The sequence below is a fragment of the Kryptolebias marmoratus genome, linkage group LG8 (assembly GCF_001649575.2).
Source record: "Kryptolebias marmoratus isolate JLee-2015 linkage group LG8, ASM164957v2, whole genome shotgun sequence".
Lineage (NCBI taxonomy): Eukaryota > Metazoa > Chordata > Actinopteri > Cyprinodontiformes > Rivulidae > Kryptolebias > Kryptolebias marmoratus.
The window spans coordinates 18,603,797-18,747,975 of NC_051437.1; the positions used below are offsets into that span (position 1 = coordinate 18,603,797).

General features: G+C 38.5%; 4 protein-coding genes across 7 annotated transcripts in view; 2 read left to right on the plus strand and 2 right to left on the minus strand.

Annotated features, from left to right (window-relative positions):
• Positions 1-7,605, plus strand: part of srpk1a (SRSF protein kinase 1a) — a 15,838-nt gene extending 8,233 nt beyond the window's left edge. The window contains exons 10-16 of one of the 2 annotated variants that reach the window (XM_017430930.3): positions 109-331; positions 998-1,372; positions 1,523-1,623; positions 1,890-1,997; positions 3,176-3,245; positions 4,257-4,349; positions 6,498-7,605. In XM_017430930.3, the coding sequence (XP_017286419.1) occupies positions 109-331; positions 998-1,372; positions 1,523-1,623; positions 1,890-1,997; positions 3,176-3,245; positions 4,257-4,349; positions 6,498-6,682 (1,155 nt within the window). In that variant the 3' untranslated portion in view covers positions 6,683-7,605. Of the gene's footprint in view, positions 1-108; positions 332-997; positions 1,373-1,522; positions 1,624-1,889; positions 1,998-3,175; positions 3,246-4,256; positions 4,350-6,189; positions 6,283-6,497 lie in introns of both variants that reach the window. The other variant, XM_017430929.3, reaches the window with a different exon arrangement.
• lhfpl5b (LHFPL tetraspan subfamily member 5b) lies at positions 7,117-11,841 on the minus strand. Its single transcript, XM_017430933.3, has 3 exons — positions 11,284-11,841; positions 8,758-8,994; positions 7,117-8,078 (listed from the first exon to the last, which is right to left on the minus strand). The coding sequence occupies exons 1-3, from the start codon at positions 11,690-11,692 to the stop codon at positions 8,068-8,070; spliced, it is 657 nt and encodes a 218-aa protein (XP_017286422.1). The 5' UTR covers positions 11,693-11,841; the 3' UTR covers positions 7,117-8,067.
• A 21,942-nt stretch (positions 11,842-33,783) lies between these two features.
• cpne5a (copine Va) lies at positions 33,784-106,219 on the plus strand. Of its 2 annotated transcripts, XM_017430935.3 has the most exons (21): positions 33,784-34,502; positions 47,870-47,910; positions 48,773-48,819; positions 54,289-54,392; positions 55,499-55,538; positions 56,468-56,482; positions 56,635-56,711; positions 68,318-68,381; positions 72,175-72,278; positions 72,549-72,653; positions 76,058-76,099; positions 76,362-76,437; positions 79,317-79,370; positions 79,906-79,967; positions 90,033-90,079; positions 90,844-91,025; positions 93,067-93,194; positions 95,831-95,933; positions 99,424-99,481; positions 99,690-99,763; positions 101,096-106,219. In XM_017430935.3, exons 1-21 carry the CDS (start codon positions 34,393-34,395, stop codon positions 101,282-101,284), a joined length of 1,722 nt encoding a protein of 573 aa, XP_017286424.1. In that variant the 5' UTR covers positions 33,784-34,392; the 3' UTR covers positions 101,285-106,219. The 2 variants fall into 2 exon arrangements, with proteins under 2 accessions (XP_017286424.1, XP_017286425.1); XM_017430936.3 differs by lacking the exon at positions 56,468-56,482.
• Positions 106,220-123,783: 17,564 nt separating this feature from the next.
• dclre1b (DNA cross-link repair 1B) lies at positions 123,784-129,110 on the minus strand. Of its 2 annotated transcripts, XM_017430878.3 has the most exons (5): positions 129,004-129,110; positions 128,563-128,857; positions 127,144-127,309; positions 126,885-127,067; positions 123,784-126,697 (listed from the first exon to the last, which is right to left on the minus strand). In XM_017430878.3, exons 2-5 carry the CDS (start codon positions 128,758-128,760, stop codon positions 125,523-125,525), a joined length of 1,722 nt encoding a protein of 573 aa, XP_017286367.1. In that variant the 5' UTR covers positions 128,761-128,857; positions 129,004-129,110; the 3' UTR covers positions 123,784-125,522. The 2 variants fall into 2 exon arrangements, with proteins under 2 accessions (XP_017286367.1, XP_037833134.1); XM_037977206.1 differs by having other exon boundaries at positions 128,563-129,100.
• Positions 129,111-144,179: the final 15,069 nt, after the last annotated feature.

Genomic DNA, 144,179 nt, shown 5'->3' on the forward strand with positions numbered 1-144,179 from the left:
TCTGTCCATTCATCCGTTGCATCAGCTTCCAACATTTACGTCAAAAACAAATATTCAGCTTACCGCTTCGTCTTTCTTTTGTTTTCACCTCTGTTGTGTTTCTGTTAGACTGTGAAAATGTCCAAAAACAAGAAGAAGAAGTTAAAAAAGAAACAGAAGCGTCAGGCAGAGCTGCTAGAAAAGTGCATCATGGACCTGGAAGAGATGGAAAAGACCACAGAGACTCGAGAGGACGATGAGGAAGAGAAGGACCCTCAGTCCCCAAAGGGACGAGCTTGTTCTCCCATCAGACAGGTGTCTCTCCTGGAGCTAGACAACGAGGAAACAGAAGGTAAGAACACCTCAGGACTTGTGGGTAAAGAGGATTTTCTGTGGATTCGAGTAAAGCTCGCTAATATAGGTCCTGGATTTATTGATACCTGTATGTGAAGATTGGATATTGGCTAGCTGTGTAACTGGTTGTCCACAGAGTGATTCCTTTATCTGTACACAAGTATTTAAAATAATTTAAATCAGAGTTTTTAAAACCGATTCTATTTTTGTCCCAGGTTATTAGCTGCAGACCTACTTTTAAAAGGATAACAGATGTTACCTCAAAGGAATGAAGGCCCAGCAGCTGGTTATGTTTCGTACTTTGGCACTCTGTGTTTAGGATGCAGAAGCCACTTTGCACTATTCAGATTTAAAGAATGTTTTATTCATAAGCCTTCTTTTTAACGTTTAACTCTGACATGCAACAATTTCTGTTCCGGTTTGTTCCATTTATATCACATTTTGTGGTGTTAGTACTGAAAGCTTGTAAACAAACTTTAGTCAGTCGTGTCTTAAATATCAATAACATCACTGTTTGTCCTGGAGCTTTTCAAAACCTAAGCGCCGATCGGTCCAGAGCCAGTTAAAGTTTAATGAGGCCATTTCTTGAATTTCCATGGCTGTTTGTGAAAGGTCTGCCACAGTATCAAGTCTTATGTGGTTCACCTTTTCCCAAACCTTTCAGAGCACTGTGTGAATGCAGATAACATGAGAATGGGACCAGACGAGCTGCCAGAGGCCAATTGCAATGGCCACGTCGAGGTGGAGCAGAGGCAGCCCACGTTTAGGAGTGAAGACCAACACAACGGCAACACAGAGTCTCCAGAGGAGCGACGCAAAGAGTCCCTCATCTACCCTCTGTGCAACGGTGTGGACTCCACAGATTTCAATGGGCCGGACCCCGAGACAGACGGCAGGGGGGCTCACAGCAGTGAAGTTACTGAAATACACCTTCCTGATGGGCTGGAGGACGGAGAGCTGGAACAAAGGATTTTGCAGGAGGAGGAGGAGGAAGACGAGACGGAGTGTCATTATGGAATCCAGGAGAGCCTGAGAAACGGTCAGTCTTTTAAAATGTGCAAAAGGTGCATTTCTTTTTTAAAGCTTTTTACTTTATTTGTGCCACTTTGAAAGTGAAGAGCTGTGTGGTTGAAATAATCAGAGATCTGTGCCTTTTATTAGATGCTGTTTTTTGTCTTTTCTGATGTAGGCAAGTTAACAGCAGGATCCCTGCTCGTTAACCCTCTTGACCCAATAAATTCAGAGAAGATCAAGGTCAAAATTGCAGACTTGGGAAATGCATGCTGGGTGGTGAGTAGCTAATGACCCATGGGTTCTCCTAGCCTTGCAGCTAGGGACCCATACAACATTATCTGTATACTAAAATTGTTAAACAGCTTCAGCATTTCATCTTTATTGTGCTGTATTGCTTTTAGCTCAGTGTTTAGTTGACCTCTGAGAACAGTCTTGACAGAAATATAACACTTTTTATTCTCACATAAAATATATTTTTATATGAAACAAGTCAGTTTTGTTTTTAGGATTTATCATTTTTCTCCATTGTTCTATTTTCTCAGCACAAGCACTTTACTGAAGACATCCAGACGCGACAGTACCGATCTTTAGAGGTTCTTATTGGTTCTGGATACAGCACGCCAGCCGACATATGGAGCACAGCCTGCATGGTGAGACTCCACAAAGTATAATACATTATTGTAATGCTGCCAGAGGGCATCAGCAAGAGGCTCAACCACTTTCAGTAAAAGAGGAAACTGATAATCTTATTGTTGAATTTCTTATTTACTTTTAATTTACAAAGACTGGATGCAACATGGGTGTGCCGGGGCTCGTGGATAAAGAGTATCTATGTTTTTTAATAGGTTAAGGAACAGAAAATCAAACTATTGTTAAAGTTTGTCACAGTTGTGACAATACTACAGAGAAATGGTCACAGTTGTAAAACTAATACTAAGGCTTGTTAATTACCTCACAACATCAACACACAAAACAAAGGGCAAGAAATAAAATGTTCCTCATCATAACACGTTGAAAACAACTTTATTTTACCCCCAGGTCTATGCCTTCACATAAATACCAGAGAAATGTTCTGTCACTTATTCATTTATTTTACATCAAAAGGTTTTTAATAAGATTCCTATCCTAAACAAATAGAACATTTTGGCTAAATTCATTTCATCTCTAAGTTTTTAGAAATTATTTTCTAATATTATGAGCACATTTTAACTCAGTGTGTTAATAGTTTGTTTAAAAATCAAGTAATCACATAGTTTTTAATTTAATTTAATTTATTTTAAAACATAAAAATTGCATTTACGAGTTTTTGTTTGAGACACAGTTCGTACCTCATACTCAGAAATGCTGCTATTAATATTTGGAATAAATGTGAATTATTAGAATAACTTCAGACTTGTTTTAGGCTTGTTATGTATATTTTTCTCATTCCTGTTGACACCAGAATTGACCTGAGTTGGTGTCTTAAGACAGATTCCAACTATTTAACTCAGTGAAATGGTTTAGTTTCTGACTGTGATCATAACTTGACTGATGGAGATAAATAATAAATAAATTCTACCTAAAGTTTGTTCTTGTGATCAGCTGTAGCTAAAATGTTGATATAAAATGGAGCTGTAGGAGCAAATGGTAACATAATGAGCTTCAGCCTGGTGTATATATTGTACAGTAAGTTTGTCCTGTTTTAGTTTTAACAGATGCAACTACATGGCTGTATTAGTACCAGATTGTTGTAAAATATCAGCATAATTTGAACAGACTATTAAATTATGGGTGCTTGGACTCCTTTATTTCCATGCAGACTGATGACCTGGATGTTTGTGTGTTTTAGGCTTTTGAGCTCGCCACCGGTGACTACTTGTTTGAGCCACATTCTGGGGAAGACTATTCCAGGGATGAAGGTATTGTTGGCTCTTTCTCTTCCTGTCCTGTTGCCTTTTTATTTCTACTCAACAACGCGGCATTATTGCTAGCTGCTACATTTGGCTGCACTTGAAATGTCTGCTTCACTCAAGAGAGATTTAGTCTTAGTGATAGATTTGAATAGTTATTGCTTCTGTAAAAACCTTCACTGTGTTTGTCGTGGTTTATTGGCTTGTGTTCGTTTTGCGAATTACATATTTTAAAAGTTTCACATTATGCAAGTTTTGTCTGTCGCCATCGTGCAGCTTTTGCAGTAATTTGTGGTTCACTTTGCATAGATGTTCACAGCATTAACCTTTAAGTAAGGTAGTCCATTACAGTGATTTCAGACGGTCTCTCATTTAGAACAAATGTTATTTAATCACGTGATGAAGAGTGCAAACATTCCTGGGTTTATTTCCTAACAAATCAAATCTCTTTCTTTGCCACCCTGGAAATGGGGCCATCTCTTCACTTCCTCATTTGTCCTTCCTCCTGTCTTCATCGCTAACTCTCCTTGTTTCCTCTTTCACATCTCGTTCTTAACGTAAATGTCAGCGTGCTGCTTTGCTTGAACATTTTGTCCTGACTCGATTCTGCTGTGGTATGTCAGGTATGTGCTGACGCTCAGGCTTCAGGCAGCTGTGAAATGGCTTCATTTACAGAACATTACCTCATTCATGAGGCTGTGTTTTTATATCACTGCTTTATCTGCTGTCGGACTCATGTTTACTACAGTTTGCGTCAGAATAGACCATGTAACGCTTTTGAAGGTTGTGTTTGAGCCATTTTCACATTGTCATATCTGAAACTGTCTGATCTGTGCTTGTTTAATATAATAGCTTTTGACGTGCTAAAATAAAATAGGTTTTTCATAACTTTTCTTCTCATCAAACCATTGTTTCTAATAAGATTGTTGCAACAGTGTCATCCCATTTCATCTCATCTCCAAACTGTTTCCATGTCACTTCCTGTCTCTCCCTTCCTCCTGTGATGTGCCTCATTTCCAGACCACCTGGCCCTCATGATTGAGTTGCTTGGTAAAATCCCTCGCCACTTTGCACTCGGTGGGAAATACTCTCAGGAATATTTCACCAAGAGAGGTACGCCACCCCTCTGTGTGTGGCTCACCCTGGGAAAGGTGGATGGGAAGGTGAAGGAGTCCTGACAGCTTCCTCAGGCCCTGCAGGGATTCTGCACGCAGGCCGCTTGGCATCAGGATAAACACTCAGTCCAATAAATGTCTTGAACAGAGACATCAGACATTGATTCAAGTGTCTGTAGTTTTGCCAAAGACTCTCTGAGGAAGGCTTACGCTCTTTAGTGTGGCTAGATGGTTTGATTTGTACTTCAAACTTTATTGATCCTTTTGAGATTCTCGTGACTTTTGTTTTTTTTCCTCCACAGCAGTTTAAGGTTAACCAATGATTTACAAAATTATTGCACATCACATATTACCTAAATAAAATAGGATTAAGCCAAGGTGATTAGACATTAGTTTCTAAAGTTCTCAGCGTCTGACCTGCAAAGTAAGTGTCAGAGACTCGTGATCCTGATTATCCTGAGTTATAGTAACCCAAATAACCCAACAGTTCTGACTTTTCACTTTCATTTATAATAGTTGTTTTTGAAAAATGTCATTTCTTTTATTTATGCAGGTTAGTCTTGTTGAGACACAGTCGTCTCATTTTCAAGAGAGACTCGCTGTGCACAAATAAAACAATGCAGTCAATAAAAGACATTAGTGTAAAATGTATATCTAAATACAAGCATATCAAAAATTTAAAACCTAAGCTACACAGACATAAAAGAAACAATCGAAAACTCATTAGAAGCAGGAGCAGGTGTTTATGGATAGGATCTCCAATTCTTTCATTAGAAGTTAACATTTCTCGAGGGCAACGGGACCGGACGGCTGCTGATCCTGCTGCAGCTTGTTCCAGCCAGAGTGTGAGAACGCCTTCTTACCCAGAACGGTACACACTCGTGGAACGTTGTAGGTGATGAAAGCCTGAGAGGGAACGGCTCTGTTTACAAGTCATAGAACACCACAACTATGATGCAACCAGACAGAGAATGGGTTCGTCAATAAATGTGTACCAACGTAAAGGTCTGCAAATGTAAGGATGGCTGTTAACTAAAATGACAGAGTTAGAGTCATTTTGGTCAAAATCCATCCAGCTGTTCATTAAATATTTTGCTAATGCTACAGACAAACACACAGACAGGCAAAACCATCACCTTTAACTGTTAGCGGCGAGCGATAATGATTCAGCTTAATGAGTAGAAACTGTTTTTCTAAAACCATCTTGTTTAAAATTTCTAAGCTTCCTGTGAAAATAGGGAGGATGCAGTTTAAATGGCTTTAACGCAAACAGTTAAACATAATTTCTTCTCATTTGAATTTTTATGCAAAACATTTTTATATTTGATCCTGTTTAAACCTTTCTGAAACTCTGATAGTCTTACATTCTGAAATGTAAAAATTGTCTGCCTCGCAGAGAGTCCATTCATGAAATCTGCTGAAAGTAGTTGAGTAACAAATGATTGGGAGGGGGGGATGAAAGAGGAGCAAAGAGATGCTACATAACCTCCTATTAGAAAAACTCTTCAGTCATTCCGCAGTGAGCGTAGAAACTACTTTGTCTGTCGAAAATTAATAAACTCCCCTAGTTGTTCAAATATCTCATCACTAATAAGGCAGTTTTATGCCTCATTGGGTACTGTGAAAAACTGACTTCAGACTCTTTATTCAGAGCAGAAAAATGTTCTTATAATGTCTGGTGGTTCTGTTCATTCAGTTTGTGTCTACAACTAAATGTGCTCTCAGCTCAACCTTCAGCTCCTTCATCCTTCCACCCAAACACCCAGAGTGGGCCCGTGTCTGGGTCACAGTCTGATCAATATGTTGTCTTCTTTTCCCTGCAACCCACTGCTGTGTAGACCATATAGCGCTGATCATTGAGCTGCTGGGGAGTGTCCCACGCAAACTCATAATGACCGGCAAATATTCCAAGGATTTTTTCACCAAGAAAGGTAAAAACAGAAGTTTAGATTAGTGATTTTTGTCAGCTTACATTCTTCTGCTTAGATTGTGGAGTTATTATTATAGCTACTACACCACTATTGGAGACAGGTAAACAAGAAATGGCTACTATAAAAATAGCATGTATGGCATGTTGTGTGAGGTATTCGTCCCCTGTAGCTGCGTGGCTCTCTGAGCAGGATTGCCTGTTTGGTTTGTGCTGCAGGTGATTTGAAACACATCACCAAGCTGAAGCCGTGGGGCCTGCTGGAGGTGCTGGTGGAGAAGTACGAGTGGTCCCACGAAGAGGCAGAGTGCTTCACCGACTTCCTCCTTCCCATGCTGGAGCTGGTCCCCGAGAAAAGAGCCACGGCTGCAGAGTGCTTGCGCCACCCCTGGCTCGCCCTCTAGTGGACGCCTCCAGCCGTTGCACCTCCCCATCCCTCCCATTTCCTCAAGAGACTGCAACAGATCACTTTTTCACTTTGGGCATATCAGATTAATATTTATTTCTTTTTGTTTTGTTGTTTATGTTCCTGTTATTGAGCTATTGCTTTTGTGTACGTTTGCTTTTTGTTTATTTGTTCCTCCTTTGATGTGAATACATCAGGAATCCAGTGGATTTTTATGATTTGTGGTCATGTTTGGCTCCAGCTGCTGTTCTCTCGTCACCCCTAAAGGAAACCTGTCACTGAGCTGCTGGAGACTCATCCTTGTTTGTTACACTCCTGCACTAAACTCCAAACAAATCAAGGATATATGTAGCCATTAATTTTTGTCCCCCTAAAAAAAAGAAAAACAAAAAAAAAACAAAAAAAACAAGACTCACTTTTTTGTTTCTCAAACTTTTTCATTAGTGCTGTTTCTTTTTTATGTATTATTTTATTTCATATTACACATGTAAGGTATGCATTTTGTGTTTGTAAGGTAGGCTTAGAAAGTTGCACACTGGGCTGACATTTACACTGACTGTGGTAACATTCATAGCATTTCTCTTAGATGGGCTCTCTAGAGTCGAACTGACACTGTCACAAAGTAGGTCATATTTAGCCTAACAAACCTGTTGTCATCTGGTGTTAAGTGGGTAGTTAATAATAAATGAAATCTTTCATGGGAGGCTGGCATTCTCATACACCTATTACAATTCAGGTATATAGTGTTAAAAGGTTTCAACAAGACAAAATGTTAAGAAGCCCAACGGCAAGGAGGAAAAAAAAAAGAAAATAAACTGTATATATCTGTACCAAAGAGTTTGCCTTTATGTATATTACAGTTATGTACAGTTTTTAACAAATCTTATATCTTAGCTAAAAAAAAAAACAACAGAATTTAGCTGGGTTAGCTGTGTTTTAATAAAGCGTATGAAAGATGTGTTTGAGCTCAGTTGTATGTATGGCCAACTGTTCGACGATAATGTCACTGTTTTTAACCATAGAGTTGGTGAGATCTGATGTTAATATAATGGTGAACCAATCGGATCATATCAAAGTAAGTTATGTCGTCTGTTGAGACCTAAAGGTTTAAAAAAAAAAAAAAGAAAATTTACATTAGTGTCACATTGAAGAAAAAAATAAAATAAACATAGACTTTGTGTGAGGTAATAATTACAGAACTGTACAACACACCATACAATAAAAACAGATCTTCATTCAGTACATGGTGATGGCTGTGAGTTTATTTATTTGGTGACAAATGGAGAAAGATGTTAGTGAGGCAATTAAAATAGATAAAACGTTTAGAAATAGCCTGTGACATTTTGCTGCATCTTCATGAAGCTGGGTTGCTGAAGTCCATGTTTAGGAGTTCTCTGGAAAAAAAAAGATGGGATATTTGTAATTAAAGCAGCTTTTCTGGACACTGAGACTTCACCTGCTTTTGACTCATTTTGTTAAATGGTACACAAAGCCAACATGAAGAAGAAAACATTTCAGCCACCTGTGAAGGATGTGAAGCCCTGTGGAGAAATGAAAGTCCAAACATATTTATCACCCCAGAAGGCGAAGCAGTGATATTGTCTTTGGAATGCTAGGTCTTAAATTATTGTTATTCTTTTAAGGTTTTGAAGTGATTGAAAATCATTAATCATTGATTTGACGCAGTTGCATTTCTGTAGGGCTTGCTTTACCTAGAGTGATGAAAAAAAATAAATGCATTGATGCTGGGGAAATGCAGAGATACATTTAAAATGTTTTTAAATGTACTCAGGAAAAAAAAGTAATTTACAGATAAAGATCATGTGAAAGGTTCAAAAGCAAAATCTAAAACGATTTGAATGTCAGGGAGTGATCTGATTGTTTTATTGTCAGAAATGAAGCTCAACACAAACTTTTAGCCATTTTCAGACCTCTGATCTGGAACAGCAGGAAAAGCAGACATGAACCAACCTCTGCTGATTGTGTCACAGCTCCTGCATCCAACATCGTAATCCTAACCGGGTTTGAGTAAATGAAAAGCATCTGTTTTTTTTAAAGCTCCTGATCCCTCACCTGCTCCCTCCACCTGGAAGTCATCGGGCAGCAGACTGTCCTGCCGGTTGCCAAGGGTGAAGGACAGCAGAGCCAGGAGGACGGCGTCCAGAATGCTGATGATGGCCAGGATGTAGGCCCAGCGCACTGTGCAGTTTCCCAGGCTGTACTTATCTGTCCTCTGGCCACACATCGACTTCACCTGCTCAGAATCCCAGCCGTCCGGGTAGATCATGCAGCCCATCACCATCAACACGGCTGTGGAGGGAAGGACGCAGACACGGTACATGAATCCTCTTGTGCACTTTGATGTTGAGAAATAATAATAACAGAGGGAGATCTTCCAGTGAAGGAGGTGGATATAAAAAGTTTACACAGCCCTGTTAAAATGACAGGTTTATGAAAAATCAAATTAAAACTTTTCCTTCCTTTCATGTGACATCTGCAGGTTGCATATGTACACACAACCTGAAATACTGATTTGATTTAATTACAGCCTTCAGTCTTCTTTTATCATTATAACTAGTCTTTATACCTGCTGTATGATGCACCTCCTATAGCAATAAACACCAACTGGTGAGCCGTGGGCCATATCTTGTTCGCAAGCTGATTTTATTGGGTCTGAGAAGTAGTAAATTAACAAAAATCAAACAACTTGATGCAGTTATCGGTCTGCTCGCTCACAGCACATGATCAATCTCGTCCGACTACGGGTGTTTTCCATTGCCCAGTCTCAGCAGGACTTCTTTGACTCTACTCAACTCTACGAGTTGTCAGCGCTTCTCCATTTCACTGTGCTCCACCTTGATGTGGGCGGGGCCTCATAATGCGACCCAAGGCAAACACACAGCATAGCAATGGAGACATTGGGATGATAGCTGCTGCTCTTTCTGTGGCTTTATGCCAGACTCAAGGTGAAATCAGGCAGCCAGTGAACTGCAGGCGGCGAGACAAAACACTATAAAAGTACAGGAGAGTTTGTGAAGCAATACAGCAGCATCAAGCCAAAGATGCAGTCTGCAATCTGCTGACATCAAATCTGCAGCTCAACTTGGCTCAGCTGCAACCTGGGGCGGGGAGGTACTATGAAACGGGGTTGAAGCGGGTTAGGATCACACAGAGGAAAGACTCTGAACTCGCGCCAAGTCGATACAATTAGGGCTGAGCTGAGCTCGTGGAAAAAGGGCCATCTGACATATGGAAGCATCAAGAAAACCCACCACTGAATAAACTGAAGCCCTGTTTAGGATGCAGGAAGCTCTAAACCAGTGGTGTCCAATCCTGGTCCTGGAGGGCCACTATCCTGCAAGTTTTAGTTGTTTCAGTTCTCCTCAGCAGGGCTTCAAGTTCTGCAGAAGCCTGTTATTCACCCATTCATTCAAATCCAGTGTCAAAGCAGAGAAATATCTATAAAAAGCAGGATAGTGGCCCTCCAGGACCAGGATTAGACCCCACTGATATAGACCTCGAGAGACCTGAGTGCTATTTCAGCAGTGGGTGCAATTATTTTTCTTGGCTTACTTTTAAAATCAGCAGGTTATTTTTTTGTGTTATTTAGCATCTCCCACCCCATATTATTTTTTCACATTTTATTCATATTTACAATTTAAGAATAACAGGTAAAGTCATAACCAAAACATCTCACTCAAAAAAAATAAAAAAAATAAATTGTCTAACATCTTTGAAAAATAGAACACATCTATGTATTTGTTGCAGCAGTCATTTGAATAAATAAAACTAAGGATTCTGGCCCTTAAGTGGATTTTGTGGCTGACCCCTGCCACATAGAAGTTCCTGAATGTTAAACCCAGAGTTTCTTTGGCCCTGGTTTGTTAGTTTAGCAGCTCTGGATGAGTTAGCAGCTCACTGACACCTGATCATGTTTCATGTAAGGTATCCTCCATCAGAGGTGTCAGACAGTGTGCTGACACCTGATTCCACTGTGACTTCCTGAGCAGAGAGCAACACACCCTGTTAGATTACACATTACATAGAAACAGACAGGGAGGGCCCGAAGCAGCTCACGGTGACTCAAAATTAGACTTTATGTGACCTTAAACAACATATAACCTTTGATAATGCACTGAAAATTATGCATTACCTTATTAATACATGTCTGTGTGGGTTTATCTGTTACCAAAAGATTTCATGAACCACTCTTCAGATTTTAATAAACCTTTCAGAGAGTAAACAATAGATGTACATCTACAGGTTAACTCTGGGAGTAAATCCAATTAGCCACCACTGAAATGGCTATAACTCAGTCAGTTATACAGATAATGAGCTCAAATTTGATGTGGCAGTAGCTGAGAGTCATTCATAACACATATTTTGAGTGTGACATCTCAAGAAAAGGTTGCCTAAAGTTATTTTCAAGGTTTGACCGAAGTGTAATTTCTTAACATTAGATGATCTTAGTGTAAAACTCTGGAATGAACGGTGGCGGGCGATATGCATCCCTTCATAAATGTTAGGGCTGAGCATTTCTAACCTAACTCTAGTGGTCAGAAGTTTAGTAAAACATTATTTCTGGGAGTGAGTAAAAACCTGAGGCCAGCTGCATCCAGGCGCAGATCTTGTAGACGTTCGCTGCGCTGCAGAAGAAGAACATGCTGAAGCCCACCATGGTGCCCACCACCAGCAGCATGGAGGTCCCCACGAAGAACATGGCGGTCCTGAAGGCCGGGGACGGGATGGAGTTGAAGTCGAAGACGCTCCCCTTGCAGGTGAGCTCCGAGGTGAGTGCGTTCCCGATGCAGTAGTGGAAGAGGCCGAAGTAGCCGGCCTGCGGAGTGTCGACGCTGTCCCCGATCCAGTAGGGCTGGATGAACACCACCACGGTGATGATGGCGAAGCAGATGGTGAACACGGCCCACATGACTCCTATGGCGCGGGAGTTCCTCACATAGTTGGTGTGGTAGATCTTGGCAGCCTCCTGGGCGGGGAGAAGGTCCATGGCGCTGGCGAGCAAAGTTTGTTTCAGACGCTAAAAAAGTCCAGAAAGCACCAAGAGTTGTTCTGTCTTCATGTAAAATGTTGCCTTACAGACTTCTGACCAGCCTCCTCACACTTGAAGACATGGATCAGAATTCAGCACCTCGGACAGCACCCCAACCAACCCTCGTCACGGTGACGTCACGGACAGCCTCCAGCCTCCTGACAACACCTGCACACCTGTCCTGCTGGAAGGTAACCGAACACTGGTGAGTTCTCTGTTAGGACCTGTCAGTTCCCTTAAAGGAAAAAATATCACCTGTCGCCTTTCACGCCACAGTTTTACGCTAAGATCATCTAATGGTGAGAAATGATCACGAGATGTCAGAGTACCACACCAAATATTAGCTCAATATTTGTAGAATTGACTTAGTTATAAGTATGCCTTCATATTGTGCTAATATGAAAGATTCATTAAAAGCCTGCCAGTGGGTCATGAGATATTTGATGAGAAGATTCATCTGTAATGTTTAGAGCCAACCATCAGGCCCGAATCCTCCTGCTCTACAGAGGACTGCTCCTCTGATTTACTTCCTCCCTCTGCAAGCTGGTAAGTCACCTCATCCAGCAGCTCTAACAACAACAAATCTCTGTTTCATTTGTCACTACTGGTGCCATGTCCGGTTTGGGATAACGACCTGGGGCTGGAGGCTGACAGGAGCAGCCGGACAGAGCGTGTCACCATCTGTGCCCCTCATCCTGCAGTCAGAGCTGGTAACAAGCAGCTTAAATGCCGAGGCACCTGATGAAGTCGAACAGGATTCAGGGATCCCTGATGACTCCCTGCAGCCCAGGAGCTGCTGCTGATGATGGAGGGAAACATCAGCTCTGCCTGAAAGACAAAAACAGAGAGAAATGGATGGAGAGAAGATGGTGCAGAGACCAGTCAAACCCAATTTTGAATGTGCTACATCTTATTTCTGCGTCCTGCTTGTATGAGGAGTAATATCTGAAATACCTGGCAGCTGGAGGCTGAGGAAAAGTAAAGAAAAGACTTCCAGGTTTTTGTTTTATGTATCTTTTCTTTTGTTTGCGAACAACTTCTGCAGACTTTATGTTATTTTATTCCTTCAAAAACATTGTTTTGTTTTACTTACCATTCTGGTACTTTAGTTCAGCCAGCCTTTTAATACTTTTTTACATTTACCATTTGCTACTATTCTGCTACTTTTAGCTTCTAACTACTTTTTGCTACTTTTAGTTTGCCTTTTACTACATTTAGCTAGCTTTTTGGTACATGTAGCCTTTAGGTAGTGTTTAGCTACTTTTAGTTTTAACAACTCAGTTTCAGCTTTTTCAGCACATTTCTGCAGTCATTCAGCTCTCAGCATGCAAACTGATTTTTCTGCAAAAATGCATTTTGTCTAGTTGAAATGGAATAAAATATGGCAGACAAATGCGTAAAATTGTGCAAAGAAAGAAAAACAAAAAAGCAGCTTTAGAAAAAAAAGGTGCACATAAAATAAAACAAGGAGCTTTAACAAATTAGTTTGCAAAACTACATAAGAAAAAAAAAAGAAATCGTAAATCTTCAGTCACAGACAGGATCAATATTTCTGCCTTATCACACTCAGGAAATCTCTCATTTTCAACACGTCACTAAATAAATGCGGCGTTTCCTTTCCCTTCAGGAGGGTGTCACAGTGTTTGCTTTGGCTTCGCCGTCCCTTTCTTTGCCGAGTGTCACTCTGAAGGATTTTTCGCTGTTTTTCTCCTCCGAAGCACAGGAGGATGCTTTCGTTGTTTAAACAAATTATTCTCTCTCTTCAGCAAATATCTGGCGGCAGAGCTGAAGATAATGACAAACTGTGTACAAAAACTTGGAAAGGGTCCAATCACCAGCGACCACACAGGGGCAGGTAGGAAAAACAAGCCAGGCTGATCTGAATTCCTGATAGTAAAAGTAAATAAAATGTTTCACTGGATGCGGTCTCTGCTGCACTGCTCAGTTAAGGTTATAAATAAGCACACTAATGGTCAAATATCCATCCTTATTACAAACAAAGGGGCCTAGAGAAAGTTTTGGACTGAAAGCACTTTCAGTCCACAAATGGGTTGTCAAGTCTTGATTTATGATGCAATATATCTATATAAAAAAAGCTAATATCGGTTCATCACATTACTCTGAAAATGATGCAGTTACAAGAATATATTGCATGTATTGTAAGTAAACCTACATTGTGACCAATAGCTAAAAAAAAGAAAAAAAGATAATTTACAGAATATCAGGGAGGTTTACTTGAATGCTCATTGTTCTTTTCCAGGCAACATGTGGCCTCAGAGTCAAACTGAAGCACATTTTAAATGATGTCTGAGGATAGTCACAGGGTCCGGAGAAATGCTGCAGATTGTCATAGTTGCAGGAATTAATGTGTATAAATGAACTCAGTCACAAGCCATTAAGCCTCCCATGGTCCTTTGTAAATGGGCACTTCTTTGCTTCATCATATTTCTCTCCATATAATCCAATCTGAGGTGTGTGAGCCTCCACAAAATGGCCTGTGGCACTTCTAATAACCTTGTCAGCTTTATTACATTTATGGCCGACTTTCATCAAATGAGCGACATGCTTATTCTTTGATGTGATTAGAGAGTGCTGCAGAGACGAGGGCCAGTGTATAACGTTTTCCAAAAATCAGATAGATTTCCCACCACTGTTATTTTAGCTCAGCAGTTGCTTCTCGTCTCATCTTCCCTCCCAACGGAGGGCTTTTAAAAGATGCTGCTTTAATGGTTTAAACTCATAACAGACAGCTTTCATATCTACCAATGAAACTGGAACGCTATTTTATGTGAATTCCGCCAGTCTTTTTGACTCAGGAGCTAATTTCTTTCCGTGGCTCAGAGGAAAGCGCCCATTGATGAGGAGAATAATAAGATTTAGTTAGTACTCCACTTGGTATTCGGTTTAATAAACCTCTCCAATCAGTATGCAGGAGCGTCCTTACAGAAGGGCAAGCTGTCTGTGAGAGTATTTTTCACCCTCTCTTAATTTTTGTCATTTTATTTTCTCTGGGGTCATGCATATTGTAATATCCCTCTAAACACCCCTCATGTTGCATCAGAAAGCTCAGCCCTGCCGTATTGTGCTTTTGTCTCCCTGCAGGAACAATGTGTGTCGATAATGAGCTCTCTAAGCTCAGGGCAGGTGTTTTAATGGTTCAGAACCAGGAAAGAAATGAGCATCCACTTTTTTTTTTGCACTTCTCTTGCAGAAATAAAAGCAACCATGTCCTCTTCTCTGACTGATGCTAATTTTTTTTATTGGGGATAATTAAAAAGGTGGATGATAATCTTTATGTGTTAGTGAGCAAAATGCCTATGAACTACTGGTCAAATTGTATTTAAACTTTTAGAAAGTAATCAATGAATATGGATCTACGACTGATAACCTTAGGAGTCAACCACATTCAAAATGGTTGCCACAATCAGCTGATCTTAGAAAACACAAAAATGGGTATAACTCAGTCAGTTTTTACAGATATTGAGCTACAGTTTGGTGTGCTTATAGTTGGGACATGATGTAGGAGCGTCTCATTGTGCTTGATCTTTGCTTAAAGCTGTAGCATGAACTGTTGGAGTCAACCCTGTTTGTTTGCAAAATATCTCATGAACCACTGGACAAATTTTAATGAAAATAATCACTAAATGTACCTCGACAACTGATTACCTTTTGGAGCCAATCTAATTCAACATGACTGCCACAGCGAATCCGCCTTAGCCAGCACAAAAATGGCTGTAAATCAGTCAGTTTACAGATGTCGAGCTAAAATTTGATGTTGTAGTAGCTGAGAGTCGTCAACAGCACATACTCTGACCCAGGCATCTCACGATGTTGCAGATGATGTTATTTTCAAGGTTTGACCAAAACAGCTCCAACTCGGGTGGGCGATATTCATTCCTTCAAGGACTGGTATTGCAAATGTTTTCACGTATTGATTAAGCCACACCGGTTTCATGGGTGTTTGTCCAGCCAGGCTCTGAGGCCATTTTTCTCTTCACCCTTCTTTTTTAGAAGCAGCGTAGTTTGCAAAGAGAAAGCAAGAGCTTTATCCAGACACCAGCTAGATGCAACTTGTTATTTCAAGCAGGAAAAAAAAGCAATGCAGGCACCATTTTCACCAGCCTTTATGGTTACAAATCTTGGATTATGTGTTTAGGGTCACTGTAATGAGACTTTCTGCTTTAGTAGAAAAAGAAAGAGGAAGAAATAAAAGCATTGAGAATGCCTTACAGTGATGAAATTGCCTTTTATGATCTAATATTGTCCAAAAGGGGGCAGTATGTCATTTGAGTGTTCTGAGTCAGCTCTCCTGTTACAGCACAAGCAGCGAGGATAGATGAAGTGTGTTCACCCCCCTTACTTCAGCTCAAACAATCACCCAAACAAGAAACAGACTGTCTTCACACTTGTGCATTTGCATATTTATTTTTACACTAACTCACTCACAAAAGACTGCAGATCTGTTTGGAAATCAATGTGGAATAAACCTTCTGAGAGTCTTCTTCTGTGTTTTTTTCCCCTTATTATTTCTGAGTTGTCTTTTTGATGTGGAAACAGAGCCCAAGTGTATTCCACATAAGTCGTTTGAGGTGGGATTTTCTTTGAAGAGCTCTGGCCTCTGAGTTAATGTAACACACACACAGCCTTCAGTCATTTTTATGTCCAAAACACACCTTCAAAAGTGACTCCTTCACTGTCGGTCAGCCTCATTTAGCTCTGAATTTATTCCCGGAGCCTCATACAGATGCCTCTTTTTGTTTCTGGGATTGAAGCCTTGTGTGTGAACGGGTTATCAAATCAGGGATGGGTGGAGGTCATCACTCAGCGTTCCTGACAGACCGAATCCCTTTGAAAACACTGCCACCGCCTGCCTCTCCCAGCACAGCTGTTACTGGTGCTGCAGCACCTCTGAGCTCACACACAGAAGCTCACACACACACAGAAGCACACGCTGCATGAGATATCAGGTAAGGGTGAAGTTATGCAAGGGCATGTGTGACAAAGGAAGCGTCTTCATCTCAGGGGTGAATCTCATCATTATTCGCTCCCTTTCTTTTGCTCGTCTGGCTGACTCGATGGGGTGCAAAGACTCTGAACTTAGTGCACACGGGCTTTCACTTGTGTATATATATTTGATGATAAATGAAAACACCTATAATTTCAGCCATGATGTGAGGTGCCCTTTCGAAATGCCGTCATCAATATGTTGATGGACGACGGGGCACCTGTGCCAAGCAGAAAAATCTGTCATCTTCTCCCGTAGGTGCTCATTAAGTTTATCATTTTTTTGGTCACAGCAAATCAGTGGCTCTCCACTGCTTGTGTCTGAGTGTCTCCACTTGTGTGTGAGTGATGCGCCAGTTGTTATATAACCTTGTGGCAGAAGCAATAGAAGGGTGGATCCACCCTCTTGACATTACATTTTGGCGAGGGGGTGCTTCAAGAGCTGTGGGATAAATTCTTTCTGTTAATTGGACTGTGAAGGATTTTTTTTTACTGCAGATTCAGCCCACTCCCCGTGTCGCTCACTTCCTCTGCTACAATTCTCCCCTCAGATCATTAAATCTGCAGCAATTTATAGCATATTTTTTATTTGTTGTTTCCCCCCCGGATGCAATCACATAAAAAAAGAAAAAAAAATCACAGTGTACCGGTTTTACTGTCAAAATACAATGTTGTTACAAATCAATAAGAGACATTGATGCAAGACATGTCAGTTGAGGGGGAATTTGATATCTGCAGTGAAATAAATACATTTAGAAATGTCAAACACAGAACTTGGAGGCAGATTGTTGACATAGAAGAAGAAATATGATCTTTAATCTAAGTCTCAGCTGTGCAAACCTTTCTGTGTGGAGTTTTTCCACCAGTTTGGTGGGTTCATTTCTGAATATTCAGCTTTTTCCCCTCATTTAATTGTTGATAAATTGACTTTAGAAGTGAGTGTGCTGTTGTTTGCCTCATGTGTCTCTGCATCGAACCTGTAGTAAACTGGTCATCTGCTGTCAACTAAATGGCCAGAGCTCAGATGGGCTATGGCTCCCCTGTGAGTCTGACCAGGACAAAGCAGATTTGAAAAAATAAATAAAAAATAATGACAAAAAATAAAGCGCAAACCAGCAGGAGACCAGTTTAATACCAGGAAGACACTGTGCAAGAAAAATAAAAAATCTGGTTCTATCCAGCAGCATCAAAGTCTGCTCCCAAGCACATTTTAACCTCACTAATGAAGACTTTTAGTCCTAGTTTTTTTTTCTCTGTTTAGATTATGGATCAATAATAGTCTTAGCTATTATTGTGTTTGTTTGACAGTCCTGACCCTCTGTTTTTACCTGTATAAGTGTCTAAAAGTACTGAAACCTGTTTTTGTGAGAACCCGTTTGAGTTTTATTCTTCTCTGAATGTAAGAAAATCTTTGACCTTTTAATGAATGACTGTTTTAGGGTGAAGGACTGGTTTGGGTTGTTTTGGAGGTTTGGCATTTAGACTTCAACGTTCAGGTTGAAGTAAAAGGTGCAATACATGCACAATACAATACAAAAAAAAATGCGTGTGTGTGTGTTTTGACATGTTTCACTCAGCCTTTCAGAGATGAAATGAGCACAAACTCCGATCAAACACAACAATGTGCTGAAAACAACAGAACGCAGCTTGCCTCTCTGTCTTTACTGGGATGAAAACTGGAACAAGTCCCACCTCATGAACTGCTGACTACACCTCCGCCTTCTTCATCAAACACATAACTGCTTAAATAAAACAGTAAGCTGCTGCTTAATTAGCTCAAAGTATTATCCTTTCTCAAACCACTGCGTTTGGTACAAAACCAAGCAGTGGCTAGAAGGGAGAAAATCACTGCCAGTTGCATCCTTTTAAAAAGTAAGTTTAAACTATACACATTTCCTCGATTTCTGATATTCATTGGTTCTGAAAACAAAGAAGCCATTTTAGTAGCTTTTTGGGGACTACAGTGGTGGAACCCATTAATGATTGTTTGAGGGTTAAGACTTGCTTTGAGGGTTGGGGTTAAGGTGAGGATTAGACATTTAGTGGAGATGATTGAGGTCAGGACCTAAAGTCTTTTTCTTTATGGGTTCAGACTACAGGGAGTGGACTTCTCTTAGAACTGTGTCAAGTGAACCCCCCCCAAAAAAAACACAAAACAAAGACACTATGCCCTGCAAAGCACATTGAGCCTCCAGTATCTACTCAGTCTTTAAAGAAAGGCCAATTCGGGTTTGTTGCTGTTTGTTGAACGGGTTGAAAACCAACACGATGAATTCAGATAATGTGGTTAAAATGTGACATCTTAACTTTAACACAGAAACATCCAAATCTAAACTCAGCCAGTCATCACAATGCACACCAGGCTCTACATTATTTAAGGAGTTTGCTTGCACATGCGTAGGTTTTCTCAAGGTACTCCAGATTCCTCCCACGGTCCAAAAGCAGGCATCTTAGGTTAATTAGTGATTCTAAATTGACTTTATGAGTGAGTGTGTACGTGCATGGTTGTCTCTCCTGTGCTTGTGTGTTGGCCCTTTACTGGACAGGTGACCCGCCCAGGATGTCATCCGCCTCTCAGATTGCTATAGACTCAAACTCCACTCAAACAGGACAGAGCAGCTGTGGAAAATGGATGAATGGACATACAACATCTAAACACAAAATCTGTACTTAAAAAAAGAAACATCACTAAGTGTAGTGTGTTTTTATCTGCTTCAGTTGTGAAATCCTTAATGTCTTCTTTTGCAACACGCAGCAGGACACTAGTAGCCATTAACGGCACACTTAGAAAAGATTTGGTTCTAAAGGGACACTGATGTGCAGCATACTTAGTGCACACATCCAGTCTGAGCGCTCACACACTCAAAGCCCTTTTGGCATTAACAATGAGTGTGAAATGGGCCCGAACAGCATCTGTGTCTTGCCCTGTTTCCTTCACACGTTCTCAAAGAGGCTGTTCAGGCGAATGTCATCACACAAACATCATTTGCATCAAAGCTGATGAAACGGTGACTGGTGATGATGCCAGCTCACGTAAACTGGTATGACTGGATCAGGCTTCAAAGAAAGACGCTGCAAGGAAATTTCTCTTACAACATTTCAGACTGAGGAGCATTTGATGCTGTGCTGTTTTCTTCAGACAGTGGATTCTATTCCTACTCTTCATCTGTTATTTAGCTGAGCTGATTTACTCCCATAATGCTGCCACAGGCAGAAAAGAGTACAATAAAAACTACATGATAACGCTGGTGATTGAGCCATAAAGGAGGCGTTGCTTTCCCACATTGAGTGAAGCTTGTCACTAGCTACGGGACAACGTGAAGAGCTGTTGATCATAAATGGTTAAAATGCAGATGCACTTGCCAAACAGATTGATAGTCAAATAAACTCACAGAATAAACATTTTAATGTTTGTTTCTTTACAGAGAGTGTGCATAAAACAAATGAAAATTATCAGCTTAATATGCTCTGCTTTTAGGTAATGTATGACAGAAGAAACATTTCTTTTTCCAATTTACCTTTATCTGTCAATAATTCAGATCTTTTGAAGTGCAGTTCTGTGGAAGGGTTATGAATAATTAATGTCTTACCTGTTGTAGATAGCTTTTTGAACAACAGAAACAGAGTCTAATTTTGACTGAATTGTTGAGCTAACGATTAGTCTGAATGGGGCTAAGAACAAACAAACTAAAATCTAAAAAATGTCATAGCAGTTCATGTGAACACTATTTCATAAACATTTACATTGCCGTTGATTTTGCATTGCATGGTTATAGAGTTTTATGACTGTTAACAAGTGTAAATAATGGCAGCAGCAGCAAGCTGTAGCCCTTTCACTGCAGCCTGATGCCAAAATAACCATTTAAGGCAAAATTGACAGAAATGTAACAGATTATAAAATAACATTTGCTGGCACCACTATGAAAAAAATTGTGATTGGATTTGTTTTAGGATGAAAGCAATCCACTTTGGTCCCACTCAGACTAGCAGTTATCTTGTTAATTCAGTCAGAATTAAAATTATTTCTCCAAAGTGAAATAAATCAAAAAGCTATCAACATCAGGTGAGATATTATTGTTCATAACCTTTCTAAAAACTCCACTTTAAAACATCTGAACTAAACTATTCACATAATGAAGACAAATGAACTGTCATTTCTACCAAAGTAGCAGCTGCTGATGGTTAAAGAGAGCCCAAAGGGTTAATGACTGCTGGTGTTAACGGCACCACAGCGGGTCTTCCACCCATTCTTACCACTCATAAAGTTTCTCCATCAGTGATGACTTCCTCGGGCTGCTGTGAGCACGTGGACGCCCACCAACCCTTAAAATCCTGCTGGTCCAGTAATGAGGAAAACCACGATGGCAAGTCCTACTTGAGGAATCTTCTGGCTGTGCTAGCTGCACCAGAGGGCATGAGCACAGAGACGGTTTGTGGGAGAAGTTTCAGCTGGTGAGCATGATTTCCTCATTATCCAGACACGAGAGCCACAAGAGTGGACTAACACAGAAGGGGACGGAGGACACATTAATCATGCTGTCACATATACACGGGTCCACTCCTGAGACAGAAGTTCACTCCTTCACATCCTGATGTGCTGCCGGAGACAATAACCTGCCGTGGAGAAATTCTCAGGCCATGATTTAGACACACAAACTGCAGGACTACGGAAATTTAAAAATTTCACCTTTATTGACAGATTTCTCTTGACGATTTTAAGGGGACAGCTAGTCATTTTTGAAGAAATGTCCTGTCAAATTAATAGTAAGTATCTTATCAGCCGTAACACGAGTCATAGAGCACAGACTATGGCGCAAGAGGCAGACGTTTTCATCCAGCCTAGCCAAACGAGTACCCAACATTTTAAATTGTTTTTCAGGCTTATAAAACAACTCTTTCTCAACAACGACACACCGGAGGGAACAAATGCTGTACTAGCTCATATTAAACCTCTACACTTTTTCATGACAACAGTTGTTTAATTTGTCGCTGTTTTCTCAGCTGAAGATCTTTCATGTTGCTGCGCAAATGTATGAATGCTCTGAGCATAGATCATGTTTATGCTGATGATGCTGAGGTGGTAAATGCATCAGTCCGCTGGGAGTTGTGTAAACTTTTGGATTGACTCGATATGCTATAATTTAGACTGATACAGTCAGCAGCTTCAGCACCATCAGCACCATCTAGCCGAGCCTGGAGGAGGACTTTTGCCTCTTTCTCCTCACTCCTATAACTAATGTTACAGCTGATAAGATAGTCCCTATTGATAACTATTAGACAGAACATCACTTCAGAAATGACTAGACTAACCCTTTAAAGGGTTGCATGTTGTAATGTTTTTTCAGCTTATTTGTACTTTGATGTACGCATGGGAGAAATTCAGTCATTTCCTCTCTCTGAGCCACTGGTGGTGGACTGAGCCTGATCCCTAACCTGCCAGCGTTCACGTATCACCAGCTGTGTATTTGTGCCCAGAGTTAAATCCAGTCATTTGCATCGATATGGCCTTGAGAAAAACACTGTGATGAAATCCTTTCCTCCCACAGTGGAAATCAAGCTAAGAGAGAAATGCATGCTCGTCTCCTGGCTCTGCAGGGGCAAAATGCTAAAGGGGGAGCAGCATTTAAGATCAGACCTACTGCTTTGTTTAACCAATACATCAGGTCTGAGTATTTCCTTCTCTGCCTAAAGGATGCACACAACTCTCGGCTGCGCTGCTGAAGGAAAAAGCTTTTTATTAAGCGTCTAAATCATTTAGAATCCATTAAATATGAGCAGCAGAGTTTCTGAGTTCCCGTCAACACAAACAGAATTGCTTCACTTAGCATCTCGAGGTAGACTGATTAGTGGGTGTGCTGCCGCTGCACGAGGAAAGTGAAATGGAAAATTTAGACGGTGCTGTGCGCTGGAATTCAGCAGTTGAACAGTTGATACGTTTCTCTCAGGCTCCCTGTCTCTGAGGTAACACAATTCATTTTCTTTTATTGATTGACACCGGACACCACAACGCTTACGGTGCATGCAAGAAGGTGTCGATAATGAAGGAATTTCTTGCTATTCCGCTTCTGCAAATAAATAGCAGCTCAGTGAAAGCTGACAAATAGTGGCAACTGTGCGTGTGTTTTATTTTCCTCCCATCTTTATGAGAACCAGCCTGAGATGACTTTTACTCGGGATTTATGCGGCAGGTTTAAGGGCTCCTCTGCTGTTATTTGACTCAAAAGGAGTCTAGGATCACATTCAGTATTGTATGTTTATGGTCTGGTCTTTAGGTTTTTCATTAGGCTGTTTTGAGGTTTTAGGTAAAAGTAAAACCATGAAGATGTGGTTTTAATTTGACATGTCAGAGTTCAGTGGACATTATCTTATTTCAAGCACAATTATTGCTCATTCCTGGTTCAGTATTTTCTCACAAGCTAAAATTGCTTATTTACCTTTTTATTGTTTGCCTTTAAAAAGGAGAAGGAGGATGATAATATTTTTTGCCCGTGTCTGTGTGTGTTGGAGTGTTTGTCTGTTACAAAAATTTTTCATGAACCGCATAACAGATTTTATGGAAATTGTTGAAAGTATTAACTGGACATCCATCCAGTCATCCATTCATTTTCTTTTCCTGCTTTTCCATGCCGGGCTGCTGGGGAGCTGATGCCTTTCTCCAGCGATCATTGAGCGAGTCCATCACCGGGCCACAAAGAGACAAATGAGGCAACTATTCATACTCTCACTCACACCTAGGGATAATTTAGAGCTACTAATTAATGTCACATGCATGTGTTTGGTCTGTAGGAGGAAACTACAAGGATTTTAATTATTTTATGTAATTTTTAGCTCTGATTTAAGGAGTATATCTGTCTCTGAAACAAAAGGGCTTTCATTTGCACAAAAGTACAAACTCATGTGTGTTTGTTAATAAGAATGATTGCAGCTCCCATCAACTTTGATTTACTTGGGTTTCTTATTCTGACATTTTAGGTTTCCACAGCCTTTGAAGATATTCTGACAATTCTTTTTTCCATCAAAGCCTTGTCTGTTTCTGTCAAATTTCAGGCTGAAAGAAGAATGACACTTTTATCTTCCAATAAATATATGTCCCTTTGTTTGAGTGTTTTGACTTTTGCAGATAATTACGTTGGCAGTGATTGTCCCAGTTCTCTTTGGAGCAGTCTAACCAATGAGCTACCTGAGCCAAGTGACCCATCAAACCAGACATTCATTATCTGCAATTTACAGGGCCGCTTCAACAATTTTGCATGCCAATTTTTTTCTTTAAAAATACTAGATAGCTGTAGATAATGTAGATTTCATGTACTTTTGTGGGTCTAAAGGATTATTTTCTGAGAAAGTAGTTCAAGATTAGAACTTTTGGGCTGAAAAATGCTGGTTTTGTTCAGATAAAAAGATGCAACACTAGAAAGATGCCAAGAAACACAGTCAGGGTCTCTTTAAGTCACAGTGGTCACCCATCCAGTCTGTGCGGACCACTATTCTGCATGATTTTAATGTTTCTCTGCTTCAACACATCTAGTTTAAATGAATGGGTCTGTAACAGGCTTCTCCAGAACTTGATGACATGCTTACAGGGTAATTCAGCCCCTTGGAATCAGGTGTGTTGGACATGTCTAAAATTTTCAGGCCAGTGGCCCTGAAGGACTGGAGGTTGAGTATTTAGCCTTTCTCATAAGGGAATATTTTAGCCATTTTTTAATATGTCCTGCAGTTCCCAAAACAAAAGAAAAGCAACAATACTAAATCCATGGCAGACAAAACTGCATAGTTTATTGCACATTTTAATTTTTATTCATAACTTGGTAATGAGTTTTACAAACCCAGAAGCAAACAACTGTAAATTTTTATGCCGTTGTCAGTCTGGTGCAATCCAGTGCATCTGTTGCACCGAGCTGCCAGTCTGATCAGGCTACATTCACATCCGACATGAAGCTTCAGTTTTTGTTAATTTCTCAATCAGTTTGCATGAATAACCAGCCAGCTCTTGGACAGAATTAGAGGAAAGTGTCTCTGCTTTTTGGATTTAGTTCTCAAGAGAAATCCTTTAATCAGTCCGTCAATCATGTGGTTTTGTCTCTGAAGCATCACTTGTGCCGAGCAGGTCGCCTCAAGCATGCTTCTTGTGTTTATCAAACACAATGGGAAAGGATGAGGTTCACACTGTAGCTTTTATTCTACAATGTGACCACATCCATGGCAGGATGACAGCCCAGGCTGGAACCTGCGCAGAATCGCCTGGAGGAGCACACAGAGACAAAAACATGTGACAGGCAAGACAAACGCAGCCCGATGAGCTGTCATCAGATGATAGCAACTAATTAGAGAGTTTTCTCTTCCACTCAAGGGGGCTGTCTCGTGACTTCGAGAGCTCGATGAATATGTATATGGTTTGAGCACAAGGACGGCCAGATCTAGGTCAGGCTGCTGGTTAATGATCTGTTGCTTGTAAAGCGATGAGTGGCAACAACTATCAGGAGAATCCCTCAAGACACACTCATATGTGTGGGACCTTCACTTTTCCAGATAGGGTCTCTAATAAGTTCAGCATTCAGAAGGAGTCAGCTCATCTTGATGGGGAGCCTTAAATGACTTCCGCTGGGAATAAGTCTGTCAGTTACAGCTTGACATTTAAATGCAGGGATTCAACTCAGCAAACAGAATGTGAAACATATATTTTAAACATGAGAGGGGGTGATATGCATTCCTTAAAGGAATAACATGATGTGCAATCTTATGCAATTTAGCAATAGGGATATCTTGAATGATCTGTTTGCTCTTGGAGTATGTGTTGTGATTGACTCTCAGCTTTGACCACGCCAAATTTTAGCTCAATATCTGTAAAATTCATTGAGGTATGGCCATTTTTGTGCAGGCTAAGTTTGATTACCTGTGGCAGGCATCTTGAATCAGGTTAACTCTAAACGTTAATCAGTTGTAGACACACAGCCAATGATTACTTTCTGAGAGTTTCATTAAAATCCGTCCAGTGGTTCACGAGATATTTTGCCAAAAGACAGACAAACGAACACACACGTGCACACGCACACACAGGCTTTGACGGAAACATTATCGTTTGCTTTCGCCTTCAGGCGATAATAATGGTGGAGTCACTTCAGAGCACTAGGATGGTCTTACTTTTATAAAGAGTTTCTGCAAACCGTTCAGGGTCCCTGCTGACAAAAGAGTGAGAAGTAGTCAGACATGAAAAGTCAAGGATTCAGCAGTTATTCTCAGGTATATATGTGACCCTTTGGCACTCTCTGAGGTAAAAGGCATATGCAATGCAGAACTGAAAATTAGGTTTTCCGCTCACGATCCCTTTCTTTCTCCGGGATCATTACTGTGGAATGATAAACACAACAAAGAACAAATTTGTAAATGAGGAAATGGAAAGAGGAACAAATGAGAGAATACATGAATAAATTAAAAGCTGAAAATATGGAAATAAATTAACAAATGCATGAAAAAACAAAATGTCGTTATCAATATCAGCACTTCTTGATTTCAAACCCAAAGTTTGCTTTGAAAATGGAATAATAATAATAAAAAACTTGTTGCCACACATCCGAGCCTTCCCCGTCTCCTCCCCCTGCTGTCACAGATGCCTAACCAACAGATCTGTCAGAGGATATGAGAAAAGCCCCCCATCCATTATTTTCTTTTATTAAAATGTCCAAGCATGTCTTTCTATCACTCGCAATAACATTTGGGAATACTAAAACATTATATGATTCCTGCATGCATGACAGCTCTCAATAAATCCTGTGATTTGTTACTGTAAGTGTATTATTTCTTTTTGGATGGAAAATGATTTGAATAAATTACCTTGTGTTTAGTGTTCATCCTTTCAAAGCAAAGAAAAAAAAAACATCCAGACCAAACCTGCGGGCTTATATAACTGAAATTCCCAGCCTATTATCACAGGAGAGTGTTTGAGAAGGATTTTGTCTCTGAATTCTTCCTGTTGGATCTCACAGAGCAGGTCACAGACTGAAATTCCTCTGCTGCGCTCCATTTTATGAGATTGTGAATTTCAGTTTCTGTGTAATGAACCCTCTGACAGGGAAGTAAAACAAGGCTGTTTCCTGTCACTGGTACTGAGAGAGAAAAAAAAACCCTCAACGTTGTACTGATGTTAGGGAAAATGGCTGCCGACATCCCATTTATTGGTGTTCAATCAATGGAGCAGATGAGTTTCTGTTGCAGTGATGGTGGCACACACACACTCAGAGGTGGAGGAGCCCTGCACTGATCTGTAGTGGTCACATCTTGGCTTTCCTCAGACACATGGAAGATGAACGAGGCAGAATGTGACATTCTTCCTCCCTGCAGGCTCGGTGACACCCCCTCACATCAGTGCGGCTCAATTGGACAGTGAAGCAGCGGAGCAGCTATGGACCATTTCTCAGTCGAGTCCAGTTGTTCATTTGTTCTGTTATGTATGACCCGATGTCCACACACACACACACACCCACACAACCATTGTTGCTCTAGAGGAATTTAATGCTTCCGATTCTTCTTTTGAGAATCAATAAAAGCTGACAAATGATTGGACAACAAATGTGTTTCCTGCACAGAATGATGATGATTCATGTAATGGAAGTATGAAGCATGTTTTTCCATCTCAAAATAAAATAATAATGAGCAAGAATGCAATTCATCTCATTCAAAATTCATAGTATTTATAATAATTTGTATCTGCAAATGGATTTTGCAGTTCCACATTTTGTCAAAGGCTTTTTTGCTGCTTTGTCTTCACTTTGTCAATTATTGCTTTTTTATCTTTCTTATTTTATGGTAATACCCCCTTTTCTTAAAAATGTGGATTACTGATTGTTTTTAGTTCATGCAGTTGTAAAGGGTCAAACTAAAGACTGCATTTTAACACCTAAAGTGAGCCATAAGAGAGATGAAAAATTGTTTAGAAAATGTTGGTTTAAAGGAAATCAAGGAAATCATAATTAAACAACTCATGTGGTTAAGTGTTTTTGCAGCCTATAAGAACTCTCTTCTTCAAACATTCAATTCATAGTTAAATATCTAGATTTCTTCTTTTTGAACTCATTGTTTTAGCTTGGATTGAATTGTTTTAATTAAAAACGCCATCTGGCCCAGTTGTTGCAAAACAGGCCCAGTTTATCTGAACCAACATGTGTCACAGTTGGCTGCCATGCTGGAATGCAGCATCTTCTTCCTCCAAATGTAATGCATTTATATTCTGCTTTGTTTTCATTTGTGCGCAAAACACCATGTTTTACAGCCTCTGTATTTAATCATTAAGCTGCAGAAAAGCGTTCTTTTGACTGACTTTTTCCTTTCATTTCTGCCATCCACAGCAGTTTGTTCAGTCTTCTCTCCAGCACTGAAGTTTGTGACCACTCTTTTTTCCTCCGAGCCTCCTTTTTCATGCTATGATCACATTTGTTGTGATAAAATCCTTTTTACCAGAGCAGACCGCACCTAATAGAAGAGAGGAGATGGAAGCAAAAATGGGGGGAAACTCTGAAGGTCGGCTGGAGTTCAGGGCGACTAAATACAAAGATTAAAGGAGTGTAACGTTTGGTGTGTAGGTTGGAACCAAGATGCTGGCAGAACCAGAGAAGCTCAGAAAATAAATGATTTATTAAAAAAAAAAAGGAAAACAAATAGGCTGATGAGGAAGCAAACAAAAACTTACAGCAGAAAGGAGGAAGAAAACACAAGGAGCAGGACCTGAGCGTGGCATGAACTAACACAGAGACAGGGATATCCAAATGTGATGACTCAGTGGCTAGTGAGTGACAACAGACAGGTTTGAAGGAACTGTGGGTGAAAGGGAGATGAGTTACAGCTGAGAGATGACGAGGAACAGGTGAGGTGAGCGAAAACTACTGAGCTGAGGGCAGGTGAATTCAACCTGGAGAGACTCACAACAAAGAAAGCTGCAGTTAAATAGTTTTATTGACATGAATGACATGAGATTTGGCGCTCGGACCTCGGCGGAAGACAATAGCAGTGCGCTTTAACGAGAAACTCAGGTTGAGCGTTAGAGGCGTCTTCCCCGGGCCGGACACTGGTGGTGGAGGTCGAAGAGGGGAAGGAAGCCTGAGGGAGCTGGGAACCTAGGGGTGGAGGTGAGCTGAAGTTCGGCGGGTGAACGGATGAGGCCATGATGGAAGTCCTTTTAAATGAAGGCTTGCTCGCTGATTGGATAAGCTGGAGGCACAGTCGGACGCTGATGGGCTGGAGTGGAGGTGCTCGACGCAGCGATTAAATGCAGGTGAGGCTGAAGCAGGTCTTCCAGTCTGAATTTACGCCTAGGCTTCAATGATGGGACAGGGAACACAGGGAACAATACACTAAACCAGAAAACAAAAAACCAAGGAGCAAAACTAAAACAATATACACCAATGTAAAAACAGAAGGATCACAAGTATGAAAATAAATACAGAAAAATAACTCAAAAGACAAGGAGGTGAAAGGAGAGGATTGGACACGACAGAGCAGTGCTACGAGTTGCTTTTATTCTGTGTATTTGGGAGTGGTTTAGGTGTGGACTTTCTCCCAAACTTGTATTATTTCATCATTTCATAAAATCAGCCTTTTAGAACTCCCTCACAAATGGAACACCTCACTAACGACTGATGAACTGGAAACAACAATAATTTAACTCATAAACTGGCTGTTAGTCCTTGTTTGTTTGAATAAATGTGTGACACTCAGAGGTCACGGGATTGAAAACTGTATTGTGCGAGTAAATACCAACAAACAACTTCCTCTGACTTTACCTCTAGCGCGTTAAATCGTTCGTGTGGCAGCAGTTCACACAGAAATGTCAGGAATTTGGACCATTTTATTTCAAGGTGAAATGTTTGAATTTTCTTTTCAATCTTAGCTGGGCAGTAGTAAAATGTTTTCATTAAAAACCAGGGCAAAAAAGTGATTAACAAGGAAGACATAAAAAATAAATTGAAGTCATTTATTAAAAAAAGATTTCCAGTAGATTGCTCTGACTGACGAAAATGATGTAATGAGAAAAGGTAAGCTTATATTTCTGTTTTGACTTAAGACATCTGAAAAACATTGAAATCCAAAAGCTTTGCCCTTGATGAGGTTGTCAGGATGTCAAAACAAATTTGACACCCTGAGTTTAAAGGTCGTGCAGCTTTAATGAGACGTTAGAAGGTCTTTTGTAGTTGAAGCATCATGAGAAACCAGAGAGGAGGGAGGCCAGTCAGCTGAGTTTGTGGCAAAAAGTTGCTTTTTTCTGCCATAAAAATGTTGTTCAGCTCACATCTTGTCTTGTATTTTTTGGTCTTCTGAGGATATTTAACGTCACATTGATGAAGAATGAAAAAAAGGGCAGGCAAACATTCAAGTCTGGTGTAAGTAGAATTTAAAAAATATCTAAATATCCCAACACATACTATGTACTACACACAAAACTGCCAGAGATACTGAAAAGTACAACGTCAAACTGCACCAAGAACCAGGATGTCTCACCAAAGGTAAATGAAATCACAGCAATACAGCAGTGAATTAGATAAAACACAATTTTAACGCACGGCCCAACAGAAACAAATGGTAAAAAATAAGCTGAATCATTATTTTCACCGTTGGGAGAGGAAATAGGGAATCAAATCAAATCAAACAGTTTTGGTCAGTCTTTGTCACTAAATGACATACAGTACTCGTCCTTGAAAAGTATTTGTTTTCCCACAGAAGCGCTGAAAACAGCAACAAACGAAGCACAAAAACAAGGTAAAGTTCCACTTTTAGCTATGTTTTTAAAATAAATTATTTTTAGAAAATGTTTGCTGCTAATATTTCTTCCACAGTGTAGTTCAAGTTTGTCACTTCACGGATGTTCACGTCAAAGGAAATGCATGAAATGCTTCCAGGCTGCACAAAAAATAGACAGTAGACTTCCTTCAGTGCTTTTTTTTGTAAATGGAAATGCCGGTAGCGCAGCTGCGGATATGTTATCTCTCTGCGGCTCACAAAGTGTTTCCTGTTATGTCACAACTCTTAATGGTAAAGCAACTATTCAGATTTGTTCTTAAGTAACAGATGATGACAAAAAACAAACAGAAGGCATGCATTTTATTTTGATTAAAGATGTATTTTTCATTTCAAATTGTCATCTGACACTGTGTCAACACACATGTTGATAAAGTTATTTACCTACTGACTGTAGGAGGTTGTTTATTCCCACTTTGTTTGCTGTTTGGTTTATTCACAACAACTTTGAGTGTCACCGCTTCTCAGATAATTTGCCCTGAAGAAAATAAGAGGACTCTTCTTGTTTACCAGGTTTTCTGACGCTGGAGGAGAACTAAAGGGCAAAAGGCAGAGGGAACACGGGACTTTCATTTGTCAAGTGGCCCGAAGTAAATAACTCTGGGTGAATGTTAATGTTTTTCTACATGTTTGGAATATATAAGCAGGTTTGTTGATTTGTTAAAAGCACAAACCCTGATAAGGTATCAAACAAACAGAAAAACTAAGAAATGCAATTACTGAAATTACTTGTTTGTCATTAGGTGAACAAACGTAAGGATCTCTTGTTTTGGTGTTAGAATGAATACACATTTTATTATTAATAAAAATCAGAAATGCATTGTTATATAAAAGTGGGGACTTGTGTCAGTAGGCAGTGACATCTGGAGTTTTATTACCAAAACATGCAGGTCAGTTTTACTGATTCCTGCTCAATGTGGGAATGACTTTGAATTAATCATTTTTATTGTTAAAGAAAAATTTCTCCAAGAGCATCTTGAAAAATCTCTTGTTGTTTTTAGTTTGTAACCCAACATTTAGGACATAATTTATTATTTTGAGATTGTTTCTCACTAGTATGCATTGTGTTAGAGAGGTAATAAACTTGAAGCTCAGTATAGTTTGGAAACATCTTTTTGTCTAAAATTTTGTAGGTTATAATAGTAAAAACAAAAAGCTCCAGATCTACTAACACTGTGAAAGCTGTGCTAAACAGTGTCCCCAACTGGAAGACCGGTGTACTGTCCAATAAAGAAGAAAGATTACAGTTTGTTGTAAACAACATTTTTAAATACAAGCAAACATCTAATTATTTTTATAAAAAATGATCAATTTTAAATATAGCCTCTAAAGTCCTAGAAATAATTATTAACAGGTAAAAGTAGTTTTACGTCTTTTACAGTTTGGTCCGACTTTACAGTGTTTAAATCTGAGATGTTTTAAATGCTGAACAATACTTTAAATCTAATATATTAGGTTATAAAAGTCCATCTTCTAATTTGATATTTTACAATGACTTTTGATGCACAGAGGGATTTTAAAGGGACAGTCTGGTGATTTTTGAAGTGATATTCTGTCACCTTATGAGCGACAGCATCAGTCACAGAGTATGAAGAAAAGGGAAAAAGTCTTCCTCCAGGCTATAATGGCTATTACAGCCTGGAGGAAGCTCATAGAAAAACACTTCTCAAAAATATCACACAGGTGTGAAAGAACGCTACAATAACTAATTTTAACCGGATGTTGTTTGGTTGAGAAAACAATGTCATGTGTCATGCAAGTGTACGCACTGTTTGACTGTGAGGTGAATTTGGTCCATGAGTCTGCTAGCTGTTCTCGCTGCAACCCAACATTTATATAAAGCCTTTCGTTCCGTGTGATTTTACAAAGGTGAAATAACAAAATGATTGTATTGAATGTTCTTGGTTTGGTACTTTCTTTCAGCAAATTTACTTCCCAAGCTGCAGGTTTTGCTTATGTCAATGAAGCTAACACACTTTTGTTTTTACCACACTTGTTCTTTATTAGTAAACATTTAACTTATTGTAGAGAGAAGATAAGGTGTAGTTAGCTTAACCAGGTCAATTCTAAACATGAAATACTGAACAGAAAATGCATATTTAGCTAATAACAAGTTGCCCTAACAAGTTAGCAGGTAAACGTTATGAGGGGGAAAACATTTTTAAAATTTATATTGTTGTTTTGTGGCACAAAGTTTCTCAAACTGGAAACATAAACCATTTATGAAATATATATGGTATATTGCCAGTTTGTTGTTATTTATTCAGTATATACCCAATTTCTTGGTATTTATGTAGCCAAATGTTGTGGAAGCTTTTCTTGTTTCAGCCTCAATCAGTTCTGCTGGAGTTTGACCCGCGACATGTGGTCTCCTGTTGCTGATGCAGGGCAGGGGTGGGTGGTAACGCTACACTACGCACACATGCATACACACACATTCCCCGCATTCACACGGTCATAATTGCACTCCTTCCACAGCTATAGGAAGCAGGGAGGCTGCGGTGGGAATGAAGGAGAACTTGCTCAGCAGGCCGCATGGAACCGTACACTGAAGAGAGCTCAGAATCAGCCCGCCGAGGGCCACCACCAGCAGGCCTAATTACAGAGTGAACATGAATAATAATAAATCAGTGCTCTGTTGGTCCGAAATCTGCATGCACTCGATGCCTGGTCAGTCTAAGTCTGAGTCAGATTTCCCACAATGCTCACTGAGTGATGGATATCCTGCAGCATGGACCACACAGAGATTGTAAGACATATGTGTGACCTTCGTGGGAGTTTTTGGATGTCGTGCTTTTGAGGAGTTGGATTTTCACATGATAAACTGAAATAGCTTGCAGCTTCCATGGGAAGCAGGTATACTATATGTTGCTGATAACTGCGTGAATGGGTTCAGAAGATATGAGGAGTGACTGATGTACAACAACAGAGCAATTCCTTGGTGATTTCCTTGTGTCAGTATAGTTACTGATGGAAGCTATTCCCCATTCCTGCACATCCAGGGACACACATTTACCTTTGAATTACTCTTGACATGTTGAAATCCTTCTTATTTCTTGTTTAATAAAGAAAACAACGGGAATGGAGCTCCCCTGGGGAGAGCACTGGCACCCACACCGACTTCAAGAGTGAAGTACACTTCATTTATTTTTATTCTGTTGGCAAGGTAAGCAGAAATGAGGCTGCGTATGAAGCCGCCGGAGTTTGAGGAGCTGTCCAGATGCTGAAAGAGCACCACGCAGCCTCCCGGTTCATTTTAAGAGCTGCTGTCTGGAGGGACTGGTGCAGTTTTAATAGAAGGCAACATTGCGTGTGATTCATTTTGAACATTAACTGGAGACGTCTATTCCAGGGAAACTCTTGTGACGGTTTTAAGCAAAACGAGAAGTACAGAGAGGGCACTCGGGGTAGCTGTTTCACCTGAGTGAAAATGTTCCAGAAATGCCAATTTTGGGCTTCTTTATTCAATCGTTGCTCTCCTGTTTAGAGGCTCTTTAGATCAAAAATAACAATCCACATCGACAGTCAGTCACAGCCCCGCATGTGTACAGTTAGGGAATGCGGACAGGGGGGGGTGGAGTTTATTGCATTTACTTTTCGAAGCGGCTCAGGCAGAAGAAGCTCAGTGTTTGCCTGGAGAGCAGCTCAGATGGCGGTGATGCGTCCTGGCATGTGAGCCCACTTTAGTCCAAGCGGTCGCCTCGCCGCAGCAGCCTCCAATATTAAACTTTCCATGCGGCTGGCCGTCCAGGGGACTCCGTCTACGGGAGGCTTGTCTGGACCGAGTTCGCCTCGGCTCGCTGCGCTCCGGCTCTCCGCCCTCGGCTCCCCGGGTTCAGGAGGGGAGCTGGCCCGGCTCTGCCGCGCGCATGGAGGGGGACGTTATGGACAAGGTGGAGGCCACGGCCACGGTCTGTGACTTCGATCCCATGAGTGGGAGCATCCCTGCCACCAAAGTGGAGATTACCGTGTCCTGCAGGTGAGCTCACGCGGTGCTGGGTGCGCGTGAGAGCGTTTGGCGAGCTCCGCGCGTTTTTGGTTACGTTTTACTGTGAGCGACGCTTAGACTGAGCTTTATGCGCAAAGGAAAAATATTTTCTGTGACATTATTTCATGAAAATAGAAGAAAGAACATGCGTTTAAAGGAGGAACGCTTATGGTAAAACTTATTGTGATGTATAGTTGCTCAAAGTTTTATTAAAAAATATATTTTTGTCAGAACTAAACTTTTGCGCTTTTTTTGTTCGTTCAGATCTTTTGGAGTCTGTTTCCGTCATCGTCAGATCGCTGTGGGCTGCAGTTTGCGCGCGTGCCTCGTCGCGTGCCAAGCGCGCAAAATGCAACCATCCTCAAATTTATTGGCAAACCAGAGAGGCTTCCCCCTGAGTCAGCCAGGCAATCTTAATGCTTTCTATGCTGATAAAAAAACTCTACACCTGTTGTTTGTCTCAGTGATGTGAAAGGAGGCGCAAAACGATTTTTTTGGATAATATTTGGATGGATTATGCAGAGATATATTTGAAGAGACGTTAGAAAATCCTCGGGGATCACAAAAGTGTCATGTGGATAGGGCGAGGCAGCGCGGGCTGCAGGTGAAGACGCTCTGTAGGCTCCAACACGAAGCTCCGGAAGATTTTGAATCTAAGTCAATGCAGGATGAGCAGTTTTATCATAATTTGTCTTTTCATTGCTTCCAGAGTTGTGCCTCATTTAGTAATGCTCCACACTATTATACTCTCTCTCTCTCTTTGCTCGTTCTGTGTTACAGTCATGTAAATTAGGGGGGAAAAGACACAGGGGCTACATGTATAAACCAAAGAGAATAACCCATTAATTTAAGCTTTAATTTGTGTTATGAGGTGTCAGGAAATCCATTGGTATGTGTGTGTGATTCATTTGGAAGATTAACTAGAGAAAATAATTGTGTTTTTACTTGGTTTTAGCTACCCTTATAAGGATTTTTTCGGGGATAATCACATATACTAAAACTTGCTGGGTGGTTTTGATGACATAGCCGCTGGGTTAAAGCTATTGGGTTGATTTGACCAAATATTGGGTAAAAACGTTTGACCAGGTGGTTGGGCTGAAGATGATCCTTTACAGACTGTCATTTTAAGTTAGAAGTTGACCCAATCTGACCTGATTGGACCTAATAAGCAAAGATAATATGGTGAAAACAGATATTTAACCTGCCTGGCTTTTTAAAGAACTTAGTTTGCACTAGACAGTGAGGTTGGGTTCCTAAAACAACATTATTTGGCTCTAGCCAATAGCTAGCTAGCACCAACCCAAATCATAATAATCTAATAAATCAGATTTTGGGTTTTTCTTTTTAACTCAACCTAACTGTAATTGAACAAATTAGTCATTTTAACCCAGTTTTTGGATAGAAAACTAACAACCCAATCCTGATGAGTTAAAACTACCTGGTGTTTGTTGGCTCAGTTCAAATTTGACTCAGTGCTGCTTTACAAATTGGGTTGTTTTTATCCCAGCAGTTTTTATTGTGTACCCTGTCAGAGCCAGTAGCCCTTATAGGGACCAAAACCCAGTCCTAATAAAGTAGGTTAGGGGTTAGGTTTAGGTCTAAGGTATGAATTGGGTTTAGGTATGGTTACGGTTTGGCCTGTACTGGTAATGGTTTGGGTTAGGATGCAGGAATGAAAGGAAATCAATGCAATGTCCTAACGAGGATATAAATGTGAACTTGTGTGTCTGAAAAATGTTAAATTTGAAAGCTCTTTCACAAAATCAATAAAGCTGTACATTTGACTTTATAACCCATTTTGGATATTTAATCAATTAATATCACATTTCTGAAGGAGACAGGTGACCTTCACAAAGTGGGCAGGTTTAAGGGTGAGGCATCTCTGTGGGGAGGGATTTTTATTTTAAGAAGGATCCTTTGTTTTGTAATAAAATATAATAATTTTTAGAGAAATGTAAGTGTGTGAGAATCTTGTGATCGGGGCAAATACATAAAGCTCAGGCTGTGTGTGCATGTGTGGGTTTGTGTCCATTGGGGGGCCATTTCATTTGAGGAACAGCTGCAGTTGTGTTGTTTCTTTTTTGGCACACAGTTTGTCTTTTCCCTGCAGACCTTAAGCCAGGATCTGTGTTGATGCCCCGAGGCTCTGCTGTGTCAGTCATCAATTTTTTATCCAAACAAAAAATTGCTCCTGGACACAGTTTGATAGAGAAGCAAAAAGTAATTCCCACTTTGACTGGATGTTGAAACAGTGTCTGCTAAAGACAAAGAGTTAAAGTTGTTCCTCCTCTTCTTCTTGACTCGTGCAAATTGCTACAGTCTGTCCCCGTGCATTCAGATTTGGGCAGACAGCTGAGATGCTGAACCCATGAAGTGCACAGCCATGCATGCAGCTACTCCATCAGCTTATCGGGAAGTCTGTATTCGGTCTTTCCAGTAGAAGCACACAGAAACAATGGGTATTATGGGTATTATGTGGGAGTGAGGCACAGGCTCCACAACCCTGTGTAATTGATTTAGTAAGCCTGAGAGCTCTGAGATTGCAGCACACATAGAACTGAATGTGTCGCGACGCCCTCCAGGCATTCTCATAACCCTCATGCCGATATTGCAGCGAGGCCCCCTGACAAACCAGAGGGGCCGAAACAGACAGGCGCTTATCAAAACAAGAGCGTATCACTGTGATAGTACATATCTTGCTCCCCATCTATGGCTCTGATTGGTTTTGCTCACAGGTCAGCCAGTGAGCTGTACTTCGAGTGTCTATTTCTTAGCTGGAAGGGCTTCCCTCCTGCTCAGCGATAAGATGGCTCTTCACACTCAGGCAGCCTCTTTTCAATTCAGTTCAGTGGGTTAGGGCCGGTGGTCCCCCGGTGCCTGACCCTGCTTTTTTAAGTGGCACTAGAAAATGTGGTCATTAATTAATATTTAATCAGTTTTGATGAATGTTTCATAAGTTGTCTGTGTGGTTTGCCACATCATGATTTAGCGCAGCAGTGAATGTGAGTTCTGTGCTGTAGAAAGTTGCTTCTCTGTATCTCAGCTTTCCAGACCGTCTCAGAGTTCCCATGTACAATAGCTTCAGGGAAACTGGGGCTTTAGCTCTGCGGCTCCACTCTGAAGCCCCCTTTTAGTTATAAATGTCTGAAAAATGTGCCAGACCCTCAAGGCTTGGCATGTGGACTTTAATTGAAGGAACTTGTTTTTTTTCTTTCGGCTTCTCTTCAGCTTGTCACAGTTTAAATACATGTTAGGAATGACTGCTTTTTTAATATATTGACCAGAACAGGGGAGGGGAAATATACTAATAACCTTGGCAACTTGGAGAAAAGTTTGCAAGCAATATCAGAACCGAGTGAGGCGGGGGTGGTGGATCTTGCTTCTAAACGATTGCTTTTTTGTGTCTCATTTTTCACACATTAAGAGAAGAAAATGAAATAATTCAATATAAAGCCTGGGGACATTGTATCATTGGGAGTACATAACATTCACTTCAGAGCAACAAAATCACTCAGCAGAAGGACACAGTGTGAAATTTGATCTTTTTTCCATTTAGCAGCAATTATACAATTTTATTCGTCCTCCTAATGTTGTTAAAACACACTGCTGGTATGCAGCTAAAGTGAAAGCAGCTAACAAAGCCATATTTCCTTCCTCTGTGCTCAGACTCCAACCTGATTGCATCAGCATGAAACCTTATCAGCCCCCAATGCCAATTTAATTGAGATGAAGATGCTCCACGTTGTTTTCCGCTGTAGCTGTGGAGCTCCCTGTAACCATTCAATTTCTGCGTTAGATTGGTTTAGTGGCATTGCATCAAACCATTTTGTTCCAAAGATGAGGGGGATCTAACTCTGCCCGGCCACTCTGCTCCCCGGGGATTTATCACCTGCTGAAATACACAGCAGGTCACATGAATGCCAAAATCCTGATACAAATGTGTGCAGAAGAGGTCTCCTGACACACAAGGCCACTGATTGCTGTTTTCTGGTGTCTAATGAAATCATGGGCCTGCTTCTTGATCCGGTCTCTTCCTGAAGCAATTTTTGTACCAAACGGGAAACCTAATGAAATCACCAGCATGATTAGAATAAATACATACGCTGTGAAAAAGTTTTAAGCCACTCATAATTTCTTTACACTTCACTTCCAAGGAGCTAGACTTTAGTGGATTCTTCTAAAATGGTCTTCATCACTAAATTTTTGAGCTCTTTTAAAATTTTTATTATTATTTTGTCTTCTTTTTTATTCATTTTTTGTGCGTCTGACCATGAGAGCACATTGTGCAGTCTGTTTAAAAAGTGATAAAAGTGAAGGTGGAGGACAAAAGAAGAAATGTCAAAACTATAAATCATCTTCAGCAGATGAACAGTATCTGAAAGTCATGTCTTTAAGAAACAGCACAAAATCCAGCAACGATCTGGACCAGGACCTGAGAGATTCATCATCCTTCAGCTGATCATCAACTGTATGCCAAGTTTTCAGCTAATAGCTTTTTGGAAATAACTGTGTTACTAAAATACAATTTTTTCTCCGTCAAACTGCGTTATCTTTGGTGTTTTTCATAGAGTCAGGTATAGAAACGAACACAAATTGTGTCTTTGTAAGAGACTGCTGGTTACAAAGAGCCTAAAGATCCAATTTAAAATCAGTTCTTTGCCAAGTTGTTTATGTGTAGGCACAACATTGGTTCTTTTCTCGACTTTAGGAGCTTTTTGTGCCTAAATCATTCATAGGTCAGAGACTAGTGGCTTAAACAAACAACAACAACAAAAACATTGCTAAGAAAATGGTCAAGCACTGAACTGAAAATGAGAGAAAAAGCAGGTAAATATGAGGGAAAGCTTTGAAAGACCTTCAAAAGCCTGTAGAAATATTGATCAAGACCACAAGGATGTCTGGCTGTTTGGAAGCCAAATAAAAAGAACTTTGCATTCTACTTTAGACATACACACTAAATTGCCAAAAGTATATCCATCCAAATCATTGAATTCAGGTGTTCACCTCCACGGCCACAGGTGTATAAAATCAAGCACCTAGGCGTGCAGAATGCCTGCACAAACATTAGTGAAAGAATGGGTCGCTTTCACGAACTCAGTGAATTCCAGCATGGTACCGTGACAGAAAGCCACCTGAGCAATACCTCCACCTGTCATAGCTGCAAAGGGTGAGCCAACATCATATTAAACCCTGTGGATTAAGAATGGGATGTCACGCCTCATATGCATGTGAAGTGAGACGAGCGAATACTTTTGGCAATTTAGTGTAATTTGACCACACATGATGAATAAAATATGTGTTTTTATCAACTAACTGCTGGTGTTTTTGTGCCATTAGGTCTACAAGTTGTTGCTCTGATTCAGTTCTGGGTGACCCTTTTAGTAGAACCCTGCAACCTGATTATTTATTTTTTACTGAAAATTGTTTTGTTTTGTCCCTTGACACACAACAAGTTTGAGTTGAACTAGTTTGCATTGTGTGGGAGCATAAATTATTAACAAAAGATCGCTCTAAGAAAGAGAGAAATTTCAATTTGCAGTCTGACCTGAGGCGAGCTCCCAGCTCTTATCTTTCTTGTGTTTGTGAATCGTGTGCCACATGTGTTTGGGGGGGATCAGGGCTGGGAGACACAGGAGTGCCAACAGGAATCAGATTTCTTTATTTCTAATTTTGGGGGATGTTATCATTGAAACAGGCTACGCTCACAGGCTGATGAAGCGGATAATTATACATGCACCCGTGACACAGTGAAAATGAGTTTGGGTCCCAGACACTTGGTTTCTGGTGGTGTCAATGTTATTAATATATACTCTCATTTGGGACATCACAGGTGGATCCTGTGAAAACACAACGATAGATTGTATAACTGAGGTTTACACCCATGCTCTTGTGTGTTAAAAAGCATACTAATTGGAATAGTAGAAAAAAGTGCAATAATAAGAAATCAGAGCAGCCATTTGTTACTCAAATATCAATCTGCATTTGTCACAAAAAAAACTGACTGGTCACCAGAGTACGTTAGAGGATTACTGCATTAGGAAATATTTGACAAAACATTCCAGTTTGTCTGAAAAATCTTGGAGCTGCGGGCAGATTTGCACAAAGTGTGGCAACCTGTTTGCTTCAGTTTTTACACTCTGTTGCATATGGTGAAAGTCCTTCACTTGTTGACACTCTTAGCTGAAGGGCAAAACAAGCTCCTCATTGTCAGATAGGAGCTGTGTTTGATACATTAGAGTAGACATGTTATTGAGTAGCTAATAGGGAGATTTCTGTCTGCGGGGAGAAAAATATGTGTACAGGGTCAAAACAAACACATTTTATTTTCTTACAGTAACACTTGCTACCAAAATTGTAAAATGATTACTGTATCAATGCACCACTTTGGATTTTTTGTCAATATGCAGCTTTACCCTAAATTCCATCTAATTTCCCAGTTTGACATTTTTTATATTGATGAACTGTGAGCACTCCTGTTATCAGCAGATGTGAACAGAAACTTTAACTCATTTACTGGGCAAAATAAGAAAACCAGCTTTATTATCCCCCAAAATCTTAATCTTTATTTAAAGCCAAAACAGTGCACAACATTACATTTTTTCTAATATCACACACAGCATTTTAAAACTATTAGCTGTCATTGCAGATGACATACATATTAGACTAGAGCTTTCTATCAAATTCCGGTTTCTCTCAAATGCATTTATCTTATTTCTTTAAGATGGTTTTGAATGGATGATTCAAGGTTTGTTGCCATCTTGAGGTAAAGGGCAGCAGTTAATGTTCAAGGAATAAATATAGTCAGCATCTCTAAGACACCATGGTCTTCTTTTGGATTGGACGACTCTCAGCTGTCACTGATAATAGTCACATCCCTAATAGAGATAAAAAAAAACTTAATTTAAACTGGGGGGGACATGTAAAATCTCAACTGCTGTACAGTCGTCATAAATTAACTAAATTAGTTAAAGATATCAAAATAACTTCTGTGGAACGCTAAGAATGTTAGGCTTTACTTTACTGTAGAGTTGGTCATTTAAACATGGAGCTTGGTGGAGATTGACCCACTTTTACGGTCAGCTTAAAGTTTCCATTTGTGGAGCAGCTGGTTTGAGGTCAAAAATCAAAAGAAGAACAAAATTATAACCAAAAGATTTTCCCAAATGTTTGTGTTAGTGGTAACATACTCAGTAAGTAAGAAATGCTGAGCTTTAATAACAAATATGCATACTTGGAGGTTTGATTTTTTAAATTATTTCATAATATGGCTCCTCCACCAATGAAAACTATTTTTACAGTTTTGTTCAGAAAAAATGAAGAGATCCTCCAGGAGAGAGTAGAGTCCTTACAGGAACTTAAGTTTGGTCAATTTGCTTTTTCATTAAAGGTTAAGAATAAAAGATGCTTCCTGATGGGTTCAAAATAAATGAGGATTTTCTTTTTCCCAGGTAATTAGTAACTACTCCTGTCAACATTATCAAATAAATATTAAGAAATATTTGTCTATTTTCTTAGAATAAGCATTACATGAACTTTTGAAATTTGTTCTTGTTTAAATAAAATAGTTAAAGAACTGAATCAGGATGAGTTTTCTGTGATAATTAGGTGAGACAGGTAGGACTGTTTTATATCTGCATCTGTGTTTTGGGCTTTTATTTTGTATTTTGTTTGCATTCAGGGTATGCCTTCCTCAGGGACTACAGATGGAAATTAGCCAGCGGCTAAATCTGGTGCAGCACACATTCTCTCTTGTGAGATTAATGCTTTTTCACATGGTCCCAAATAAATAAACATAAACGCAAAAAGGTCTGCAACACCATCAGCATCAAAAAATAAATTGTTAACCGGCAATCAGTCTTGAATAAGAGGTTTATGGAAATGTTTTTCTACAGATTTTCTTATTCTCACCTACTATTGATCTTTTCTTGGTATGCAGCAAGTGCAGGGAGCTGCATAAATAAAATGTACAAAATAACTTTTAAATCCATACCTTTGATCAGTGCCAATAAATTGCTTTAACAAACTACTGCTTCAGCTTTTATTCCATGAAATTAAGCAAAGAGAATCAAGTGCAATTTCTGGGCCATTTGTTAAAAAGTGGCATTTGACATTTATTACTAGCCCAGTTAATTTACCTGAGTGGGCTTACCTTAAGGACTTACCTTTGTTCTAGTTCAACCCTGTCCAGCAGTAAAACCTAAAACTGATGTGAGGACATCTTTTCATTCTGAAATTCACAATTTTTCTCTTTTGCATTGTGCTACTGGACAAAACAACTTAACCTGATTCAAGACTCTTACCATAGGTAATCAACGTTGCAAACACAGAAATAGCTACGGCTCAGTAACATTTACAGGTGTCGAGCTGAAATATGGAGTGATAGCAGCTGAGTGTCATCCCCAACACATACTCCAAGCTCTAACAGATCAGACAAGATCCTTGTTGAAATCTTTGATGTGCAAGACAGTGGATGACATGTGTTCCTTCAAGGAACCAAAATATGGGTGAGCTTAGAAACAATTCACTGCACCTGATTTGGTTTCTTGGGTACAATTTAAAGTGTTTTAAAACTATGTCACCAGCCCATGTAGCACAGGGACAAAGCACATCTTCAAGGTTATTTGCAGCTTGGGCTTTTTCAAATGGAACAAGAATTGCGTTCAGATACTAAGAGAAGTCATTGCAGAGAGCTGTTTCAGGATTATAACACCCATTTAGAATAAGTATATGCTCTTCCTCAACTCCTTGCAAAAAAAAAAAAAAGAAGCTTTTTCTCCCACACCCAGAGCTGTCACTGTATGCAATTAGCAGTGATATTATTCCCGAGTCAGACATTAGTTACACACCAAATGCCAGTTTGAAACAGAGAGTCTCAGTGTATGTGAATACTCATTTATTATATGAGCAGAACAGCAGGTTTATGGCCGAGATTCTGTTGCTGCCCGCGAGATGGCTGCCCAGGGAGTGCTTTGCTGCAGGTATCGCCAACCAGGAGAGATCCCTGGTCGAAACTGAATAATTTAACAGATGGAGAAGAGGAAAAAGACACCTGGTGTCATCATAGTGAAAGTCATGGGTGTCTTACTAATAGAGGGGCCAGAATGTGCTTTGAATGTAATAGAGGGGAGTTCTTTGAAATACAGAAAAAAGGGCTATTAATCTGTATCAGAATGTGTCACCATCCAGGGATTAAGTCATACAGTACAGACAGAGGTAATTTCCAGTTATACGCAAGGGTCCTACGCTGATTTTATCAAGTTCTGCTTTGATTTATGTGCTTTCATTTTGGGTGTGGAATTACTCAGGAGATCTCCTGAGCTTCTCTGTGTGATATCCTGTACATATTTTGAAATGGCAAGAATTTCCTCTGAGGAAAACTGTAAATTTTCCATCCAAATAATAGGATTTCCCTACTTGTGCACGGTTGGCCAACTTCCTGCTTGGCTTTCTGAGCTTTTGACCCACTAGAACTGCTTTAGGGTGCATAAGACAAAAAGTAGACCTACTGACCCTTTGAAGCATGAGCGGAAAGACAAAGACTGTCCTCAGTTAAAGGAGACAAGGCCCACAGGCGGGACAGGAAGTGAAGAGCCAGAGTAGACCTCAAAATACAAACCATCCTTCACTTTCTGCTCCCAGCCATTTCCATTGTCTCTAATGTAACACAAAGTCTTTTCTTTCTGTGACACAGTCAGAGGCTTGGTTTTTACATTTGTGATGCCCTTTTAAGCCAATAAGCCAGAAAGTCATTGAATGGTCAGATTCTCAGATTTGTTTTAGAGGAAAAATTGTGTTTCCAGTACTTTTTGAACAACCAATGACATTTGATCTAGTAAAAACATTTATCACTTTTTACAGAAGCGATTTTGACCATCAGCATTTTTTAACAACTAGGCCGCACAAGGCTGCAATATAGAAGTTGAAACCAAAATAACACGACTTCTGTCGATTCATGTAGTCCTTACCTTGCTGCTGTACTTTAAAAAAATATTTTTTCTAACACATTTAGTTGTAACATCCCTTGTGCGCAGACTCTGGCTCCAAAAATACAACTTATTCATTAGAAATAATATGCCCATAAACCTGATCCTGCTGGCTTCAGTTTGACAGGTGAAAGGATGCAGAGAGGCTTTATCCATTTTTTTTATTTTGATGATTTGTGAGGTTTTGGGTTTTTCTTTGTGTCTTTCTTGGGTTTCGTTATCTTGTTTTCCATTTTGTACTACCTGTCTCCAGTGTTTTTCCATTCTTCCTCAGTCTTCACCCGGTTTTGCTGCCACGCCCACCTCCACCTGACAGTAATGAGTTACACGCACCTGTGCCCACTTACCAATTATCCTCTGTGTTTTATAAGTCCGGTCTTCTCCTCCACTCTCCCCATGTTCATTGTTCTTGGTTCCCTGCTGTTTTTGTCTTGCGCCATGCTTTTTCGCTCCACGCTTTGTTTATTTATGTTTGTACTTAGTTTCAGTTTTTGCTGCCACGTCAGCCTTTTTGTTTTTGTTTATTTTATTTTAATAAATTAGTTTTCTTTAAAATGAGTCTACACTCTGGGTTCGTATCCATTTCCCCACACCCTGACATGATTTTGACACACTTGAAAGTTCAGTATAAGTTTGCAGATTTAGTTTAAGTGCACGTGCACTCGTTAGGTTTCATAATTTTCCCCGTTCCATTTTTTGGTCTCACTTTCAGGAAGTTGTTGTGAAGCCACAGTTTTCTTACAACAGTTTGTAAGCCAGCATCTATTCACTGGTTTGTTGGAGCTAAACAAGCCTTTTGAATGAGAGGCCTTCAAGAATCAAGTAAGCGGGTCCAATTGCCTTCCGTTCAAGCACTTATGGTTAAAAGCACTTGGTGATGGTTCGACTGATTAAAAACATTATTAGACATATTTTTCTTCATTCTTTCAGTCTCTAAGTAGCTTCCTAATTATACGTATTTTTGTTTGTTCTGCGACTAATTATGTACTCCAGACAAGTTAAGAAAAAATAAAACAACCAATAGAAAAGAAGCTTTCAGAGCCTTTCTTGAATTTGTGAAATAAGAGAAATAGAAATCCTGATAAAATGTATGCCATTTTTATTTGTTCTACTTGAAAAAAGGTGGTCCCGGTGACGACTAGAGTGGCATAGTCTGAAATAGTCTAATGCATGAAAAGTGGTGGGAAAGAAAAGTTCCTGTATCTAATTATGTTTGTCCTACTTTCTGTGAACTTTATCTTCATCAACAAACTTCTTCTGTAACTCTCAGGATAATGATCTTATCCTTTTCCTCTGGGGATTGTAGAGGGGGAGAAAAAAAGTTAACTTTTGAAATGTAGTGTTACTTTAGTTAAAACAGATGGATTATCTGAGATGCTTATACCTGTCGTTTGGCACAGATATGTGTACTCTAGCCATGTGCATAATGAGACAGTAGATTAATTTGCATTTGCACATATATTTGCTTGGTTATAACTTCTCCGTGGAATCAAAATGTTCTGTGAGAACTAATTGAGGCCCAACAAATTGAGGATTAAGTTTGTGAAATGTGTAACAGGTTTCATGTTCTCCAGGTTTCCTTCCCTCTAAGTGATCCACTCTTTGCTTTTGGAAGAAGAGCAAGGAGATGGGCAAGCTAATTGTTTAAAGCTAATGGACGCCAGACAGTAACAGGTGGCTACAAAGAGACATTTAGTCACGAATGGTTTTGTTTTCTCCAACGTTAATTGCTTTGACAATTTTCCAGCTGTTGTCAGGTCAGCCCAAGGCTAATACTCACAGAGGCTGCATCTGTCTTCTCCCCTTTAAACCCTGTGACAGAAGATTTTATGTCCAGGAATGTTAAATTACATGTTCATGAGTGATGTATTGTTGCTTGGATTCAGCCCTGAACTCTCATCCATATTTATTAAAACCCTGTTGTCCCCTAAAGGTAAAATATGTTTTAACCTCTGTACCTGTAGGTTATTGCTCATAATCTAACACCAGGAACAAAACATGTCTGTGTGTCTGATATACTGAAGAAATCTCTTAAAGCTTCAGCAATACTTTTTGTCTAAAATATTAAATGAGAAGATTTGTGATTAGGGTGTTGCGTGCTGTAAAGGTGATTACAACTTGGTATCTCATAGCTCTTTAATTAACTTCAGTTTGGGGAAATAGAGTTTAATTTTGACTGGATAGATGAGCTAATGGCGAACCTGAGAATGGCCAAGACCAAGGAGGATTGATTGCTGCCGTCTTAAAACAACTCCAATCTCAAAGACTCATGCAAACACCTTTCAAATAAACCTTTACATTGCTGTGAACTTTGCATCACATGGTTATTTCCATAGAAATCTATGGTTATTTGTTATCACAAATAGCAGCAGTTAGCTTCTGGTGCAGCCTGGAGCGCTTCCAGCAAGAATATCATAATATATCTGCCTGAATAACTAAATAAAATTCGTAGTTTTGCTTTAAAAATGACTTTGGTTATTGACTGAAGTAATTACCAGGATTCTTGTTCATTTATTTATTTATTGATCAATTGTTCTTGCAGCTCTAATTAAAATCCTCTGAGCAATCTGAGTGACTGCACATACACAGAAAAGGCACAGAAAAATGTTCTGTTGCAGCCTTACAAAACTAATTTTTTTTAGGGCACAATGGCTCAAATTAGTGTAATATTCAACCTCCAGTCTTGACTGAATTAATTAATTCCTGCAGTTAGCTGAAATGCTGTTGTGCATTCACAATGACACAATAAAAGCAGTCAAAACAGCATGCTTAAAACATTTAAGAATAAGACTTTAAGTAACTAATTAACACATAATGAACTCAATATACCAACTGTTTCATTAGGCAACACTCTTCAAAAGAAGCTATTAAGTGTCCTGTTTGATCGTGTGCTTTTTATTAGTCTTTACATTTTATTTAGCATTTTCTAATGTCTAGTTAGTAGATTATCATTTCATTTCTTGGAGGTTTATGCTACAAGTTAAACAGCTGGATTGAGAAGATTTTCAATAACTACCCACATGTAATTGTCTGTCTTTCAGGACAAGTAAAAGAAATAGATTTTTGTACATAATTCGCATCTGTCGCTGTGTCCTCTGTGTCCTTTCACCGGGCTTTAATGTGCTTATTTTTCTGCTCACTTGGAAATTGAATCTCAAGGGCAGTGTGTTTTATGTGAAATAAGTGTGATTGTGAATTACCATGCAATTTGCTCTCTAGCTCTTCAAATATGGCATTTTGTGATGAAACTACACGTAAGTGGAAACCGTTAGATTTGTGTAAAAATTGAACTTTTATGCTGCAGTTATAGATTTTTTGGACATGATTTGACTGAAATTAGATTTTTATATTGTTGTTTTCTTTTCTCTCTTACAGGAATCTTTTGGACAGGGACACTTTCTCCAAATCAGACCCGTGTAAGTTCAGTTTTTACACTGATTATTGTTGCAGTTTATTGTTTCGTTTTATTTAAAATGTTACAAAGAATGCAGTACGTTGAAAACCTTTTTTTTTCCTTTCATATTGCTTTGCTTCCTGCTTTTGCTGAGCTTAAGTTTAATTCAGTTTACTCTGCTCTTTCAAAGTGTTCCTCCAATAACGGCATATCATTTGCACAGTAATGTGACAACCTTTCCTCGCTGTGAGCTAAAGTACCATAATGTATGCAGGGTATAAACACCAGCTCCTGAATACAAATGGCTATCTTTTGGTTTGAGAAATTGGAAAATGCCATAGAGGTGTTTTTTGTTGTTGTTATACTCTATGCAGAATAGAGAATGGAGGAGATTTTTCTTTTTATATAAGCCCTTTGTGTAAATAAGCTGTGGGGGAAATATCACACTCACTCACTTTAGTATATGCCTGAAGCTAAATCCCAGGATATATGACAGATCACATAAGCTTCACCTGCCTCAGCTGTGTTTTAAGTTGCAAAATCAAATAGAAATCAGGAGAATCCCACCCATTAGGAAATTGTGTTTTGATTGCAGAGCTTACAGAGACTTGTGCTCCAGGAGCTCTTTGTTTTTTATTTTTTATTTTTTTATCGAGCTTTGTTTCTGTGCATGTGGATGTCACTCAACATTAATCATCAAGCTTGGCACTTCATTATGCTGTCAGGGCGTGGCGGGATAATTGATGATAAATGTCAGCAGCGAAGGAATAAAACAAACACCATTTGGAGATTCAGGATGCTCTACTGAGATCGTTCTTTGACAGTTTATTCTTTTGCTCTTGTTTTCTCTCTGTACGCCTGTCCACCACCGCCTCACCTCTCAGTGGTCGTGTTATACACCCAGGGTGCAGAGTCCAAACAGTGGAGAGAGGTAAGAGATCACAGCCGTTCTCTTTGTCAACACAACTCAATCAGTCCAGCATGCTTTCTATTTACACCCTCTGTCATCCCCTCTGCCCTCTCAAGGTAAATGATGTGTGCCAATCAGTAATTGATCAACCCTGTGAACATTGATGGTTAGTACTATGTTAGCTTTGACTGACTGACTGATTAAGGGGGCAGCTGGACGTATCTTTAAAGATTTTGCTCTGCATCAGACTTCCCTCTGGCTGCTGGAAATGGGACCTAATTAGACCAAAGAGGCCAATAAATCTGCAGTAGAGCAGATGGTTCATACTTAAACTCAAAATGGCTGGAAATACACAGACATGGTAACCTGTTTCTGTTATCATGATTATTTACACTTTTAGAAATCAAAAATGTTATGTGAACATTACAACCACTTCCAGTTTTTTATGTACTGAATGAAATGTGGCTTCTGGTTTCATCCTCATATCATTTTATTGACCAGCCATCCTGAGCGTAAAACAAGGTTTAAAAAGAGGGGGACCTATTTCTTTGTTACTTCTTTCCCTCTATCTTGCTGTTCTACCAAACTATAACTAACTCCTGTCTAAAAATATCTTAAGGCAATCATGACCACAGCTACAGTTTTACAGCAGATTTTAATGTAAATCGTGAGTAGAAAGCTGCGGAAATGAACCTGCTGCTGGTTAAGGTCATGCAATTTCAAATGGCTCTGTCGGTGGCATAACATGAGAAAATCTGAGTGAACTTGGCTTTAAATTACCTGCATAGCTTGTTTGCACACTGGAAGCTGCTATAAAAATCAGTGTAGGCTTGTTTGACGGAAGGAAGTAAACATATTTAGTGCTTCACTTGGTGCTTGATTGTATTGTGTGCTTGATTTTTATTTTGTTCAACAGGAAAGTGCAATGTTCAGTCATGCAAAAGTTGCACAGAATCAGGTTAACACATAAACTCCTATTCTCAAAAATTGGGTATATTGTTGGGCTGTCAAAGTAGTTTATGAAAAGATTGTCTCTTTAATGTTGATAAAATTACCAATAATAAACAAATGTATACCATAGATTCTTGATCTGCAGATTACTTCTACCAATGTTGAAAATGTACAGATGTTTTTTTCTTCTGATTGCAAATCAGGAACAAAAAAATGAATGTGTCTTTATAAATGCGTTTTCACCAAAGTGAATCCAGCCAACTATATTTCAAGCAAGCCAAGCACTAAAACTAACAGCAGAATTGACAGACAGAGGCAGCAACAGCTTTTCGAAGCAAGGTGTTGACTGATGTGTGCTAGCGCAGCTGCTGCCTTTGTTTGAGCCCGCTACCCTTGTAAGGTGCAACACAATCTGCACTTCACGTTAGAAACGAGACAACTTTTCCCAGGAAATCAGCAGTATTCTTCCAGTTACCTGATCACATGAAGTGCTGTAATGTTTCCAGAAACTGCACCTACTAAGTGAAGCTCAAAGCTGTTAACAACTTTGCAGGGATGAAGATGGTGAGAAAACCTTTTTACTTGCATCAGATGGGTCTTTGTTTCCACTTCTGAGACACTGAACATGATGAACTACGTTTAGATAAATCTTACTCTGGATGGCTGATCATGAGTGATTTTATCACATCTATCTGAACACATTTCTTTACTTCATTTCACTTTCAAAACAACTCACGCTGACACTGCACACAGCGCCGCCGTCTTAATGTGGAAAACTCAACTGTCACAGCGGCCGGGCTTAGTATTCCTGCATTTTAAGAGATTCTTTTAAGATTGTCATCTGAAAATTTAATTTGCAAGTAAATTTTGCATTTATCGAAAAAGAGCTGCACAAAGTCGTGATGATTAAACGTTAAACATCTTTAAGAACTTGACAGAACTTGTATACTGTCAAAGTTAAAAAAAAAAAGAATTTCTAAAACCAAGAAGAAAAGCAAACAAACTCAGAAAGACAGACAGACGAATGTGCAAAGATTTGGGAAGAATATACATGAAACAGCAGAAGAACAACAATATCAGTCAACAGAAATCTTGATGGAGCGATATGACTACAGAAACAGGTGGCTGAGGGAAATGACAAAAACAATTCATGAGTCAATAAATCCAAAGCCTACCTACATGTTGAAGGAGTATTTCCAACTAAATATATATAAATGGCCCTCTCAGTGCTTTGACCTCAGTTTCATCAAGCATATAAGTGCATCATGGAGATAATAGGACGTCTGATAGTTGCAGTTTCTCAATGTCCTCGAGCTCTACATAGAACAAAGAATAGCAAACTAACTATTTCTTAAATATATTCAGTGATAACTCCTACTATATAATTATGACTTATAATAGAAAGCAATTATGTTTTTCTTTTGTAAATTAATTTAATTAATTAATCTGTATGTAGATTTTAGTTCCAGCTGAGTAAAAATTTGTTTGGCATTTGAAATATTTTTTTTTGTTTGTTTGTTTTTGTTAAGGAAATGGTGCAAATTATCTGTCTTTTTTAAAGGACCTTTCTAATGTTGCTATAAAAAAACAGAGTCCAAAAACAAACAAAACAAACAAAAAAAATACGTGGAAAGGCTTCACACAGCCAGCCAATCATGGTGTGAAGTAGGTGTTGCATTGAACATAGATTTTTAACCATGGTAGTGATTCTGAAGTGTGAAAACACCCTAAAAATGTTTCTGAAGAACAACTAATGCTTGAGTTATAATCTTGATTGTATTTAAAAAAGCACATTCTGCAAAGTATAGTAAGCAGGCATTCTTAAAGCTGAACATTTTACAGATTATGATGCAAATGTAGATGGGCGTCCCACACCCGTCACTGCTGGTTACAGTGCTCCACCTCGGGCTCAGAAACTGTGGGTGCAGCCCGAATGTCGGTCCCTGAAAGAGATACGGTCCTGTGTTTTCAGTGCCGATGTCAGCTGGCTAAGCAGCAGAGTTAAGCTGTGCAGCATTGATAAAGCTAAGCACCTCTTTTGCCCCCCTGTGTGGTAATGTGTTTTGGCTGTCCTGGGAGTGGATATGGTTGGTTGAAGCACCTTTCACTGTGCCACCAACCCATCTGAAATCCTATTACTCCTTTATGGTCTCAGCTCCCACTCTGGCTCCTAGTCAATCAAATTCCTCATTGGCTGAGGGATATCTTAACACACATTATAGATAGTTTGTGTTTGCACTTTCAGTTCCAAATTCTATGTATCCCCATGACAAATTTTATGTTTAATGCATAAAGCTGCAGTAGCATCTCATTACTCTGTTAGAGCATGATTTTAAAGTCTTAAATTGCAGCTTCCTCCTCTGTAATTTCCCCCCAGTTAGAGACAGCGTTCCCTCTGCCTACCACTTTCACTTACCGAGGAGCTGAAACAATATATACTCTCCGTATGAATTCAAGCAAAGCCTGGCCTTTCCACTTCAAACTCATAATCTTTTTACCAAGATAGATTTCTTGACACTCCGGCTCACAGTTTTTCTCGTCGCGTTTATCAGAGGGGAAGGAGTGCACACTGCTTTGGATGGCTGATCAGTGCTGATTTTTCTGCTGTTGCTATACGGCTGGGGACAAAAGTGAATATACTATAACACCCCCTGCTGTCACATTCAGCGTCTGTCACTGAAAAAGGCTCCCGTTTCCTTCAGTGGAAAATTCACCTCCTTGGCATTAGCTGGGACAGAGCTCTTACACTTCCTGACAAGAGGAGCAAGAAGAGATGTAGCGCCATGCAGCACTTAATCTTTTATAGTTTTAGACACATTCTGTCTTTGATGGCAGGTTGCACTTCTACAAACCCACAAGCTGACTGTCAAACCTAATCCAGCCTTATATATTGTCTTTTTTATAACCATAGGCATCCATCAGTTGAAAGTATTCTGCCGTTGCATTGTTAACTTGTCCATCCCCTGTTAGCTCTTAGTTTTATCCCCTCTGGATGCAGTCACAAGAAGCCTAAAAATTCTGCTTTTTTATGTCCTCTTCAGCCCTAAAAGTGCCGTTATTAATTCTCCGTGGCAGTTTATGGTGGCGTTTTAACTTTAAATGTTTTATTTATGCAGGTCCACATCGGTACTCTGACTTTGAAAAATTAATATTGGATACAATGAATGTGCATGCTTGTGCTGTAGTCGTGGGATGCAACATTATCTGCGGGTTTGTTTGTCAGCACATACCCTCAACAGAAGGCTTCGCTCTGCAGTTCTGACATTTTTTATTATTGTCTTATCACCGTATGCACTTCCTATTCTTTTTTGGAAAAAAAGGTATATATAAAATGAAAATATTTACTGATTGAACACACTGGTTATAAATTATTTTTATTTATTTCTGGAATATCATTGTTAAGATAATATTGCTTTTCTGTGTTGCCAACCAACTTACTATATATTTTTCTATCAGATAAGACTGATAAACACCATGATTTTATGGTGTTAAAACAAAGGTTTTAAAATATAACACATAGTATAATTAATTTTGATGAAACAAATCTTAATTCTGCTAAAATGATGTTACATATTGCTGAAATTAGGGTTAGGATTATATTATAGCTACAGGTATGTAACGCTGCTATAGATATTACAGATTTATAGTCTTGGTTACACAAAATGCAGTGTGGTTTTTGCCAGATCATGAAATAGTAAGGGGGTCAATGGAGTTTGATTGTCCACATGTGGTATTTTTAGATCTAGAAAAGGCTTACAACTGTATCCCCTGATGCATTTTGTGGGTGGTGCTGTGGAAATATGAGTTTTCAGGGATCGTTTTAAGGTCTCTGTATAACCAAAAGAAGAAGCTGTGTTCGATTTCTCAGCATGCAGTCAAGCTTGTTCCTGGTGCAGGTGATGTGGTTCTGTTTGAGTTTACAAGTTATGACCTTCACGTCTCACTGTGGCAGTTCACAGCCGAGTGCCAAGTGGCCGGGATGAGAGTCAGTGCCTATAAATCTGAGGCCACGGTTCTCAACTGGAGAAAGGTGAAATGCTCTTTCTGGGTTGGGGATGAGTGTTTGCCTCAAGTGAAGGAGTTCAAGTTACTTGGGGTCTTGTTCACAAAGGATGGCACAACATAATGAGAGATGGATGAATGTATCAGAGCTGGGTCCACAGTCATGAGGACGTTGCTCTGGTCTGTCATGGCGTCTGATTAGGATATCTCATGAACACTTCCTCTGGAGGTTTCCCCCAGCGGCAAGGCTCACTGCTGCCCTCAGTGGCCAGCTTGGCGCATGCCGCTTTTGCTCTGAAAGCCCCTTTCCTCATCTCCTGAATAATGAAAACAAAGTGGAGAAAACTGAAAGTGTTGAATCACTGATTTCTCCTAATAAATTATGAAGTCATCAGAATCCATAAATTCACACAGCAGTAGGGGGATGATAGAGGAGGGGTGGACTGACAAGAATGACTGTATAATATGGTGGCGCTAAGCACTGTGTTTACATATTTTCCTTGCCTTTTTTCTCTTTTTCCTTTGGTTCGGATCCAGTTTGGGAGAACAGAGGTGATAGACAACACACTAAACCCAGACTTTGTCAGGAAGTACATCCTGGACTACTTCTTTGAGGAGAAGCAGAACCTGCGCTTTGACGTGTGAGTTTTTTCTATTTGATCCAACTCTCTGAGGACACATACCAAGGTGTATGTTTCATCTGTGCTGTTCTTTTCAGTCCTCCAATTCGTTTTTTTTCTTTATACAAGGTTAACGTTTTTTTTTTTTTTTTTTTAAATCTCTCATATCTCATTTTTATCTCTTCATCCCTTATATCTTTTTCCTGTCTCTCATTTGCTCTCTGTAAATCACTCTTTTTTTCCCTCTTTTCTTCTTGTCATTAGCTCAGCTCTCCTGGGGAATAATTTATTTGTTCGACGTCTCAGTAGTCATTAATTTAGAGAAGATTGGTATAAGCGTTATAAATATTTCATATTAAGCCTTATCCTTAATCTCCCTGCTGCAAAGCAAATGTTAAAACCAAGTCCTATAAAGCTCACAAAGACCCCTGTCCTTCTTTTGTCCTGCTTTTTCCCATTTGAAAAGGCTAGAATATGAGAGGGTCAGAGAGGTACAGCTTCATTTCAAAGTCTCCCAGAACACATTCAGGATCACTCACTTTTGCCACTCTGATGCTTCAGGTAGAAGAGCAGATATGCTTCCCAAAAACCCCGTAGCCCTCAAGCTTGAAGTCCCTGGTGGACTTAGAGGATGTATCAAGGATTGAGCTTGGGGTCTCTGAGGATCTTTAAACTCTTAATGAATTCACTTGACATGCTTTGATGATGCAACACTGGAATGGGAACAGAGAGAGAGAGGGAGAGAGAGCATCCTCTCACAATTAGTGTTACTAATTTACATCTCTATTTTATCACAGAGGTGGGAGCTCGGGTGTGCTCAGGTTTAATTACTTTTACATAAACTTTGACTAGCAGATGCTCAAAACTTTTTTTTCTGCAATGATGGGTTGTTTCAAAATATCCCCCTTGCCACAATACGCAAATTACAGCCATAAACTATAGAATGATACACTTGATAACTATGGGATTACAGCCCATTAATTTTTTTGGTTGCTCCCATTTGCCCCATGTGGAGACCCAGGTGTGTTATTAACAGGCAATAATCTTTAGTCAATATATTTGAACCATCTTGTGATGTCTTGCCCACAGCTTAACCTTAGTGGTTTGTGGTTTCTTTACACTTCCAGGTATGATATTGATTCTAAAAGTCCAGACTTGGCAAAACATGTAAGTGAAAAACTTCTTGTTTTTTTGTGGTGGAAGAGGAGCTCAACTTCACTGTCTAATGTTTAATTTACAATGCATGGTTCTCATATTAAGGTTCTATGCAACCCAAAGTTTGCAGCATTTAAACTCTCAAATATATTTTTGAGATAATGACTGAAACATGCTTCATCTGACAAAATGTTGTTTTTTTTTCTCTTTACCATTCACCTCCCTTTAAAATAAGTGACTTTAGTCTCCCAAAGCAATGAAAATTGGTTTCATTTGCTTCTATTTTTACCCTCATTAACCTCTTTTTTTCCCCCTAAAATAAGAAATGAAGCATTGCACATCATTATCAAAGCTATTTTTGATTGCTATAAACCATTACAGGTTGATTTCCAAGAGAAAATACAGCTTTTTTAAAATAATGATTTATTTAAAATGCAATCTTTGTCCTAAAGGGACAGAGCTTTTTAGAGTGTGCATTAAGCTGAATATATGTTTAATAAATATGAATATATGAATATGAGAAGGCTTTATTTTTTATGCAGAAAGTTTCAATGAAAAATAAAACACAACACAAACAACAAATAATATATTTGATTGACTTGGTTTGCATACTACCAACATTTGTGTCATCAGATCTGATTCTTTTATGTAGATCTTTTGTGGTTATGTGTTTGCATTGTGTGCCATGCTCTGGATAACTGCACTGATCACTTTCCTTCTCGCTCGCTTATTCGCTTTCCTTTTCTCTTCCTCTGAGAATCTGCAGCTCATTCTCTGCCTCTCTGCTTTGTCACACATCCATTTTTGCTCTTCTTTCTCGTGCTGTGATGGCAGTCTGGTTTTTGAGTTATGTGTCTTTTGTGCCATGATATGCTCTGTTGTGTCACTGCTGCTGCCTGGTCTTTCTCTCTCTTCCTCTTCCTCCTTCTCCACCCTGGAAGCCCAACGACTTTAACGTACGTGTCTGCCTCAGACGTTATATAATATAACTGTACAAGACATATAATGATGCTTAACTCCTTACCGGCTCTCCGTGTGACTCTCCCGATGCATTCCCCTGTCCTACATCTCTCTCTATCGCACTTTATTACCCCCTTCCTCATGGCAGGACTTCCTGGGACAGGTCTTCTGCACACTGGGAGAAATTGTGGGCTCACCTGCCAGTCGATTGGAGAAACCATTAGTGTGAGTGTCTTTTTATTTCCTGTGTTTACCCTCCGATGATTTATTATATCAACCAGACAAACAGAACAATTTGATAGAAGATAGTGAGTTTTCACCTAACACATTGCAGCACAGATGAGGCGAGGAGGAATACGTCTTCCTTCTGCCGCCGTCTCTATTGTACATTACAGTCCAAGATTAGACTTGTGTGCTTAGATGGGAATGTGTAATTGAACATGACCGGGAGCTTCCTCTTTATAGTTGCTGTCATTAGGGAGGCGATCTAGCATGAAGAGTGGATTGAAGTAAATGTGAGATACATCGCGCTGCCAGTTCAACTTCTATGTAAACTGAAGACTTAAAGCTCAAACTAAAGCTGGGCATTATCACTCCCAGAAATTATATCTTAACATTTTTAGATGCAGTGCTGCATGATGTATTTTTCTGTTTTACAAATAATATTTGTAGGGATGTTGATATACTTGAGACTGGTTCAGGGTCCTCTGATGAAGTAGGTAAATGTATGGGAATTAAAGCAATTGCATATCAAAAAGGGAAGCATATTCTGTATATGTCATTACATACAATGGATATTTGTATCAATGAAACCACTTCAGCTTATTATTATCAGTAAATCAATGCAGGATGGTTCCATTGAGACACTTTGGGAGACAGGTGTTGTTCATGAATGCTTATTGTACCTCTCACTATTATGTGCTTATTTTAAAAATTTAAACTTCAGTCATGTATTTTTAATTTGTCAGTTTTTAATGTCCCAGTTTCATTTCTGCAATGCTGTGCTGTTGATAAAAAAATGTTTTCTTAAGAAAATCACCCTTTATTTGGTTTCTACTGTAACTTTGTTGACATTGTTTAGTTTGAAAATCGAAAATGTTTGGAATATGATAATGTGTGGAGAAGAATTTTAAAATTCGTCATGCATCATTTTTAGGATCTGCACAGATATTAGAATCTCCCCTTGGAATGACTTCATTAGTATTCAACTCTAAATCTAATAATAATAGAGATAATTTAGGCTAAAACCCATAGTAAGGACCAGGCGAACAGTATAACACTAATACTATAATTCTACTATAATACTAAAATATGATTTTTTTTTTTTGTAGTTTTCTTTTAGAATGAAAAATCTGAGTCTGGTACTGAAATAAGTAAATGTTTGGTCTTTGACAAATTAGTAAACCTGATTGGAATGTCGTCATTCATCTTCTTCCAGATGGGCTTCAAGGAAACTAAACATAGAAATCGTTGGGAGGAATAAACTCACTGACATTAGAGCTTGATCTGGACGTATTTATCGCTACTGTTCATGTTTGTACTGATACTGTCACCAGTGTAAGAACCTGAATTTATGGATCTCGTTAAGAAAAAAGGGAAAAGTGACAAAAGAAAAACAACACTTGAGAAATGCCCCTATTTTAAACAACTGTCATGGCCGTTTAAAAGTAGGTGACCAAATTTATGTAGTTTGCTCCAAAGCACCATGAAGTCTTGGAGGCTTTGATGTAAAAAAGTAAATTTTAGAATTCATCATGTGGACCATGAAGGCAGAATGACCTCCCATGCTTTCCAGGTAGTTACACTTTTGTTTTTGTGTTGTGAAATCACTCCGTCAGACTTTTAGTTATTGTGCAGTGATAACTGTCTCTCTCCTTTAGACTGCCTTTAAAATTAAAAAAAAAAAACTTTACTTGTGCGGCTCTCAGCTGTGGTCAGGTTACAGCAGCTATGAAAAGATGAGGGAATTAAAGGCAAACGGGGTGCTGTGCTGGTGACTCTTTTTAGTGCAAAGTAGCCAGAGTCCTATATATCACAACATGCATTTAACACCAGTGGTTTCTAAGACAAATCCAACACACTGCCTTCCTATTGTCTGATTTTCTGTTCCCTGTTTCCCCCGACATACTGCCCAGCCTCAACTAGATCTGTACGCCGCTCCCTAAGTTACGTGTCTTATTGAGAGTGTAATGAGGCATTCAACACACTGAAGGGTTTGTGTTAGAGTGTGAGACAGTGTATTTTTTATGTGAAGTATAAGGCAGTGCTGGCCATGGCAGGGGGGAATTGAGAACAGCGGGGCTTTTTGGAGGCAACCATGAACTCTGCCAGGGGCTTGTGGGCTGGATTACAAAGCTCGGTGCCCTTCAGTGCTGAATAAGAGGATGACGAGGATCAAGAGACTGTGCTCACCAGTATGCTGCAAACTAGGCTGCACACCCTACATCAGAAGCAAAAAATAGACTCAGCAGCCCCCAAGCTGACATGATGAAAAATATATTGATTCAACAGCTTCAGCAGGGCTTTTTGATTTCTGCTGAGATAGTGATGATGATGATGATAATGATTTTGATGTTCTTTTCAGATCATAGTTTACAGCCATTTGTGTTGTTTTAACTTATAAAGATGACAAAAGCAGTTTAGAAACACAAAGAAAGTACAAGCTTTTTTGTGTTGTGTTCCCAGCGATATTCACTTCAGTGGAAGTAAAGTTTTCTTCCACTCCTGTGACAGAAGATAGCCAAGAAGTTTAATGGCAGTGTGCTCCATTTCCTTGTCTTGTCTTTTTAGATGACAGTGGCTTTCTGCACCGTAGCTTAGAGGAACGACACTTGCTGGGACTCAGGAAATCTGTTAGTCATGCTTAAACAAGCCCTCTAAAGGCACACTGCATCGAATGACCTGCTTAGGAAGCACATCAGCACCCCTTTCCCCATTTTCCACACTTCATCTTTCATTTATTCCTCTTCGGTCTGTGCCAGATTCTTTTTTTCACTGGCTTGACCCCTTTTTCCCTCATTGTGCTTTGTATTTCTTTTTACTCATCCAAACCTTTTTCTCTGTCTTTTTGCCTTTCACGCTCTCTTTCAGTCAAGCAAAACTATTGTTTCAGCATCGGTGCTATGATGTGCATAAAAGCCAAAGTCACATCAAAAGACGCATAATGTTAAGAAAGGCAAATGTAATCAAGCATGTCATGCTATAACTTTTCAATGCTAATATCAGTAGTTCTCATTTTCCATGATTATTAAAAAAAACTACTTCTGATATAATATAATTTACTCTGACTTTAGGGGTCTTTATTCCACAGAGTTTAATTTTTATTCTGTTCATAAAAAGCAGGCATTTTTGCTGATTGGTATCCTGCAGGCTTTGCATTTTTACAGCAAAAATAATTCAAAACAAGCGGAAACTTTGCAATCAAAAGTTGCATGACTTTAAAAATAGTTCTACTTTTGGTTTTTACGGTTGTCACATTGATGCTTATATTAGTTGATATAAAAGGTTTAATTTATGCATTTGTTACAAAATATAGTGCAAAAGAAGTATATTTTTGTCATTTGATATGATACTCTCAGAACTGCCTGCAGTACATGAATTAGTCACTGCTGAGAAAATCTTCACAAGGTAACCCAGTCCAAAAGCACACCTTAAATATGGTTAATTTTACCCTAAATTTAATTTGATTTAAACTCAGAATCATCAACTGGATTCTATAAATCTACCTTGCACTGAGAGTTGCTTTGTTGGTTTTTACTGCAGCAACTTTGTGCATAAATGAGTGAATAATTTAGGCTTAGGAAAAATCCTCTATTAGACGTCTATGGCTTTTTATTAATTTGAAGACAAGGAATGTGTTTGTGACATTTCTCCTTTGAATTTCTGTAACAGTTTACAAAAGCAATCTTATTCTGTTGGATCAAGTAATAATAATTTTGCAATTTCAATCCACCACACTGAATTGTAACATCATAAGATTGGCACGAACTGTTTTGGTTGGTTGTTGAAATATGATCCAAATCACAGTCACAAAGAAAAGATTTAGGATCTTTCTGCACAATAAGCCTGCAGTCAGATGCTTATATTTACAATTTACAAAGCAAATGCAATTTCCTCACAGAGGAAAAAAACCCCAATTAAAACACTTATTAACATTATTTTGATAATCTAAAACAATAATATCTTGAATAATTTGTTTTCAAAATACAACTGACCTGTCATTTAATGATAAAAGCATCACAATGTCAAAAACACACTTTTAGCATTATGTCTCTGTAAAGACTGACAAAAAGATGTCTTAATTGTGGTAAAGGTTTTATAAGTTCATAAAAGTTGTTGTCATTGAATTGTTGTTACTTGCTGTGAAAAAGGAGACAAAGTATGTTAAAGTTGATTATTAGTTTAAATTCACTCACTGTAGATCACTAGAAATGCCTTGAAAATGTAATCTTATATTGATTTCTTTCATTCTCCTAACACTTTGTCAGCATACTGTCCTGTATTTTCCATTAGGTGTAATTGAATATAAATTCAAAGTTTCATGCAGTTTCCTTTTTCTTTGGAGTTCAGAATTTGCTCGGCTTTGAATCAAACATTCAAAGTCAAACAGTCGAAGCAAGGCTTGATCTAAAAATGATATATAAGAAAAGAAAAAAAAAGTTATAGATTTTCTGTTGAGTATATTCTCAGGAAGGCCTAATTGTTAGATCTTGACCTGTCCAACAGACAGTAAAAAGCTCAATAATGTATTTATTTATGTTGAAACCACCATTCTCAATCAAGAAGTAAGCAGTCTGAGGAGAAAAACAAACACAGCTCCCATCGTACACCGATGGAAGCAATCGAAGCTACAATTAGTTTCAAACCAGACCTGACACATGTGACAAGGCCTCAGCGACAATAATCAATGGTGACTTTTCAAGGTCAGGCTTTGAGTGACACATTATCCAGTGCGCTTGTTAAACGATACCGCTCACAGAAGTACAGAACAATCAACAGCAAATGGGGTGATGAGAGTGACGCTTTTAAAACGAGGCTTGTTTTAACCTGCATGGGTTTAATGGACTGATTAACAATCCCAAGTTCTCCAAAACAAGTCAGAATTAGAGACTTTTAAAACTTGATTTGTATTTTTTTTTACTGAAATGAGGACGAGTAATATGATGCAATAAAACTCAACAGCAGTGTGCTAAATACTTCACCCTAATATTTAAAACCTCCTTCTTGACACTGAGTCAGATGTGTTAATTCAGGTGTAAGTTTATCTTTCTTCTCTGACAACCTCTGATCTTGATAACATTTCATAGGTTTTCATTTAGTTTGAATGATAGATACAGTGCACATCAGTAAGGTGCTCTGTGCACACTAGTCTCACTTATTTATTTCTTTTGTTTTATATTCCAATAACTCCTACTCCTTTAGTGGGTAAAACACGGCAGACAATAGAACAGAACAATCTTAAAATACTGTAAAGAACATCAATAAAACAATTATGTCACTTATCCTTTTCTTCCTATTTAGTTCTTTTCATCTTGCAGGAGTGGACAATTACTATCAGAATCAATAGCAATAGTTAAATTTACTCACAGCTTGATAAAACTTGAATGACTCTTCCTCTGTGGCTGCTGCAGCATCAGTGTTTTTAGTTTGCATGTTTTCATTTGCTAAGCAGCTATTTAACTGACTATTAGCTACAGTAAGGTGAAAAAGCCATGTTTATATATCCTCATTTTAGTTTTTTAAACTTTTTGTAAAAAAATTAATTTATAAACTCTTGGCCACAACATTTTTATTTGGTATGTTAGCTGTAAGCTAGTAACATCATCACAAGCTCAAGCTTGTTTGTGTAAGAGCATTCCTTGAGCAGGACTGAAGGTATTTTACTCTTATAGTGAAACTGACAGCCCCCAATCCTGACTGGATAAATGTTGAGGTGAAAGAACAGTGTTTTCTTAACTTGCAGCCCCATGTTTGCCTGCTCTACTTAAGAGGGGGTGAAGTGTTTGAGACGGCTTACAGCAATCAGCATCCTCTGCCTCTGGACATTACACACAATTAGAGCATTCTGCTGCGTCACTAAATGCCAATTTAGGCTCCTAGGCTGAACACTAACAAGGGTCCCTGTTTAATAATGTGTATTCCTGCTTAGAATGAAGAAAATCTCAACCATGCTGAGTGTACAAGAACTTTTTATCCAATGAACTAGGGACTTATTAGGCACTGCTTTGGTTCTGTAAGTAACAAAAAAGCACAGTAATCTCTTTTTTGACTTAGCCATCTTAAACTAATAGTTGAGCCATTAGCTGAGAGACATAATCTAGAAAACAAATTCCTCATTTGTTCTGCAATAAAATAGAAAATAGCTTATTCAATACATTCAAGAGTCTTAAAAGACATTGATTTTAAGGCTCTGTAGATAATAAGGCAATAGATTTTTGGCTGCATACTAATTGAGGCATTAGGAGCGAGGTGGTAAACCTTGCTGATTTGTTTTCCACTCAGAGCAGAAGGTTTTCATTTCTGCCATGACCTAATGTTGGATCGGCTTCAAAGGTGATGACAGAGCAGCTCAAAACTGCTGCAGCATTTTAAAACTTCTGCATCGGTGATCTGGGTCAGGGCAGCCCAATGCAACAGGACTTTAATTACCTGTTCCCAGTGCCAGGAGCGGGGAGGAAAGGTCCTTTGGCGAGAAGTGACACAGCAGCGGTGAGGGAGAAATCAATCAATGGTGTGTTGATGTCGCATGCCTGCAGTGACAAAGTGGGATAAATTGCAGCTCTTCTTGTAAGAGCAACAACAAAGAGAAGTGAGCATCTCTTTTGGCCTCTGATAGACAGGGATGTCCTGTTCTTGCCGGTGGGAAGTGATGTGCTCTAAATAAAAGTTTCTCTTCTTGGCAAGTGAAAACACAAGGTTTGGAGTGAACTCGCTGTTCTGACTGCAGCGGTTTTTGCGTTTGGATAAGAAAGTGGTCTTCTGATTGACAGGTTCCCCTAATCTTCTCTATTACTGTCAAAACAAGCGATTTCAAGCTTGCAGGTGGTTGATGAAAGCCTCATTTATTTAGAATCCCAAGAAATCAAACACTGTTAAAGTCATTAAAGCTGTGCTGTAATTTATGCAATCAAAACATCAACACTGAATCTCACTGACTCATGGCACTCCCATAAAATGAAATAAAAAATACGATTGTGTCAAGGATGACACAATGCTTTATGTGTGTAACATGTTATCCTGCCTTGCACTTTGTTACTACTGGTCAAAGAGTAAGAATATTGCTTTGGTTTCATGCATTTTTTTCCCCCTTTTACTTGGTGTGTGCTCATTCTAACAAAGATTCAAAGAGCTTTGCACAATCTGCCTGCAGCTACCTTCTTGAAACACAAACACTAGCTCATCTTGCATTATAAGTATGAAGCAGCTATCTTTTCCTCTCTGAGAACCTCTGTACGTATTCTGCTATCATTTAGAGTTAGCTGGTGTGCTTTTCATCATTTTTCTTTAATCCTGGTGAGGTAAGAGATTATGAATTTTTATCAGCAAAGGTAGATCAGGAGGATTAGTGGTATAATCCCATTTAAACCCACATAAAGTTTTGGCAACCTTCTCTAATTCTGTTCAGCTATGATCTGCTCACTGTCCCAAACATTTACAGAGTCTCTGAGCCAGATTATCTGCCTGCCATCCCTCTGTGTTGCTCTTTTTCTCGACTAAAGTTGGTTTTGCTAATTTATACTAATCCCCCTGTCATTCAGACATATTTACTGGATTCACTGACCAGGACAAGTTTCAATTTCTTCTGGGTAATACAATCCATTTTTCTCAAATTATTAATTGATAGTCTAACTCTTCCCTCTAAAATAAAAATGATAATTGTGTTATCTCTGCTTGAGTGTGAAATTGCAAAGTAAAGCTTTCAGAGTGATAACTTTACAGTTACTTCTCCTCATAAAAACACAATAAAGTAGGACTCTGTTGCAACAACACAGTGTGAAAAAAATTAGTTCTTTTGGACTTGTGCGTATGTTTTTGCCGAAATAATCCTTTCTCAGTACTGTGTGCATGTGCTGGAGTATGCATGGCACGTTCCTGAGCTGTTAAATATCAAAACCATTCCTCACCTTAATGGCCTAATGTGAACGGCATCATCAATGGCTTCCTTCTCCCCCTTTCGCTCACCTTCATCCACCTCAGCTACACTAATGAGAAATGGAGGATATAGTAAATACCAATTTTTAAGACAGAAAGTACTTCTAAATGGGGAAATTATAGAAGCTATATATTATTCAGTATTGTTTATAATGTAACATAGGATGTGCTGTTGTCATTGGAGCTTATTTTTTAAAGGAATAAATAACTGGAACATGCTAGAAAGAGAGAACCGTTGTTCTTGTTGGTATCTTCCAGCAGAGCTGTATCAAAATCTTAGGCCAAGTAATTGTAGTGATTCTGAAGTATGCTGCTTGATCTCTTTCAATTCGGTTGATCAAACCAGGGATCTGTCAGGACAGCTGTGGCTCACTTTTGGTTTCATTGCAAGTGAGGCGCGTGACTTTATTTCTTCCCTCTTTTTTTTTTTTTCTCAGTAAAAAAGCTATGTGCTACAAGGCCTTGTTTCATTTCTGTCTCTGCTTGTTTGTTTTCTTCAGAAACCTTTACTTGATCAGCCAGGATTCAGTTGAAAAGAGGTAATAGGCGACAGGACGTTAATCTGGTCTTTAGGCAGCATCAACACAAGTCCATAGCACAGAGTCTGCAGGATACAAACAGACATCTGGAGGTGATTTTATGAAATATGGAGCAATGTGAATGGTGTTAAGCATTACACCAAGTTCAGCATATGGCTTTGCAGTCTCTGCTCACCTGCATTTATATCCCTTAATCATTTATTAGATAAAAGGCTGTTACCACTCTTTCCTGAACAAATGTGCCTTATAAATTCCACTCTCTGCACCAAATTTAGATGTTGTCACTACATCTTTGCTAATGTTCTTCCAAACTCTATGATGCTTATAATAAACACATTGTAATAATATATATTCAGTAAATAAACAAAATCCTTAAAGACAAAAAATCTAACTGATGCAAGTTGAAGAAAAGTGAATTTTTTAGGCTCAAACTGAATATCTGATGATGTAACGCCAAACATTTAGGTTTACAATTTTTGTATTTTTTACTTCAGGATTGCTCTGCTTTACCGCATACCCAAAAATAGAAAACAAAAAGCCTAATGCTGTATGATTGGAGTAATTTAAATACTTAAATGCTAAAACATAGCCAGCTGAATATATGTCCTCCTTTTAGCATCGAAGACCTTGTTCATGTACAGAAAATAGATCCACCCCATTATGTTTCAAACTGTTTCATCATCAATGATTTCTCACAGAAGATTTGCCAGTGAATTAATCTAAGAGAACGAGGTCTCTTTGCGCCGGACCCCTCACATGAGCAAAATACAAATTTCAGTACAAAACCCCAAAAAGGAAGTCTTGTGCCCCAGATATGGTAACAGGTGAAAAGCATTTATTCGTTCAGCTCATGCTTGTGCTTCACGTTAACAAGTAAGTGTCAGAGGAAACGCCGTGCTCAATAATGCATGACTAATTTAAAAGAACATTGGCCTTTTGGTACTTGCTCAATTTCTCAGCAGCTGAGACTAGAGCAGGGAGGTGCATCTGAAGCTGATAATTAACCAATCACTGGATTTTATTACCCACTGTGAAGGGAGTGCCAGTCATTGCTGTGACCTCAAAACAACAATTTGACCTGCGGTGTGGGCAAGGTTTACTGGTTTTATCGGTGAACATTTTACTGGCTCTGAGGAATCATTGAGCTGCACAGTGAAGGCTTGGAGTCAAGCATCAATAATTCAAGGACAGTTAATTCACCTTGAGCTCAGTCTCCCTGGACCTTAAAGAAGAAGCCTGAGCATTAAGTGTGTCTGTCCTCAGGCTTTGTTTTAACTATTGCCTCATTAAAGATTATGCAGCAGTTACAGCTGAATGCTTTGGTCACTAGACTTGTATTGTGGTATTGATTGAAGATGATACCTTGGGGGCCACATTTGCTTCTATGGAGCATTTCACTACATGCATTACAGCCCTGGGAACTTTGAGTGAACCTACTGGAAACATCTAGTGCTACAGAAGCTGAAAATAACGCAAACATATCCTGCTCAGGCAGATAGAAAAGAGGAAACGCGCTCTACTTCTTAATCGGTCCCCAGGCATAATCCAGTCTTTAAAGTTCAGTTATTGCAAAGATGTGCTATAGATTGACTTTGTTAATAATGCAGACCCCTGCTGCTGTAGTTCCAAACTCTCTCTGCTTTAGCAGAATGAGATTCAGCGCAAGTCATAGTCAGATCAGCTGTCACAGCTTGATGAGGATCCGCAACAAGTTTGACCTTCAAATGATTGGACTCCTGCTTAGGTCCCAGCAGGGCTCACATGTAATTCCCTTCTTTATTTAAAAAGATGACAAGAGTGTCCACAGCTGGAGTGCCACTGAAAGACTGATAGATTGAAATGCCTTTTGTTCTGTTTTGGCTAGAATGAGCTGCACCTTCTTTTTAGCTACACTGAATGATTAGAAATTGCGACATTTCATGTAAACTATAGATTTATTTTTTGTACTTATAAATGGAGCAAATATTGTCCCAGTGTTTGTTATATCCAACTGGTTGATTGGCTGAGTGATTAATAAAAGTTGATGTATAAAAACACAAAGGAGCAGGGTGCTTTTCGTCTGCTGAGGTATGTTTTAATGATTCAATGGTGGAAATTAGTGGTAAACAAATTCAAACTTGCTGAGCTTCAGAATCGCAACGTGCTGCAGGCGAAACTGGGATCAAAGCAGTTCTGTGTCCCAGAAGTTTTATTTCACATTACACTAAACGGAGCATGCATTTATGGTTTTTAAAAAATTAATGAAGCTAGAAGGAAAGAAACTGCGTTCATTAAAGTCATCAAACTGTCAACCTAAAGGAATGCTGCCAATCTATATGGGAGTGTTGGAGAAAAGCTAAAATGTTTTAGAAAAACTATATATGTTTTATAAGCCTGACTTAAAATACTAATAAAAATAGCTTTATAAACATTTGGAATCAATATATTTATTAGTGCATGTCCAATATATGGTGGTTACCCTTGTCTTACACTAAGTCAGATTTATTTATAAGCACATGTGTTGAACACACAAAACATCTAGAAATATGCAAGTATGAGAAACAATCAAAGATTACAAATATAATAAAGACCTTTTTGGAACGTTCAAAGTTAGGAGATTTGACAGGTAAGAAGGAGCCTAGCTGTTCAATGATTTAAAAACAAACAATAAACCTTTGTCTGGATCCTATAATGAAGCCAAGACTGGTGAGATGTCGTCTTCCTTACGTTTGCTTGTCGGGACTCAAGCTGCAGCATTTTGTATAAGTTGTAGACAAAAGTGCAGAGACTGGCCGATATCAAAGTAAAGACTGTGACAACCATGCAGTCTTGTAGAAATGAAGGTGCAAGTCACTTTTTCAAAGTTTGAATATGAGAGAATGTCTTGACCTTGACAAGGGCTCAAAGTTGCAAAAAAAAAACTATATTTTATACTTCATTCATTTGATGGCAAATCAGTGTTGTGAAAAATAAAAAAGGCTTCTCTGATCAATTTGACATATTTTTAAAAGTTGAATTTTCCATAAACAACAACAGCTGCCACAGACAAAATGTTACTGTACAACTAAATGATTCTTAGCATCAAGCTGCTAAGATCTGCCCAGTGGATTGTTGTGCCTGCTTTAGTTAAAAGTGGGATTAACAGTGTTGTTGTTTCCACAGGGGCATACCTGGAAAGACATGTGGAACCATAATCCTGTCAGCAGAGGAGCTGGGAAACTGCAGAGTAAGTCTGGAAAGTTTTGACTAGTTTAATTTGTATACTCTGTTTTGCAAGAAATGTTTTTCATTGTGCACTGATGCAACTTTTCATACCGCCAAAGCAATGGTACAACAGAGTTATATTAGACATATTAACTGGTGCAAAATGCACGTTTAGCAAAGCTCATGTCTACTTGAGTGAAGTGGGAGGTTTTATATCCTTCTTGTCAGTGAGATGTATTGAATCATAAACGTCCTCATTAAACGAGCAGGATAAGCTGTGTTACCAAGCAAATGTGTTGTCATTTGGAAATTGTGTACATGCTGAAAAAGCTATGAATTTGAATGTCTATTTAATGAGACCGCCTTCGTTCTAGTCGCTAAATCAGGCATTTGCTCTCATGTGTGGTGTTTTAATCTATGAGTCTACATTAATAACCTGTGTCCACTAATGCTCATTGGGTTTCTCTCCACACTGCTAAATGAAGATCGTAAATAACCACATTACAGTGCTGCCAGTAGAGCAGAAGAGAGCAGCAAGACTCACTGGCCAGAACAATTGGCCTCCCTCCGAAGTTGTAGAGTAAGCCATCAAGAATCTGAGTTCATGTTTCATGTCCAAAAACGTGTCGCCTTCATTATAGATTCAAGGCTTTGTTTATTCCTCGTGTACTTTTATCTAATTTGACAGTAGTTGTTCCTGACCTGACTTTTTGGTTTTAAATAAATAGTCTGTTGTTAGACTGATTCAGATCAGCCATGCTGATAATGAACCTGCCATGATAACCATTACAGATTCTGCCTTGCTGGACTGAAGTGTCGGTGCTCATACTCATGAGCACTGACGGCTGCTGTGAGTCATCAGGTGCGTTGCTTCTGAGTTGATAGGAGTCAGCAACATCGGTGCAAAGCGCCACTTCAAGGAGCGATTTAGTAATATAAATGCAAATGATCATTACTGGTACAAATGACTGTTTTCATGCTTCTAGTCAATTAGAGATAGGAAGACATGTCATTTCAGACTTACTGTGTTTGCACAGAATTTTAACCCTAACCGGCAATACCTTAGGCTGGAGAAAACATTGTACAAATAAAAAATAGATGACTGTGAAGACTCTGCTGTCGGCAGCATCCCACGTCTATAAATCATAATGGTTTAGAAGCGCTACAGTCCATCTGGATAGTGTTTATTCTGCAATCCACCTGTGACCAATAACCAGAGGCAGCTCAGGTGCTGCTTTGCCTAAGGGTAAACACTGTATGTCTTGTTTGGGGAAAGTGAGACCAGCAGAGCAGGAATCAACAGGGTAGGTTCTAAAGGATTGGCTCTTACCTTCTTGATGGATTTACCAGGTATCCTTAGATAGAGCAGCAGCCTTTGCATGGATCAAAAGCTTCCTCTTGGCTGTCGTTATCTTTGGCACATATGGCTGCTGAGCAGGGGCTGGCTTATTTTCAGACTTTACTCCTGCTCTTACTGCTGCTGTAGCTGATTTCAGGGCAACTACTTTACAAATGGAAGCACATCGAGTACGAAGACATTGTTTAAGAATACACAATTAAGTCAAATGAAGTCATTTTTAAACATAGAGTCAAAAATCACAAATTTACCACAAAGGGAGTGTATATATTCCTTTATTTTTATTTTTTTGTTAAAGCTTTTTTTTGCCTGAATGAGAAAAAAAGATATTTAAATAATAATATAAAAATTAAATATTTTCGTAATCATTTATACAATGTAACTTCATACAAAGTCTTAATGTATTATTTTAACAGAATCAATAGATTATTTAATTATTTATATTTCAAATGACCTTATTTAGCTTTGTTGTAATTTTTTGTTTTTTCTTGTGCATTCATAAAACAAGCATAGGCGTACGCTGACAGAAATCCTCTGTTTCAGTCTTATCTTCGTCACAGACAAACACCAGAATGAATGGAGTGATGCGTAAAGCACACAAAAGAGCTGAGTTAATGTCCATAAAATCCTTTGGCACATGATTCGCCTGGTGATTCACTACAGTGTGCAATCCTGAAGATGCCATAGAGGCTTATGTAACATGAATTCAGGTATTGTCTGGCTTGCTTTGTGGCCCTTTGACAGACCAGACCCACTTTGTGGAAGTGACAGTGTGCATCGCTCTGCCACTTACCCCCATGCAGCACTATCTTGATAAAGCAGAGAAAGGATGCAGGCTGCACTCTGTATTCCCCTGCTGCTGCTGAACCTCAGTAGCTGAAATGAATGTTCTGCCTTTTCCTCACTTAATGAGACAACACTGCATGGTACCAGAGTGGGTATGTGTTATCTGTGCCTAATGAGGGCTTAAGGCATGATAGTGTAATTGTAGAGGCTGTGTCAGGGTTGTGCAGGGCGGTTATAGAGGATGGTTCTAAAGAGCTTTGATAACTGACATAAGCAAATTCTTCTAACACGTTGAGTTATTTGTTCAAATCGACCAAGTGGGAACTTGGGAAATTAGGTCTTTTTGTGAAAAGCCACTGGGAGAGCTTGACACATTTTTGGTACAAAATGCACAGTGGATTTCTCTAAAGCAGTTAAATCTGTGACCAGCTGGAAGAAGACAAGTTTCAATTAGTATGACCCCCACTTTTATTGTAACTGGTTAAAAACACAAAATAATAATTGAAAATGACACGAGAAAATGGGAGTAGATAGACAACAGCACATTTTGCTTCTAACACTGACTGCTTTGATGAGCTTTCATGTTTCTTTTTCCTATTTCAACATTTCCATTGTGTTGATTAGATAAAACAATAACCATTACAAAAGAAAAGAACAAAACGGCACATCTAATTTTCAGAAGTATATCTATCCATTATTCTCTCTGCAGTTGCCTCAATAAAGTCAGGTTTGCACCGTGTCTGTGTCCAAAGCATATGGTGATGTGATGGGGGTTAGTGAGAGGTAGGTCATAGCCAGGGCGTGCCACACTGATGTGGGTCAAAGCAATCAATAGAGGCCGTGCTCGGCACATTGCTGATTCAGATCAAATAGTAGCACTTCAAACTTTTAAAGCCCAGGGACTCGCAGGGTAAGAGCAGCTCCTCTTTTTGCCTGCTGTTTGAATGTCTTCTCTCCATCTCACACTCAATGAACCAATGATTAGACACTTGATTTGCATATGTAGCATGTTTCAAGCTGAAGACATGTTTTACAAAGCTCATCCGGCACCGATGCAAAGGCTGTTAATGATGAAGAATACTGCAAGGACTTTTTATGATGTGTACATTTAACTGTCCATTGACTACACCGCCTCATTATGGCATGCAGTCTAACCACAGGGAGACTATTTGGATTCAAAAACATTTAAGGGCCTGGACATAGTCCTTGATAAACCAGTGAACACAAAAATGGTGCCTGAGTATAATTATAATAATAATGCCAGTTTTCTGATGTGTTGATAGCTGCAATCTCCTTTTCATAGACAGCACCCAACCCACACACTACAAGGTTTTAGTAGCCATTTGTGTTTATTGCAATGTGCCTTACATTGTTACTATTATTAAATTCGGCACAAATAAGATATTTCTGATGCAAGTGTTGAAAAACAAAAAGTGGTAATGAATGCATTTGCAAATTCTGGATACTAGCGCCCAGTAGTTGTTGCTGCGCTGCTCTTATTGGGATTCAGTCAACACTTTCCTATTATTTGGTGCTTCAGTGCTTTTATATCTTGGCAAGCAGCATGTATAAACAAACAACAGGAAGAAAACCAGAGGCAGGAGCATGGGCTTACAATGTCCTTTCCTTTTTTGACTTTTCTGTTCTCTGACTCTGGTTTTTTCCTTTGCAGGATTACGCCTCCATGCAGTTCTGTGCCAACAAACTGGATAAAAAGGACTTCTTTGGAAAGTCGGATCCCTTCATGGTCTTTTATAGAAGTAACGAGGACGGCACGTGAGTTTGTCTATTGATTCTGTTTCTCAGTGGACTACCCAGTGGGTGGGTAAAACCAGTTTTGTGTGCGTGCTAAGATCCAATATGAAGGACACCAAGTACAAAAGAATTAGACTGAAACACCTTGAACTCAGCTGCATACAGATATAATCATCCAGACATGGTCCCAAAGCAAAGCAGAGCTGTTGTGAGAAGATTCTTTCTCTTGGTTTCGTTTTGAAGATTAATGTTTTTTTAAGATTTCAAATCCTTGTTGATCTGCTGCTCCAGGTTCACCATCTGTCACAAGACTGAGGTGGTGAAGAACACTTTGAACCCTGTGTGGGAGCCCTTTTCCATTCCTGTCAGAGCACTCTGCAATGGAGACTATGAGAGGTAAGGTTGTGTGATCCTGCGTAATTAAGGCTGAGTCCTTTTTTGCAGCGTTAGCTGTATTTGTACTCATGAGTGTTGGGGTTTCCCATGACCCTTAAGAGGCTAAAATATTTCTTTTATGAAAAGTAATGACTGTTCAAAAAGCTGATACACTAAAAATGGTTGCAGATTCATTTTATGTAAACAGATGTAACATGTTTTTGCCAAAGATGCTGTGCAATGTTATCTAGCCTGCTACAAACTTATGCAAGACTTATTATGTTTTTCCTTGTAAAGAAAACACGACAATGATACCAAATGTAATTCATCAGAATAACACAAAACTAAACATTATTGTCAATGTTGTGATGGTAAAATACAGTCTTAAGTTACTTTGCAACAAAACTCACTGTTTAAAGTGTTTTTACTGAAAGATATCAGGGTAAATTCCCTTTCTCCCCCATTTCCCCTTTTATATTTGTAGTGTTCACACCAAGCTATAAAAGTGTCCCAAACCTCAAACAATGAGGTATAAGCTGAACTTGCAAAGAAACTCACGAATATATCAACAAAAGTACTTTCTCTCTTAAACGTTCTTCTTTGCCACAAAAATCATTTCAGTGTCTAGTTTGATTTATTCCAAATAATTATGTTTTTAACAGGCATAAAAAATTGAGCAAATGTCAATGTATTCAAATATTTTATCATCCCAACAATCATTGTAATGTCAAGTTTAATTTATTCGAATGTATTACATTTGGCATCGTTGTCCATCTCCATCTTTATCTACCAAAGTGATTTGTGTGCAATAAATTTAAGAATAATTGATTTTCTTCATTAATGTTTCATCTGTTGTCCTCATAATACCCGTTAATTATCACAGGCCTGTCTCTGACCACATGCTGTCTTCCCCAGCTGTTCATTGATTTGTCTACAAACAGCGAGAGCCTTTCAGAGCATTTCATGTTTCTGATTGGCAGTGGCATCCCCCATCTTATCTGCTTCTTTTTAGAACAAAGAGCCTCGGAAGACATCCGAGGAGCTGAAAGAGTTTTGGCAGGAAAATAGGAAATAGGAAGATAAACAAAGATTGCGAGGGGGTGGAGGAGGGTGGCTATACGCATCGTTCGATAGATGTTGACAGTTGGCTGGAATAAACGGATGAGCCTGACTGTGTTGGCGTGTGTGCACACGTGCCTAAGCATGGAAGCGTGTTGACGCAGATATTCATGAGAGCGAAGGGAAACATGTAAAACCCTTGCCCTCTCCACCACGCCAGGTGTCAGCGAAGGTTCCTGCCTTCGATCCTGCCTCCGCTCACCTGCCCAGAGAGGCTAATTGGGTCAGACAGATGGAGCAGAAGCATGAAAGACGCCTGACTCCCTTTGAGGATTTATGTCAGGAAAGAAATTCACAGCAATTTATGGTCTCTCCATTTTTCTCGTGAAATATTGATAGTTTGCTCTGCTGCACTTTTAATGCTTCTTTCTTTCTCCCAGATAGTCATGGCAAATTTAAATTCTGTTTAAAATGTTATTGTTCTTAGAGAGATGGTTTTAAGCCACCCATTTTAAATGGTGATTATTAATACTTTTTTTTACTTTGCATACACTGACAGAATGGCTAAACCTGCAGCTCTAAAAGGGCTCAAATTCATCACATCATTTTTTATAAAATCTCCAGAAAAAATGAACATGAAGACAGTGACACAGATGATGATGATGACGATAAAGAGGAGAAGGATAACCAGCCTATTGTCTCTCTGCAATCACATCATTCATCTAATAAATTCTTGTAAACATCAGGCTTCATTAGTAATCAGAAAGTAAAACTTCTCTCGTTTCCACTCCAGTAAGCGATGTAAAAGTGAAATTGATTTGAGGATTGAGACTAAAGCTAAAGGTGTGTTGCTGTAGGAAACTGCAAGGAATCAGTAGCTTAGTCATTAATGTGAAGATCTATGTATTCATTTATATTTTATTGGCAATGAAAAGCTTAAAGAATATGTCATTTTATTTAAAATATCATTGAAGCATCAAACTTTATAGCTTATGTGTTGATAACACATCAATCCTTGAACCTTATAAAAGATGGAGGACTTAAACTTGTATTTGTTAAAAAAGAGACAATTTCTCATTATAAACTACAAAATACAACTTGAACGTCACCACTTAAGATCTTAAGATTGTAAATTATATCACAGTAGCATCTTTGTGTGGTTAATTAGCTCAGGAGGATGCACAGAGTGCTACAGACTTGTTTTAAAATGCTAATAAATGTCTGTCACCGTTAGTAGATTTGCAGAAAGATACTAATACCATTTCAATGCAGGACAACAGGTTCTGTTTGATTTCATACACCAGACTTCAACAAAACTTTCACATTTGGACCAAATTTGGCAAGATTTGAGCTCAGACATGTGTGGTCATTTAGATTTTGTTTAGATGTCCTTTCAACCCAAAAATGTTTATTAGGTTAGGATATTTTATCTCATCTGACAACCAGAAGAAAACAAAAACTTGATCATTTTGTCCTGGTCATTCTAAATATTTGGATTTGTTAATTAAATGGAGACGTACTGCAATTTTTAGAGCACAGAAGCACAACAGAAATCTTGTGTCGCTGCTTGAATTGGACATGTTTTTAAGGTTGGTAAACGGTGCAGACAGAATGAGTTCAGGTCAGAATTAACAAGGCAGCCCTCCAACATTCCTGCCTCCTGCTCGACCCATTCAGTAATGATTGACAGCAGCTGATGAAAGGGTGAGGGTGGCGAGCTGCTTCTGTTTTCACTCGGTTCAGATGAAAAGAAGAAGCACTTTCTTCACTCTTCATAAATTCTTTCAGGCTTACATGTGTGTTTTTTCACATTGTAACTTATTTCACAAGTTTTCAAAGTACGTATTTTCCCAAAAGGTTTCTTTTCTATGTTTTGGTACTTGGGGAAAAAAAACCAACCTAAAAAGTATTGAAACCAAGTCAACGTTTTCTCTTTGCACGTTGTTAACCACTGTTATATTATTGTATAGACATACTCTAAAAAACTCCACTTATTTGCTGAAACACAACACAAATGTCAGCTATGTTTTGTTTAATTGTTTTGATTTTATTTTGTGTCAGACTTGCATTTATGACTACTATCATTAGGTTGTTAATAATATCATTGAAATTGTAGATTATTGTTTTTTTATTCATGTAATGTGCAAATATTTGTCATTATTAGTAGATTTATAGAAAATTGCAAATACCGCTATCATTCAGAGGATAGTTTGATTCACAATTCGGGTTTTTCTTACTATGAAATGAACTGCTGTAGCTTGTTTTGTCTCCTTTAACTCCAGAATACTTTGTCCTTATGTGTAACTCGTGTATTACATGAATGTGCTCGAAGAAAAGCTTTTCTTTTGTTTTGATGTTTTCTGCAGAACAATCAAGATAGAAGTGTATGACTGGGACAGAGACGGGAGGTAATGATGCTCTCAAATGTTCGCTATTATGAACTAATTAAAAAGTTATCAAATTTTGTCATGCCTTGTCCTTTTATCAACTCAGCTTTTAGTGATTAAACCATTCTCCTAACACATTCAGTTTTAATAAATAAATGACGAAATCACGAGTAGCAGGAAGGCTTCTGTGTTGTTCTATGTTGTGCTGTAATTTCTAAGCTTAAGTTTAGGTTCACTGTATCTGAATAATCTATGTGACACACTTTTCTGTTCCCTCCAACAGCCATGATTTCATTGGTGAATTCACCACGAGCTACAAAGAGCTATGCAGGGGCCAAAGCCAGCTAAATGTGTTCGAGGTGAGCACAGATGAAAGCCTCAAACCTGACACTCTGTTTTGTCCCAAAGCAGGAGGCCTTTATGTTAATCGCTGAATGCTGCTGCACATTTCTGTTCCTTTGCTATAAACACCTTAAAAGCAGAATTCAGGTCACAATGCAAACCTGCCCTATTTATATCCAGCTCTGAAGAAGTGATGCATTCAGGAGAACAGGTTTTGTGCGTTCGCTCTCTTTGTCACAGCAAATGAAGCACAGTGTGACTGCAAAAGGCTGTGTGCTAACTATCACCAAATGAACAGTGGCTGCATTTATTATTCAGCTCAGCACAAATACAAACCCAAGCTCAATCTCTAGGTGCCAGCTTGAGAAATCGACTTCAATTTAGGAACAAATCGGTGCACCCTTTGGCTCAGCAAGGTCTTGTTTAATGACAGTAATGTCTTCAGGTTTTGCTTCTTGGGAGCCAAATTGTGAGTGTGTGAGATTAACTGCAAGCATCCTTTTTCTGTCCTCACCTCAGCCGTCATTAAGAGTCTGAGAGGTTAAGTGTTGCAGCCGACCAGTGGAGGAATTGTCTGTGGAGGGAATACAAATGAAAAAGCAACAGATATATGGCGCTAATTTGAGTGTTTTTTTAACAGTTCCTGAAAGACCAGCTTTGGTATTACTATTTCATGCTCATTAAAAGACCTGCTGCATTATATTAACCTTTGAATCAGTTGAGGGGGTTGGCCAAAGAAAAGAGCAGAGCCTCAAAAACAAAATGAATAGGTGAAAAAATGATGGTTTAGGCAAAGTGAAGGCAGAGAGAGCGTGAGGCATTCAGAGATACGTTTTTACATTAGGAGTGGGTGATACAGCCTCAAAATTATATCAATATATTTCAAGAAAATTTGAGATAGCAAAATTTATGACAATATGGCAAAAAGAAAAAAAAAAGAAAATTTTATCTGTGGTTGCAGCTTGCAGGTAGAACCGTTTATCAGCGCAAACAAATAAGGGGTGTCTATTTTTTATTTTCCATGACCCACTGTGCATGACGGCAGTGTGAATCTGTTGCTACAAGAGCTCTTATCTCAGAGTTGAATGCAAGCATTAAAGCTGTGTTTTCTCCAGAAATCCTTAGCAAAGCATAACTGCCTAACAAAAATAATTTAATATTTACTGAAATAATTTAGGCTTGCACATCTTCAGGGTTTGACCTCAAATTTTAAATACAAATGAAAACAAAGCGCAACAACACAGAACAAACCTTCTCAAATATAAACACTGAATGTATAGGCTTCAGTCAAACAATTTGTAACTGTATCAGTAATTTTCATAAAGCACTTGGTGTTTTTCTCATTCAAAGTTCCCAACAATCCATTAATATTTTGAGTCGCTTGTTTATTTATAGGTCAAGTGGAGCTGCTTGTCTCCTCATGCGCCTTCATTGTCTTGTTATACTTTACAATATTTTGTCTTCAAATACAGCAGCTTTCCTGCACATTTTCTAAGACATAGTGCTTTGTTGGAGGTCTGTCCTTTTGTAGACAAACTACTTTCATATTACTGAAGCAGCTTCCGGAGGCTAACATGCTGCTCTTATCCTCACTGGGTCCACTCCTTCACCACATGACCCAGCCAATATCTGAAACAATGTCTGTATCAGCTATATAGGTGAGGCTTTTGCCACTAAATCTGAGCGGGACATCCAGAGTATGCAGCTTGAAATGGTATCCAAGCTGTTTTTTTTGTTTTTTTTTTACTAAGCTCACTGCAGTTGTGTCACCGCGTAAATTAATGATGTGAACCCAGTTTCTGTATGCTGTTGTGTGCACTCGGGAGCGTAGATGCATTGTGCTGTCATATAGCTGATATCATGATATGGCCCAGCTCTAAGTTGCATTGCTTGGAGAGGGAAGCACATCTATTGCATTTCCCCAAAATCTTCTGCAGTTTAATTAACAAAGGGAACACAGCAGTGTCTTTGTAACCCCCCTCACCAGGTCAGTGCTCTTGAATCACTTTCCAGATGTGAACAAAAAAAACACACAAAGCTTCAGCTATGTAACGGGCTGCAGTGTTCAGCTCTCCTCATACTCAACCTGACATGCACAAAGCTTATAAACATGAGCTCTAGGAGTTAAGATGACAGCAGGGTTACGATAATAGAGGCTGCTGTAATTGCATGTGATGTTTTTGTGACTTGGCATGAACTCGGACAGTGACTGAGTGACAGCCGTAGTGCTCCAAGGCATCATTTTTGTTGGAAATAATGGACGAGTGACTTTAGAAACTGCACAGGAAGAACAGTGGAGGAGAAAGGAAGAGAGTGGATTTCCATACTTTATTATACTGTACAGTTTCCTCCAGGCCGATGCTTTATGTTTGTGCACAGACACGTAGAGTGAGCAACAGAAATATTTGACCTTTTTTATTATTGTATGCATGGTTTGGGCTTCAAGCTTTAAATGTAAGTTTCATCAAAAGCAGAAAGTGCTGTAACTGCTGTGCTTATCACCTGTTTATGCGCGCTTTGCATCTGCCCACGTCACAAATTACTGTGCGCCTCTGGATCTGCACACAATTTAATTTATTCTGCATGTTTATTGCAGGGGTGAAATATTGGACAACTATTCTATCATCCCCATGATGGTGTGCATGTAGGATACAGAGTAGGTGGTTATAAAAAAAATTCTCCTGAATAATCTGCGTCTTGCTGTGAGGCATGATCAATGGTATCTCATTCTCACCTACTGCGGTTATTGGATTCATTCCCTCTGCTCCATTACCCTTCCAAACATGGAATAGGAGGACAAAGCTGATTTTATTACTTGCCCAAGGGTGAATAGACAGAATTGTGGTGCAGGTTTACATTGTCATTATCCCTTGTTTCTTTTCTGCCTTTAAACTAGGTGGTGAATTCCAAGAAGAAGCTAAAGAAAAAGAGATACATTAACTCTGGCACGGTGAGTTTGAGATCTAAGATAAAAGCAGATCTCTTGGTTTACTCACAATCCTGCCTCCTTTTTGCTTTAGTATTCATCAGGAAGTTTCCCTATGAGTAGCTTGCTCAATGTGATTCCGCTGTGTTTTAATGTTTTTGTTCCATTCTCAGTCTTAGATGATCCAGATGGTGAATCTAAATTGGTAAAAGTCTCTAAAAATGCATTAACTTACTCTTGTCTTTGTCTTTTTAATGAAATAGTGATTGAATGTTTAGAAATGAGCCACCGTTTTTTTTTCTTTTACTGCTCTTGCTAAATGCCATAGCTCTGTAATTAAAATCTGAGATTAGTTATCCATCATGTTGATCATCTGTCGGCCCGCTGATGTTCAGTGATTGTAATACGAAAATGCAGCATGAACATTCTGTACAGAGAAGTAATTTTGTGGGTGGTTAGCTTAGAGGTCAGAGTTAATTTGGAGATTAGTACATTTTATTGTATTTAATTATCAAGCATGAGGTAATTTGTTTGGACAGTTGTTTTTTTTCCCCCCCAGGTGTCCTTATTGTCATTCAACGTAGAGTCCGAGCACACGTTCCTCGATTACATCAAAGGAGGGTGAGTGTATTCATACCCACGCTGCTAGGAATTTTCAGAGGAGTAACAACATTTAATAGGTTTTCTTAAAATGTCCCTCCAATCACAACCTTAGTTTAGATTTCGCTGACTGAATTAAAAAGAAAGACAAAAATCTCCAAAAACTATAATTGAAGTAACGAAGTTCACATCAGGTAAAACCGTGTCAGAGACGAATGAGCACATTTATACTGTTTGTGTCCTACAACATGTCCAAATTGGAGCTGTGTGTGTTTTTACAGCTTATTTAGCATTCATGTGTCAGAAAGATTAACACAAATGTGATAGTATGGGTGGATGATGTGAGAAGGCGATAAAACGTTGGTCACAGTCTAATAACAGAAACAGCACGGTGGTTAAATTAAATAAGTCTTCCTTTTTATTGACATAGATGAGCTTATGTTATTTGTATTGTGCACCTTTGATCTATGTTTAAACCACAACAAATGGAAGGAAATTTCTTTTATTATACATCATATTCAAGCTTTGTGTCATGTGCTTGTAATTAGAAGTCACAGTGACGTTAGCGCTGACATGTTCCACTTATCCACAGGCTTAAAATTAGTGCTAATAATGTAGCGTTGTCACTGCACAATTTGTCAAGTCCTCTTTTTACAAATCTTATGATCAGATTTAACAATTGGTATGAAGTGTGTATCATCTAGGGCTGCACGATATATCACAAATTTATTCACAAAATCAGCATGTACAATATCAACATCGCAAAGAACTGCTTGAATCCCAATAAATCAGAAAATATTAAATTTCAAGAACCATGAATTCATGTTCTGCATGCCAATAATATTTTTGATCAATCCAACAGACTCCTACTGCCCTTGACGATGTTTAGATGACAGTAATGACAGAAGTTAGGGTGAGGCGTGAAGAAAATATTAGCTTATCATAATTTATATTGTCATCGCAATGATAAACAATAATATCACACATCGTAGGTTTTTCTAATATCGTACAGCCCTCGTACCGTTCGTTCAATATGACGTGACAGCAGCTCATTAAAACATTTCTGGTTGCCTGATAAATAAAACAGAAACTCTGCCTGCTGCTCTATTGTTGCTGAAAATGTTACAACATTACTAAAGTGGTTACCAACCTTGGAGGAACCAGTAATATGTCTTTGAGAAGGTTTCAAACACAAACCTGGGATTTATCTGCTTTGGTGTTTGCACTGAATATAACAGCAGTCTTGTTTAACATCATAGCCATATATGTCAGTGTCTTAGCTGACTGCTTATAGTTGTGCTCCAGGAATATCCTCTTCCCTATTGCATTATTTTGTTACAACCATAGACTGTACAAAATAATAAATATATGGTTTTGTTTATGGTATTTTGGTGGTTTAGGGCATCACAGCTGGCTGGAGGTGAAAAAAGAAATAAAAACTACACAGGAAGTGTGTAGCGTTTGGCTTGGGACAGTTTTATGTGCTGATAACTAAATGAAAAGAATAACACTGCACTCCTGGTGACTTGTAGTTTCGCCACATAAAACTGTAGTATCAAAATACCATCTGATTGTAGGGAATATTCTTTCATTCAAAACTGCAACTCAGAAAACACTGATAAGTGCTGTATACAATTCAGTCACGGCACTGTTGAAATTTCTATATGAAAACTGTAGAAAAGGGGAAACATTTAGATTTAATGCAGTTGCTTCAATAAAGGCATTATTTCAGCTCCCTCACTCATCCGTCATCTGCTGCCCATGGTAATACAAGAACCAATTCACATTTTCTTTCAATTGACTCTGGTTATTGAGTAGCCTTGATTTTTTCACGTGAGTGAAATGTGGCCCCAAAGGGGACAAGGATGTCTTCAGCCAAAACTACAGAGCGAATGAATGAATATGATAAAATATGACGAAGAGCTGAGTGCCTAATTGAGGACAGGCAACCTGTCGCATGCAGGAATGTTTCTCAGTAGATCAGAAGCTGCCCTGGTTTTAGTTTTCTGCAGCTTTACCATTGATGGCTGAGTGTCCCAGATCTGTCCTGTTGGTCTCTCTCTACCTAACACAAATCGACTCACGTACTGCGCCCATGCAGTAATGTGACTCACTAACAACCTCACTCAAGATACCATCCCTACTTTTTCTATTTGTTTTAATCTGTTTCAGTTCCTCTTTAAGACAGAGGCAGAGATAAAGTTAGAGAACTACACGAGGCTCAGTTCAGAATTCTAGTCCTTTATTTTCTGATTTTAGGTTTTGAGGGTTTTGTTTTCTTAATTTCTCGTCGGTTCGACCTAATAATATTTTGCATTCACAAAAACTCTAATAAACTCATTTTTGCCTGCAGTGACCCATGAAAGCTTCGATCCCACTTTAACATACTGTATTCTTTACGCTGCTGCAGTTATATATTTTTTGTGACATTTGGAAGAAAGGAGGTCACAGTCATTAAATAGAAATAGCATGATAGTCACAAATGTGTGCAGTGTTATAAATATATTATTTTCTTAAGAATAAACAGTAATAAATGATCTGAACATATCTGGAAAAAACTTTATATTTACATATAAATTATAACACATTACATATAAACTAACACATTTTTAAAAATGATGAATATTTTTGAAAACTTGGTTTTGTGTTTGATTAAAAACGCATATGACAATATTGAAAGTTGTATGAAAAACCTTAAATGGCAAATTTATTTTTCTACTCTTTCCAACAGTGGGTGTGTCTTCTTTTCAAAACATTATTCTTTAAATGAATTAACATGGGAAAGAATCTGTTTTTTATGTATAAAAACTAAGTAGAAGTTAGCTGGACTCTTTTACTTTGATTTCAGCGATTGCAATCCACTGCAGCTAAGATACTGACTGCTCTAAAGTACTCCGCACAACCCCGATTAAAAAAACAAGGCTGCTCCCAGTTGGTTTACAGACATTTTATATTTTATTTACTATTTACGCCTTAACTTGTTCCAAATGCTTCCATGTTGAATCGAAACTACAGTTATAGTTTTATTCATATTCCTTCATCCCCTCTAGCTGCTGTATCTAATGCTGCTTCCTATTATTTTGCTAGATAGATTATTATCTGCAGTGGAGCTTAATAAAGACCTTACTCCACAAGGTCATTAAACTACATCTTATGTTGTTTTGATTGAGAGAACAGTAGCAGCAGAAATAATCACCGATTCAGAGCTCTTAATCTAGTTTGAAACATGACCAGTTTTTTTTATTCTCTGTTTTAAATAAAACGCCTTTACATGCTGCTTTTTTTAAATACAGAAATGACCTTAAATCCCCATTTTTTTGTATTATCTACCGAGGGGAGAAAAGCATTATGTAGACAGGCACTTTATCTTTTTGTTACAGAGATTTAGAGATGTGAAAAGCTCATCAGTTTCTTTGTGTGGTTACAGCAGCATAGCTGGTAAAGAGCTCAGTGACAAAAAAAAAAGACTTTAAAAACACATTCCTGTTTTAAAAACCAACTCAGAAAGACAACCTCTTCATCATCCGTGTACTCTGTCCCTGGTGTTTTCCATGAGGAATGCTTTGAACAATCAAAGTCCTTGTGCATTAAAATTCTTAAAAAGAAGCCATAGGGGTAATAAATGTCTGGAGGATACAATCTACAACAATATATCTGTTATGTTGAATACAGAAAAGGGTCAGTATTTCAGAGTCATATCTGCTTCTATGTTTAATACAAGTCATGACAGTTCTGATTTGTTCGTAGCTATATCTTTTGCTTGTAATCTGTCTCTCTGGGTTCTGCGCCAAATGGTCTATTATCAGAGAGACAGCGAGCAGAACATTAATCAACATGGATGCATCATGGTTGCCATAAAAGTGAGCTGTCCAAATTAATTTGAGAATGATATATTGGAGTAAATGTGCTTTATGTAGAAGAAAGAACACAATATTAACTCCTGCTCGTCAGGTTAATGAATGGCCTGCACCAAAAGCACAACCTGGTTGTTTTTTTTACACAAGGAGATTACAGGGCTCTAGAAATAAAATACAGATTATGCTAGAAAAACTTAATGATGAAGTTACTAATTCTTATTTAATTAATTTTATGGTTAGCTGTGGTTGTAAAAAGATGAAAAGAGATTTGTCTGAGAGGCTTTTGTGCAGCAATTAATTGAGACAGTCTTTTATTTCGTTGAGAGACTATTTTCTTTCAGTTTTCCTTGTTTAATTAACATTATACAACTGACACAAAAACGTCACATTTTAAGGACATTTCTGACTCTGATTGTATTCATACTAAAAAATAAGAAAAAAAGAAACACATGTATTTGTCAAAAAGTAGGAAATAGTAATTACTGAAGTCATAGAGGATTATGTACTGATATTTGTCTTGAATAAATAACTGAAAATTTGCAGTTAAATAGTTTGTTTTTAAGCAGTTTATCTGCAGGGTGTAACCTGCAACGAGGTGTTTGCATATACAAATATGTCCTAAAACCAGTTTTTATAAAATATACACAAATGTGTTTTCATTTTGTACAAATTTTCTTATTATAAAATAGCTTTTCACCATCAGGTTAGTGAAAATACGATTTTCTTTATGACGTACACCTTTTAGAGAAGACATGAAATCTGTTTATTTGCACGCTTGGGTTGAACAGGAAATGAACGTTTGCTTCTTCAGCTGATTCTTGCCTCGATGGTGGCCTCTTTAAAAGACTAACATTCACTCTAAACGACTAAACATTTCTAAACAGATCCGTATGCTGGCGTTACATTGCAAAGATTTTCTGTCTGTGGTGGTCAAAGCATGTCTGCGAATGCAAAGTAGAGAAGTCCTCCCATATACAGCCCTGCTACCAGAAATAACAGCAGCCCCTACACCTTTCTCTGCGCCTCAAGGCATAAAACTATAAAATCAAGTAAAGAACAAAGGAATCTAAGACAGCTATAGGAGACAGGTATTTCCATGCTTTCAGTAAGGAAAGAAAAGAAAATAGCATTGAACAGATTATGTGTAGTTTGTAGAATGGACTAATGAGGAAAATATGAGAAATGCTAGTGGTGAAAGGATAAAACATGGATTTTACTGCTGGTTGGGATGGGAAAGTTGAACTGGATCCACTGAACGGACTTGATGAAACAGATTAAGTGTTCAGCTCATGAGACGACCTAGAAAACCTATCTGGTGATTTTTTTGATTTATTGGAACACCATGAAGAAACTGCAAAGTCTTCATGGTTTAACTATTGATCTTTCATCACGTTAACTCAGCTTGATTTGTATCTGGATTTGAACTAATACCGTCTCAGAGGATTTCACAACACTCCCATAATTAAAATTACCCTGATCTTTTAAACTTTGAACAAAGGATAAGATACACAAACCATTACTCGCAGTGAAATGAGTTTTACATCATAGACATAGGGTCCTGACAGTGAGCCAGTGGGGATAAAATATATTAGATTCTGTGTTATCTGACAAAACAAGCAGACCAGATTATTATGAAATTAGAAAAAAATATGAGCATTTATTCTCAAATATTGGACATATATTATAAATTATCTTGAGCATGATGAATGTTAGGACATTCTAATATATTTTGTTATCTTTGTGGTGATGGAAAGTCCTCTCCCCAGTAACAGATGTTTCTTTTTTAAGAAAATTACTACATTTGATTCAAGTTTGATTCTGCTCTTGTTTAAATTGTTTGCATTCAAAACAACACACCAGAAAATGTTTACAATTCACAGCTTTGGCATGAAAAAATTCTTCATTCGTGCCCTGCTTAGTTTGTCTTGTGAATTGCTAAGTTTTGATATGAGATCTGTGCTTACTGAGTGAAAGAAATTACTTTTTCACCTTCTTCAAACAAATAAAAAGCAACAACAACAACAACAAAAAGTACTGAGGTGTCTGACAACACTGTTATTCAGGCAGATGATGAGAAATCTGAAAAGAAGAGCAGCAGGCTGTATAAAACAGATTTAAGACCCATGTTGATATTTTAGATCTCTGCTATTGATTTCTCTCCTTTCATATGATTTTGCTTTACTGCTCCGTCTCTAGCAGGTGAGAACTAACACAATGCGTTTCAGATGGTTTCTTAAGAGGAGGAGGAAAAGGCAATTTTCTTTTTTAAACCCACCATTGCGCCATGACCAGTTTTACTGAAATGAAAGTCTTTTTCATTAACCTTCAATTGGTGCAGAGATATAGTCAAATAGAGATAATTAAAGTCCAAAAGCCATATAGTGCTCTGATTCAGAGAGGCTAATGAAAGATTTATATTCTTTTTAAATTCAATTTGGAGTTGGATCAGCCGTGTAATGGCACTATTGTGTCAAGACCATAATAAGGTTCAAACGCTTCATCTCAATTGATCAGAAATGGAGAAAGTGACAATATTTGCTTTTATTTATATCATTAATTCATATAATCTAGCTTTGCAGTCTGTCTGCACCATAATCAAAATATGGAGCTGCTTCTAAACCCTGACATTCTGGTCCTGCTCCCATGAGATAATAATGTAATGCGTGCATATTGATTTGCTCTTTATCCTGCAAAAAATAAAAAATAAATAGAAGAGCAAGTATGTGTGCAGGCCCGCAAAGTTATATGGTACCTGCTGTTTTGTTCTGACATGGTGCCATAGTTGTTTAGTTCATGTTAAGATTACCTGAAAGGAGAGGCAGAACACTTCACTTTGCATCAGCGCACGAGGCCGCTGTACTCGGCTTTGTCTGGGGAACCAGAAACTAAAACTGGCCATAAAAATAGAAACAGTCATGACCACTTGGGGTCTCATCAGTTTCAGCAACCAAAGGCCGTTAGGATGGATTCTGAGTGGCTGAAAGTGTTGATGTTCTCGCTTTAGTTTTCAGTTATAACTGTTTAGAGTCTAAACCTGAAAATCCAGAGATATTAAAAAAAAAACGACAATAAAAAGAAAAAAACAACACTCCTTTTTCACTAATTTATGCTACTGCAAGTCTGATAATAAACTGATTTGTTTAACCTTTGTTCACAATATAAACAATACATTACTTGTTACTTCTAACTAAATCATTTTTATGTTTTATAACTTGTGTGAGGATAGGTGACCTGTCAGTGTCTGTGTGTGCTGAAAATCAGATGCTGCATGAAAACATGTTTTTTTCTAACTGGAGAACGTCAACATGCCACTTCAACATTTGTTCCTTTTTTTTAGGATCTGTTAAACTAATTGAATATGACATAAAAACTAGTTTGAGGGTCGTAATTTTAGCTCAGAACAAAATGGAGATCAGGTTGTAAGAGACCATTCAAAGGCTGCAGTAACTCCTGGCAAATTATGAGAAATAATGGTGGCACATTAATTTGTCCTTTTAGCAAAGCACTACTGAAAGAAGTATCTAAAAAAAAAGGAAATATAACAAAAAAGAAGACCTCCAGTGAAGAAATATAGATTTGAAGATTACCATGATTGAAATTGCACCTTCAGACGAGTCCCTGGTTGTTTCCTAATGAACCTACAAAACAAACTCTGCTGCAGCATCAGTGTCAACATGATTCTGGATCGATTTCTTAGTCTCAATGTAATTTTCTCAGCTTCTAAATAAATCCACACTTTGCATTACAAGTTCAAGAATTCAGTTGAGCACAGAGACACTATGAAAAATGCAAACTTTTTAGGGGATTTCCATTTTTATTCATCGAAAAGAACCATGACATTTGATTTGTTTCAAGCATTCTGCCAGAGAAAAAAAGAAGAATTCATAATAAAAAACAAAACCACGAGGAAGCCATAACCATTCCACCACCACCAACAAAAAGTGGTTGTTTTAAATACTTTAAATAATTTACTAGCAATGACTTTTAAAACTGGATGTTTTATTAGGAAAAATAATCATGTTTAAATGTGTTACTTTGAAATGTTTACCCCTTTAAGTGGCTAAACATTTTCTTTGCGCGACACTCAGCTGGTTAAATGCACAAAGACAGAAAGCTTCAGACGGGCAGTAGCAGCTGCTGCTGCTGATTTATGGAAATATGTTCAGTCACTTCCATGTTGGTTACAATATCATGTAGAGATTAGGATTTTTAACTGCTGCTTGTAATGTACTTGCTTATTTTCTCATGACCTTTAAGTTTAGTTGAGTCTCTGCCCTGCAATGGAAAATGTTGCTATATTTCCTAATAGTATTACCCAGCAGAAGCACAAGGAAAAATGTATTAGTCTAAATACAGAACCCTGTAGATCTTCGTGACTAGCTCCGCTGTGTTCAGAAGACTGCAAACAAACTGCAATCTACCAGAGAAATATGACAAGAATCTAGCAGATAATTTAAACTAGTGTTATTCTTTTACCTTCATCTTCCAGTCACAGTGATAAATGTTTTAATAACTGTAATTAATATAGTGCTGTGACAATCATTGGACACTTTCACTATTACTGTTTCTGTGCCATGCCTCTTAACCCTCAAGGAAATCCTGCACATTATTTCTGTGAGAATGTTTGCAGATTTTTATTTCCTCTTGACAGATTTTTAAGGACTTTTAAAAAATAAAGGGGTGGTCGGGCATAAAGGTCAGCACTGAAGAGCAGGATTAATGGAAGGATTCTTTCATGAAAACTTTAATTGTAGCTGCTTTACAAACCTATGATGCATAACTTGTTAATAACGTTAGACTGATCACAGGTAATATAAGTGTTAAAACATCTTTAGCTAGTCTATTAATCTGGATCATCTTGTTAGAGCTTTAACACAACAGGAGAATCTCCGAGGTTCAGTCTAAATTATGGTCTGTGTCCTCTGCGTCATTCTCTACGTCCTCAGCCCTAACTCCATTTCACCGCCCTGCTTTTTAGCTCAACATTTAAAACTAACAACAGAAATCAGCAGAGACTTTTAAATTGAAGCAGCATGCAAACGTAACAATTCCCCCTTGTCAGCTGAGCGTTTCAGCTCAATGCTGATTAATGAGCTGAGGTCAGTCTCTGCAGCAGGAAGTTGCCATTATCTCTGATGCCGCGCTCGTGTGAATATCTGAATGGAGGTGGAATCAGGAAGAGGCAATCAGTGTTAATCACAATGAAAGGGCACACACTTTGATCTAAGCACCCCTTTCCCTTTACTCTTCATTTGTCTCTCTGGGGAAACAGGCCATGTTTAGTTTCTTTTCAAGGTTTTGGCGATTATTATGCTCATGAATAAAAATACATTCCATAGTTTTTAGAAACTAAGGTTTCATTTCAGTTTTAATGGAGTGAGTGGGGCACCAGAATTTTTTATTCATTATACAACAGCAACCAGGTTGAACAAAGATCCAGTGAGGCGTGTTATGGTTTCTACGATGGCTACAGGCTGATGAGAAATACATTTTTCAAACATAAGGTAATTAGTCAGAACAGATTGTGAAAAAGAAAAAACAGACTAATTTAATGTTTGTGCCCTGAAAGTCTAATCTTTAGTTTCCTTAGTGTTAAGGTAATGATTAAGCGTGCTGCAACATTTATTACATTATGTATTTAAGGAACTTATAGGTGAAATTGTTATACTGTGATCATTTTACGGCTCAGCATGAATTGTGTGATCTTACCAGTCTGCTGTTACGTATTTAAAGGCAGACTTGGTAAAATTTTCTTATGAACAAATCAATTAATCTTCCTAATTACCCAGTAGAAATAAGGGACTATACTAATCTGCAGAGCTACTCCCATCTGTTTGTGTTTTTCTTACTGCAGCTAGTCTGTAGATGTTCTGCAGCTGCAACATTTGGATGTATAAATGTTCTTTGCAACAGCAATCATTATGTATGTTTTTGAATTACACACTTCTTTAAAGTAAAAAAAAAAAGAATCCTTTGGATGAATTTTGACTTTATTAAAAGCTTGACAAGAACCTGTTTTGCATAATTGACCGAGGCTGTGAACAAGCAGCTGTGAAAGTAGATAATAAAGGTGGAGAAAAAATAACAGCGAGTTTGGGTGTGCGTCTGTCACACCTCTTCTCAGATAAAAGCTACAGCACACAGGAAACCTGGGAGAGCCTCATTAAACTGCAGATTCGAGTTTTTCTGCCTGCCTTTTGTTAACATTTTCCTTGTTGATCTGTTCCAGAACTCAGATTCACTTCACAGTGGCCATTGATTTCACTGCATCAAACGGTGAGTGCCATTACCCCGCTGTCTTTTCATTTATCATCAGATGTATGACTATGTCAGGAGTTTTCTCTCAGCTTGTTTTCATTGTTCTGTTGCATTTTTTATTGAAGTATTTGCATGTTTAACATAATTCTGATGCATTTAGACACTGCAGAGGTATTTCTAAACAATATTTATTAATGTAAAAAGATGGGGCTTTTTGTCTCATGCAAAATGAAAAACAAACTAATAAAGCATTTTTAATTAAATCAGATGCATCTATAAACATTTATTCAAATACATAAACCACTGTTTTCCTGTTGTACCCCAGAATTTCTATGTACATCTGACATAACTTGGACTTAATCTAAAAACCCGCTCTGTAAAAAGAAAATCAGATGGTAGTAATTTTTTTCTTAGGTTTAAAACAAATAGTTAGCAACTAAATATATCCAATAAGAGTTTTTCTCTGCTCAAACTGAGTTTAAGTTATCATCTACATGTGATAATCTGGTTGTCAGATCAGTTCTCATACAGGCAAAAAGAAAACCATAAAAACTGCATCCATGGCTCTTATTTCCACACTTCAGCCAATGTAAGATTTGCAGAATCCCAATGTTTAAAATGCTGCAAGTGTCTTTTTTTTTCTTTTTCTTTTTTGGCTCCATCTCTGATTCAAAGCATCCTGTTTAGTTTTGGTTCGTTCTCTGTTTCTCCTTTTGCAGCTGTCAGTTCGCTCTCAGCCTGCTGGTTTGCATCACTGACTCTGACTTTTCCTGTCTCCAAAGGAAATCCATCGCAGTCCACTTCACTGCACTACATGAACCCTTATCAGATGAATGCCTATGCCATGGCTCTGAAGGCTGTTGGAGAGATCATCCAGGACTATGACAGCGATAAGATGTTCCCAGCTCTGGGATTTGGTGCTAAGCTACCGCCTGATTGGAGGGTATCCCACGAGTTCCCACTGGTGAGTAAACTATCAGATTATTTCAGACGCTGAGGTTAAAACTAAGCCTCATTTTCCTGAACTTATTGTGAACTGATGTGGAGATACTTTTGGTCCAAACACTAGATCTGAGATCTCCAGTTTGGGATAAAATTGTTTATATAAGCAATATAGATTATGCATTTTAGGCATAAATGCAGCCACACGTTTAACATGCATAATTCAGATGGAATTCCATTTACCCTTTATAGTGCAAATTAGGTTCTGTAAGGCCGAAGGATTCTTAAATCAATTTAGCTTCTCTCGGCCAGCTAATGTACTCTGGCTGCTGCTGCTGCATAGTGCAGGCTAATGAGGAGTGTGTCTACAGGGTAACATCTGCATCACTCCATGCTTCTATTAAAATTTGCAAATTAAGATTCATCTCACCATATAATTGAACTTTTTCACGCTGGAATCATGTAAGTGGGCTTAAAAGTAAAGTTACAATCTTTGGTGCCATAGTTATACTGTCTTGGTTGAAAATTTGCCTTCTGGACAGCGAAGACAGCATTTGAAGCAAAGTTTGACAAGCACATCTCTGGGGGGCACTTTTTTCTCCTCACAATGTCACTCAGCCCTCAAGCCTGCACCATATCCAGTAGAATAGAGAAATCTGGGTTATTTTAGAAAAAAAAGAGCAAACTGCTGCATCAGTTTTATGTAATAGAATATTAGCTGAACTAATATTGAACAGCTCAAGTTTAATCTTGTTTGCCAAGGAGATTAGAGTCTCCTTTAGCTTCGTATTGTGATAGTAGTTCATTGTTCTCAGTGAGAATTAACACAACAGGTTAAAAGAATGACACGTTTTAAAATGTTTTGATTGATTATTAACAGAGGAACATTCTGTATTTTGAATCATTAATTAGTAATGAAGAAAAGGGTGGCTTTTTATAACTCTGAGCCCAGTCATTTTTGTGCTTTAGATCATATTCTCAGTTGATTTAATCAATCACACTCAACTCTTTTTAGTTTTCTCATCCTCAGTTGATTTCAGGAGCAGATGAGTCAGGCGAGCACACTCCGTTATAACAAGAAATATTGTTAGTGATCAGGAAAAGCTGAAGTGCTCTTTATGAAGTGATCTGAAGCTCTCAGGACCTTGGGCTGCGGAGAAAATTTATGTTCCAACAGGACAATGGTTCTTATCATGAAGCTAAGACAAAATCAAACTAGAAAGGAAGAAGTCTATGAGTCTCCTTGAGTGGCTGAGCTGAACCTTTATTGAGCCTAATCGTCTCTAATCTGGAGAGACTGACCGGTAACAGTCCAGACTTAGAGAACCTGAGAGGATCTGCAGAAAAGGATGGCTCAAATTCCCCAAATCCAGGTTTATCAGACTTGTTGCTTTATAAGAAGGAAGGTTTAAAGGGATAGTCTGTTCATTTTTGATGTGGAAAATAATTATCAGTAGTTAGCACCTTATGAAGTATGGAGAAAAGGGCAGAAGTCTTCCTACAGGCTAGGCTAATGGCTAATCAAATGAGGGCCTGTGTTTATTTTAAACTGTTGTTTAGGCTTCTAAAACAACTCCTCAAAAGTGACATACTTGTGTGAAAGAATGCTATATTAGCTAATTTTAAACTCCAAGACTTGCAAAGTTACAAAATTCAGTTTTTGATTTGAGAGTGGAAAGATTAAACAGGGTCTGAATACTTTCTGATATACTCTGCAGTATTTATTATTGTCTTGGCCCAACTTAAATAATCTTATTCTTCCTAATACTGTTAGCAGACAGGAGAAGATCCATAACTTCAAAAGTTTTGGTCCACCATACATTACCTCCACTGCACAAAAAGGCATCTTTCAGCAGCTATGGATGGTGTGTTTACTCTGAAAGTTTGACTTTTTTTAAGAGGTTTGACAAAATGTGACTTTAAATGAAGAGATGCCTTGTGTGAACAAGTAATCTGTTTGCTAATTCCAGCAGTTTCAAGTTTATGACATATCTATTTATGTTAACAAAATGGGTTAAGATAAACTTTTTGGCTCACCGATGCACTCGTTTTGTTTCTTTCAGAATGGCAACGTTGAGAACCCGTACTGTAATGGTATAGAGGGGATTCTTGAAGCTTACCACCAAAGCCTTAAGACGGTTCAGCTGTATGGACCCACCAACTTCGCTCCCATTGTTAATCATGTGGCAAAGTACGAACACAAATCTCTACCCCAGTGAATACATCTCAGCACAGTCACTTTTCATGTCTGTGAAAAACCTTCTCCAGGCTTCCACACCGTCAGAGGTATTAAGTCAGTAAATGGCGGTTTCTCTTGGAATTGAGCAGAACTAATGATGGGAAAACAAACAGTCAGCTGCCAGGCTGAGATGAAAAGAAATGGTAATCAGGCGTATGTGGGGCCAGACGTTTGAGTGCTAACCGCATTATTTTTAGACATCTAAAGTGATGAAAGTGTGAAGGTAAGGTGGCATGAACTGCAGGGGAAGTGATTTCATGTCATGTTGCCGTTCACAAAGTGTTGATGAGTCACACTGTTCAATAACAGCGCTCTACTTTAAAGGGGGAACATGCTTAAAGTCTCTGTTACAGTACAAATGTCATGGTGTCACAGAGGGGAAAAGAAATTTAAAGGCTGAATTTAAAATGGGATTGTAGCACATTTAAAAAAGTCATAATCCTGTGGTTGAAACTATTGTATTTATATTAACAACCGATGTACAACCTAAAACAAATCCTCTTTTCAGTTTATAACAATGTTAGGGATGTTCCCTAAAAAGACAGTGGCTTGAATAAACCCACAAAAAGACAATTTTGTATTCCCGTGCCATTTTACTGTATATTTGCTGCAACAACAATACTAGGGAAAATACTAATAAACACAATTTAGTGATTCTCACATTTAAATATCTTTTGTTTCATTGCAACCAGAATAACGTGTACCATCAACTCATTTTTATCTGTTATTTAACATCCAAAACATAAAGTTTTAGGTTAATGCAATCAAATAGAAGTCCAAGTAAATATAGGAATGAATCAATTTATTCAGCTGAATGTAGGGCTAAAGTGTATTTCACCTTTTATCTATGCAATAAAATCTTACACTGAAAATTCAATCAAAATTGGGTTTATTCTGCAGTTTTTATTATTCATCTTTGCACCTAGTTTTCTAATTTTACCACGATGATAATTTATTTTGCAACCCATTGGTGGATTTAAGCCTGTGATAAAATGGTCACCACAACTTGTTTTAACTTGTTTACCAATAACTTTGGGCTAAACTCTTTGGTGTTTTGAGCTTTCAACTCAAAAGCATTCAGCAGTCTACTGCCTAATAAGCAATTTGAAATAATGCAGCACCTTTATAAAAATACAAGATTGATCTTAGTTATGTTATCATATCATTTTAACAGTTTGATTTAGATTTAAAAGTTTCTTTGAATTTTCATAAATATGGAAGAAATCCTCTTCCAACAGAGATACAAAGTAAAAGGAGCAATTTTAGTCAGAAATATCCAATTATAGGGTTAAAAAAGCTTAGACTCTAGACTATAAAGACTGGAGCGAGGAAAACCTAAAAGCACAATTGGCAGTGCAGATAAATCCATTGTGTTGTCCACCTGAAACCCTGCAAGAACAAAACCCCCTGAAGGCCCAGTTAGTATATTTCAAGCATAAAAATGCAAGCATAAAAGAGTCTCAAAAGAATTTTACTTGTAATAAAATGTCACATTATAGCTGCGAACAGTGTTGGTTTGAAGCAATTGAAAGTATTAATGGAGTCACACTTTTTACAGTCCCAGCAGGTTGGATATAACTACAACTGGAATGAAACCATTGTTTTTACAAAGCTGTTACAGATCTTAAGAGACACTGAAAGACCCAGAGCATGTTGAAAAGGCCATCCTAAAACCAGCTGTGAAAGGGTTTGAATAATACTGTTCGTGACCAGACTTGAAGCTGTAAGTCTTTATTTATGCAGGTGTTTAAAAAATGTACTCATCTTACAAGAGTCTATCAAAGCAGCTGATGGTTAAATGGTGTTTTTTAATGACACATGCTGTTTACTAAAATGGAAATAAGATGATAAATGGTGAATACCCTTAATTTGCTCATTCTAAGCTCACGTATGTGAAGGAATCTGTTCGACTTTGGTGCTAAACTCAGTTCAGGTAATATCCCTGAATGTCTGCGATGAATGAAGACGCTGCAAGGGACAAATGCCTCTTTAATCTCTAAAGCACTTTTCATCGCTCTTGCTGCTGTCACTGACATGCACACCCTTTGATTAAAATGTCAGCATCTCACAGTCAAATTTATCAAACTGGTGGCGAGAGTTAAGGGGTTACCTCTGACCTGTCCTTGGCTCTGGCAATAATCCACTTTGTTTTTGTTTTTTTGTTTTTTTTTCTTTTCCACCCTCTTCTGGCTCATCAAGTCTGGTCAAATGAGTGCTAGGCAATCAATAATGTTCTGAAAGAATAAGACTGCTGCACTTGCATAAATAGTTTAATAAATTATTCATAGAGCAGCCAGCAATGGGCAATTGAAACTAGGACACGCTCGCTGTGGTGTCTCTGATGGGTTTTGTAATAGTGTCTGGATAGACCTTTGAGATTTAAAGAGCTATATGGCATATTTTAGCGTTTTACATGTTTATATTACGCTTTTCTGCCACTCACTCAGTGGAGGATCATGTTTTTTAATAATCTTTTTTTCTGGTTGTTTAATGCAAACCTCAAAGTTTTATGTAGAATCACAAAGTTGTAGCCTTTTTTTAATATTTTCAGTGACTGAAGTTGCTCTGTGATTGATTGTTTTTCTCAGGTATGCAGAAGCAGTTCAGGATGGATCTCAGTACTTCGTCCTGCTCATCATCACTGATGGAGTCATCTCAGACATGGCTCAGACCAAGGAGGCCATCGTGAACGTAAGTGCGACGGGATGTTATTGTTTCAGGAGCTTTGAGTTTACTGTGGCGCTGCTTTTTTTAAGCTATGTTTTACTTTGAGAATTTATAAGCCAAATAAAGTGCTAGATTTGAGAGTTTGTTTTCTCCCCGTGTGATTTTATGCTTTGTCCAATATTTCTCCAAGTTTTTCTTCTCACTCAGGCACAAGCTTTGTTCAACATGTTAATTTCAATAAAGGGGGCACTAATTAGGTCACCTTTTAAAAAAACAAAAAGCGTGTTTATTGCCTGTTATTCATTCAGTGTGTTTGCTGTGTCTTGACAACACTGCAGCTCTTGTGTTGTGAGTGTGCAGGTAAACCCCCCACAGCAGCGGTGCTCTGACCCCCAGCAGACTGGGTTTAAAGGGAATTTGCGACTGTTAATCAAACCATTCGAACAGCCACACCTTCCTTTTAAGATCTTGTCTGCTGCTCTGCTCAACCTGAACTCTGCTGCCACTCAGGACCAGGATTTCCTCTCTTTTGCCCTCCGAGAGCTAAGGCCTGGATGTTCTTTTTTTCCACTTTACATTCAGCCTTTGCTCTGTAGAGATGAAATATGAACAAAAAGTTCTTTGCAACACTAATGTCCGCAATTTGGCTTTGTGCTGTGCTACTTTGGAGCTTTTACTAAAAATTGCATAAAGCAGATATTGGCATGTAATTTTACTACTTCTCCTAATGGCTTACCAGTAATATACTGTGGTTTTTTTTCTTTTTTCCTTTTGATTATCCTCAAAAGACTGCAGCTTAGCTTTCAACCACTTATCTGTCTACATCTTGTATAGAATCATCTCCAGGGTGAAAAAGAACCTGAATTTCATTCTTTAAATGTTTTTCCTTTATGCTTACGATTTGATTTTAGGATTTCAAACAATACGAGAGTATCACTTTGACCTAGAAGGCAAAACTATAGATTAGTTTAGTTGAAAGACTCTGCAGTTGTCTGTTTGCTGTTTGATTGAGAAAGTAGTTCAACCACTAACAATAAAATCTATAGATATTTTACAGTTTACAGTGAGTTTATTTGTACATCCTGAATCAGAGAGTCAAAGTATTTACCTATGTGGTCAACTACCACTGTACAATCAGATTTTATTTACATAATTTGCCCTTGATTTTTTGGGTACATATCTTTGTCTTCTTCCAGGAACAAAATTAAAACAATTTGAGAAGAGGGAGAGAAGTTAAACAGTATATTCTTAAAGCCAGATATAGATGGATGTTGGTTGCTTGTCTTTGTGCTCTGAAAAAAGCCTCACATGTCACTAGACATTTTTTTCCTCAAAATATATGTATAAAAAACAATCCCCTAGATTAATGGGAGTTTGTTGAAATCTGTACCTTCTTTATCCACATTGCACTTCAACCACCTTCAGGTTGTTCCGTGTTTTGGGTTGATCCATTTTCCTGAAGCAGGCACAACATTACATTAGCTTAGTTACCAAACTGCACAGTATTAAAATTGTTAAACTACATCTACGTGCAGTAGACATCAGTCTTTTTGTTTGTGGTCAGAGGGTCAAATGTACAAAATGTTTCCTCAGTGTTGGCTAAATTGGCATCAGAAGTGGTATCTCTCCAGACTGCCGTTGTGGTTTTCTGCTGTTTGAGTTCAGACAAATTGATGGAGTGAGATCCCCTGAGTGACTTTACAGTACAGGCAAAGTAACAAATGATGTAGACTGAATAATTCAGCTCTGGCAGCAGGATTTGATCTGGCATTTATAGGTACTGTATGTGCTTGTGTGATTTGGAATGCTGGAAAAGGGGCAAATTGAATTTTTTTTTTTTTTTAGCCTCAGGAAGAGGTCGTGAGGAATGAGTAAAGTAGAGAAAAAGATAAAATGGGAAGGAATTGGAAGGGGGAAATTGATAAAGACCATGAAGGGGGTGGTCCTCTAAAGTCTATTTACTCCTATCTGTGACAGACCTTTTCCTGTGGGAGGTTTTTCCGGGAAAGCTGACCTACTTTTACCCTGTAAAAGCATTTCTAGTCCATATTCATGTCTGTACTTTCATATTTTGCACATCAGTGCTGTGGTTTAGGGTCATGTAGCACAGGGACATCTACACCATCAACTGTTCAGAAGCTAATTCTTCATATGAAGATTTATTATTTGTTCAGACTTGAGTTAAATGCGTAATTTTGATCCTTTGAATTGGGGTTCTTTGGGAAGGATTTGAACAATAAATAGTCTACTTGTTGTAGATACCTTTGAACATCCTTAGTTTGAAGAAAAAGAGTTGAATTTTGTCCAGATTGATGAGCTAATGGCTAGTCCGAACAGGACAGAGAATAAAGCCAATTACTGTCACCCTGAAACAACTCCAGTCTAAAACATTTTAGAATGGTTTATGCAAACGCAATTTTATAAAGCTGTGTTTTTTTAGTTTTAGAGTTGTTTTAGGATGGCAACAGTCCACTTTGTTCTTGGCCTCGCTTGGACTAGCCTTTAGCTCATCAGTCTGGTCAGAATTAAACTACTGCTTCAGACTGTGGTCACTCAAAGAGCAACAGGTAAGATAATAACTGTTCAATTCCTTTCTACAGAAACCCACTTCAAAATTGAACTATTGCTTTAAGTACGTGGGTCAAAGAGCATTTCTGATGCTCTGAGTGTTTGAATCTTTTTTATGTCCTAGCATCTTGAAGAGTTAATGTAAAATATGTATGTGCAGAATTTCATTAAACTTTGTTTAATCTTACAGACTTCACACCTGCAGTGTGAAACTTATGTCTCCTTCTGTCAGTAAGAGTCATTACACAAACACTGTAGGAGCAGAATCCTAGATTGAAAACAGTATATTTTCTATGTAGAAGATTTAAAATTATTTTCTGACTTGATGACATACTGTAGCTTCATCTTAGTCACTTTGGTTATTGACCTCTTTTGCTCTACCAAAGCAATCATATCTCCCTGATGTAAAAAACATTTGTGTATGAGACACAATCAGGTAACAGAGTTGAACTGCAGCCCCAACTGCTGTATTTTGCAGAATCCAGACTCTGACAAATATAATAAGTACTGTTGGAAATTGTTTGGCATGTTTTGATTACCCCGGCATATTCTGCTCTCCAGCTTTAAATAGAACCATCTATATTGGCAGTGGGAAGCGTAAACTGGACAATGCGTATAGTGGTTAGTTAAAATAATCAGTTATATTCAGGATTTATATCAGCCTGAGTTGAATAATGCATCCTGTCTTTCCTTAACACCTTGGACAGCACAAACTGCTACATAATGAGATGTGAAATAGTCAAGAAACATATTCTGTTATGCATAATTATCCTATTCTTTTTTTTCCCCCAATACTGTTTTTGTCTGGGGCTTCCCAGGGAAAATGAGCTCGCAGGTTAAAATGTTAACTTTGCAGGCAAGAACGTTCACTGGGAGAAAACTGCACGCATGGAAATGTAACCCCTCTAATCTGATTGACTGACTGCTGGTTCTTTTTTTATGACAGGCAGCCAAACTCCCCATGTCCATCATCATAGTTGGAGTTGGCCAAGCTGAGTTTGATGGTGAGGATACTGAATGAAGGTTTTGTTGTTGGGAAAAACCAATGAAACAAGTCTGTTGTCTCTCTGCTTTGAGTATGTTATTATTAAACCATTTCCAAAAAGGAACATCGGTTCACAATATGAACATATGTTCGGCCTCATTTGACTCTTAAATAAGCATTTAAGCACTATTAAGATGGTTTGTCATTAAGACATTTTCTCTCTTTAGCCATGGTTGAACTGGATGGTGATGATGTCAGAATCTCCTCCCGGGGAAAACTGGCAGAAAGAGACATTGTACAGGTAAAACATTTCTAACATCATTAATTATTAAAGACACAAATATAGAAAGTATAATATTTCCCTTTTGTGAGCATAGCTTTGTTATATCAAAATCCCTGAGGGCTTTCTTTTCCCTGACAGTCTGTACTAAACATAACAGCTCGAGGTGAAAGAAACTAGATTTCTTCTGCTTAAGCTACTATTAATATCGTAATCTGAATGACTCAGAATTACATGTTACACCATCTTTCTCTACCCACAGTGTCACCTTTGTACACAAATGATTAAAAACTGGGGCAACGATTTACATTTCCTTTGCAGGTTCTTAGATCATAAAATATATCAAATACTTGTCTTTTTGATTTGCTTTTACTTCTTGTTAAGGCTAAAAAAAAGATATTTTTGAAACATATGCAACAAATGCAACATTCTGTTAACATTTTTTTTTTGAAAACGTAACTACATCCTCAAATACAGACATTTGAATATTGTCTTTATTTGAAGGCTGACTAATTTCATTTTCTAAAGCTTAGTTTAGGTTTTAAGATCACAGATAAGCTAAAAATAAAGTATTTTTATTAAAGTTTTAATTTTCAGTTTAATTTAGCTTTAAAAAACATCACAGCTAAGATAAAAAAAAAGCCTCTTTCACACTCATGATCATGTGTTAAGACAACTTTCAAAATACCCACAAGCTTTGAGCTTTGTTTAGCCAAAAACTTAACTTGTCTGAATATGGTCGACTTGATGATCTTGAGCACACAAAGAAATCAGATAGTCACAGCTCCATTCACTGTTGTTTACCTGGATTTATTGAGGCGATGCAGCCTGAGAGATTCAACTTATGTTGTTAAACTCAGTTTCTATTCATATTTATGCAAAAAAGCTAACAAAAAATATGTTGGAACAGTCTTATAATATGTTTTCAAGAGGACAGAACATTTGATTCCTTGTCGTGCAGTGAAAGATTTAATTGAAAAGATTAAAAAGATTGTGCACTGAACTTCGTTTTGAAAATATCAGGGAACATAATAACCCATCAGAATAGTCATGCAAAGATAAATTTTGAATTTTGAAGCATATATATATATATTCAGGGAAAGAGAGAGAGTGACAGATAGACACACACACAAAAATTGACATTATAGGACATTTAATTTCAGCAAATAAGTCAAAAGAATTATGTGCATGCTGGCTCTGAAAGGCACAACAAGTTGGAAAATATCAATATTAGATGCAAGAAAAGATTCAACATCATGAATTACTAATAAATACATCAGAGTATGGCCCACAGAGCAGAATTTTGTGCATGATTTAAAAATAATGACTCCTTTCCCTCCCATGTCTCAACAGTTCGTACCGTTCAGAGACTACATGGACCGCACCGGTAACCACGTGCTCAGCATGGCGCGGCTGGCTAAAGACGTTCTGGCTGAGATCCCTGAGCAGCTGATCTCCTACATGAAGAGCAGAGCCATCAAACCCAACCCGGTCCCTCCGGCTTACTCAACGTGTGCCCCCCCCGAGACCGAATCAGTCTGAGTGACCCCCTCCAGCAGTGCAGCTCGGCTTTGAGTGGGGCAGAGTTCAGATTGATGTGAACAGGAAGTGGAAACACTTCTGCGGCTCTTGTCATAAATATTTCCCCAGACAAAACAAATGGATAATGATGATGAGACTCTCTCCTGATGTGGAGCACTGAGGCTGCTGCTGAAGAACCTGTTGATAATCATGGAGTGTTTTCATCTTTATGATCTTAAGGATGAGAGGGCTGAGATAAGATTGATGTTAAAGGAGGTTTTAGTCGTTTGCTGTCAAAGCTGTCGAAGTGATGATGTAATGGATAGCAAGTTAAACCCATAAAGAGGGGACTGTTTGAAAGCATAAAATATATTAGGATGTGTGTATCATGTTTGTGATACCTTTTGGAGTCAATGTGTGTTAATCTAAGAAATCTTATGATGCTAATTTTTTAATGTATTTATTGCAGAAATAATTTATTCCTTTCAGGGGACTTTAAATGATGGGGGTTGAAGTTGTACATAAATATACCTTGTAGTTTTCCATCAAATATTTTGTGACGAGTGTAAGAGAACCAATCCCCATTTCTACTTTGATATTGACTGTAAGATAAAAGCATGTGATAAAACCTATCCAGCAGTTTAGGAATCATTTTCACTCATGAAGATTTTTTTATTGCAAGTTGTAATATAAACAAAATGACCATCACGGAGGATTTTTCAGCACCATGTCTTATACATATTTCTAATATTTATATGAACAGAATGCACTAATTACTGTCCAAATAAAAGCACAACAGGTCCTATTGTTATTAAGATGAAAACCGCTATTTTGAAAAATCCAACCACAATAATAATAATAATGGAAAGAATCACATTATACACTTAAAAAGTTAAAATTTAAAACAGAAAGGAAGCTCATATGAAATTCATTATGCTAATTATACTTATAGATGAAGAAACTATAATTGTTTTGTGTTTTTACCATAAAACAATTTGTTTACATAAAAATAGAGGAATATTTTAAGCACAAGTTCACTTTCTCGGTTAGTATGCAAGGATGTAAATTGTATTTCAAAAAGGCTCATTTGTCATCTAGCTGTTTGTGTTTCTTTCTCTTACATTTTATTGTGGTTGCACTTCATTATCTAGAATTTAGTTTGGTAACTTTGAAGAACCCTTCAGACGTACTTTTAAAACTTTGATGTCAGCTTCCACCTTTTCTCCTACTTTTTAAGTGTTTGTTTTCTCAGAGCAAAGTCTGAAGAGTCATAAATCTTTCGGGAGAGACTTTTGGGCTTTGAGTTGTTTTTCTTTTTTTAAGCTATCTAACAGCAACAACTGGGAGCTCAAACTGAACGGTTATTAGTCAACGTTTTAATTCGATCTGTGTGTATTGTGTTTACTGTTCTGGTTGCTTTTTTTTATACATATACTTTTTCAAATTAATAATACCACGTTTTTTTATGTAGCCCAGATTGTGTAAAAGAAGTAAAAAAGGACCTCAATGTAAATCTGCTCTCCCAATTTGGATTCTGTGCTCACTGGTTTACAAAACCATGTGCACAGATTTGCAAAACTGAAGTAATTTTTTGTTGAAAAACAAAAAATGGAGCATTTTTATACTTAATGCACATTTAAAAACATCTTAATTGGGCACAAAGTTGAAAAGAGTAAATAATAAAACAAAAATTGGAAATAAATGCAAGATATCCTGCTCAATTAGGACTAAGAGCCAGTGATTTAAAATGATCAATGTGGTGGGCAGTTTTGGTTTCCAAATGTAGCTGAACTCAAACAGGTTCCAGGATCAGCAGCTCATAAATAAAACATTGTTTGAACACAGAACTTGCATACAGCCATCCACAGGAAGCAAAGCATTATTATCAGTTAAAATGAATCATAATAAACTCTCGGTGTGCAGCAGGTGTTTTGTTTCGTACTGTGTTTTAGGTGCAGATGTAGGCAGATCTCAACTCACATTATGCACTATGTCATGCAAACACATTTATATCTCATGAGATCTAATAATGAGTCAGTGTCGTGAATGTCTCTCAGCTATCACCACACTAAATTTTAGCTCAATAGTAATAAAACTGACTCGGCCATTTGCTCCAACAATTGAGGCAACATTTTAAAAACACATCTTGCATGGTTAATTATCTCTTGTGGTTTGAGTAGGGGATGATTCTCAGCTAATATTACACCAAACTTTAGCTCAGTATCTGTAAAATTAGAGCCATATATGTGTCGATTAACCGCGGTGACCATTTGGAATTGGACTGACTCTAAAAACTGTAAAAGTTAATCAGTTTTAGTTGTACAACCAGTGACTGCTTTCAGAGAGTTTCATTAAATCCCATTCACTGGTTAATGAGATATTTAGCCAACACAACAGATAAAACAGACACACAGACAAAAACATTACTGCCCTCCTGCCTTTGGCGGCGAGCGACAGCCAAACACTGGCTGTAAAAAGAGTGCTAAGGGATCGTCAGTAAAGTGTAACTCATAGACTACAACATTCAATATTATTAGCATTTACTGTGGCGTAACCAAGTCTCATCAGACATTTCTGTCTCCGGTTGAGATCAATAGTTTTATTAGAAACACCTGCATTTGTGGTTTTGGATAAATTTTTATTCTCAGATGCTGCATTTTGTAGATGGTTCCTAAATCACTCGTCTCATATTCTACAACACACAGACACCCGTGTCCAGCTTCAATCATTTGTTCTAATTTAAAATAGGTTGCAGTTTATTGTTTATGTTTGTAAGTAAAAGGAAGAGGAGTTTGTGATTCAACAACAGTTTGTTTAGGAGGTATTGATCCTGGAAATGAGGATCTGTTTAGCTTTCATTAAGCCCAAAATGCTCTATTCTTTGTTTTCTAACAGATAGCATATCTGGGATTTATCAAACTGAGAGAACACTTTTTTCCCAGCCTCTGTTTTTACTTTTGCTCCTGGCACCAGCCGGGCTTTAATGTTCCAAAACTCACTGTTTTACTCCGAGGTACATCAGCCCATTTTTAACTGCAGTACTTTTAAGTTTCTAAGATCCAGTTGAGCAATTTTGTTGTACAACTCGATTTCATCTTGTTCTCGATCCACACATGTTCACGGTTTCTTCTTTTAGAAACGATGTATGAAATTTTATACACTCCAAGTTATCTTTAATTATTATTTTCCAGTTCACTCTCTCCCAGTCACTCGATATCTTGATCCAACTGTGCCTAATGTATGGAAACATATCCAAATTCAGTCACCCAGGTGTTCTCCAGCTGCAACAGCAGGTCTCATGTTTCACATCCACACCCAGAAAAGGTTTCAAATGGTACAACTTCCAGATTGGGACTGTCACACAATTACAGATCATTGTCGTGTACTTTTTATACTTACAGCTCTTCACTAATGATGTTTGAATTGATGAAAGTCGTCCCAGAGCTGTTGTAGAATATTTAAAGTCAAGACTTGTTTACAATGAATCTGTGGCTGTTTGTGCCACATCTGGGACAAAGTGAACATTCACAGGTTGTTGTTAGGATATTGTTTGGATCCTGTTGTTTCGTTGAATGACAGTGGAGAACCAGCATTTACACAGATTTTGTTGTGCTGTCGCAGAATGTGATTTTCTTTTATGTTTTGTTTTTCAAGCCAAGTCTTTATGTAACAGTGTTTCTTAGCTGTTCTTTGACTCCCGCTGCTCTAAGTGCTCTCAGAGATATGAAAGAGTCTGACGTTTCTGCAGAAACTCAGTCCAGAGGCATTGAACTCTTTACACAATCCAGAACTTTACTTAGCTTTTCTTATTTTTACATTTTCAGCAGTGATGACTCCCCTGAGAAGATGAAACAGAGTTTAATTCACTACCAAAGTCTCTTGTTTGTCTAAACTGCGAGGTTTAGTTGCATAACACTGAGTACACCTCTACAGGAAGTCATTCAGTGCAAAAAACAATAATATAGTCATTACATAAATAGATATTTACAAGGAATTATATCTGATTGTCTCAAAATAAAACCTTGAATTTTAACCTAAAGATCAGATTTTCAAATTTAGCAAGTAACACGAAGAAGTTGAAAGTTTCAAAGTGAGACAGACTTTTTATTGGTTCTTTCAATGTGGTAAATAAAAAACATTTAGCAGCATGAAGCTCATTAGATCAACACCAACATGCAGCTCGAAGTCTGCGAGACAATAAAAGTCTGAAAGAATAATCAAAAGCATTAAAACATGTGAGGTGGAGGTGTTGCACTTTCCAACGGCATTTAATGGATTTATTATGACACCAAATGACTTCTAGGAGGATTAAATGGTTTTTATGAGCAGTTTTTATGAGATTAGAACAAAAGTCTTTTTTTTGTTTGTTTTTGCAAACCCACTATGGACACGTTTATCACTCTTATGCAATTGTGAACTTAGCAGCAGATTATATTGTTTTCCTTTTGTTTAAATTGTTTGTTCCTTTTTTTTAAAAAAAAGGCTGAACTCTAATTATGTACATAAACCTTGTATGAAGAATATCCAGTGCCAACATGTGTTGAGTTGTTGACCTTTAGCCTTTAGACGATGTGCATGTTTGTGCCAAAGTGGCAGGAATTATGTTTAGGTGGTTTACCTTCATTTCACCTGGTTAATGCATCTCCCACACATGTACTTGATTTGTGCCACAGGATGTTATTTGGAGACCGTGGTCTCTTCTAGCATGTTGCATCTCTGCTTTCTTTCCATTCTGGTTTCTATCAGACATACACAAACTGTATGGGTTCTTGTTGCCACTGCTCCTGTTTGACCCAGGTTGTTTACATACCTCTCTCGGTCTCTCTGACTTGCATGCTGAATAATTTCCAAACCAAGTGTTGGACACAGAAATTGTCGTCATACTGTGGTTTGTGAAATGCTTTGTAATGGATTGCCTTAACTGAAGATTAATAAATATTGACAACTTTGGCAGAATGCAGAGTTGGTTTTTGTCACCGCTGTCATTACAACCTTGAACGACCTGCAGCAACTTTTAACAACTTATGGACATTTTTTGTTAATAAAGTCAACACATTGACAGATGCTCTACAAGGCAATATGTGCATTCATCTGCAGAGCAGGCTCCACATAAGAAGGTTTATTCTTTATCAACTCACTAAGGCGATATTATATTAGATTATTTAGCTGTTGTTTCTGTTTGGGTTTGACTAGACAACATAATTGGACAGATGCAACAATAACACTGAGTCAAACCTGGTATAATGAAATCACTTGTAATTTTTGCATGTTCTTCAGCTTATGTAACTAGTAAAATTAGGACATTTAATGTGTTTTGTTTACCACTCAGAAAAACAAAAAACAACAACAACAAAAACCTGAACTGCTGCAGCTTTCCTTTATAAATCTGTCAAGATCTTAACTGTTTATTTTTCTACAGAGCAGCAGGGGGGAGGTTTCAGTTCATCTCTTGTTTGTGAAGCAGTGAAAAGCAGCAGTTACATGCAACACTGAGGTGAGGAAGTTCTTGTTTTTATTATTTATTTAAAACATGATCACCATAAACATCACATAACAGAGCAGGTGAAGACTTGAGGACCCAGACACAAAACAATGGACTTTCAAAATAAAATGAAAGTATTTATCAGAATTTCCTATGATAAAACCAGTTTTATTTTCCACAAAAGTTTATGGGAAAATAGAAAAAAAAAATCATGTTGTTTTACAGCAGTTTTTGGATACTTAGTGCATTTACTACAATTTAAACCATTTCTAGCTTAGATTTATCTGCAGTGACATTGTCAGCATCAGTGGGATATTTATGCTTCTTTATGCTTTTACCTAAATTCGTCAGGCCAAAATATTTTCATTCTTAGTTCCTGCTGGGCTAAATGTTTTATTTTTGTGTGCAAACTAGCACACATTTTCTGTTTCTTCCTCTGGAAGAGTGGATGTGCATCAGCATTTATACATCTTTTGTTTTGGACCCATTATTGCCATGCCTTCCATCTGATGCTGTGACATTATTTTCATTGTTCATGCAGTTGCTGCACAGGTGATTTACCTGTGACTACATAAAATTCAGCAAAAGCACATTTTTGGCCATCATTCAAGTTCCCTACTTCGGTAAAAATAATAAATAAATAAATTCTGAAGTACTACTCTTTGTTGATTTTTTGTTTTCCCCCCTGTCCACTCACAGCAGGATTTCAAGCTGTCGATGCATTATTCTGGCTTTTAGAGCTTTGCTGCAAACAGCTGCCTGTTGAAGAAAACAAAGCAACCAGAGTAAAGCTGAACCATAATTAGGATGAAACTGTAAATATTCACAAACCAGAAGGGAGCAGATATTCAGGATGTGTAAGTCTATTACAAACACAACACCTTCAGATACAGCTGTGGAATGAAATAAGATACCAAAATTATCAGTTTGTCTATTTTTCTCTTATTTTACTGGTTATGTATTTGAGTAAAATGAACATTTTTGGTTTTGTCCTTCTTTGTTTTTTCCAAATTTTAAACAAAAAAAAACAGATATTTAGAGCATTTATTTGCAGTACATCACAAATAGTCAGAATAACAAAATGTGCAGTGTTTCAGACCTCAAATAATGCAAATAATGCAAAGAAAATAAGCTTATATTCATTTTTAGACATCACAATAGTATATATTTTTACTTAGAACAAAATCAGAAATCAATATTTAGTGCAAAAATCTTGTTTTTAACCATGGCTTTCATGAGTCTTGGCATGCTCTCCACCCAGTGGTGGTCCGTCAGGGCCAGCTAGGCCTTCACTGCTGGCCTAACATAACCAAGAATCATCATAATTATGATAAAGGTTAATTTAATTTTTAATTTACTTTCCCTAGATATCTAAAAGTATTCATATTCTCTTTGTGTCATATTATGCTCCTTCCAGTGCTGTTGTTTTTAGGTTAGAGTTTTTATCCAATCAGAATTCAGCTTTTTTATTTTGCCAGAGGCTGTATGAAATCTGCCCGGGCCTTCAGAACCGTCAGTGCTGGCGTCTGTGCACTGTGCCTCTTTTACACGGGCCCTAATTCAGTCAACGGCCAAATAGACAGTTGCGATAGCCAATCAGATCACGAGTTGTGTCAGTAAGGCCCTCTAGCTGGCCTCACGTTGAATGTGACATTTAGGCGTCCTGTGATTGGATATGGATACTTACTGGTTTGAGCCGCAGCAGTGCCATGCAGATGTTATCAAAATCCCAGGATTTATTGTTGATGATGAAAGGATTAAACACAGTTAAGGACTTGCAGGTAAATTAATTTGTTTCCATTTTATGTAGGGAAAACAGATTATTTCAGGTGGCTAAAATATTTTGTTTCACTCTGATCTTTTCAGGAAGTCTTTATTTTTGTGCCTTGCTATCAGCTAACTTCGCTCCTCTTGTATCAGAAATGAAAAATTATAAATGCACACTACGTGTTGGGAACCTGTGTTTGATGACTGACTTTTATTTGTCAGGCTTAAGAGACAACAGTTGAAAAAAGATCGATTCTCTTCGGGTTTAAAATAACACAAAACAGCGTAAAAAGACCTCCACACAAGACCTCGTTTATTTATTTATTTATTCATTTATTTATTTATTTATGATAGCTGCCGATTAAACTGAAAGTTACAACATTGCCATGATTATATGAGTAGTTTTTTTTTTTTTTTTTTTTACCGAGAAATCGATCAGAAGCGCCGTGAAAATGGTCAGATCCGCCGGATCCACCTCTCTGGCTGCAATGCGCGCTCCCGACACAGGGGGGCGGATTTTCACACGAGACCGGAACTGTTACCGGTTAAAAGCTTTTTAACCCACAATGGCCGAAGAAGAGCAACACGTTGATTTAGTTGCTGATTTACTGGCAAGGCTGTTTTCAAGACCAACTTTTCAAGAGAAGCTAGATCTCGTTAGAGGAGGACGGCCGACCCCGAGCTAGCTAACCTGCTCCAGAATGGATTTTGTGTTGAAATAAGTGTTTTGGGGGACACAGCCGTTTTGGTGAGTGCAAACATTTTATTTGTTTTATTCTATTTTTTTTTAATAGTTTTGACAGTAACATACCAGACAGACTTTCACTTTGAGGTTTAGTGAATTTTTCATACTGAAAACTGGAACCTCACTGTAACTCTTTGTCAGTAAAGCCTAAACCTTTCTTGCCAACTCTTTAGGAATGGTCAATAGGTTTTTTTTTCAATTACTTTTGATTTAAAACTAGCACTGTTTTTGACATCCAGCTGGTCCTATTGAAAGAGGTTACTGATGACCATAGTAGTGGTTTTTAGACTTTTCTTTGTTAAATAAGGTTTGGTTAAGGTGACACTTAATCAGTACCTCATTAAGTAGAATGAGGTGTGCTTGTGTTGGAATTCAACAGACACTGGAATGGCTGTCAGACATAGAGAGATGCTGATTTTAGAAAAAATTAGCAGCTGTCTCTTATTTTGTTTCCGAACTGTAGTTTAACACAGTCTAATACTATCTTAAACAACAAATACCTTCCTTATTTCTTGTCAAAATCTGCCACTTAAATTGGAGCCAAAATTCAGGTCTCCTTTCACATCCATCCAACTAATACCTCTTGAATACCTGACTTTTGAAATTTGTCATATTTGTTCACTTAAATTCAATTGAAAGTCACTGTGAAGTCACAAAAACTGTTTTGTTCAAACTTGAAGACTTTGTACACCATCTTTTACAAAGTTTCACATTAGTGTTTTTGCCTCAAGCTGTGGAGTTCAATAACTGAGAGTTTTGTTCTCAAGTAATGGCAGGAGACGGATTAACAGATTGGGGCCTCATCTGCAGTAATTTAGGCCGTGGTGCCCAATTCTGGTCCCCCGAGGGCCACTATCCTACATGTCTTAGTTGTTTACAGTTGTTTCAGTCTGTTGTGGTGAAGAAGATGAGCCAAAGGGCGAAACTCTCAGTTTACTCACCTGTGGTTATGAAGTTTGGACCGTGACTAAAAAACGAGCTCCCGAATACAAGAAATGAGTTTCCTCCATAAGGTGGCCGGGCTCAGCCTTAGCGTTAAGGTGAGGAGCTCTGTTATCTGAGGGGAGCTCGGAGTAGAGCTGCTGCTCCTCCACACTAAAAAGAGTCAGCTGAGGTGGTTCAAGCCTCTGATGAGGATTCCTCCTGGGCACCTCCCTCTGGAAGTTTTCCAGGCACGTCTGACTGGGAGGAGACCTTGAAGCAGACCTCAAACTTGTTGGAGGAATTATGTATCCTCTCTGACCTGAGAACACATCGGGATCCACAAGGAGAAGCTGGAGAATGTTGCTGGGGAGAGGAATGTCTCGTTTTCCCTGATGAACCAGATGCCTCCGTGATCCGAAAATGGATGGATGGATGGATGTTAGACATTAAATCCAAAAGGGCAAACCAACAAAATGATGACAACTATCCTGTAATTCCTTTCAACAATGCAGTAATTTGGCCAAAACAGAATAACTGGAAACTTTATGGAGGTCCCTTTTACATTTTATTGTATCTTTACATTCTTGGTTCATCACAGGGGTACAGCAGTGCAAGAGGAAACAGATACACAGGCTCCTGTATCTACCTGGTGGACCTCCAACAAGTCCTGGAACATTTAATAACTCCCAGAGTCGGTCAGATTTAAAACGCCTCTTTTTTTCTTTTTTGGCCAAGATGGTAGCCTCTGTTACTTCAGGTACCAACCAGCTTTACACCACAGCTACATGTAGCTGTGTCTGAGCTTTCTCTGAATCATGGTGAAAGTTCTGGTGTTCGGTAACTGTGAACCAAAGTACGAGTTTGGTTCTGTCAGTACTGAGCGGACCACAGCTGCTCTGACTGAAACGTACCTCCAGATGGTAATGTGTTGACAGGTCTTCTGAGCTCTGTCTACCTGCAGAGGTGAGCTTTACCACATTCTCTGGCGTTCTTTTTAGATTAAAAAAAAGCTGCAGGTTACTACATTACAACAGATAAACTGTGCTCATTAGCTTTTTATCTAAGGCTTTTGTAATTTTTTTTCCCAGTATAGTTGATTTGTATATGCACATCTGCTCCTTTGAGAAAATAGTGTCCTCTCACCGAATGCATCTCCCTCAGACATGTGTTTCTTTCCCCCTAATTAGATGCACTGCTGAGGAATCAAGATGTCCACCTGGGGAGAGGGAGACAGCAGCTGGAGACATAAATTACTGGCCTAAGATAATACCAACACCTCCCATTGCCCACCCACATGCTGCCTGAACAATAACCACCCCGACTGGCAGTCAGGAAGAAAATCAACAGCTAATGACATAGAATTACTTCCTACTTATGTTCCGTATACGATTTCACATGTATAATGTTCAAAAATCCTTCACAGGAGAGTTCCGCTCAGAACTTAAGGCTTCAGAAACACACAAGTTTTATGAGCCAAAAACTTGCTCTATTGGCAAATAAACAAAAACTTTAACGTTTTAGGAAATGCCAACAAATTTCCTTCTCTGCCAAGACCTTTAAAGCTCACAATTAACACATTAGATCTGGTTTGTTTATTCCATGCAAAACCAAAGTGTGAAAACGACTGGTTTTGGTTTCACTGGGGGCTAATGGTGGACTGTTTCTTGGCAGACTGCTCTCCCTGGGGACCTGTTTTCACCAGCAGTTTTCCTGTTTTTGTACTAAAACAAACATTGTTTTATGATAGCTATATAAACAAGAGTTGATCAAGAATATCATCATGAATAGTTCCTCAGCTGTTGAATGATTCCTTTCATACTAAACTTTTAAAGCACTACTATTCATGTTTGGTAATTATGTTTGCTGCCATTTCTTATTACAGGAAATTATTGACTGCTTACTCTAAAGAGATAGTTCAGATCTTTTAAGTAGGGTTCTGTGGAAATGTTATGAGCTATTACTATCTTCCCTGTAGCAGATAGCTCTTTAAACAACCTCAGTTTAAAAAAAAAAGTTTAATTCTGATTTATCTGATGAGCTAATGACTGGTTTGAGAAGAGCAAAGACCTGCTGTTTGAAAACACTTCCAACACAAATAATGTCATGGAAGTTTATGCAAACGCTGTTTAAAAAAAGCTTTACATCACTGTCATTTTTGCAATACATGGTTATTTATATAAATTTTGTAGTTATTCACAAGTACAAATGGGTCCGGACTAAATAGCTGTAGCACTTTCAGTGCAGCCTGGGCCACTTCCTGCAGAAAAATCAGAATATTTCTGCCAGAATATCCACACAATGCAAAGCTGATGTTGATGTAAAGATTTATAAAATAGTGTTTGCGTGAACTGCTATGAAACGTTTGAGATTGGAGTTGTTTTAAGATGGAAGTCATCCATTTTGGACTTGGCTCCACTCAGACTAGCTGTTAGATTGTCAGTCTGGTCAGAATGAAACTTTATTTCCCCAAAATGAGGCTGTTCAATTAGCTATCTGCTACAGTTAAGATATTAATTGTTTGCAACATGTTACATGTTGCCCTTTAATGGGATGTGTAACATTTTCAAATAATCAAAATGTGAAGCCTGAAGTAAAAAAAGGAAACAAACGATAACTGTAAAGATTAAACAGCACATATTTAACACAAACAAGTGCTCAGCTGGGATCAACAGTATGTGTCTGTTTGTGTCTGCTCGGCAGGGTGAAGAGGGAGGTGTGCAGAAACCTCCCTCCCCTCTAATCAGAGATCAGGCTGGCCTGCAGTTTCCGTATTGAGCTGTTAGCTCACCACAACCACATGTCTTCACGGTGCGTCTCACTTCTGCCAGCACGGCCTAATTAAAACAGCCTGCATGTCCCCCAGCAGCAAGGTGAGCCTCCTCACAAACAGCATCCATCAATTTTTAAAGCCTGGGTCAAAGGGAAACTTATAGCTATTTCTCTTTGGATCCAGATTCAGGAGGCTGGAGGAGGGGGTGAGAATGGTTGCAGCTCTTACTGTTCCTTTCTCCCACCCTGACTGTGTGCCATTCCTCTCTGTTAGAAGCTCTCTGCCCTGCTGTTGGAAATGAACTGCTCTCACCTTGGGGCTAAAACACAGGTCTCACTGAGCAGCACCATCTCCCTCCACCACACAGCACCCTGCACCCTGCATTGGCTATAAATCATCATTAAGCTACCGATAAGGAGTGATATTATAAGAACGAGTGAATTTGCAGTCCACTGACATGGAGCCAGAGAGGCGCAGTGGAGGAGGGGGGGTGGGGGGGTAATGTGCTGGAGATTTGTTAGCTCGAGATAGCCGTCCACTTTAGGAAATAATTGTGATGAATCAGCTATTATTGGATCAAATTCAATGAAAAGAAAAAAAAAAGTAACATTCATGGTCAATTTAAAAGATAAAGCGGAGATATTTGCAGTAAAAGTCTGATAAAGATATACTGCCTTTAGAGGATAAAATGTAAAAAGTTAACACATTAACAAACTAATGTATTATTAAAAGCAACAAATCCAAAATGGAAACGAGCTGCAGACAACAAAAAGAGAGGCAAATAATACATCTAACTCGGGGAGCCTAATTTATTGTTTGCTGAATGCTAGAACAGCGTGTTCTCCCATCAAAATGCATTCTCATTACACTCTAAAACAACATCAAATCGAAACTGTCGGAGTTATTTTGGGGCTTTCATTTGATTCTTTGCGTCTGAAGAAAACAGAAACACCGGGAAGGTGAACTGAAACTAATAAACAATACGACTAAATGCCTTTTTGATAAACAGACCAGTGGCTAATCTGTTTCAGCAGAAGCGTTAGGTTGTGATGTGTTTGAACATTTAGATGGAAAAAAATCAGGAATTTTGTTTATGATTGCAGTGAAAAAAATAAAGGCCAAGCATCGATTAACACCTTTCATGACAGAGTTTTAGATTAAAATCATCTTAAAATGATGGAGTTATACTATTTGGTTGAATCTCAAAAACAATGTTTTTCCGATTATGTGCTACTGCCATACCATATTAACACAATATGTTCAATATGTGTAAGACTTTCTGAAGGTTTTACTTAAATCTGTCCTCTGGTTCATTAGATATTTTGCTAACAGACAGACAAGGTTGACTCCCACAGTTAATGACATAGTTTTAAACAACGTTTTTGCACATTCTGTAATTGCACAGAACATGTGTTGGGGAAAACTTTCAGCTACAACCACACCAAATCTTAGATCAATATCTGTAGAACTGACAGCATTTAGCCAATAATTTAGTTTTAAACTTCGATAAGCTGTGGTGGCCATCTTGAATTGGGTTGACTCTAAAAGTTAATCAGTTGTAGATGCTCATCCAATGATTAATTTCTGAAAGTTTCATTAAAATCTGTGCAGTGGTTCATGAGATATTTTGCTAACAGACAGGCACACAAACAAGCACACAGAGGCGAATACATTATTGCCTTTTGCTAAAGGTATACAGACATCAATTTTGGGTCTCAATAACACAAACAAACAGGTCGTTTAATTCAAAGTGCTTGCTTGTAAATTTGCACGTGGCTGAAAGTTGATTACAGCTTCAGCCTTGTACACGTAGAAATGTTAACAACTTTATACATTTAATAAATCTCACACGGCAGGGCTGACATGAAAACTGAGGCCCATGCAAATCAAAGGGCTGTTAAGTCTCCTCGTGCTGCCAGCAGCAGCCATAAAACATCTCAGCAGTGAGAACTGCTCCCTGTTGGCATCGTGTAGCACCGAACTGACAAAGTGCTCGCCGTCCTCGCCCCGGCTCCACTGTCGGATAGTAAAAGGCTTCGGAGAGTTCAAATAAAAGAAGGCAGGTGGCACTTTCATGTAGCACTCAGATAACAACTGCTCCTCTCCTTAAATCACCTCCACGCTAACAGGGAGGCAGTCTAATTTCTGGGGTTGGAGAGGGGAACGTTCAAAGACGGATTAAAGGCCTGCCGCCCTTCATGCCACAGTTTCACACCAGGACCAGCTTTTGTTGAGAAATGAAGCTATAGCCACTTTGATCAAACCTCGAAAAGAACATTATGTGAAATCTCTTGTGATATCTCACATGATCTGTTAGTGCTTGGAATATTTATTGTGATTAACTGCCAGCTACTACCACACCAAATATTAGCTAAATGTCTGAAAAATTCATTGAGATATGGCCATTTTTGTGCTTGCTAAGGTTGATCAGCTGTAACGGCCATCTTGAATTAGGTTGACTCCAGAAGAGCTGTAGATGCACAGTCAGTAATAAAAAGTTGAGTTTCATTGTAATCCATCCAGTGGTTCATGAGATATTTTACTAACAGACATACAGCGTTGACTCCAACAGTTAATGTCAAACAAAGATGCTGTGCAATCAAAAAAAAAAGGTTCTACTCAAAAATATGTGTTGTGGATTATGCTCAGCTACTACCACACACAATTTTAGCTCAGTACCAGTAAAACTGGCTGAGCTGTAGCCATGTTTGTGTATTTTAAGGTCAGTTGGCTATGGCTGCCATCTTGAATTGGGTTGACTCCAAAATTAAATGAGTTGTAGATATACTTCCATTGATAACATTTTGAAACTTTCATGTAAATTCACTCAGTGGTTTAGGAGATATTCTGCTAACAGACGGAGGGAGTTGACACCAGTAGTTAATGGCAAGGTTTTAAACAGGACTCGCAGTCAATTAGCACTCAGACTACAAACTATGAGCTATGTGCACGCCAAATTTTAACTCATCATCTGTAAAATCTGGCTGAGTTATCGCCATTTTTTGCATTTGCTATGATTGCTTTGCTGCGGCTGCCATCTTGGATCAGGTCGACTCCAAAAGTTAATCAGTCGTAGACGTACAACCGATGATTACTTTCTGCAAGTGTAATTAAAATCTGCTCTGTGATTCAGGAGATATTTGGCCAACGGCACAAACAGACAAAACGCTCGCACACACACGTCGTAACGTGAAGCAAATGGTTGTTAGAGGGCCGAGGAAGGCAAACGGGTGCAGTGGGGAGGTGAAACAGTGGGAGGGGGGGAGTATATCAGGAGTGGAGAGGAGGAAAAAGGTCCTGTGAGTCACTCTGCAGCAGCTGGATCTGGGTTTGACTCCCTGTGATGGTATTAGTGGAAGTTAACGGTGATCAACGGGGAGATAATAACCGAAAGATTTCACCAGGTTAAGGTGATGCAACCTGAGTGGAGCTTCTGTGAGACAAAGGAATAAAATGAATAATAAACCGCTGAACAATCTGCAATAATAACACTCACATCCATTATTGGCATCAGAGATGCAGAACTGCAGCTTCATCTCAGAAAATAATGAGTTTGGCAGCTTTTACCTCTGCACCCTAAATCCTTCCTTTCTGCTTTTCTTTCCCATTTAACTCATCCTTCTTACTCCTGCATATCCCTGTGTTTTTACACGCTCACAGGACACACAAACAGATGCAAAATGTGTGTGTGTGTGTGGGGAGGATGAGGGGAGGGGAGGGGAGGGGAGGGGTTGGGCACAGGAAAACACTGGCAGAGGCAACAGAAATAGTAGTAAGACTGAGAGGACAAAGATAACAGCTCCTGCTGCTGTGTGGGTGTGACACAGCCGAGTTTCCTCGCTCCCGCTCTCTGCTAAAAAGTCTGGGGGAAAAAAAAGGGGGGGACTGAGAGAAATCACAGGAGAAGTACAGAAAAACCGGTGGTTTTCACATTTTTCTGTCCCGCCCTGCTGGAAGACTTGAGCTGCTTGTCTGATGCTTGTCTCCCTCCCAGCTCTGACAGAAAAACAAGGTCTTTGAAGAGCCACAGAAAGCTAACAGACTCAGCATTTTAAGACCTGAAAGTGGAAATAAGTACAAAGGCTTTTTTATTTTTTTATTCTGGTTTGAGCTGAGAGTTAAAATGCTGCCCTGCAACTCGTCGGCTGAGTCTGCAGGCAGGTCCTGAGAGGAGCTGAGCGGCCTGTCGAGCTGAAACGTTTGGTTTAACGTCTCAGTGTGATCTGATGCTTGACTACGATGACGACTCCTTTTGAATGATGGATGAATCTTTCTCTAAAGCTCTGAACCTAATCCCTCAAAAAAATAATCTGTAATAGCAGATTTATTTTTAAATCTGGTCAGACACAAAACAAATAACTGTAAATAAAAAAATAGCCCCCAGTTATTATTTTATATACAACCCCACTACTGGAAAAGTTGAGACATTGTGTAAAATAAATCAGAATACAATGATTTGCAAATCTCATAGCCCTCTCATAGACCCATATTTTATTCACAAAGGAACATGTTAAGCATATCAGATACAAAGAAATTGCACCATTTTTTTAAAAAAAAAAGGTAATTTTGAACATTATGATACTTGTTTCTTATTTGTACAACTTTTTTTTTCCTTTCCTAAATTTATTTGTGATTTGTTACTTTCATCAAATTCAAAACCACCTTTTACACAATGTCCCACCTTTATCAGAACTGTGGTTAAACAATCAAATCAGTCACGTGAAAAGAGTAAAGACACGGGTGAAAATTTCTTTTAAATTTGTAATATTAATATTAAGTGCTGCAGATTAGGTGTCCTGGGTCCTCAAACCTGCAGTGGAGTAAAAGGTGTAATCTATCTGATTTAAGCTTTCGACTTGTAGAACCTGCTGTTTTCTTTGCAAATTAAGTGTGATTTTATCAAGTCAGCATCTAACAAGGTCCCTTAAGCCTTCAGACCAAAAAAAAAAGTCTTGTGAGGAGTTTAAAAATATTTGTAAATTATCTGAAGAATTTGAATGAGATGAATTAAATAAAATAAAAAGTGCTGTCTGAAGAAACTGATCAGAAAGAAGTTTGCCAGAGAATTTAAAAGTGAACACCAGGCTGTAGGCTTTGAATCCCACAAGTCTTTTGTTACAGTTCAGTAAAAACTACAAATTACACCTTTCCAGCTGGATTAAAACGTAGGGGCAGAAATAACCACGAGCGAGCTGAGAGGAGCCATGCTACGTTAGCATTCTGGTAAATGACTACATAAAAGACAAGCTTCCTCTAGTGTATAATTACAGAACACAAAGAACGGCGAGTTCCCCCTGGAAGCAGGTACACAGAAACACAAGGTTGCCTACAAATGGAGAAGGGTACAGCCGAAGACGAGAGGCGCAGAAACAAACCAGCACTTAAACTCGCAGCCGGGCTGATTGACAAATTACTGGCACTTTTAAATAACAGGGGCAGGTAACTGCTGGACCTTCATAGGAGCGTCACGCTGGGGACCGGCTCAATCAGGCCAGGAGGAAGAGGATGAAGGAGAGCAGCACAGTCAGGGTGCTACAGACATGACTCTCACTCCTGTAAATGCGCATTTGTAGGAGGTTTTATGACAATTCATAAAACGTCTGCTTTATTTTACTCATAAAAATGTTGGTTAAGTCAGATGGAACAGCTTAACATTTACAGGGTTGTAGTTCAGACATGTTTTACTGTCTGACAAAAGCAGGAAAAAACCTAAATGTTATTATTGCCTGCTGCCTAGGGCGATGATGTTTTTGCTCCTGTCTGTGTGTGTGGGGGTGAGTCTGAAGTGTTAGCAAAATATCTCATGAACATGTACATCTATAACTGCACACCACAGCTGTGTTTTAAACAACTGCTAGTTACTACCACACCTACCAGCTAATCAATTTTAGCAAACACAGAAACAGCAGCATATTAGACAACTTTACGACTATTAGGCAGAAAACTGTGGAAGTAGCTGTGGCTCATCCTCAGCACATGCAGTCATAATATGATCTTGGAATATCAGATCAGATATAATGTAATTTGCAAGGTTTGACAAAAACAGCTATAACTATGTCCCTTCTCATTTTCAGATGATTGCAATTTATAACTCTGGCACGAAAGGCAGTGGGCGATATGCATTCTTCCAGGGAGCGCTACGTCTTTAATTAATTAAGATTTGAGTTAGAAGAACCTACAGTGTATGTGAACACAGAGAGCAAAAAGACTATCCTTACTAGTGTCTGATATTATCTCTTGACATTCAGCTGACATATATACCAGTTTAAATGCAGTCCTGAATAGGAATGCACACTCTGCTATATCTGCAATAGTTGGATGCTTAAAGAAAAAGGGAGCAGAGGCACGATGAGCTGAAACAACTGTCATTAGGCTGCTGCTGAGGGGTCCATCCATTCGTCTGGAGTCATTTTTAGTCCTCAAACTGTCACTTTTACCATCTACTGCTCTGGACGAGCTCATGCTAAACCAAGAAACTGTTGGAAAGTAGATTCTAACGTCATTTAGGCTAATCACATTAACATTTTTTTATTTTTTTATACCAATATTGACTAAAGCCAAGAACATTCAGGTTTTCTTATTCATATAAAATCATGTCGCACTCAGAGTTGCCCCGCTCGTGAGATTCTGTGAATCAAAATAGTGTTAAACAAGCTAAAAAAGGGGCCTAAAATATCTATAAAATATATCATCCTGAGTAAATAAATCAAGGAAATGGGGATGTGTTCCTCTTAAAGCTGATGAATTGTGACAGAAAATTCCCACCAAGGCTGACAGTGAAAACTTGTACACTGCTGTTGTAGAATATAAATAAGTCACCCAGATGGAGCTTCGCTGTAACACCTCAACAGCAATAAACCCCTCAAACATCACCTGCTGGGAGACAAGCTTTAGAAACTTCCCTCAGAAAAATGACTGTATATAAGATGAGGCAGGTAGACTGGAATAACTTTATTATCGCCTGCTGCCGAAGGCGGACCAGCAATGTTTTTGCCTGTGTCTGTGTGTGTTCCAGCGTCGAGCTTCCATCATAAGATGACCTTAGTCTCAAACTCAGGCAGGAAAGGTGGCGGGCGACATGCATTCTGTCCAGGAATAGTAGGCCTTTGATATTAGAGCTGAATTTTAGTCCCTGAACTAGTTCGAGTTGAGAGCTCTTGTTGGATCGCAGCTATGATTTACACAGCTGGATCCCTCTCTTCTTCTCTGCAGCATGCTGTGTCTCTGAGTGAGGTTCTGTTTACGTTCCCCCGGCCCGGCCATTATTTCTGTAATTCTGGAAAATTGGAATTCATCACACATACGATTAAGTAGCCAGAGTCCTTTGATTACCAGATTGTCATCTTTAATGGAAATATCGATCTGAAAGAGGAGCTGAATGACGTGCCAACCATCATATTACTCTGTAAGCAGAGTGCCTCCTGGTAAAGTGTGTGTGTGTGTGGGGAGGGGTCTTGCAGGTGCCTCAGTCCTCATGATTTCCACTTTGAAGTAATGACGTGTGAGAGGAATCCATTACTACAGCTCCAATACCCTGTTGTGATCTTGTGTGTGTGTGTGGAGGGGGTACACTCCATTTCATTTCACCTCCTGTTTTCTTTATAAGAGCTCAAAATGATTTTTGTCATTTTGTTCTAAAAACAGTATCTTGAAAATGCAAATTGGGTTGACAGCTCGTCAAACCCATCGTGATTAAACCTTCTTTCTCCAAACTGAGATTAGTCAGCGCCATCTACAACAAGTAGGATATTAATTGTTCGTGAATGTTTCCCAGAACCCCACTTCCAAAAAATCTGAAGTATTGCTTTAAGTGTGCAGCAATTTGAATCTAAATTCTTGTCTCATCCTGAGTTCAGTATTCTATATTTAAGGAGATCTAAGTCTGACTTTCTTACTGCCTGGCCTGGGAAATATTTTAAATGTTTGTAGTCTAAGCCACACTATCAGAACACTTAATCCTTTTGTTCCTTTTGTCCTTAAATGTGATTTGTTTCAGTCCCACGGAAAAGATTTACATCCTGGTCCTGGACAGGAAGGTTGTTTTAATAAGTCTGTTATGGTTTTAAAATCACTGTCAGGATGAGGAGACTGCATCCAACAGAGGACATTCTGTAGGTATTTGCATGTTTACTCCAATAAGTTCACAGATGTAGTTATTTGTCTTTTTAAATCCTTGTCCATGTCTATTTGTGTGGTTGTCAGCAAGACGTCTCATTAACCAGAGGACAAATTTTTATGAAAGTAATCACTGGAAGGACATCTACAACTGATTACCTTTAGAAGTCATCCCACTTCAAGATGGCCACCAGCTGCTAAGTGACTTTAGCCAACACAAATATGGCTACAACTCAGCCATTTGTACAAATATTGAACTAAAATTTGGTGTGGTAGTTGCTGGCAGTAATTCAAAACATATGCTGTAAGTCAGGGGTGTCCAATCCTGGTCCTGGAGGGCCACTATCCTGCACGTTTTACTTGTTTCTCTGCTCCAACACACCTGATCTGAATCAGTGTGTTATTAACAGGCTTCTGCAGAACAAAAAGAGGTGATTTAACCACTGAATCATGTGTGTTGGAGCAGGGAAACAAGGAAAACATGCAGGATAGTGGCCCTTGAGGACCAGGATTGGACACCCCTGCTCTAAGTGCTAACAGATCTTGCAAGATCTCACATTATCACAAGGCATAACATCATTTACAAGCTTTGATCAAAACATCTGTAACTCAGTCCCTCCTCAACATAAGAGGGTTATAGTTTAAATCTCTGGCATGCAAAGCGGCGGGCGATATGCATTCCTTTAAGGAACGCTAGGCCTTTAATTTGTCCAAGTTTTATTTGAAAGTGTTATCACTTTTTAATCACCTATCTTGGAGAATAATAAGTAGTACTGAAATCCCAGAAGGCAGGATTTGTAGAACAGACAGTGTTATTTAAGCAGAGGATATGAATGTGTCCATGATCTGAAGCATTTATCTGCAGGCCCGTGTGATTTCCCTCCAGCATGCAAAGAGACACCCTGCAGGTTCTGGTCATTCATCCTTTATAAGCCCACGAGGGAGTCGAGGAGACGCCTGTCGGCAGCTGGTGAAGGCTCGACGGCCCACTGACGGCGGCTTTATGATGCCGCCACACGAAACCTCTGATAAGGTATGTCCCTGTTCTCAGAGCATAAAGCAATGAGTTCAGGATCAGATCCAGATGAACGTGTTTACACAGCTGGATCTGTTGTGCTGTTTGTTGAGATATCTTACACAACTCACAAGGCTGTTCTGGAGAAATCTCAGCACATACTCCACTGATTTTTGTAGAGCTCTGGCCAGCTCCTTATCATTTTCACATTTGTCCATCAGACGATCTGCAGTCTTAGAATAGACAATGAGGACTGCTGTCTTTGTAGGTGGAAACAAAAATCATGCAGGAAGGACTTCAAACTAGTGCAGAAGCTGACTGGACAGACAACTGGTTCTGCTCAGTAGTCTGCTGGTGTGGCAGGGAACCTTCAGAATACAGCAACATAGGCTTGATTTGACAGTGAAAAAAATAGTTTGGTTTATATAACAACAACAACAGAGGTAATATGGTCTTTTTCAGACTCCGATTGCATGTGTTAACTGCTCATATAGCATTTTTTTATTACAAGGGTATATTTTTGATGATTGTTCAAGAAAACATTCAATTCTCGATAAAATATATTTTAGTTCAATTGGAAAAAAAACAAGAATAATAGCAAAAACCAACAACTTAAAGGGGAAGAGGTGCTGCTGAAATTTTCTGGCAAACTACTGCCATCTTGTGGAGGATAACAGCACTGCATCCAGACATGATCTACTAGTTACACGTTTAAACCAACTAATGTGTTGCTGCATGTGGAGATACTTAGTCACATGACTGATGCCAAGTGTATTTTAAGTAAATACTGAAAAAAAAACCTTTTATTTAATATAAAACAAATCACACAACTGCAATTAATAGGCTGGTTGCTGCAAAATGAATTGCCTCCTATTTCACCAGAAAATTACAGTTATTTTTCCAAACTATGCCGTAATTACTCTTAAGAAATAAAATTTCAAAAATGTTTTCTACTAGAATTTTAAGATAAATGGCTATTCTATATTGTTTTTAGAATAAAAATGGACATTAATATTGTTTTTCCTAAACATAATTGTTTTACAATGTTCAGTGGAGCCCCGGGCGTCTGAGCCGAAACAGAGGACAGAATAGAAACACCGAAGGACAAAAACCACACAGAGTGAGCAGGTAAACTAAAGATCCTGCAGATCAATGAGTTTTAGGTTGACTGGAGATGCTCATTAACTTATAAATATCCATGTAACTTAATCCTAATGCATCGGTTTAGTGGTAAATAGTTTGATTTTTCAACTAATTTTGTTTGGAGCATTTTGCCAAAATGATCTACAGAAAACAGAGAAACATCAGTGAGAGAATAATTCAAGAGGTAACTAACCCAGAGTTTCAGTGAGCTGAATAACAATCATCAGGATGAGCTCCAACAAGGTTAAAGTGTGCTCGTTTTTCAAAGTCCATTGACTTTTATTATTCTCAGATTTAACTGCTGACTTGTAGAGGACCATTACATCTTAAATCCAGAAAACGTTTTTTTAAGCTTTGGCAACTCTTACAGAGGAAATGTCCTCACAGTTTATTTCAAACAGCTTGGTATTAATCAGGCCTAACTATCCAGTTGAAAATTTAGAAAAATAAGGAAATTTGTAAAACCACCAACAATGATTTCCATTTTAGACACAAGAGGATATAAATAGGAGTAACGATATATGCAGATATATTTAAATAAAACAAAATTTCTCACAGCTTCTTACTTGTATGGTACTTTATTTTCACACTCCTCAGAAAGTCAGTGTTACAAAACCAATCAAAGGAAGCATTCACTTCAAATTAATTATTTACTGTTCATTACAAGCACTTTAATCTAAAAATAATACTGACACCAAAAAAAGGCATTTATTCTCACAGTGAACACAGAAATGAAGGTGAAAAAATAATCTTGGACAAATGTGTGACATAAAATAAACAGAATAAAACAAACAAACACAAAAAGTAGTTGTTTTTTTATCTTTTAGGGTTAAACTTATCTATGTACTCAGTCTTTAAACTCACTGGCTCTGAAAATAATATATATGACCGTCAAAACAAATCTCTTGTGTTTTCTTGCCAGGCTGTAACTTTGACAAGCACCAAATAAATCTCATCGTATTGTGTCAAAGGCCTGACACTCAAACTGTAAACCACAGATATTAAAACAAAATCTGCAGAATAAGAAACAAAAATCTATCTAATTTCTCTGCTGCACAACACAAAGGTTGAGGAAATAAATTAACATGAGCTGGTTTATAATCTGGTCACTTATCAGTTAGAACCACAGCTGAGAGTAAATGTCATCTGTTCTGTAGGTTAGTTAGTTAGAGTAGATCCCTCAAGGCAAAAAAGCCTCTTAATGTGACTTTATAAACATTAATTACTGAACCGTTAGATACTCCATCTGCATTTATGATCCACAAAAACTGTTGCAACAATACTTTCTCTTTCCATTTATTAGACTTAAAACACATTATTCATGCATATGAAATGCTTTCTAGTCAAGTCTTTCATACCGTGAGGCAAAGGTTACTCAGGGAAAAGTTATGATCTCGAGCCTGGTTTTATAAACTTCAGGCCACTAACAAATAACTGAGGCACCAAAAACGAACAAAACACGGATCAGCGTTGAAGTTACTCGTCGCAAAAATCACAAAGACCGGTTCAAAACAGATTCAGGAAGTGAGAAACAAAATCAGAACAAGATTTTTCTCTTGTCGATAGTTCAAGTTTCAGTAACTTAAAAATTTGTAAGCAAAATTTGGAACCGGATGCCCACCACCCTGTGCATTTGTTCAGCTGCAGAAACAGCCGAAGTGAAAATAGGTAAACGACGACATCCATGGAAGAGTCCAACAATTTTGATGTATTGGTCCATATTTACGCTCAGATTTGTTGAGACAAAAACATAGGTTTGGCTGAAATGTTAAACTTCACCAGTCTAGTAGAAGCTTTACTAACGCTGCTTATTTGAATGCTGTGCTCTGTCTTTATGGTGCTCCACCGCCCTGCTTGATCCCCGTTTTTCATTCTTGACAGCTGTCCTGCTTGTTCTCTTTTCTTTATTTTTGGTTTAGTAGCAGATTCACTTTTATACTTCCACCTAAATATCTTCTATATTCCTACCTGTTTGTTTACCTACACAGACCACAGCCAGCCTAATGTAGGTCAATCATGTCACTCAAGCTTCCATTGTCAGATTCAGCTGAGTGCTTTGTTTACATGGAGAGCAGACCGAAATTACAGAATTACATATCAGTATATCTGAAAACCTGCTGGAGTAAACTGCTTCAAACTGCACCGTTTGATGTTGTAAAGGATACCCTTTTTATGTTTGATTTCAAACTTGGCAATGAGTATCTTTAAAACAGTGTTTAAGCTTCCACTGTTAACACAAATCAGACAAAGGCCTCTGACAGAAAGCAGAAACATGAATGTAGGATCACTGCAGCCACCTCAGTTGTCATCTTGCACTGAATTGTTTAAAGGTACACAGGTCAGCTTTCTTTTGAAGCCTTGTGACAGGAGGCCTCTGGGTTTAAAGTCCTCCTCTGAGAAGGGGAGATTGTCTAAAAGGCTGTTTTCCAGTCTCTCTATATACTCACGCCGGAGCACTTCGGAGCTGCTGGACAGAGTGCAGGAGGTGCTGTCTGAACTGTTCAGATCAGACTCATTCTGCTCACTCATAGCATCCTGATCGGACATCATCTGGATGTTCACAACATCTGCACGCTCGTTGTGCTGATTGCTGATTATTTTAACTTTAAAGTTCATCCTTCTGGCACAGACAGGCTTTGAGGCGGTCTTGGTGTGTGTCAAGATCTCTACTGGAGCAAAGTTGTTTTGTGCGAGCTGACTAAGCGGCACCGACTCTGCCGTTTCAAATTCTGTAGAGACGTTGAGGCTCCACCCATCTCCATCCACTCCTCTGCTTTTGTTAGGGGTGAGTTTCACACTCGGGTCCACAAGGATACAGTCAGAGTCCCTTTCACTGCTTCCGGTCTCCATGTCTTCCTCAGATCCATCCTGCTCCATGCTGTCTGCCTCCCAGCCTTCTTCACACGGTGTCCCAGATTCTTTCGGAGGAGAATCAAATAACACCCCTTTGGGAGCAAGAGGTCTGAAGTATCTGCGGCAAAGACCAGTGTATGCTGATGAGCTGAGCTGCCTTTCAGGCTGTCTCAACATGTAGTGTCGGACAGACTCAGGAACTACGACTTCATGGCGTTTTTTTTGCAGCAGTAAGGCGGACAGACTTCCAGGCAGAAAGTTCCCAACGATGGGCACAATAGAGGAAGGTTTCAGGGCAGAGATAAAATCCTCCAGCTCCTGATAAGACGAGTGGTCTGAATAGGGCACTACATGAACATTGGGGTGGAAGGAGATGAGGGGCCTACTTGTGGGCAAGATGGCCAAAGTGGGATGCTCTTTGTTCCACTGCTGCAACGCTGCAGAGCAAATCTGTGACTGCTCCACGGCTCTGATACGACCGGCTCCTGGCTCAGTGGTGAAGACATCGGGCAGCTCCAGAGCCTTGAGGGTCTCCATTCTCTCAAAACTCACCTCAACCCAGGTTTGAAATTCCATCGCCAGCTCGTATAGGAGAGACTCCTTACCCAGAGCGTACACACCTGAGAGGGAGAGGGTGGTGGAAACAAAGCAGGATCTAGTTTTAGAAACGGCACATGGTTGGATAAAATCTGAGTATACAGCTGCATTTATGTGCAAACCAGCCCTGAAAGAGTTTGTTAACGGTTGAAGCTGTTGCATCTCACGCTTATAAAGTTAAGACTGAACACTGGATCCATATAAACTCACCAATAACAACGTCGTGGTTGGGGTGGCTGCGAATGATCTCTTTGATTTGTTGAGTGGCTCTCTGTCGGGACGGCAGGGTCCGGTTGGGGTCACAGTTGGTGTTGTCCAGGTACAGAACATCTATAGTGGTGTTGGTCCTGAAACATGGCTCACGCAGCATTGAAGGATAGTATCTGAAGTCACCTGAAATGTAAAATGTTGACATTAATCTTCAGAACACAGTACTTAACAGAATCCTGTCCGATGAGGAGACACTGACCAGTGTACAAGACTGAGCCAAAGTAGCCCTCAAAGAGAAACATGACAGCTCCTGGACAGTGGTTGGCATCTATCAGCGTAACTGCAAGCTTCTCTTTGCCGATGTCGTCCAGAGGGAGCAGGTATGGCTCTCCAAGCTCCAGAGGATGGATCCACTGGTCTTTCACCTGAGCAGAGACACAACCGATCAGTAACAACCACAGAATTTAAGAAAGGTTTCACAAAAAACGGAAATCAGGAAAATAACAAGAGGCAATAAACTACAAAGTCGAATAAATTTTAAAATAAGCCAACAAATGCACAAATTATGATTTAAAATAAATGCTGTACATGTACAATTTAGGGCTACTATCTTCATTAGTATGGCACACATTTACAATATCAGTGAGGGGAAAAATAAAAAAATAATTTACACTGAACTCTATCTTTTTATATAACATTTTAGATTATTCACTTGGAATGAGAATCCTGAAATTAGCCACAGCCAGGTGCTGAGATTTACCCAGTGCCAATATTTTAAAAATAAACTCCTTATAGGACGGTATTACAGCTGACATGATATCCCTGTGCAGATCTAATAAAACATGTTTATTAGTTTCTACATGAATTTGTTTAAATCATTCTGTATGCATCAGTTTTTATATGTATAAAAACTAAAAGACACTTAAGTTATTCTGACAAATATGCATTAATCCAAACACTTTATTAATACAGATATTACTGTACTTTGCTTTGTATAAACTAAGAACTTAACTGTCTGTTTCAACAAGCTTTTTCCACACATAGATTTGACACGTGTTACTGGAAACACACAGGTGTTCAGATATTACGGTAAATCCTGCGAGTACAGCAGGATTAAAGATGGCCTAACATTATCGACCCCATTTTATTCTTGTGCAGATGCTCAGTCATGCAGGTAATGCTAATCTGTCTGAAGAAATTAACTTATTGGAGACTTATTCAGTCCCCCATAGCAACTTTACTATTAATACACGTGGGCTTTACCTGAACTGCCCAAAATCTCCTAAATGAAAAAGGTTTTTGATGAAAATGACAGCCATTCATCTTTAAGTAACATGTTCTCAATAATGAGATACTTACACTTTTACTTGTATTTGAGAAACTGTCAGACTGACAGATATAAGTAAGTGTGGTAGATATTTAAAGAAAAAGCCTTTGGTACATATCAAAGCAGGTAAAATAGTCATTTAAAACGCTCAGTTATGGCACCTACAATTATCAAAAATAATCTGATTTCACCTTTGCTTCCCTCCCTGGTATCTCTAAATGATACAAGCTACTCTGGTGAGCAGACAGGTGAGACAAACACTCAGAATAAAAACCTAAACTGTAAAACAAAGACACTTGAGGCCCAGAGGTGTCCACACAGCACACCTGAGGCTCTCCTCCTCTTCCTCACCTGCAGTTTGAGTTTGAGCAGCGCAGCAGTGACCGGGGAGCAGTAGATGGGCCGGTTGCTCCATGTGGAGGTCAGACCCACCGTGTGGTCGCTGTGCATGTGGGTCAGGAAGAACAGCCGGGTGCCCGGACACTTCCGGACTTGCCAGAAGTCCACAGCCAGCGGAGTGTGCGGGATAACTTTTCCATTCACGCTCATTGTGTCCTCCGCCTCCTCCCGGAGCTCACCCAGATGTAGCCAAGAAACGGTCAGGTAACTTTCCACCAGCACGAACACTCACGGGAAGTTCTTTGGACTAAAAAGAGCCCACGTGTTTCAGTGTACATGACATATTTAAACAAAACAAAACGGCTAAGTTTAACGATGAGCAGCGTTTCATTTGACGCCTCGCAGCCGACGTCAAACAGCTGTAGCGCTTCCTAAACCGCATAAAAAAATTACCTTGTAAATCATAAAGACCTGGCCTGTAGACCTACTTTCACAGTTACGGTGCTTTCGTACCCCGCCATCTCTTTTTTTTTCAATTTGAAATTCAACGCCTCTTCCGGGTTTTCTTCGTTCGGCGTCGATCTGTAGCTGTAACGCTGCGTGGTGCGAACAGCGCCCCCTACAGGTTGGAGCGCTGCAGCGCCCTCTGGGTATTTGTTCAATATCCTGTTTCAATCATATCCACGAACAGAAGTAAATACCATAAAATGTAGTTTTTAGAGATGAGAAACTGAACTTAGGAAGTAAATTTTAAGAAATAAAAATTAACATGTGTTCGACATTTTTTTGTCACTAAGAGAAACCAATATTATAATAAAAGCTCTCTTTGTAACAGAGACTGTCACTCCTGCATTGGTCTTATAAGCCACTGACGATGACGACAGTGTGATAAACTCTGAAGGCGCATTATCTATGGTCAGTAAAGGGCTGAAGGAGGCCTATCTACCTAACAAACTAATAGGTTGCTGTTTTTCTTTCAGCTGCTCCTTCAGGAGTGAGCTCACATGGAAGATTTGGCAAGTGTTTTACACTGAATGCCCTTCATGACAACCTGGACTCAAACCTGCAGCCTCAGGTTTATGAGACAGTGGCACTCATCACTGATCCACCGCAGCCCCGAATTAACAGAATAATATAAAGTGCATCATTTGTAAATCTGTTCCTAAAAGAGAGGCAGATTTGTTTTTTGTTCTTTTTTCTCCACAAGATGGCACCAGCATAAAGCAAAAGGTTGTGTTGCAACTATTAGTTTAGACAAAAACTATAATGATAAAGATGTTACATGCTCATATATGACGTTAGATGAGAATGCATCATCCTTAATGCAAAATATTCCTTTAACTTATGGCAGTGTTTTTTTTTAATAGAACAGAAAGTCACACTTTCATGCATCAGGGATATTTCTTGCCCTTATTTATCTATTTAGGCTAATTTTGTCCCACATAATCAGGAATGGGTATTCTCCTAATTGGGGTGTTGCTATGGAGATGATAGCTGCAGATTGTAGCTCCCCGCCCCCCACCCTTTTGGTTTTTCATCTCACGTTTTGGGATTATACCTGAGATTTCAGTATGGGCCATTTCTTATGACTCAGCGTGTGTCCCCTCACCTCGGTGCACTTTAATCACACTCTGTTGTACAGTTAATTATCCTTCACTCTCCAGCACACACACACACATACACACACCCACGGACTCACACTGTGCAGAAAATTATTTGATTACCACTGTGAATGCTCACCTCCGCACAGCTGGGAGCCCTTACTATTGTTCCTTTTCAATGGACTTTAAAAAACAATTACAGGGTAAGATGTCATGCAAGAAGATTTAGTTACACATTTTTGTACAATGTTTTAGTACACTAGAGCGCTGGCGTCTTAACCATAGTGGAAGTTTGATTTTTTTATAGTTCAAATATAAATAAAATCCTTTCTCCTGAATGTGAGCACAGTGACAGGAATGCAGATCAGCAGCACTGCTTGTATGTGTCAAGTCGAAGGATGCTGAGGTTATGAGAATGAGTTGGCTTTTCTGTCATCTTTTAATGTAGTTTTAAAAAAAAAAAAAAAAGCTGTCAAACAGCAGCAGAGATGCAGTGAAAACAGATGGCTGCACAGTCTGCAATCTGCCACAGCCGTTATAAAAGTCATCGCTTTAAATCTTGTGTACGCACTTCACTTGAGTGAGCTGTTGTGACCCTATTTGCTCAAAAGCTGTCAACTAAATTTTTTTAAAAGTGCTTATAAGCACCGTGCTTGTCAGGTCCTGTGATATATCCAGCCGTGGTTTTGATGACTAAATGAAATTTGGTGGTCCTGCGAAGCCATCTCATCGGCGGCTCCTTGTGATTCTTCTCATCTCCGGCATTATTATTTATCGATCCCACGGGAGCGGAGAGCCCTCTTCATTGTTTCCATTCATCAGAATCAACAAATTTGTGCAGTCAGGGGCGATGGCGGTTTATGCTTTATATCTCTCCAGGGATGATGCAGCGGTCCTGCACACGGACTCCTGAGGTATTTATGGACATGTGCGAGGAGCTAAAAATAATTCCTGTTTGTTCACAGCAAACAAACTTGACTAAAACAAGCTGGTGGGGACACTCATCCACTGTTTGGCAAGCGTTCCCACTAATCCCATCTGCTCGTCTCTGTTATTACTTTTTTTCCTGTCTTTCCTCCACAGTCTCTCTGTTTGATTTTCTTGACGTTATTCTTCTTCTTATAGAGCTCTGTAGTTTAGTGCACAGTCTGTATGTCATGTTTCTTTCTGACAGGCTGCCACTCTTTTACAAAACCAGAGCATGGTGACATGATTGCTGCCCTCTCCGTCTTACACGACCACCATCCATTTCCAAGCCTGCTAACCCCTCCGACAGTGTCAAGGGTAGACAGGCAGCCAACTTCCAACTTCAAGCCACGATGAGGAGCCGCGCTGTGGGTTATTAGAGCTCCCCCCTGTTTGTCTGATTTGATTAGTGACTTCATTTTATCAGGAATATGGCCCTTAAAGATTCTGCATGAATCTATAAAAGCTGTGTTTCAGCATCTGCATTATGTATAGCAAGACGCTCGTGGCTCGCTGTCACAGACTGAGAGAAAAATGACACCATTTTCCTGCAGGGCTCCAAGTGGTTCTGAATTTCTCCTGGAAGGATGCAAAGGTGGGGGTGAAATCAGAGGTAGAGGGGACTGAAAGCTTCCATAAAGGTTTCAGCCTAATAAGCATCATGGAAGCTGAAGGGTTGGGCTGCAGATAGTCATTAATTCTCTCCATCTATGCACCAAGGCTTGGCTCTGGTCAATTTATCAACCGGAGTAGTTTTTAATGGAAACAAATGCAACCTGAGCTCCAGAGGGGGAAGGTAAACAAGTTTATATAAATCATTAGGCTTTAATAAACAATAGTGTTTGAGTTAAATGAATATACTCGCAAAAGTAAACATCTATATTTCGACGCTCGGGTGAAAATGATGCGCTGTAACAAACTAACTGACATGTTTCTTGTTTCTGCACCGTACAGAATTCGTGCATTTGTTCCTGTGCTGGCATTTTTTGGTGCAAAGAAGGGAAATCAGATTTTTAGACTTCGAGTATCAAGATTTGTTGCAGTTTTGCTGAAGCAGACATGTTTTGTTTTTTTTGTTATAGAGATCTTCTCTGAATGTAGAGCAGCCACGACAGCTCACTGACAGCTCCTCACACACACACACTCACCCCACACACATGCACACACTGTCAACAAGAGCATCAAACTTTCTTTTATACATCACATCAGTCTGTGCATGTGAAATGTTTTGCTCAGCTGGATTTAGAAATATATTATTAATGTCTTCTATCTCAATGTTCTCCTTATTATTTTTCTCCTGTACATCAGCACAAGATTTTAGATAAGTTGGCTTTATTAAAAAAGGAAAAGGCTTTCTAGCAGAAAACTGTCATCAGTAACAGGCAGCTGAAAAGCCTCACAAATTGGAATGAAAATACTGAAATATTCTTCAATAAAAAAAGGACAAAACATTTACTACAGTTACAGAGAAAAAAATTACTGGTCTAGAATTCCTTGAAGGACTTCATGTCACCCGTCGCTTATCATTCCAGCGTTTTAGTGTAAAATCAAGTTATCTTGTGTGACAGCATGTAACAAGAGGGTTCTCACGTTATCTGTAGCACTTGGAATATGTGTTGAGGATGACTTTCAGCTACTACCACACCAATTTATAGCTCAATAAATGTAAAACTTACTGAGCAATGATCATCATTTGTGTTTGTTAGGGTTGCCAGCTGTGACCGCCATCTTGAATCTCCAAAAATTAATCAGTTGTAGATGTATCTTTGATTATTAGTTTATGAGAGTGTCATTCAGATTCATTCTCTGGTTCATGAGATATTATGCTGACAGACAAACTCACACATATATTTTGTCTTACAGCAGTGGGCAGTAATAATAATCTCAATCTTGAAACTTATAATGGGGGATTAAAATTTTTTCCACGTATTTGTGGAAATATGTGGAAATACTTAGAAAGCAAAAGCTGTTTATAGAAGCAATTTTTTTTACCAACATTTTAGTGAAGACAGCAAGGTGAAACTTGTATCATTTAATTAAATGAAACCACTAATTAGGTTTTCTGAACAGCTGTTTAAAATCCTAAAGTCTGTATTTATGCCGACGGCACACCTCGACTGGTAAACTGTAACAAAACACAATGAATAATTGATCAGAAAGGCCCCAAAGAAACTGTGCTTACAGGGCCACTGTGCCTTAGCATATCAATATGCATGACAAATAAAGCCTGAGCTTACGATCAAAGTATTGAACCATCTCACTGAAAGCTGCTTCTGCTGCAGAAAAAAACAACAACAAAAAAAACAAAACAACGCCTGACTATTTTCCAGCATTGTTCCACACAGCCCACGAGGCTGGAAGGAAGCTTATTTGTGCTTCTCTTAAAGTTTCACATGTTCGCAGTAATGCTGTTTAGTGGGGATTGGCAGAGGAAAGGCTTTGTTTTTGGGTGACGGTGGTTTTTGTCGGTTTTGCAACTTAAAGCAACCTGGAGGGGATTGGCTCTGAGGAGCTGCAGGAAAATGAGGCTAAACTTGTTTATGCCCACGATTGGTTTGGCTGCTCAGAGGAGAAACTTCAGAGTCGTAATTTACACTGTGGGTAATGACACACACACACACAGCAGGCCTTAAGCCCAGTCATGTGTATTAACTTGAGGTATTTCTGTGAAAGGAGCTTAGTCCACAGTTTTCTGATGCAACAAATGCAAATTGGGGAAAATCCAGGTGATAATGTGTCAACCTGCAGGCTGTGAATGACAGCTCTCCATTGTATTCACTACTTGAGCCGATTTAGGAATGATTTTTTTTTTCTGCAGTTTCTAAAAATATCCTCATAAACATGGCACCATCTTTACAAAGGATTTCATTCACACACAGATGCAGAAAATGACCTGAAATGCTGAGGTAACTATGCCAAGCCCGTGTGGAGCCGCCATGAGAATACACCAGAAACAGGAAACAAGGCGTGGAGCATGCACATGAAGCTTACATGATGATGGGTACAAACTGGAAACATAAGAAGGAAAAAGATAAGGATGGTGAATACAGGAGCAAGGAAGGTACAGGACAGGGAGTTGTCAGTCAGCAGGCTTTAGTGGACATTTTACTTGTAACTACAGATTTATTTACACTGAATTAAGTGGCATCTGTATAGAGGAAGTCAATCGTCTTCTGGTCTACCAGAGTATACTTTGACTACAAGATGACTGACTTTCTCTGAAATATCAGTGAACATTATAAACACAAGTCATCAGTTCGGACATGATCAGTGAACGATAGTCTTACAGCAGATACAAGCCAGGAGCTCAAGTGATGATAAAAAGACTCCTGGATTTGGGAAATTTATAGCCATTTCTTTTTATTATTCCATACGTCCGACCACAGTGGTGTGACCTTTCGATTGTGAGGTTTGCAATCACTTAAGAGCAAAGTCAGTAAATGTCACACATGAGCTCAGCACCACTCACTCTAAAAGCAATTTAAGTCCTTTTTCCCCCTCACTGTGGGTTTTTTGTAGAGAAATCCAAACAGCAAGTCGCTTATTTTGGTTAGTTTCAATTTGATAGTTGAAAATTGTCACTATTTTTTCAACTATTTTCTGTTCTTTCTGCCTAAGTGATTTTGTGGGTGTAATGACGGAGATGATTTTTTGTTTTTTCTTGACTTTCTTGCTAAACCGCTTTTGTTGTGCTCCTATCGTTCACAGAGTTGTGAATTCACGTCGTGCAGAAAAAAAAGGAGTTGGAATTATTTATGCATCTCCTGTTAGGCTGACATAAAACAGCTTTATAACATCTTTTCCACTCATTTCTTTATCTAGGAAAATTGACCAGGAGAGATGCTTTGCCCTCTTTTATTCAGATGAATTTGTCATAGTCAAAATAACTTTGCTCATCTGGCTTCATTTTTGTTTATTTGCTTTATTGCATCTTATTTTGCAACAGGAATCTTTTGTTAATATATCAGCTTCCTAAAAAAATAGAGAGAAATATTGTTTTTTAAATATTAAAAATGGACTATGTTGTATTTTATTTAGAGATAAGCTAAGAAAAAAGTATTTATAATACACTGAATGCATATTTCTGTAAATTAGAGATTTAATTTGCCATTTTTTATAAAATCATAAAGCTCTAAGTGCAGGTTTTTACTTTGTCTATATTGTAATGAGGGGAAAATGAGTTCAGGTACTCAGTGGGTCTAAATACTATAGGTGCTGTTTATTTTTAATGCTCATTTTATTTTTCGCTTTATTTTCTTTCAATCTCCTGAAAACAACATCTGTAAATCTGAAACCAGGACCATGGTTATATAATTTTCATCCATTTCATAACAGCCAGATGCGCACATTAAAAAAAAAGCTCAGGTAAACATCTAAGCTCCTCCACCACTGAGAAAAGACTGAAGAAAAAAAAACTCTTTTATCTCATCTCTCCTCCTCTGCCCATGCACCAGATGCTCATAGAAGGCCTGCTCAGCATCGGCTGCAGTCGAGGTAAATGGAGGTGAGTCCTGCACACGTTATGACTGCAGAGCGCTGAGGAAGCTGATGCAACAGTTTTAAAGGTCATGCAGGGGAGACTTCGCCTGATGCTGAACAACAGAGTAAATAAGACCAGCAAAGAGTCATCCTGTTAACCTACAGAATCAGATCAACTGAGTGGCTCTTTTTCTTTGTAATATGTGTGCAGTTTTCAGTATTCAGCCCTAAACTGAGTCCAGCAGCTTGATGATTCAACTCTCTGTCAAATTTAATGAAGCTAAAACCAAATACCTCAAAGTAACAGTAACAATTTATTTAAATGGGGTTCTGTGGAGAGATTCTGAACAATTAACATCTTACCTGTTGTAAATAGCTCTTTGAATGACCTCAGCCGGGAGAAATTGACTTAAATTACGATCAAATTGATGAGCTAACGGCTATTCCAAGTGGAGTGCCACTATCTTTAAACAACTTTAATCTCAGAGTTTTCATAGCATGACATGCAAACACTATTTTAAAGACCTTTAAAAAGCCACAATTCTTGCATTACAAGGTTATTTACATATATTTCTAAGGGTATTTGCTTGTGCAAATGGCGGTGACAGCTAATCGTAGCACTTCCTGTGCAGCTGGCGCACTTCCTGCAAAAATATTGCAATATCTTCACTGGAGTAATCATGTAATGTAAAACTGACATGACTTGGTAGAACATTAAAAATGTAATGTATTTAATTGTTACATTTTATAACTAAATCTTTAACACCATAAGCCCTGGAATGATGTTTAAAAACATCATGATGTTTAAAAACATCATTCCAGGTTTTATTGCTCAGGATTGTGATACATCCTGCATCCAATTAGCTGTAAAGTTCATCCATCATTCAGATGAGCTCCAAGCACCAACATGACTCAGCTGTAAACTACTGTTCCCCACATGAGTGAGGCGACTACTGACAACCCTTCTGACGTCTGCAGACCCTGAGCTAAAAATGTATACAAAATAACATTTTCCCATAATGTGACTTGACAGCTTGGCTTCATTTGTCTTTTTTAACTTGTCTGCTTTGTCAAACCTCAAAGACTGCAGTTAAGTAAAAACAAAAAAAAAACAATCCACTAAGGTACTGTAGCCTTCGTTGATGTAACAGCTTGGCAGCAGAGTAGAAAGATTAAAAAAGAATGAGAGGAAAATAGGATTTGACAAGATTATGTTAGATTCAAGCTTTCAAGTCAAAACTCAGGAATGAAACTGAACTGCAACCAATTAATTAGGACTGAAATGTTTCATCTTGGCTTACAAAACAGGCACAAACTGCAGAAAAGAAACCGCAGGTACCGAAACAAAAGTGGTTCCTGTGGTTTTACCATATGACTCGTTCAAAATGGAGAGAGCTTATCTCAAAGGTTGAACAAAGGACAAAATAGGCTTAAAAACCTATAGGATTATAAGCAAGGTAAAGCACTGTTCAAAATATTAAACTGTCAAAATGATTAATACATTTTTTTAATCTCTCGGATACATTTTATCACCTTGAGTTTATATGAGGAGCTCATGGCTCATTTAATTGATGAGTAGAAGGAAATTGTTCACTCTGTGAGCTCCTTTCTGATGTCTGCTGACTCCTGGGGGAGAGATGTGTCTTTTTAAAGGTTTTCTGCCTGCTGTGGCTGAAAACAGCACTTCAAGGACTGTGAGTGTGAAACAATAAAAACATGTCAAGCTCAGTGTAGCAGCTTTACACATTTTTTTGTCATTTTTACTATCAGTGACACACGTTTAAGAGTTATTGGTTTTGGAAATTAGACACGTAATCTTTTTGACAGCAGTTTACAACATCGCACTCACTCTTCTGAGATTAAAATAAATTACGATTCGTGTTCATCTCTCATCGTCTGCTCTGTCAGCTGACCTTTAAAATAAACACTGTGTCAATTTCAGTGTCTTTTAGGTTTGTGTTGCAAACAAGGGCTGAAATATTAACACCTTCAGAGGTCCACAGGGCTCAAAGTGTTAACAAATGATGTTTACTTTAATCACCAGGGACTGCAGCAAGGAGCTGGAAGAGATTACAGAAATAGCAGCTGTCCTAAATAGGAGCCAACAGAATGATTGTTCTTCAGATTATGAAGTGCACTTTCCAGACAGACAAGTAATAACAAGCTGATTTCTTGCTTTATTTGTGTGAATGCTAAGTAATCATTCACACTATCGTTTTTTTCTTTTTTGTATTTGCAATCTAACTACTTCTGCACACTTTGGGCTACATTACTTCTTCATATACCAAATGTTCAGCACATTCAGGAGATGGATGCTGTCACTTTTGATGTTTGCAACTTTCATACATTTCAAAAAATGTAACTTTATTTATATAGATTTTCTCCATAGCAATATATTGAGTCTGTCAATTCTTTTAAAAATGGTTAGAAATCTACTTCAGCATATTTGCTCTATTCTTTTTTTTGTTGTTGCTACTTTTAGCTTTCTCTTTTAGCTTTAGCTTTAGCATTCTCACTGCTTTTTCACAGAACAGTTTGTCTAGTTTTGCTTTTGTCAGGGATATAACTTTTTACTGGATTGATGATAAAAAAAAACTACTCTGTTTGCCGGGCTACAGTGCAGGGTTAGCCTCAGACTGGGTGTTTTTCCACTTGAAGACAACGGGGTATTAAGGTGAATTCAAGCAATCAAAAAAAATATTTTCAAAACCATAAAAATTAGCAGCGAACCTCAATCTCCTGCCAGCGCCTCCATATCAGCTTTTCAGCTTCATTGTCAGCAGCGCTCTCATTACCATTTCATGAGGCCGAGTTGGCAGAGAGTCTTTGGCAGAGAGCTGTACGCCTAAGAACTGTTGGAGTGAATTAATTTAAAACGGGATTCAGATCCCAGCTCTAGATATTTTTAGTACCTTCACATGCAGAGGCTGCAGGGACCGAATGTCCAGAGCTCAGACAGAAAAAAGGCAAAAAAAAAGAAGAAATAAAATCTCTTCTGGGACCTTTCCTGCTGAGCTGATAAGAGCGCTGAATGGAGAAGTTAGAGGCTGTGAATTATTTGACTTTAATGCAGTTACCCTCTCAGGTTTATCTGTTTCAGATTAGAAAAAATACACTTTCACTACTTTTTGGTTTTTAAAATCAATAAACCGAGGACCTTTTTAAATGCATGTAATAACTAAATTACTAGAACAATTCATTTTATAGACTAAATATTACAACCTGACCTGCTGTGACACTGCACCCCTTTAGCTGAAAGTCTTTATCATGTTTACACTGATGAATGACTCACACTGCTGAGACAACTGCTGCAGGTGATAGTCTTTACAAATCAGCAGCAGCTCTCTGTGTATCATGTACTGGATGATGTGTCTGTTTATCTTGTTGGTAGAAGATAAGCTCTGAAAGGGAGGGAGAGACCGGGGAAAACAAGCAAAACAGCTATTCAGCATTTTCAAACGTGGCCATTTTGGTGTTTTTATTTTTTATCTTATTTTTTTGGGTAGTTGCAGAAGCATCAAGCATGTAAAAATTTAGAGCTTTTTTTGAAAACACACAAAAAAATTGAAATCAACTGAATCAAACACAGCGTTTCTTGAAGGAAGGCATTTTGTCCGCCAACTTGTTTGCCAAAGTTTTAAGCAAAAGTTTTACTTGAACTGTTAGCACTTGAAGTGTTTGTTGAGGATGACCCTCAGCTACTACCACGCCAAATTTGAGCTTAATATCTGTAAAATTAACAGAGTTGTAGCCATTTTTGTGTTTAAAGTGGATTAGCTTGAATTGGGTTGGCTCCAAAGGTTATTCAGCTGCAGATGGATATTCAGGTTGATGAGACATTCTGCTAACAGACAGACATGTGGACAAACAGACACGGGACTGTCCACTTTTCATGGCGGCAGGAGATAAAGTATTTTTAAGACTAGATTGGATCAGTTTTTATGAGAATATAGAGCAGAAACCACATATTTATCTTATTCACCTGTTTCAGACAAACTGTTTCTGTTTCTTTTTCTCTCATTTAACTGAGCAGCATTTGGACTGAAAGAGCAGCCAGTCGGACCAAGAGGGGACTGAACATATCCTCCCCCCTCCCACTCGTCTCATTAAGGGGAGCTCGTGCAAATTAATGTCACATAAAAGCAAGCTCATAGGGGAGGACTGCCTTCGTGCTTAATCAAAAAATCTGCCTCTGCTTTAATGTTTTCTTTTTCTTAAGGGGGTTTCTCATGCTGGAAGCTAGAAATGAAAAGGTGGAAAAACTAGGCTTCTTATTTCTTTTCATTAGAAGAGCGAGTTAGAGACAATTTTTTATCTCCTGACAGTTTTATTCTCATGTAGACGAGAGATGGCACTCCGGTCTTTGTGCAACCTTGGAAATCCTCTTCATTTTGATGTGTCAGGTTGTTTAACTGAAGAGACCCTGACCTGCCAGCTATTGATCGCCGGAATGAGAGACGTGATCCAATACTCAATATCCCACTATTGTCATGCCAGGATGCAATGTTGACAGTGGACTATTTTGAGACCAACATTACAGGCAATTAATTATTTATGTCATTTATCATTCTTCGAGCTGTGCACCAAGAATCACATTCTCCATCAATTAAAAGCTTTAACTTTGTGCACTTTTCGGGCAGAAGCCTGTTGGTGCAGCTGTATCACGAAGAGAAACTTTTCAAACCTCATTCAGCAGGAAATCTGTGAGCCTGCAAAGAGCAGCGGGAAGAGGTGATGACACGCTGTCAGTCCCCAGATGTCTCCCTGCGATCGAGGAGGAGATGTGTAACGCCCGTGTAATTGTAAGACAAGATTCCTCCATGATGGAGAGAAAAGTGCTCCCTAAAAGCACCCTGACCAGGTGACTCTGAGAGCTGTTAGAGAGGGAGGGAAGACGCAGAGCAGTCTCTTAACAAGACTTGGTAAAAACCAAGTACATGACTCGACTACTGAGTCATAACACTGTGGGCAATTTATTACAGAGAAAGGATGTGTGTGTATAACAGAACAATCCTACATTTCACACCCCAAATATCTACGCAGATATTATCGCTACTTAATTTTATGTTGGCTTCTTTTCTTTTATTGTTGCAAAATTTACATCAGTTCTCTATTTGCTTTCTTACCAGCTTTTTTCATATAAGGAGCAAAATGAGAAAAACAGTAGCTAAAACCAGCAAACATAGTAGCTACAAGCTAAAACCTGCAAAACAGTAGCTAAAACCAGCAAACAGCTACAAGCTAAAACCTGCAAAACAGTAGCTAAAAGCTGAAAATGAAGCAAGCATGCTGAAGTAGATTTTCAAGAAAACATATTTTCAAGGGTTTAGAGGGTATTTGCATTCTTTTTATTGTAGAAAAAAAAATTGCAAATAGAGTTTTAAAAATCAAAAGTTATAGCCAAAATGTCCTGAATGAGCTGAAATTTTGATGAATTGTTAAAACAGTTGGAAGTATGCAGATAAAGTTAATAAAACAAAAATAATGTATGGAAGAAACTACAAACAGGAAGGAGTTAAGAGTTAACTACAACTTATTACAAATTATTAAAAAGTATCCTACCATTTGTAAAAAACTAAGAGCTTTGCTTTGAATATCTGTGAGTATTAGAAATGTGTTAATATGAATTATAAGTAAAATTCTACATGCAGCATTTGTTTTTGCTAGTGCATAATTATAGATTCATAAGAAATGGTTTGGGGCTATTTTTTAGTACAATTGCCAATATTAAAACATGCATTGAGAGGCTGAAAATAAGTATTCGCCTGCAGCTCTCAAGATCTTTTCTTTGCATCAGATTTTCTTGAGCACAGGTTATATGAACCATGGGCACTTTCCTCTGAAGGGCTGGTTAAAATTAATCAAATAAATTACAGTGCCACATATTGAATTTAAACATATGTACAATAAAAATGTCCAACCACAGCTTTGTTTTGCTTATATAACATGTAGCTAACCTTTTATTTATTTATTTTTTAATATTTTGCAGTATTGTTAGCATGCTTGGTCGAAACAGAAGAACTCTCTGCAAGTAAACACGCTACCTATAAAAAGTATTTAGTTCTTTTTTTTTTTAAGCGTTCATCTTTAGTTTGATTCTGCGAGCACAACCATTACCTGAACTAACCTGGAAAAGAAAAGTTAACCCTGTTTTGATCCCAAACATAGGTGGTGCTCTCTTTTGGAAACAGGTACAAAAGAAGGATAAACTGTTTCCTCACAGATACAAAAACAGCTTATCTTATAAGGTGGGTGAGAATGTCATTGCCTATCTTTGTGTGTGTGCATGCTTTGATTTATTTGTCTGTCAGCAAAATATCTGCATTTCTTTGAGGAATTTGAGTTTAAATGTAATTTGTTTGGTAAATTGAAGACATTAAGAACCAAATAGTCCAAGAGACAGTTTTTGTCACATTTTTCTCATATGTGGTTTAGATGAATCTCAACATTTTAGAACAAGAAAAATGTTTTATAAAGAATCACCATTTAAGAGATGAACCTTGATGAAGACCGTGCAGAACTGTGCCTTTTGCTCTGATGCACCTTTGCTAAATTTCCCCCCAGACTGCCCATATTTCTGCCCTAACCTTACCCGTGGTTTGCAGCACGTGTAGGGTCAGTTGTCATGTCACACCACACTTTCAGGTAATCACTTGCAGTTTTCTCCATCATTTTGAAGTCTGAGATCTTTGTGAGTGCAATAGCTAAAAGAGAGCCTGGCTATCAGCTTGAAAGAAAAAAGAGACGGAGGTCATGGCAAAACGCTTAGAAAAGGCACCAGATGGAGAAAACTCCCAACACTCTGCTTGCCAAATAAATATGCAAGTTACACAGTGACATTTGCCATTAGCAGGTGATAAGAAAATGTTGGCAGAAGGGAAATGAAAGGGTACATACTCAAACACATCCTCATTATCATACCACACAGAACGGGTGTCAATTTGAAATGGAAAACCTAACAAAAATGTGTAGAGAGGCATCCCACCACCATCATAAAACCGGGATTTCTCTGATGACATCTTGGAGATTAGCTGTCAGAATAAATGTCATCCTCGACTGCATTCTGATTGAAATGATGCTTAGCCTCCCGCTGAGAGAACTGTAGGATTTTACATTACACCCCACTTGTAATTAGCATTGCCCTCGTGCCTGTGCGATAGTTACGCTGTGTGGCAGCATCTGGAGAAATCTAAAACACGGGGCTGGAAGCGCAAAAAATGCAAGCCTTTGAGGGGCTGCTGTGGGCCTATTGGTGCTGTGTAAGATGGTTGTGCAGAATTCAAAAGATTCAGTGCAAAAATGGGGGGAAAAAAAGAACAAAAGCAGGAGCATGGAGGGAGAGATGTGAAGAATGGATGTTTGAGAAGAATCTCACAGCTGGGAAAAGAATTTCAACAATGCCTGATGCAGAGGGAAAAGGCTGAAAAATAAAAGCTCTAAACCACTGTGGTGTGATTTTTAGACTACACAGCTGTTACAGAGAAACTTTCACCTAAATCTCAAATTGAAATGTCTGGTTCTCATCATGCAATAACCTGAAGGCAGACGTGACCTATGATTTGTTGTTGTGGGAGTGAGGCCATAAAAAGCTCCGGACAGACTCATGTTTGACAAAAAGTCAACACAGCCCAAAAAGTACAGTTCAAACCAATGTCTGCATAAAGATGGAGAGTTTTATTTTAAAAAGAAGAATTCCCCTTTTTTCCCATCCCTGTTGCTGACAAAATATTCCATTAGAAGCACCCTTTTGGTTACTCAGTTAATCTATAATTCAGCAGGTTTGTTCTGTTTGTTACGTCTTGGAGGGTTTGAGTGCCCTCTCTGGTCTCTGTGTCTGAAGTGCAACCAGGAAGGGGCCTGAAGGTTCTCGTTTTAGATCGGGTGTTCCCACAAGACCTCTGTGGTCTGTTTCAGCAACTAAGTTTGACCTTTTGGGTTTGGAAGTCAAGAAAGTCCTGAAGTGTTGGCCAAAATCAATGCTGCTCTCCTTTAGAGAAGTACATGTGAAATTTTAAAGACAAAAGACTTTTACTCTTTTTCAAATGCAGTCTTGGTCTATGGTTTTTGTAGGAGATCATTTAAGGTGATTTTTTCCCCCTGTTAGCTCTGTTTACTCAGTCAAAACCCAAGAATCAAGTTTTCTCATGACATCAGTGAAGTTTGATTAAAACTGGCCCAAAACACAGGATGACCTAAAGGCTGAGTGAACACCCCCCATATGTGCAAAATTCTGCAGCTTGGTGTCCAGTCTGACTTTTCTGCTATAAAACTGGTCTGCTTAGATTTTCAGTATTAGGAAGTACAATACAGGAACAACAAAAGCCTTGGTTGTTTTCATGAATAGTTTTTAATTATGTTAAACAGGTTTTGAAGAATTTCAGTGTAACATTTTCTGTTTGGAGAAAAACAACAGACACAAAGATTATCTCTCATTTAGTCATAAATGTTTAACTCGATGAATAAGATCATTTTTAAAAGCCTATAAATCACAATTCAACCTTAGAAGTGAAAATTATCTCAGGCTCATATTAAACTGCCCTGACTCCTTAAATCTGCTGTGTTTGTGTTTACATTAAGTGTCTT

Excerpts from the sequence above, each read along its gene's own strand:
- cpne5a (XM_017430935.3), top strand. The coding sequence starts at position 34,393 with ATGGAGGGGGACGTTATGGACAAGGTGGAGGCCACGGCCACGGTCTGT. Across the intron at positions 90,080-90,843 it reads TGATTTCACTGCATCAAACG|GAAATCCATCGCAGTCCACT; the intron begins GTGAGTGCCATT and ends CTGTCTCCAAAG. Across the intron at positions 93,195-95,830 it reads ATTGTTAATCATGTGGCAAA|GTATGCAGAAGCAGTTCAGG; the intron begins GTACGAACACAA and ends TGTTTTTCTCAG.
- dclre1b (XM_017430878.3), bottom strand. The coding sequence starts at position 128,760 with ATGAGCGTGAATGGAAAAGTTATCCCGCACACTCCGCTGGCTGTGGAC. Across the intron at positions 127,068-127,143 it reads TGGCTCAGTCTTGTACACTG|GTGACTTCAGATACTATCCT; the intron begins GTCAGTGTCTCC and ends TTTACATTTCAG. Across the intron at positions 126,698-126,884 it reads CAACCACGACGTTGTTATTG|GTGTGTACGCTCTGGGTAAG; the intron begins GTGAGTTTATAT and ends TCTCCCTCTCAG.
- lhfpl5b (XM_017430933.3), bottom strand. The coding sequence starts at position 11,692 with ATGGACCTTCTCCCCGCCCAGGAGGCTGCCAAGATCTACCACACCAAC. Across the intron at positions 8,995-11,283 it reads CTGGATGCAGCTGGCCTCAG|CCGTGTTGATGGTGATGGGC; the intron begins GTTTTTACTCAC and ends TTCCCTCCACAG.